General features: G+C 36.8%; 3 protein-coding genes and 1 non-coding gene across 5 annotated transcripts; 1 reads left to right on the top strand and 3 right to left on the bottom strand.

Moving 5' to 3' along the window:
- Positions 1-66,659: 66,659 nt before the first annotated feature.
- trnag-ccc (transfer RNA glycine (anticodon CCC)) lies at positions 66,660-66,730 on the bottom strand. The gene has a single exon. It is a non-coding gene; the product is annotated as a tRNA-Gly (tRNA).
- A 369-nt stretch (positions 66,731-67,099) lies between these two features.
- LOC132121668 (protein unc-13 homolog D-like) lies at positions 67,100-80,174 on the top strand. The gene is made up of 35 exons (XM_059531324.1): positions 67,100-67,265; positions 67,970-68,071; positions 68,887-68,931; positions 69,027-69,074; positions 69,218-69,274; positions 69,356-69,463; positions 69,585-69,644; positions 69,949-70,015; positions 70,170-70,347; positions 70,437-70,481; positions 70,587-70,658; positions 70,783-70,852; positions 71,058-71,162; positions 71,848-71,940; positions 72,129-72,229; positions 72,459-72,576; positions 73,348-73,469; positions 73,579-73,669; positions 73,992-74,048; positions 74,158-74,255; positions 74,597-74,648; positions 74,761-74,891; positions 75,324-75,444; positions 75,585-75,737; positions 75,806-75,901; positions 76,018-76,224; positions 77,401-77,475; positions 77,552-77,631; positions 77,722-77,827; positions 78,063-78,134; positions 78,225-78,308; positions 78,387-78,507; positions 78,734-78,857; positions 79,686-79,882; positions 80,048-80,174. The coding sequence occupies exons 2-35, from the start codon at positions 68,009-68,011 to the stop codon at positions 80,149-80,151; spliced, it is 3,321 nt and encodes a 1,106-aa protein (XP_059387307.1). The 5' UTR covers positions 67,100-67,265; positions 67,970-68,008; the 3' UTR covers positions 80,152-80,174.
- Positions 80,175-81,476: 1,302 nt separating this feature from the next.
- On the bottom strand, positions 81,477-97,567 carry LOC132121667 (RING finger protein unkempt homolog). 2 transcript variants are annotated; one of them, XM_059531321.1, is made up of 15 exons: positions 97,310-97,567; positions 96,134-96,343; positions 95,875-96,051; positions 91,820-91,950; positions 91,588-91,723; positions 89,780-89,951; positions 89,007-89,091; positions 88,632-88,855; positions 87,910-87,975; positions 87,649-87,817; positions 87,452-87,550; positions 87,046-87,231; positions 86,198-86,379; positions 85,140-85,400; positions 81,477-81,745 (listed from the first exon to the last, which is right to left on the bottom strand). In XM_059531321.1, exons 1-15 carry the CDS (start codon positions 97,459-97,461, stop codon positions 81,584-81,586), a joined length of 2,412 nt encoding a protein of 803 aa, XP_059387304.1. In that variant the 5' UTR covers positions 97,462-97,567; the 3' UTR covers positions 81,477-81,583. The 2 variants fall into 2 exon arrangements, with proteins under 2 accessions (XP_059387304.1, XP_059387306.1); XM_059531323.1 differs by having other exon boundaries at positions 89,834-89,951; positions 97,310-97,566.
- A 16,313-nt stretch (positions 97,568-113,880) lies between these two features.
- On the bottom strand, positions 113,881-118,057 carry LOC132121098 (galanin receptor 2a-like). The gene is made up of 2 exons (XM_059530275.1): positions 117,711-118,057; positions 113,881-115,020 (listed from the first exon to the last, which is right to left on the bottom strand). Exons 1-2 carry the CDS (start codon positions 118,055-118,057, stop codon positions 114,285-114,287), a joined length of 1,083 nt encoding a protein of 360 aa, XP_059386258.1. The 3' UTR covers positions 113,881-114,284.
- Positions 118,058-144,179: the final 26,122 nt, after the last annotated feature.

The following is a 144,179-nucleotide window of genomic DNA, read 5'->3' as shown; positions in this document are numbered from 1 at the left end:
TATATTCCTTCCTCAACTAGTTTCAGTACAAAAGTTACAGGCTAAACTAAGAGTAAACAGCCTCTCACTAGAAAATGAATGCTGTTCAACAGATAAAAATAAATTAAATTTTTTCCCCCTCACCTTTGTAAGTGGTAAGCATTAAAAATATCATAAATAAATGTTTAAAAAAATTTAATTAATTGATGCTTTCTAAATAAATGTTTAAAAATAAATGAATTGTTTAAAAAGATAAACTGTAAAAAAAAAAATACTGAAAAAAAATACATACAAACATTTTATGATTTGTATAAATATATTACAAATTTTATGGTTTACATACACTAAGGCTGCCAGCTAAACCAGCTCTAACTAGAAAATGAATGCTGTTTTCAGAAAGTGAGCACTAAGAAAGAAAGGAAAAGACTAATCTAGTCTAGTATTTCTTCAGTAACTAGCTGGTTGTACCCACAAAATTGAACTGAATGACAGTACTCTGTCATTTCCCTCAGCAGTGCACTAAAAAAAAAAAGAAAAAAAAAGTTTGCATTGGTTTTAATCATTGATTAATGAGACCTGTCTGCTGGATACATCTGTGCCGCATTAACCTGTTTGCTGAATCATACCAGTTCCTGTTTATAGTGACTCGTCTAAATAAACCAGACAGTGTAGCTAATTAAATCAGTGCTCTTCTGCTCCAGCGGGAGCAGCATTTATGGCATCCAGCGCTGCTGTTCCCAACACACTACAGCTATCTCTGCACTACACCTGTTAGTTTAACCTGCATAGAAGTGTCTGGGGCAGAGAGGCTTAGTTATTCTGTAAGAGGCCCACAATGGTCTCACAAAAGATGTATGATTTGGGTTCAAAGTTTGGAAATGTTAATTGCATGAGAATATTATTTAAAAAGTCAACTTTAAAGGTGCTAAATTCTTCTTCTTCTTCTTCTTCTTCTACTATACACACAGACACACACTTCAGTCACTGGGCTGTTTTTAAAGAGAAGATGACCAGTAAGTATCCAAACCTTCACGTCCAGGGTTAAGGTTGGCATTGTGGTCACTCAATGAGGACAAAACAATAACATAAACATGAAGAAAACCAAAAGAACTCGACAGTCGCCTTTGAAAGGTGTCATGGCACCACAACACCCACTGAAGAGTCAAATTAGACTCAAATAAGAAAACTAAATAAACATAAAAGCAGACAAAGGGTGAAATTATATTACCATGTTTAGCGCAGGAAGGAAAAAACAGCAGCGAATAGGAAAGACATCAAGAGGACATGAGAGAAAAATGTGTGTGAAGTTTCCTGCCACAAGCTATTACAATAACAATCTCTCTGCTTCTTAAAGCAGGATGCTGGACTTCTAAACCAATGCAGCTTCTCACAGTAATTAGGTTGATCGCTCATAATTTGCTACTACTGTTCATACTGATCCGATCCAGGCCAGAACGTCACACCATGGAAAGGTTAAACTACTGGCCTCGGATCAGTTTTTCTCTGCCAAACAATACACTTACTTTGACCACCAGGGAAATCTGGTTAGTGACTCGTCCAGTCAGTGCTTGGGCACATTCAAAAGCTCCTTGAGGGACCATGTCAAGTTCAAGGTTCAGAGGAGCACGCTTTCCTTTCCTGACAAACTGTTTTGTGAATGACCGCAACGTCTTTCTCCTTTTTGCTATCTCTACCCCTCTCCTTATCCATATCTTTGTCTCTCATCCCCCAACTCGTGTTCCTTCTCTCCCAGCGAGGGGAATCTGCTCCAAGACTTTGGCTCATGCAGAAAGGGAAGCTCCTCGGTTTAATTGGCAAGCTTCCTGCAATGCAGCTCTTTTTCATTACACGCTTTCACAACAAGCTGTTTGACATATATCATAAACAGCAAGGCCAGGCGAGGGGCAGGGCATAAGGGAACGTAGCTCACAAAATCACTGACCGTAATTTTGCCACCAAGAGATTTTCCCCTCAAAGTTCAGGAACGGCCATTCTTCAGTATGAAGTTATGGCTGAAAGTTACAGTGCAGACCTCAAGGTGTGTGTCAGGGTGTTTTCAAATGGAAAAATCTGAAAATAGGGAAAACAGAAACAGTCAGGGGTTCAAGATGCTGGCTAGCATCTAGTTCACATTATACAGTTTCCGTTGTGGTGGCGGCACTGTCACTCTTAGTGATTGAAAGGTCTATTACCCCAATAGTAGTCCACATGAGCTTTAAAATAAAGAATGATTTCATTCTCTTCCTTGCATATGACGATAATATACTACTGCTTTGGATAATAATCTCCAGCCTACATTTACCCTTGACATTGTGTCACACTAATATACACACATTTAAAGGCCATGTTCTTTGGTTGTGGTACAATATTTAGTAAAACAAACCTCAAATATGTACTTTACAGTAGCAAATCATTACATTTTAGAGTATCAAGACTAGTAATCATATTGTCAGTGTTTACATTTTATCAATTTGAAAGAGCATTTTAACCAATAGATTTTGTCTCAGAGATGTTCTTTAAAATTATGACTGACAATATAACACAATTTAGTACAATTAACATATTTATAAAAAAAATGTTTTGAGATAAAAGTCATTTAAAAAAAAAATTCTGAATAATATTTGTACACAAGTTCCTCAAACTTTTCCATCAGAGCGATTCAAGTTTAAACTACTACTTAAATGCAAAGTTTGATTTCTATGCACGGAGTGACAATAAAATGTATAAGCTAAAAAAACATCTGAAAACATTGGAGTCCAAACAACATTGGAATTTCATTGTATGGATAGAAAAACTACAGACATTTTTCAAAATATCTTCTTTTGGGTTTCATAAAAAAAAAAATTAGACATCCAGCTTTAAACTCTACATCACTGCCTAAAACAACTGAAATATTGTCTGTCATTTTTATAGACTCACAGAGTTACTGGAATAAATTCACATATTTCATTTTCTGAAAGTATTCACATATTTAATTTCTCTTGATGTTGATGCATGACTAAATAAAGTGTTTTGCAGTCTGCTAAATTGAAATTGCAGTTGCTCGTCTGGCCTCTCTGTTTTTAACCAAATGCTGTGGTTTGTGTATGAGACAGGGGGAGGAATGGAGGGATGCAGGGAGAGAGGGAGATCTGGAATTGTTTGGATGATGAGACTCTCAGTCTCAGACTCGGAGCAGAGCTTGAAAGTGCACAATTCCCAGGAACAATTCCCATGCACAAGGATTTTTTTTTTTTTTTTTTTGTCACAAAAAAAGTATTGACCCTTAACATTTGACCAGTAGTGTATAACATAAAATCCATAGATTCATACGGCAAAACAGGAAGTGCTACAATGAATGCTCCCAATGAAAGCTTAATTTATTGAAAAAGATGCTTAATTTTCCAGAGTGAGACTATAGAGCATTTTTGAGAGTGTCTCACATTAATAGAGGTCTTTGGCATCAAAATAAACCGGGACCTGCAACATAAAACATTCATTTTAGTATTTTGACATTTAGTGGGCAAAATGCATTCAAAAGAACAAATCCATCCAGTCATACAAACATGCTTTATACTTTACTTAAAGATCTCTGTAAAGCTTTAGAGAAGCTCCCAATTATTCACCATTTGAGTCTTATGTAATTTTTATTACTCTGCTCTTTTCTTGTGTGGAAACACCTGAAAACCATTACAGTATTTCTCTCCCACTCTCTCTCTCTCACATGCATAGAGAGTGTTACATATTGCCTCTGCTGACAGTACTGGACCTGTCATGATGATGTCTTCATGATGGTAAGAGGCTGTATTACCTGAATGTGTGATCATGCAGAGTAAACGCATGGCTTATTACATGCAGATAACAGTGTTCTGCATGTGTTCTGATATTTGATTACTATTCATTGCAATATGAATATTTCACATATGCTGCAGCTTTGCAAATAGCAGAAAACATCAATGTACAGCACATGACTGATACAGTATATTAGAAATGTAGCAATAAATTGAAACTCATAAAAATACAGAAAGGAAAACCTGTAAAAGTCAAAATGCAATAAAAAACCTAAACTAAGAAACAGAGGAAGAGCCTTAGACGTCTCCAAAAAAAAAGAGAGAATCTAAGATGACTCAAACCAGGAAAGGATATTCAGATACATCAAGCAATTCTCTTTTACTTTCAAATGAGTGTAAATGGTTGTGTAAAAGAGGGAGATTTTGTTTTAGTTTACAAACCACTGAACAGACCAGTAGTTTAATAAAGACAAACTGGAGACTTTGTTTATGTGACAGAAAGCAATATATTGTAAGCAAATTAACCACCACAACGTTACAATCAAAACTGTCTGTGACTAATTAGTGGTTCTCCCAAAGCACTTTCCTTGCAATAATACATGCACAAACTCAATCAATTCAATCACACATAAGTGCCACCCAGATACTGTCCTAGGTAAACTTTAGCAAGTAAGCCCGCAACAAAAATGTTATGATGTCACACTCTAGGGCTTCTGTTTTTAATAAATCAATTATATATATATATATGTGTGTGTGTGTGTGTGTGTGTGTGTGTGTGTGTGTGTCATTTTGATACCTAAAATTTATTTTCATTAAAGATCAGCTAAAGATTACATTTAATAGTGTTATTAAATTATTACTGTTTTAAAAGATTAGGGTCAAGTAATATTTTTGAAATATTATAATACGATTGTAATAATTAAAGCTTCGTAATCATCGGAAAGAAGGAGGCGGGAACCGGCGGACAATCAACGTAAAACTTTAATAATCAAAATAAACACAAAACAGCGCATCAGCCCCTTGCGGACGACTGATGCACACATATAAAAACCAAAACATAAAATAAAGCCCAGGCCTGGTCCTCTCTCGTCCTTTACTGTCGTCGTTCCAGTTTTATATCCTTCCATCTCCTCCGTGGGACTCGAGACCGGTGGTTCGAACAGGTGTCGTTCATCTCCAATCACTCCACCGGCCTCGTTCCCACGTCCCTCGGCCCCGCCCCACTCGTCACAACGATTCTTCAGAAATAATTATTATGTTTACTTGGTGCTCAAAAAAAACATTTCTTATTATTATCAATGTTAAAAACAGTTGTGCTGCTTAATATTTAAATTTTTGTGGAAATCGTGATATTTTAAGATTCTACAATAAATAGAAAGTTCAAATGAACAAGAGTTATTTGAAATATAAACCTTTTGTAACATTCTAAATTTCGTAAAAAAAAAAAAAGTTTAGGTCAGATCATCTAAAAAGTGAAAATAGAGGAAATTAGCATACATATAAATAAATAAATAAAAACACACTAATATTGTTCAATAACCTATACGGTATACCAAAATAAAATGCATTTCTGTGAATAAACTTGCATCTCTCACACCTAGTCAAGAGTCCAAAGTATAGTATGAATGCAACTTTAGCTGCTTTTTAATGCAAATAGGACTTCTGGAAAGGGAACTTCCCAGTATATACAATCCAGACAATGTCATAACGACAAGTATGTGTAAACGGTCCCTTTCAGATCAACAGAATCTACAGTAGAAACCACAGATCAGTTCACTATGAGATTAAAACATAATCATCATCTCTCTCAATGCCAAGGATTTCTTGAATTACAGAACTACAGGTGATGAATGGACACATTTAGCTTTGGTGTTGTTTCGACATATTTTCCTATCCACTCCACGGCACGGTCATTTGCATAGAGCAGGAGGTCTCCACATAGCTGTGGTCTTGCTGAGAAATACAGGATGGTGCAGTTCTAAAGCCTTTGGGTTAAAGGTGGCCAAAGGCCAAGTTCAGGGTGGACCTCACGCTGGTACAATGCCTGCAATATGCCGCACGGAGCCAGAGCATGTGGAAGTGCTTTAGGTCTGGGGAAGGAACAGCCAGCCTCGCACAGAATCCCTCAGCGCAAAGACAGAGAAGTTGAAAGCAAATTACTCTTCATTAGAGCCACACAGCCAGTTGCCAGGGACCTGAGCGTGGAAAAAGAACAGGCCTCAGAATTTATGATGAATGCATCATAAAGGAAGGGGGTTGACATGCAACATGCCACCTGTTGAATGCACTTCAATTTTGTTTCAGATGAGAGAAAGGTGGCCCTCATCACCGAAGATGAAGATCTTTTGCATCTTTGTATGAGTTGCATGTTCTTCTACTTTATGGTTCTGACTGTTGCATCAAGAAACACCACTCATAAATCTGCCGATCTAAATTCATGTATTTCCAACTCCCTGCAGAGGCTTTTTTTTTTTGAGTTAGCATTCTCTGTTCCTACGCATTGGCATAAGAGCAACCAAGTTTTAATGTGCATATTGAAAGTATTACTCCTTAAACAGAACATCTTTTCCTTCACGATCAAGTGACAGACTGGGCCAAAGCTGCATAAAAATCTGCTAAGTCCAATTGAAAAGATTTGCAGAAGCTTTCGCAGATGTTCTGAGGAATATTTTTTTGTGGGCTGCAGTGCTGAATTGAATTGCTATAGATATGGTTTCATACAGGCCATTACCCTCTGAAATGTTTCAGTCTCGTCCGCACCAGAGAGCAGAGACCCATTACGTACACCGGCAGCACTCATGGCCCTGATGACAGGCCTCAGCCACCCAGGGATATCATCAGCTCTAGTCCAGTGTCTCTACTATTGTAATATCATCGCCTCGGAGGTGTCATGATAACCATCATTTTCTCCAACGCAAAAGCCTCCACCCGGCCTCAAATGAAAACAGCCGTCTCTAAAATCTGTTTTTGCTCTGGTCTGCACTGTCGTGGAAACATTTTCATTATATTACACCCCACCGAGTCATAATGGCCCCCACATAGACAAAACAGGACACAAAGCTATGATGTTGTCTGGAATTGGTTGTTTTGGTGCTCAAGAAACCTGGTAAAGGTGAGGCTGATGGGGCGACTGGCTTCCAGCAAAAGCAAGCAGTGGACTCAAGTACTCCTAAGGGATTGCTCAAATCTTTTCATGTGTTTCACTCGGTTACTGCAATAAAAATCCCTCAACTGACCGAGTCCCTCTAATACTCTAAAGATGTCTCAGTTTATGATGTAGCAAAACAAGGAATATATATGAAATTGTAGCCAGAACAAAGGCTGATGTATCTGGAGGACCGCCAGTTACCAAAGCTGGACAACTCCAAAGTCAAAACACAAAGACTTCCATACCAACAACCTGGAAAGAGCAAAGGTGAAAGACACTGAACCTTTTTGTAATGCCTGTTTGATGCTTTACACAACAATGAATTTAAATTATCTTTTGAGAGTAATTCCTCCAAATTTGATGTGTGATTAATTCAATTAATTAATCAATTAGATTAAAAATTGTAATCGCTTACCAGCCCTAATATATATATATATATATATATATATATATATATACACATACACACACACATACAATTTTCATCAAATCGAAATAAGTGTTCTTTTTTTTTTGGTAATACACATATAATAACAATAATGTAATATTAATAATTTAAATATGTACATTTATTTAAATTATATTGAATTGCATTGAACTGCTACATGACAGAGCTTCTATAGATTTTGTTATGTTCTCATCCCAGAGCAAAATAAGTTTAGCATTTTTCAGGGCCAAAAGTGTGAACAAAGGCACAGCATGTCTGACTGTCACAGCCACTAGAAGTCCTCTGCCAGCCCGTCACACTTTTGGATTCAAAGTGAGTGTGAAACAAAGTTGCCGCCACCTCTATCAACAACTGAAATCTCCCATTCGGAGTTAAGTCGGGCCAAGATTCCCATGCTGGGTGTGACTGTCTGTCTGTGTGTCTGCTTGGTGTTGCCACAGATCTATAAAAGGATGAATGATCACCAAGAGAGGCAGGGAATGGGCTTTTGTTCCAACCACTGTCACAAAAAATAAAAATAAAATAAAATAAAGATGGAGAACACTTGCAGGCCTGACCATCCCCCTTTTATACTGCATCATGCGGTAACTGAGTAGATGATTTTAACTACAGTAGATCTACAAAGCTTTCTGGTAGCAGCTTTGGGGGTGACAGGGCCTTGCCTCTGTTTTGTGGCAGCTGAAATGACAGCATACTTGTTCGTGACCCGCCTCTCCCTGTAATTATGTCTGCTCATCACCCAACCCTCTCGCCTCTGCCTTCCACATCATTTCCAAATCAAATGTGCAACATGAAGCCAGAGTGAAAGCTTTCTCTGTGGTTGACAGTAAAACACCTCCAGTGGCAATATTCATCTCGAGTCGTGAGGAGTTACTACATTCCTTATGACATGTAAAAGCTGTCATTTTGAATTAGTTAGAGAGAAGTGACTTAAGATTGCTTTACATTGTTGTTAAAGTCTTCCCCTTTAGCCCGTTAGGGATGGTGATTCATTCAATGCCTCTGATTTGCAAATAAAATACATCAAGACCCAAGACTTTGGCCATACTCTATGACACCTCCTAACACAAACACACAAATAACCAATGTACAAATAGCCTCACTTTTATTTTACCATTAATAAAAATGTATCTATGTATGTATGTGTGTGTATATATATATATATATATATATATATATATATATATATATATATATATATATATATATATATATATATAAATATATAATTTTTTAAGACAATTAAGATATTAACCTTATCCTGTAATACTATATTTCATTTTATTTAAATCTAACTATTTGTAATATTTAATCTAAAACCATATTATAGAGTGCAAAGATTGACCAAAATCTAAGTGTGTGTCTCAGGTTTTATAAGCAAATATTGACCACTGTAACATGCAAAACTATTTGTTTATCCATTTTTATTAAAGGGGACAGATGAAGCGATTTCAATTTTTCCTTTCTCTTTGGAGTGTTACAAGCTCTTGGTGCATAAAGAAGATCTTTATGCAAAAATATTTTAAGATCTTTAAGAAAATATTTGCGTAATGCCGCCAAAATGTTCACGCAAAGAAAGAAGGCGTGATTTCAGTAATGCAGTTAGTGTTGAAGCAGCCATGTCAGTGAGATGCTGTGTGTGTATGTAGGCGAAAGCAAAAGCACTTTATTTGGCCTTCCGAAAGTAGATGCATTTAGGAATCTATAAGATTACTTACAAAAGAACAGCAACGTATTTATGAATGACCATTTCGTGAACTTAGTAGAGGAGGTCATTCTGACTGCTAAGACTATCTGACGCTTCTGAATCCGCTACTGTATGTTTTGCTATTAGTTCAAGCTATTGAATGTTCAAATACAGAGTTTTGCACGTTACGTGTGTGCGTGCGTGTGCGCGTGCGGGTGCGGGTGTGTGTGTGTGTGTGTGTGTGTGTGAGAGAGAGAGATTGAGACAGGGTCACACAGTGGAGTCAGCTGTCTTAACTGTCAGTGGTTTGTGTACTGCAAACACATAGGGGCTTCATCACTGTGTCTGCCATGCGACTCTGTTCCCCTCTCGGGCCTGAACGGATGGTAAAACTAAGGACATTATTAACTGTCTTTGTTTTGAAAGATGAAGCTCATGATTATGGAAAGGGGTGTTACATTTCGTACGAGTGCTTGCGGTGTTCGGCCAATCACTATGCACGGGGGCAGCTGGCCAATCAGAGCAGACTGCGTTTGTCGGAAGGAGGGACTTTGTAGAAAACTATGTGTTTGAGAGAGACGGGGCATAGAGAGCCCTACAATAATGTACAGTATTTGAAAAAAAATGGAACATTAAAGCATATCATCATATTTGTTTTACACCAAATACACAAAATAATGATCTTTAAAAAAGCATCTTATGACCTCTTTAAAATAGCCTACATTACGTCTTTCTCCATGATTACAAAAAGCTGCATTTTCAATTCTCATTATTAAACCTTTAAATATTCATGACGCTATAGAAATAAAACATGGTGATTTTCATTTCCCACCAGTAAAACACTCCCACTACTAATTTACTATTATATTCCACTCTTTTGTAAATATCGACATACCTGTAACTCAAGTTGTGATGCAGAAGAGGCCGAAGTGTCGACTTTAGTTACGTAACGTATATATGTCACGTATATATGCAAAACCGACATATCCACCTCATTTTTCTCGTAAGAGCGGGCATGGCCATTTGTAAATTTTATGGGTTTGGTTTTCTTTGCTGCTTGATAACTGGTCTTAACCATATTATTTTCATGTATTATCTTAATTATGAACACAATTTACTGTACTTTGTTTATCTTTATATTTCCCTACAGCGTCTATAATGAACCGGAAGACTCGCAAATTCACAGAAAACGGCTTATTTTTGCTTTGAAAAAATAAAGTGTATATTTATGTATATGAATATAAAAATAAACAATACACATTTAATTAGCAATAAATGTTACCCTAAACAATACATTTGAAAAGATTGAAACTACAAACAATCAACTTACAATCAACAAGAATGTATGCAAACCTCATGATATCACACTCTTGACATGACTCCCCTGCTCTGTTGTTCTGTTACTCTGAGTGCACTAGTTGGGCAGCACACCGGGACAGCAGATGCTACACTGGGCTACTCATGCACACATTCCTGATGCTACATGATTGTCTGTAATTACCAGCTGTAAGCTGATAGCAGAGGGAATGAGGAGTCTATTGAGCTGTCAGTGGAAGCGAGCCGCTGACAAGGACAGGTACAGGCTGAGCGGCAGGAGGGAGGAGAGAAGAGAGAGCGTCGTAACCATACACTCACTCTCTACTGGTCGGGCAATGGATGTGAGTCTTATCGTCTCATACTGAACACAACTAGGACAAGGCCTGTACAACTATTACCATGCACTCAGATGGTTAACATACTACAGAGTATATGTTTTTAGATAGATAGATAGATAGATAGATAGATAGATAGATAGATAGATAGATAGATAGATAGATAGATAGATAGATAGATAGATAGATAGATACTGTAGATAGATAGATAGATAGACAGATAGATAGATAGATAGATAGATAGATAGATAGATAGATAGATAGATAGATAGATAGATAGATAGATAGATAGATAGATAGATAGATTGATAGATAGATTAATAGTAAGCTGGTCTGAAGGAGAGATGAATCTTGGGGCAGGAAGTCAGAGAGCTTGTAGGGGAGGCACCTAATTGTCTACTGCGGCATGTAATTACAAGCTTACTCAATATAAATCTTTCATTATTAAGTGCTATTTCTGTCCTGGAACACTGACTGTATGCGTCCCTCAGAGAGTGAGAGAAACTTCTGCTTTTTGCCTAATTCAGCACGACAGAGAAAGAGCGTGAGATAGAGGTCTGAAAAACAGTGCCATTTTAATGCCATAAAATAGTGTTTGCATTTTAATCTGCAAAGAAAAGAACTAGATTAAATTCAGTCCGTCACAAACAAGAAAACAGGAAATCTTGCTTACATCAGAATGCAAAGAAGGTTCCCTGAGGCCACACATTTCCTCAATTCATGTCCTGCCCTTTAAGAGCGAAAGTTTTGGGGGGGATCTAATATGGTCTTGTTGTGAGATTAGATTTTGCTCAGTGGAGCCAGAAGCGTCTAAAAATAGGTGAATGCAATTATGGGATTGTTTGAAGAGTCAGGTGTAAGTGTTCACCCACAGGCTGATTTCACTGACACCTGCCCTCGGGGTCATGAAGATGAAGAGAATTACACTTATGTTTGTTGAGTTCAATCAATGTCCTGTCATTGTAGGATAAGAAAAAGAAAGAAAGAAAAAAAAAAAAATATATATATATATATATATATATATATATATATATATATATATATTATTTAGCAGCTCATTTGCAACCAAACCTGATGTTAATAAACACTTCTGGTCTTAATGTAATATTATAGACTCATCAGTGCACATTATACCAGACAAAAGTGATATTTGACTTCATAATCTCTTATTAAAATTTAATCCTTTGCTTCACCTCTGAAATTTCTTTTCAGCTGTCCTCACCAAGGCCTCTTATTTTTCAACCAACTGCCATATCGAGACTACTTTTCCTCATGAAGTAAATTCCCAGTTGACAAAACCAAGTCGTTTTTCACTTGGAATTACACCACTTTATGAAATTAAAAATGTTCTAAACACCACTTGATGCAGACATTAATATCAGATGACACTGGGGTTTAAAAACGACTCTTTTATGATTTAATAATGCATTGTGTTGAGATGCTTGAATCGCTTCTGAATGTGAAATATGCACAATGCAAAACACTGTTAGAAGTTACGGTAGTAACATTGTTTTATGCTGATATATTGCTTTCACACTGCGCTAGATATTAAGATTCTTCTATAAGATGCTCTGTTACGGTTCCTCTCTGCAGTCAAGTAACCAGGATCTCCAAAAACTTTGAGAAGGACTCTTAATGACTCTGATTCACCTTATGTGTGTAGATACTGCCCCCTATGCTTCAGAAATGTAACAGCACTCTCCTTTTTCACTGTGAAAAGAAACTGCTTTGCAGGTAGTTCTCATTGATTTTCCTTTACATTTTTGTAAAAAAAAAAAATATATATATATATATATATATTTTTTTTTTTTTTGTTAAAAAGGAGCCTGGTAATGAATAGGCGATTGTATCCGTGAGCTCTGTGAAAGTCATAGCAAACCACTCAAAGAACAGAGTAAGTGATGCATTAAATGTTTCTCTCTTAAATCCTGTTTTCACTGGCTGATGTTTTCTGCACTTCATTACTCAGTTCATGTGCTGAATCAACAGTAACAGTCAATCCATTCTTAACGCCACAGAATTAGCAGCTGGGCCAAACGCCAGCCAAGAGGAGTTGAGCTAAAGGCCTAGCTTCTCTAATCTCATCTGTCTTCTCATTTTCACCTGATTGATCACATCTGTAGTTTTAAAGAAGTAGTTCAACCAAAAATGACACTCATCCTCATGAAGTTTTTTTTTTTTTTTTGGAACTCAAAAGTAGAAATTAAGCTGATGTTTTTTCCATTTAACTGCAGTTCATTGCAACCAGGTTCTGTCAAGCTCAAAATCAAAATACAAAACAGCACAATAAAAAGAATAATAAAACTAGTCAATTTGATTTCTGCACTATAAGTCTTCTGAAGGCATACGATAGCATTGTGTGAGAAAAGGATGCAAATTATATCTTAATTCTCAGACAATCCTCATCTCCACTGTCCAGAATGAAACTTCGTTCTGCAAATTGACATTATTAGTGCCAAAACACTAACAGCATTTTAACTGTGTGTAATGGAAAAGAACAATCGTGAGTAAATAATGCCAGAACTATCAATTTCAGGAAATGTACCATTAATTATTAAAAAGAAAATCCAGTAACTAATGGAGTATGTTATTTAATTTTACTTCTTTTTTTTTTAATATATATTGTAACAACGTACAGTTGTTCGAATACCGTGGGCTAACTAGAGCTAAGCTAGACTATTTATTTTAACCTAACGGCTAGCAGGGTGCTGCTAAGCTAGACTATTTATTTTAACCTAACGGCTAGCAGGGTGCTAGCTTCTATACGGCGCGACTTACTTTCGCTAGCGGGGAGAGCGAGCACTCGCGTCCCATACACCGCACGACCATGAGTGTCTCTGTTTGTGAAGAGTTATCAACAAACCAGCCAACAGGAGGCAGTAATGTCTGTTACTCTTTAATTTCAGAACTCAATATTCAAACTTACGTAAGTTTGTCAATATCACAAGTCACTCCCCTACACATCTCTCTCCATGACGGTGACAGTCACCCCTTTTTATAACATGGCAGTAAATGAACCCGAATCAACTCAAATTAACTTAGACATGAACATGTATAACATTACTAATACAAGAACTCAAACATCTTGCTTAAATAACTCATAATTGAACGTTAAACAAATTCCCATGATGCACCTGGCTGCCAGTGCTGACTTACGGGTCATTACATAACACCCCCCCCCCCCCCCCCCCCCCCCAAGAGGGTTAGTGTCCCCACAACCCTATTCTCCCACAACAAAATCCAACAAATGTCCTGGCCAACTTCGAACACGCTTCGGCCTCTCTGATGTTTTACCCCCAGCGCCAGGCTCAACCCTGAGTCCATTACTGTCCGTTGCAGCGCTGGGAGTGGATGGTGGGGAGCCTCCCTGGCCTCCACCATTCTCTTGTTCTGGGGCCAGTGGGTGGTACGGTGCCAACCGATCCTTGTGAAGCACCACCCGCCTACCCCGTCCAGGCATTCAGACCCGGAAGACCACCTCCGAAATTTGATTTAGTATCTCTCCGGGTCCCTGCCAATGATGGGTCAGTTTGGGTGACAACCCACGCTTTCTCTGAGGGCAGAACACCCACACTCTGTCCCCTGGCTTAAGGGTAGGCCCATGGGCCCGGGTATCGTACGCCCGCTTCTGGCAGGCTCCAGCGTCCTCTAGAGCCTCCCTGGCCAGTTGATGGACAGTGCCCAGACGCTCCTTCAATCGCCGGAAGTAGTCCAGTTCTGGTCCACCAGCAATCTCCGGCTCGGGGGGCGACCCGAACACCAAGTCCACCGGCGTGCGGAGCTCCCTCCCAAACATCAGCGCTGCCGGTGTGCACTGACTTGACTCCTGCACTGCTGTCCTATATGCCCAAAGGACCAGGGGCAGATGCTGGTCCCAGTCTCTCTGGTGCTGACTAGTCAAGATAGCAAGTTGGGTGGCCAGGGTGCGGTTGAACCGCTCAACCAGTCCATCACTTTGAGGGTGGAGGGGAGTGGTTCTTGTTTTCTTTACCCCCAGCCACTGGCACACCTCACTGAACAACCGACTTTCAAAGTTCCGCCCCTGGTCACTGTGAAGTTAGTCCGGCACCCCGAAACAGGCAAACATCTCATCCACTAGTCGCTGTGCCGACGTGGAAGCACTCTGATCCGGCACCGCATATGCTTCTGGCCACTTCGTGAAATAGTCCATAGCTACTAGGACAAAGCGGTTGCCGGCCTCTGTGATGGGAAATGGTCCCAAGATATCAACTCCGATCCTCTCCATGGGTGCCCCTACTAGGTACTGCTGCAACGGTGCATGAGAGCGTTGGCTGGGTCCCTTCTGTGCCGTGCAGACATCGCAGCAGTGAACATGTAGCTCTGCATCCTGCCGACACCCCGGCCAGTAGAACCGCTGCCGCAGCCGCCGCACTGTTTTGGAGTTCCCGAAATGGCCAGCTCCAGCTGCCCCATGAACCCAATGGAGGACTTCTGACCGCAGAGCGTGGGGAACCAGGAGTTGCAGACGGTCAACTCCCCCCCTGGGTGCCTGCCACCTTCTGTAGATCACATCATCGTGGAGCTCCAGGCTGCCCCACTGAGAATGAAGTGACTTGATTTCAGGCCCCTGTGAGGACACCGCTGGCCAGTCTGGACGTGCTCGAGCCTCCAGCCAACCCCTCACCTTCACCATAACTCGGTCATTCGCCTGCTGTTGTCTCAGCTGCTCGATGGTGAATGGCCCTGCGTCTCCACCACTGCCACCCGGCTCTGTGGCTGCCGACGATGGGCCCAGATCTCGTTCTTCCTGACGAGCACAATACCGACATTCATCAGCAAGGCATGGACGTCTGGAGAGGGCATCAGCGTTGGCATGCTGCCGCCCTGGTCGGTGTTGAACCTCGAAGTCGTACTCTTGGAGGATCTCCAGCCACCTTGCCACCTGACCCTCTGGTTGGCGGAAGTTCAGCATCCAGGTGAGGCTAGCGTGGTCGGTCCTCAGTGTGAACCTGGTGCCCAGGAGGTAGGGCCTGAAGTGACGGACTGCCAAGACCACAGCTAACAACTCCCGCCGGGTGACACAGTAGTTTCTTTCAGGACGACTAAGGCTGCAGCTATAATAAGCCACCACTCGCTCTCCAGTCTCCCCCTTCTGGGAGAGTACGGCACCAACCCCCACGTTGCTGGCATCAGTATCCACCAGGAAAGGTTGGTTGGGGTCAGGGTAGGCCAGAACAGGAGCATCTATAAAAGCGGCTTTTAGCTGGTGGAAGGCTGCCGCACAGTCCTCGGACCACCCGAATCGCCGACCCTTATTTGTCAGCTGATGTAAGGGGCTGGCGATGGTAACAAAGTCTCTGACATACCTTCTATAATAGGAGGCCAGGCCTAAGAAGCTCCGCAACTCATTGATGTTGGTTGGTGGGGGCCAGTCCTTCACTGTGGCCACCTTTGTTGGGTCGGTGGCCACCCCGCTCTCACTAACAACGTGCCCCAGGAACTGCGTTTGGCGGGTGAGCAGGTTACACTTGGCCGGGTTCAACCGCAGCCGGGCATTACGGATGGCTGTCAGGACCTCCCTTAAATTGTGGACAGCGTGGTCAAAGTCTCTGGCATGGACTAATAGATCATCCAAATAGACCACACAGCGGGTACGAGGAATGTCTTTAAGGACCCGCTCCATCAGCCTCTCAAAGGTTGCTGGGGCATTACACAGCCCAAAGGGCATCACCTTAAACTGCCACAGTCCTTGCCCTATGGTAAACGCAGTTTTGGGCCGGGCCTCCGCCGCCAGCTCCACTTGCCAATACCCACTGCGCAAGTCCAAAGAGCTGAACCAACAGGATCCAGCAACATAATCCAATGCGTCATCAATGCGCGGAAGTGGGTATGAGTCCTTGCGGGTGACCGAATTTAGCCGCCGAAAGTCCACGCAAGGGCGCCACCCCCCCGTTTTCTTCCGCACCATGACCATAGGTGCAGCCCAGGGACTGTCTGAGGGCTCTATAATGCCGTTAGCTGCCATATCTCGGATCATTTCTTCAGCAGCCTGGCGCTTGGCGAGAGGCAGTCTGTGGGGCCGCAAGAGAATGGGAGCAGCGGGGCCAGTGTCAATGTGATGCTGCACCAAATCTGTTCTTGTACAGTCCTCCTCTCGAGCAGCAAAAATGTCCACAAAGTCTTTCAATAGGCATTGCAGCTGCTCCTGCTGCGGCACGCTCAGATGCTCACTGCTTCGCCGCCCCAACTCCTCAACAGCAGCAACAGTCTCAGGTGATGGATGGGTGAAAGGAGCGTGCGGTGTTAATGACTGGGATGCACTAGTCTGAGCTGCAATACTCCCATGGAGCACCCCTTGAGTCTCTGCAGATCTTGTATGGCGGCCGGAGCCAGTGAACACTGGTGTCTAAGCGGTGGCTGCGGGGCGGCAGCCTCTCCATGATGACTCCGACCCGATCGGAGCGGCACGCTCTCATTACCTAAGCACAGTGCGGACCCCAGCACGTCGACACATGCTCCCCAGTGGGCCAACAAGTCCAAACCAACAATGCACTCATCTCTGATGTCGGCGAGCCAGAACTCATGGCTTGTCTGGCTCATCCCCACCGCCACAGACAACAGCTTCTTCCCAGGCATTACTGTTTTTTCACCCGTGACGGTGAGGAGTTCGGTATTGGTGGGGGTCCAGTCCCCTGGAAGAGGACCGGCCGTCCCTGGCAACAATCCTTTTCGTCAATAACACAGTCAAGGTACAATCCTCTGATAAGCCCACAGCGCCCCACAGTAGGGCAGTCATTGTGGAGGGGTGCCAAAGAACGGGGTGAGGGTCCCCTCACTGCCTCACTCCAAGGTCGTTTCCCGGGGGTGATGTTGCCCGGGGCCGGGGACTCGGGCAGGGCAGTCCCTGGCGAAGTGCCCCGGTTCTCCACAGCGAAAGCAGCGGTCTAGTCTCGACCTTTGTCGGGGGGTCACTGGTTGAGCCCGGCTGACCTCCTCCTGAGACTGGACACCGTCAAGCTCTCGTTCTGCTGCTCTTGCTAGCTGGCGCTGGAGTGGAGATTGACCTGTTGTCGGCCCAGCCTGCAGCACTTCCTCAGCTCGCTCAGCCTCTCTTAATGCCTCACTCAGATCTTGAGGTGATGACAAACGGACATGCTGACGTAGCCGTTCAGGTGTAAGACCCCGCAGGAAAGCATGGAGGCTCAGCTCTTCCCTCGCTGTGGCTGGGAAGGTAGAGGTAGAACCCTCCAAGGCGAGGGCCAAGTGAGTCGCCGTCTCCTCGCAGGTCCATCCATCGTGGAGAGCAGCCAGATCGACCTGGGCCAGGTAGGGCTCCAGGGGCGTCAACCCACTGTATCGTGGTAGCTTTGCGGGTGATCGTGAGGGGAGGCCAGCCTGGACGCTGATTTGGCGTGTTGGTGTGAGAGTCGCAGGTTTATCCTGCCCATGCCTAAGAGAGCGATACCCAGTCCGGGGAACGCTGGCGCCATCAGGCCAGTGCGGAGCCCTGTTTCTCCGCGTCGCCCCATTTGTCAAGCGCTCTAGCGTTATACAATTCTCTCTGAGAGCACGTTCTATTTCGCCTATACTTTGCTCCATAGCTCCGTCTTCTTAACGGCCTAAATCCCACTTCTGACACCAATGTAACAACGTACAGTTGTTCGAATACCGTGGGCTAACTAAAGCTAAGCTAGACTATTTATTTTAACCTAATGGCTAGCAGGGTGCTAGCTTCTATACGGCGCGACTTACTTTCGCTAGCGGGGAGAGCGAGCACTCGCGTCCCATACACCGCACGACCATGAGTGTCTCTGTTTGTGAAGAGTTATCAACAAACCAGCCAACAGGAGGCAGTAATGTCTGTTACTCTTTAATTTCAGAACTCAATATCCAAACTTACACTGGCAAGGCCATATCACAAGTCACTCCCCTACACATCTCTCTCCATGACGGTGACAGTCACCCCTTTTTATAACATGGCAGTAAATGAACCCGAATCAACTCAAATTAACTTAGACATGAACATGTATAACATTACTAATACAAGAACTCAAACATCTTGCTTAAATAACTCATAATTGAACGTTAAACAAATTCCCATGATGCACCTGGCTGCCAGTGCTGACTTACGGGTCATTACAATATATATAATAGGATACATTGACTCTAAAGATTTTACATATATATATATATATATATATATATATATATATATATATATATATATAACACTACATTACTATAAACCTCTGTATATCTGTATGAAAAAGGAGAGTGTTTAACTCCCTCATAGTCCTCCCTCATGCTTTTCCAGCTGTTGAAAGCATGGAAGGCATGAATGAGATCCACAGAGGAGTAACGGATGTCTGTCCAGTGGGATTATCATGCTGAACAGATCCCTGTGCTGAGCAGCAGTGGATTTAAAAGCACTTTACCGATAATAACGGCACTCCTGACTGAAGAACAAGACCTCTCAGAACAGTAAAGGGAAAAAAGACACTATAAGCTAAGCAGAGAGCCGTGGTAAAGAAAACACTGCCTCATCGCTGGACTCTTTGAATTCCCCAAACACCTGCTCTCCACCAGAATAATCCCTTGTTCATTGCTTTCCTCTCTTTTCTTTGTTTCTCCACAGCACTATAACATATGTCGCAGAACAGTGTAAGTTTGTTTCTTCTGCAATTCAAAGGATGGGATCTTTGTCCAGAAGAAGTCTTTTTGAAGTATTTTCTGCATTGTAAGAATTGTGGCTTAAAGTAATTATTATTTAGATACTAGTTCCACAGATTGTCACGTTCACTCAGTTTCTCCCTTCAAAGTGTTGTTTTTTATTCGGACCGAACTTGACTCCAACTTTAAGAAACCTGTTTGCTCAAATATTTGATAGTTAATTTAACTAAAATAGTTTGTTCAGTCAAACATTTAGAAAAATAAGTAAAAATTTAAGCAAATTCTCCATGTGTTTTATACGTTTTCTAAACTAAGATTTATTATCCAGGTGTATTAGTTATTGCTGTGGGCTAGTGTTGAAGGTGATTGACTGATCTCTATTAAGTTTTCATCTTATTTGAAGACGATTGAAATTGCAGATGTGCAAACTGTTGCATTTTGTGGTATTGGTATTTTGGGGTGAAATTTATAGAGCATTAAAATCCAAAAATAAAAAAAATAAAAAATAAAATGCATTCTGACCATTTTTTTTTTTTTTTATGGCTAGCTCATAAAATGTAATTGGCTGTGTTGAGGTAGCTCTTAGCGTTTGGAAAACTGTTGGCTTTTCAGCACACCTTTTTAACCTGTCAAAAATCAATCTGTATAACTGAATTTGCCCACCACTTCTTGACACCCTGCCTTTAGGCCCATAAAGTCTGGCTCATAGTAAGGGTGTCCTAACTTGACACTGTTCAGGCCCGTTCACACCAAAGTTGATAACTGTAAATATAGCAATGAAGATAAAGTTTTACAAATCATTCTAAATTAAAAGAACAGCAGAATTCACACAACTATAACAGCTATAACTAAATCTTAAAGAATAGCAGAGTCATTACCACAACTATGGCTCATCTCATTGGAATCACATTCAAAACTACTTCTCCAGCTGATAAACGATAACAACTCTGAAAGTCTATCAGAATCCATCCTGCTTTAAAGAGATTAAGCATTTAATTTGGCAGACAGTGTGTTAATAATACACATAACATCATTGTGCATTGGTTTGGACACTGATGTTGCAACGCTATCTCACGACCAATTCGTACGTATTTTACGAGGTGGCTTATTCGTACGAATTTGTACGACCTCACTCGTATGATTTTATATGATTTGTCTAAACCCCAGTGACGGTTAGGTCTAGGGGCGGGGTTAAGTGTAGGTAATTTGTACAAATTCATACGAATTGTGCAACTCGTAAAATACGTACGATTTGGCAAAAATAATATGAATTTGTACGAGTGTGGTCGTATGAATTCGTACGAATAAGCCACCTCATAAAATATGTACGAATTGCCGTGAGATCAGGTTGGATAAATTTATAGTTATCTTTATAGTTATAGTTCTTTGTGTGAATATGCATATACACTCACCCAGCACCATGGCTCAAGCTTTCTTTTCTTGATCTTTAAATGCACACTACAAATCTGTCTTGAAACCTTTTGAAAAACCCAGCCACACAAGTTGAAAAAAATAACTTGTAATAACACAAAATAACACAAAAAAATAAACAAATAAATTCATATAAATCGTATCTCTTCTAAAGACATTGATTAAACCGCTCAATTACTGTGGATTTATTTTATGACACCATTTTGCCTACATGGTCTTTCAATGGAGGGTCAGAAACTCTCAGATTTCATTAAAAAATATCAAAATTTGTGTTTCAAAGTCTTGTGTGTCTGGAATGATATGAGGGTGAGTAAATGATGAAAGAATTTTCAGTTTTGAGAGAATTATCCTTTTAAGATGCATAAACAGGTCTACTAAATGCACTGGCCAAAACACCATTAAGTGGTGAATGGAAGACAATGTATTTAAGACTATTTCTTTTCAGACAATGTATAGCATCTAAAATAAATATAAATGCATCTACAACCATTTAGAAATACAGAAGTATGAAACACACATTCATGAATACTAAAAGAAAACATGCTGACTTTTGTTTTCAGATGTTCACCTATTGTGCCCAGACGCAGAGGTGTGTTTGAGAAAAATCAAGAGTTTGTATCAAAGACATCACAGGAGCCCTGTTCATGTTAACTGACTCTTCACACAAACCATTTCATCTTTCTCAGCTGCCATCTTGAAAGGTCACTGGGTTTTGGGCACCATGGGGCAATGCATGCTGGGATACACAGGCAATGTAGAGGCCACCCTCCAGTCGCCTCGACCTTCACACGCTTCTGTGCCACTTGTTGCCGGGGTGAGCTGCCAGCTGTCTGGCAACAGAAGCCATTCCTATTTGTTCTGGTTCTTTCAGTTGGAAATTACAACAGCACTTGTAAGTTACCACCTCACCTATATTCAGATTGAGTTTTGAGGTCAAACTTCATTTGAATCCATCTGGTCAGGCCTATGCAACCTTGAAATTCAATTTAAACTTTTGTAGTCAGAACTGATAATAAAGGTGATAATCACCAAAAGCTTTGTGAACGGATACAAATATATTGCATATGTAAACATTATATAATTATCTAAGTTGACTCTGGTTGAGCTTACACCTCATAACATACATAAAAATTAGCTTTTTATTCAAAAAATATTTAAAACAAAATTAAACTGTAAAAATACTTTGCTATTAAAATAGTAAACTAAATATCAACATGTATTTACGTAGCAGTGTTATTTTGTAGTTTGTGATTCTTAATTTATGGTGTATGTGTGTGTATATATATATTTAAATACACACACACACCATATATTAATATATTATGCATATTAATTTATTAATAGATATACATTTATTTAGCAATTTATAATTTATTATAATAACTTATATTATATATTTGTTAAATATAACTAAATAGAAATGTTGCCTTGCCAATTAATTTATTAACTTTTTTTCAGTTAACATGAATTTTGTTTTAAATAATGAAAGTTTGTAATGGTTTAATTTTAGTTAATTATAATAATTCCTTTTTAGAAATTTTTAGAAAATAAACATAAAACTGCACATGCAGCGTAGAAAATCTATACAAATTACATGCAAAACATGTCAATGTTTAAAAGAAAAAAAATTAGATGGATCAAGAATAAGATGGATCTGTTTCAAATTAAAAATTAGAATTGACACCATAACTTGGTGTCAATGTTGTGCGCTCTGAATAGCATTTTTGTCTAACCTGGAATTATCCCTGTCTGACAGTTCTTCAGTCTACACACCTGGCAAACCAGCATCATTAGCTATAAACGTGCTTGATCCCTGTCCTAATCCCTCTGACTAGACTTGTTTATGCAGGCTAACACTTTAAGTTCTCCAATTAAAGTGATCAGACAAACAAGGTTCTTGTTCATTTTCCTTAATCCGCTCATGCAGAGGGCTCAGCAGTGAGGGAACGTGACAGTGGCTACATGAAAGTGCTGACAGAATTGACTACAAGAGCTTTGCAAACGATTCAGTAAATAAATGAAATTATTTTTTTTTTAGCACTTCTAAAATATTTAGCACATTTAAGGCAAACATCAAAACATGCTTTTGCAATGCAAAAAATTATAAACCATGGCTCTATAAACCTCAGTCACAGCAGACACTCAGAAGGGACCGAAGCTCTTTTCTAGGTCTCCGATGCTATTTGGAGATAGAGACAAATGTTTCAGAATTTTCTGAGCATGGTTTTATGTGCATACATATATACAGTCATACTGTGGTTCTGAGGCCCCTAGTTTCCCATTGAAACATCCCAGGAAGGGCTGCTGTAACTGAAGAGGGCCGAATGGTCCACAATGGCACCACTGAGAGATAAAATGAAATCAAAACAAGCTGATGACAGTGATGGCACTTGTGTCAGAATTTGAGACGAGGTCCACCACACCACCTCACAGAGATATTTCAGAATCTCCTTCCCAAACACACACACACATCCTCATGTCCGTTTCGTATATTTGTAACCAGTTGACGACTGATAGCTATATCTTTTCAGTCACTTTTCATAACCTACATTTCAACACTGAAGTGAAGCTCTGAACAAGTGAATTATGAAATCATATCTGGGATTACAAAGAAAAAGCATTTATGTCAAAAGCAGGGTGAACCTGACTGGTCGGGCCCCCCATCACTCAGTTGTATGTATGGTCTGTCATCTCTGAAGGGGACTATGTCATTCTCATCCACTATAGGGATCAGTCACACATCTGCCACCATCCTTTGGAGGCCTACAGAGACATGTTCATAGGCTGGGATTTCTCTGATGAGATGTGCCTTCAGGTCCCCTTTACTTGATTACAATGACAACAGTGTCAGGTTCCTTTAAGTGTTGCTCAAGGAAAATTGAGTATACTGAGGCCAGAGCTATAGGCTATGAAATGACCACTCTTTCCTCCTTTAAAATCAATGGCCACATATTTTGCAGCGTCTCACACATGACACAGCATTCTAAAAATGTGGATATAAAGTTTAAATAAGTTCACGAGACGAGACCTTTTGTTTTTTTCCCCCATTCAGGGCCATTCATTGACTACAGGAGTTTTGCCCATTTTCCTAGTCAGCCTTTACTTTTTTTCATTTTGTTTAAGGAAGTCCAGGCTTTACCTAAATTAGACCTGTTCTGGAAACATACACATTATGTTTCTGGAAACATAATGGCAGATCTTGAGCAGCACATGTTATTGATTTGAGACAGTTTTGCAGTCTTGAGCCCTGGCAAAGTATGATTTCAAAACAATTTCAACAGCTGGATGGTTTACATTTTTGATACTTTGTTGGATCTCTCTGAAATCGAGCTCTGTTGTTCATTAACTGTAGATGAGAGCATGTATTATCACCTGCTTCAATCCAGAGGCGTACAACTAAAAGAGTCAGCATAAATTTTGCATTCATGCCACTGTTGATTTGGAATGACTAGGCTTCCCAACAAATCAAACTTAAATACTGCTACTTAGTCAGTGTTGCTTTTGGAGCTTTCCAAATCTAATTTTGCATTGCAAAGGCAGCATAACAACATGCCATCCCTATCAGACTAACTGTATGTGACTTGCATGTTGCATTAAAGGATAACCCTGTGGTTTCCCATTTTGTAATTTATGTTTTTTCTGAATTGCCAAGTTTCATGCTCTGTGTAGGCCTTTAAACACCTCTGCGCTCCCATTACCGACCCACCACACACACTGGAGCATCTCATTCAGACTGAGGCAGACAGGGCTGAATTGAAGCCCACACTGCTCACATCCAGCTGGGTCATTAAGAACCACATCCTGGGCCAAATCAAACACAGCCCCTGCCCACAGACAGCCGTCGGTCCACTTCCTCCAGCTTTATGTTGGAAGGTATTAAACTGAGCACAGCTACATTTTGGAGAAAACTGTTTTGAAATACATTCATTAATCTGCACGTGTCAAACATTTGAGTATTGCTTGCTGTTCAGGGATTGAGATTTGTGTTCTCTGTGGTTCTGATATTCAAATATCTTCCAGGTTTAAGCATTCGCTAGAGATATGTACTGTAGTGAAATACTGTATGTAAATAGTCTCTTGTGGTGCCCCAGAAAACTGCAGAATGGAGATTAACTCTCACTTACGCAAAATTAACTTGTTATGAGGTGACATTAAAATATTAGTGTTGACATTAATGCCACCTAACTCTGTTAGTTAGTGTTTCCCCACTAGTCATAACCCTGTTGATTTTGAATCTGTGGCCTTTACCACAGAACACTGAAATTTACACCACTCCACTATACCCTGAAAGAAGACTTCATTTGGAAATTACAAAAGTATTACTTTTTAGCATGACCTGCCATTTATTGGAAAGAATTGGAATCGTAGATAATTAAATGGTGTGGATTCTGCCGAGTCTTCAAACAAGCGTAACTGTTCCAATAACAATTCTTTTAGTAGGGCTATTTGCAAGGAATAAATATTTGGAAAAAAGAAATCCCATTTCATTGCCAAATTATTCTAAAATTTCAATAAATGAAGTAATTCTTGCAGGACATGTTTACACAGACTTTTTAATGACTCTTTTGCAGGTTTTTTTTTTATTTATTTATGTTTTTATGCCTTAATTATATTTTAAAGAAAAAAGCACAAGGGCCTGTACACAATTTCCTTCAATAATAATAATAATAATAAAAAGCTCTTTATTCAGGGTCAATATAAAATCGATTGAGTATTCAGTGCATACCAAAAAGTGTCCTTAACTGAAAATCAATCAATCAATCAATCAATAATTTGTTTATTTATTTATTTATATATTCCATTTCATTTTATTGGGATGCATGTTATGAAAATAACCAAGTTATTACACTCATTTGTTCGGGAACCGTACCACACTAGTTGCACTGTGTGTTTCTGATTCACTAAAAATAGTTGACTTATTAGAGTCACTTGTTCTGAAATCTAACAACATTGGTTGCAATATATTCTGATTCCCACTGTAGATCCAGTAGCAGCCCCACTGAATAATTATGTTAGTAAGCAAAGTCGAAAGAGCCTGTCAGAGTATACAGCATTTAATTTGCATCAGCAGAAGAATAAACGTCTGAGAACTGTTAAAGGAACCGACAGAGGTGGAAAGAGTACAAAAATATTCTACTCAAGTAAAAGTACCATTACATTAATGAAATTTTACTTAAGTACAAGTAAAAATTCCAGTCTAAAAATCAACTCAAGTAAAAGTAAAAAGTAGCTCATTTAAAATTTACTCAGAGTAAAAATTACTTAGTTACATTTTAACAGTGGGAGGGAGTCAAAAATGGGATAGACCAAGGGTGTCAAACTCAGTTCCTGGAGGGCCACAGTCCTGCACAGTTTAGATTTAACCCTAATTAAACACACCTGATCCAGCTAATCTAATCATTTAGGTTTATTTGAAAACTACATGATATGTGTGCTGGAGCAGGGTTAGAACTAAACTATGGCTATGGCCCTCCAGGAACTGAGTTTGACACCCCTGGGATAGGTCTATTAATCTCAAACTAGTTGTTTTTAATTAAAGGAATCAGTTATTTAGAATAATAAAACATTTGGGCTGTTACCAGGCAAATCATTATCAACAAACTCATCTTTTAATGCAGAGGAAATGCAGAAGATTCATTGGAAGTGGCATTTAGATGTATTACACTGTTTAGTGCAGGATAAGAATGCATTTAACCTGCAGTTACAAATGCATGAATAATGTTTTGATATACAAGACATAAAATGTTGAATACTCATTTGAAATGATAAGAAATTAATTATTTTAAAAAAAATCAAAAGATACTTTAAATGTGAAATTAAAATGGCCAGTATGTGTCAGCAAGTCACTGTTAATAAGTGAGTCATTGCGATTGAACCGAATCATTTAAACGGTTGATTCATTCAGGAACGAAACACTGTCACGTTGCTCAGAGACGCAAAACTGTGCTTTGGTGGCTGTGTTTGGAATTATTTTCTGTTGTAGAAATAGAGCTAAAAAAGGCAATATGGTGTCTGAATGCAAGTCTCTTAATTAACTTGTTTACTGAACTGTTATATATATGTATGTATATATATGATGATTTTTTGAGGAAAAGACGGCATTCTTTGTGTGATTTTGATTTAATATATGAAATTATATAAATATGTGAATTTTCTGCCCCTATATCTTCAATTTTGTGATCATGCTAAATGCATTTTAGGAGACTGAATCACACAGTGAAAGAACGCACTATAAATGCGCGCGCACATCATTAAAACAAAAAATATGATATTATCGCAGACGATATATATAGCACACTCCTCGCCACTGTCTTTTTGGCTAATTTGTGCAAAACCTCTTGCTAAAATGTCAAAGCTTCATTTTAACCACCAATGCAACGATGCAATTATTTAGCTTACCTCTACATTCTTGCGAAGGGTTGATGTCTTGTCGAGATTTTATAAGCTGCTAGTTTGGTCTTCCTAGGCAAGTACAGCTTACACTGCATAATAGAGCATACACATGGCCAGGGGTTCATTTCATTCCCTTCGAGTTCAACTTCAGAATATGACGGGGTTTCGTTTTCAGCGGTGTCTGCACCACTAATGCCTGTTTTGACCGTCTGTATCTTTCTTGGGATTTTAGCGCCAGTTTGCCCTCCTGCCCATTATTTACTGACGTAGTTTCCAAGGAGCGAATTTTTTTTATTTATTTTTTTTTTTTTACTCCGTAATTAATGTGTTTTAAAATGTAGCGAAGTACAATACTTTAAACAAAATATACTTAATTAAAAGTAAAATTACAGATTTAAAAAATTACTTTAAAAAGTATTAGTACACAAAAAAGCTACTCAATTACAGTAACGCGAGTAAATGTAATTCGTTACTTTCCACCTCTGGGAACCGAACAACATAAAGTAAAACACTGGACTATAGGCCTTTATTGTTCCTTGCTTTTCTTTGACCTGCATTTAGTGGTCTTCCAAAGTTACAAGTAGAAACAAACTTTAAGTAGGACGTGGCCTTCTTTGCATTAGATGTGCCAGATGTATTTTATAAGTCATTCGCAGCCTGTCTCATAACATTACATTTTCCCAGGATTTATAGAACAGGCACCTATTACGGGGCATTTTTCCTCCTGTCTTGCATTACTAATCAACCTGTAAAACTCACACTGCTGCACCAGAGTGGTGTAGCAAAAATAAACGGTGATCAGCTGGGCGTCTAGAAACTTTGGGCACAATGCCTATATGCTCAGAAGTGCCATAAATAATGACAAAACCAAATCAACTGATGGATGAATGAATTACTAATTTTGTGCAGAGTAGGACTTCACCAATAGGAGCCTAGGCTTGGCTGGTTAGCATGGTCTGGTTAGCCCCTGCTGGCACATGACGCAACTACACCAGTTTGTGGGTATTAGTATATGAATATGAATATTGCTAACTATTCATGTTTTACTTTTTGGGGCTGCAGGAAATATAACTATAGATTGAAGCTTGTTTCTGCCACGGGTTAAAAATAAAGAAAGAATTGCAAGATATAAATTCACAATTCTGAGGAAAAAGTCAGAAATTTGAGATATGATCTTGCAATTGTGAGGAAAAAAAGTCAGAATTATGAGATAGAAAGTCACATTTTAATTAAAGGTAAAAAGTCAGAATTGTGAGTTTTAACCTCACAATTCAGATAAGATTCAGAATTTTAGGATGTACAAGATTTCCTCTCACATCTCACATATACTTATATGTATATACACATATATATTTATGTTTTATTCTAAGTAAGCATAATTCATTAAAATGAAATTACCATTTCATTTTGTGAAAAGTGACAACAGAAAAACATGCTTGTGTGTCACATTAAACTCATATCTTCTCCGGTCTGTAATTATATGTGACAAAATAAAACAAACAGAAGGACAAAAGCAGATCTGTGTCTTTAACCATGGATCAGCTTCTAGCACGCACATTTCAAATCCCACACTGGGGAATCAGGGATGACTGCACAGAGCTCTTCTTGTCTGTTTGATTTCCTTTGCATAAGACATGCTTCTCACATGACCAGAAAACATTCGTGTCCTCCAGCAGCTGGACCAGACAGGTGGGAGCCCTCCCTCTCATTGGACAAATTCAGTAGCCAATGCCTACCTACAGAACTCTGAAGACAAGGGGTCTAATTGGTTTAAGCTGAGGGTAGATGAAGGAGAAAATGTTCCAGAATGAACTTGAGACATTTACCCAAGGGGCCGACAGTCAAATGGGGGACGGCTGGCACTCGTAATAGTCAACTCATTCGCTCTGGAAGGCACGAAGGGGTCCATTAGAAATTCAAAAACAGCTTTGTAAAATCGCAAAAAAACGTCTTTTACTGAAAAGCAATTATTTTCATACAGTACATCGTTCAGCAGGTCAGTTAAATCACATAAATAAAATTATGATAGAGAACAGTAAGGTTAAATTTGACATACCTGTAATAGAAAATCCATTTCTATGTTTAAAATGCATTTTGTCTCTTAATTTTGTTTTCATTTAGTCTTTGGCTAATTTTGGTTTTTAATTTTGGTTTTATTATTTCTTTATATATTAAAAGCTCAATTTGTGTTTTGAATAAAAAAAAATACTAGGCAAATGATTATACAGTATAATACATAATACAATAATATTTTATAAAATACGTAATTCATTTATGATCAGTCATGCTGTGTTTGATGATTAATATATAATTTAATTATAAAAGCATTTGACAAATAAGTTTAAAGCTGACTTTTATGCTATCGTGTAGAATTGTCTAGAATGTGTGGTCTGAAATTTACGCTAAAACTAAACAAACCATTCACGTCTCTAAGCAACACTCAGTAATAGTGTTCCTGAATAAATCAGTGATTTATATTTTAGATATATATGTGATCCTGGACCACAAAACCTTAAGTCGCTGGGGTATATTTTAGCAATAGCCAAAAAACCACTGTATGGGTCAAAATTATCAAAATTATTTAATGCCAAAAACCATTAGGATATTAGGTGAAGATCATGTTCCATGAAAATATTTAGTAAATTTCCTACCGTAAATATATTAAAACTTAATTTTTGATTAGTAATATGCATTGCTAAGAACTTCATTTGGACCAATTTAAAGGCGATTTTCACAGTATTTCGATTTTTTTGCACCCTCAGATTCCAGATTTTCAAATAGTTGTATCATCTTAACAAACCATACATCAATGGAAAGCTTATTTATTTAGCTATCAGATGTATTAGTTTCCCTTTACAAAGCACTGGGAATAGTTATAGTAACAAGACAAAAAGAGACAAATTGTCCATGAGCTGGCTTAATATATCTCACAGAGGAACAACAGTCTTGATGTCATATTCCTAAATGGAGAAGGAGCCAGAACCACTAATATGTCTTTGATGCAAGGGGTTTTCCATAACCAGATCAGGGGACTGAATCTAATGACAACAGGGCTTCTCATCATTATGCAATTAAGAGGGTTTCTCTCTCTCTCTCTCTCTCTCTCTCTCTCTCTCTCTCTCTGGCTGTATAACTTACTCAAAAGTGTGAATAATTAGGGCTGTAGTCTTGTCTGGTTTAGACGAGCAAGACTGTCTGCCAGGAGATGTTTAAAAAAATTATGGAAAGCTTGAATTTAATGGAACAGTTCAAGGACAGTGACAAGAAACACACACAGTTTGTAAGGATAATGTGGCCAAAACCAAAGACTCTTTGAGTTAGAAAGTGGTTCCTCCAGCAGAATTGAGTGGCATCACTATAAATCTATAATGAGCACTCAATCCAAGTACAAAATTCTCCAGCCTTGCTCTAAGAACTTCATGTTACCATGTGATGATCATTACCATGCCCATCGGCTAAGTCAGAGGTCAGAGTAGGCCGTGACCTTGAGGCCAAGCCCTCATTAGGCCACCGCTGGTCTGCCATGACTGATTACCTGACATCCTAATCAGTGAACAGAACAGGTTAATGTAGGTCTGCATGATTAATTGAATTTGATTAATCGCGATTGTCATGGACATTTTGACAGTAAAGCCGGTTCTGTGATTAGTAGTAAATCTCCATCACCTGCTTTCAGGTGGAGCAGCATTTACTACACAGAGCCGTAGTTCTCTGACAAGCTATGCAATATCACATTCATAATCATAATATTTTCTCAGTGAACTACAGCTCTGTGTAATAAATGCTGTTCCATCTTAGAGCACGTGAAAATACCACATTTAATAACATGTTTTTACTCCAAACTTACTTCATAACGTCACTCGAGTTTTTGAAATAAATGCTTCTTTGAGATGATGGGTCTTCTTAAACAGAATAAATAAGGCACACAATATTGTATTGTACATTTTATTCTAAGCAGTGATCATGGCGATTAGCATTTAATTACAGAAATACTTTATTATGATGAATATTATAATAAGAAGAACTCAGATAAACCATGTATCGCCATAGTCGTGTGTTTATTAGTCATGTTGAATCAATTAAAGCAGTTAAATCTTCTATTTATTCAGCTGCAGCTATTTTCAGCATTTCCTGGATTTCTCTGGCCTTTGGATGGATATTTACTGCTGTTCACAGAACTGTGCTTCACTGAAAAATACGCATGACAATCGCAGCTTCTACCTAATCGCAATTTATTATCTTTGCGATTTAATTTTGATTAAGTGTGCAGCCCTAGGTTGATGTATGTATTAGAGCCTCTGGTGTCATGCATAGACATATGAGCCAAACACGGACGGCAGCGCAACATCAATGCATCAACTCTAGCAGCGGGTTACTATATATATGACCTTAGCACTCACTAGCATACACACCATGCTCTCCTGCCTAAAAAAGTTCCAGTTATATATTTCTGGCAGTCACAAGAGTGTTCTTCATCCTGGACTTGACGACAGGTCTATACTAAAAATGCACTCTTCATAAAGTCTCCTAAGGAATCTTCTTCTCTAATGTGGTTACAAGAGAGAGTGGTTTGTTCAGCCTATCAGCGGGTCAGTTCGCTTGTACCAGTTGGGGTTTTTCACGGATCAGGGTGAACCAGCAGATGGCGGAGATCTTAAAGTCCCACGTCCCCTGGCTGTACTCCATTCCAGTGTTCCAAAGAGTTACACAGAGGTCATCAATCTTACTTCCAGTCTATATATATTTTCCCTCCTTTGTAGAAATCTATTTAGTGTTCATTCTATCTATCGTTCTATGAATTGTTATGAGTTCTGTCTGTCCATCTGCCAATCTACACATTTCTTAGATTTTTTTTATTTTTTTTTTATTTCAGTTATAATATTTTCTTTAAATTGAAATTCATTTCAATTCAGATTGAAATTGAAATTCTGCATGTAAATCAGAGTTCAGAAATTCTTAATTCATCTTTGAATGATGAAAAACCCTGTTGGGTTCATAAAGCCTGATAAACAAATTGCACAACGGTTGGCTTAAGCTAACAGGAAGACGAAACCATTCGGATTAAAACACAGCTGCCTAGTGTAAACACAGAACGCTGGCTGTGGATTTGGGACAGGGACACATCTGAACCCAACACACAAAACTATTTTTACCCAGCTGACAACTGGAAAAGCACTTATCTTTGTAAAAGTCAAACTGTATCGTTTTCCATCATTTAGAGGCGTTTTATGACTACTGTGAGGCTCAAGGGTGCTAATTAAAATGGAATTTGGTGCCTTCTACTACATTTCGCGACAAGGTTCTGCTGTGCATTTGTCAGATGGCGGTAACCATGCTTTCTCAGTTAGACAGTATAAAGCTGTCATTAGCTTTTCACTGAAGGAACAAATACTGTGTCGACCGCCAAATTCTCTTTCTTCTGGGACATGTGCAGCTCTGAAACTCTCTCAGTAATGTTTTTGTTGCATGGTTCCATGGGTAAATGACGGCATGAAGGATTTCGAGCTGACTAATATCTCACACCCTAATAATGTGAGTCTGTTTTCAACTATTTTCTCTGAATGAATAGACACTCCTGCCTGTGAGAACTCGGTTTCGTTTGGGCAAACTTATAATGGCAAACAATTGGTCTGGAAGAGATCAAGTGATCAGCTGAATAAGTATCTACTTAAAATGAAATGTGTCCACACTGGAGCAGCAGTCTTGATTTAACAGGATGTTTCGGTCAATGATCAGTAGACAGAGGGGATGTTTGTGTCTGAACGTCTCAGTATAATGACCTGTATTCATATGAAGCAAATAAATCTGATGAGGTTAATCCAACCTCATCCAACCTTTTTCCATCCAACCTTTTTCCAAATTAAAATGATTTAAATACAAAATATTTTGATAGAAAACTGCCAAGATGTGACGATTAATGTAATCATTTAATTAAGAATTTTACTACTTCCCTGTGGGATATTATGTAGTGGTTTTTGAAAGATTAGCTAAAAAACTTTCTATAAAACAAGAACTGCAATGATATGATTAGATAAATGAGAAAATGCAATTAACCAAATGAGATACTGAGAAAATGTATGTATAATAAAACATTTCATATACTGTATATTTAGTATAATACAAAACTGTATTTTTATTTATTATGATTACTTATGTTTATTACTATAAACAATAATTATTTGATACATTTAAAACATTAAAGTATACAATATTTCATACAAATTAAAATGTTTTGTTATTTATTCATATAAATTAAAATAAAGCAGAAAATACTGAGAAAATGTATACAATAAAATATTCCATATATTTCTTAGCCTTGCAACTGTATTTTAGTTATAATAAATGTTTATTACTATATACAATAATTATTTGATATTTTATATATTTCAAACATTAAGTATAATATACGTAATACAATACACACAATATACACATACATATATTAGTTATTAGTAATTTTTTAGTATTTGCACGGCATGTCACATAATTTTGCAACAACCATTAAAAATTTATATTCAGGCAATATTTCATTTCCACGTGTCCATGCTGAGATCACCACTGTGAAGAACATTGTGGAACATTGCCAATGGCACATCCTATTTTTTTTTTTTCTTTCAAGCCCACCATCCGTTCCTGCTGGCTACGAAGCTGCCCTGCTATGAGGAGCATTTCCTGCTTCCTCAGCAGCCGTGGTCTCAGGTAAGAACCCATTACAGGACTGCTGAGTTTGCTGAGACAGAAAGGAAGACGATGGTTGCTCTTCAGGTAGCTGGCACAGACTGCGGGTGGTATTGTTAAAGAACAAAGGCTAGACAAAGAAAATTCATGAGCGACGTCTACATTTCCAGGAAGTTGCTTATGGAACAGACACAGTTTGTTCTGGTTTACCAGGGAAGCTGAGCAGGGGGCAAATAAATCTAATGGTTAAAAGAGGAAGCTACTGAATGACATCTGTTCATCAGCTTCATACTAGTAGTAAGTCTGCAATTAACCATCAGGCATCATCATCTGTTTTAGTAACTGTGGGTAGTAGGCAGTGGTGTCAAAAGTATTGGCATTCATTACTCAAGTAGAAGTATATACTATGGTTTAAAAAGACTTTTGTAGAAGTTGAAGTATCAACTCAAGCTTTTTACTCAAGTAAAAGTGTAAAAGTACTGGTTTAAAAAACTACTTAAGGTATAAAAGTAAAAGTAATGTAAGGAAAAAACGCCATTAAGAACAAAAGCTTGGGCCGTGCCACAGGGGCCTATTGTGCACTACCCCACCTCCTCAAAAAAACATTTTTCTAAATGCCATAAGCCATAATGACTATAATGTTATATTAAAATATATATATGCCCATTGAAAATGAACGCACTTTAGTACAATGCAAATACATTAAAGAACTAGAGATATGTTGAATAGTGGCCTATAAGTATTGTAATGGTGCAAAAAGTCAAACTTCAGAGGCATGTCATATAACCTACTACGAGCTCCCACTGCGCCACTCACACCGCCTGTTCCACCAGCACCATCTGAGACCCCCTCCCAGTCGGAACCACGCCTCCCGATTCCAGAGACGTACTCGGGTGAGCCCAACTTTTGCAGAGCCTTTCTAAACCGCTGTGATATGCACTTTTCCCTCCAGCCCAGAACCTTCGCCAATGAGAGGGCCAAGGTGGCCTTTGTGTTAACCCTGCTTTCTGGGAGGGCGGCATTGTGGGGAACAGCGGTGTGGGAGAACCAGGAGGCTGCGCCTCGTTTCAGGCGCTCTCCGCCGGGATGAGGCGGGTCTTTGATCGGGCCGCCGCAGGACGGGAGGCGGCCAGGAGGCTGGCGGAGTTACGCCAGCACGAGAGATCCGTCTTGGACTATTCGATCGAGTTCCGGACCCTGGCGGTGGAGTGCCATTGGAACGAGGAGGCGCAGTGGGACATGTTCCTGCATGGGCTGGCTGACCGCGTCCAGAGGGAGATCTACGCCCTGGATCTTCCCCCGTCCCTCAATGGGCTTATTGAGCTGGCGCTACGGGTCGATGCACGTCTGACACGGATGGAGAGGAGGGGTCTACTCAGCACCCCATCCAGGGGACCGGCAGACGTGCGATTCAGCGGCGGGGACGTGACCAGCCCCGTCTACGATCACGAGCCCATGCAGGTAGGGCGAGCTCGGCTTTCCCGGGAGGATAACCTTTAATGGAATGTAAATGTACATCCAAGCTTAGCTGCAGGAATCTGCGAGGGTTTTACGCCGGTTTCATATGAAATTTAAGGGGACTGACTCTCAGGCGATCGGATACCGGTTCCATACCCAACCCTACTTTTAAGAAATATATTTTTTGATAAACGAACCCAAAACTGGCTATGTCCTTGCTGGAGTGTGATGTGATTTGTGTCATGTGCAGGTTCGATGGATCGCGTACAAACCAATAGGGTGTCGGAATCATAGTCGGAATGGTATACTTGTTTATACTTCTCATCCAACCACAATCAAATTCACTCCATCCAGATGGCGCGATTTATCTGGATAGGTAATTTTTTATATTTTTTTTTTTTAATGAAAACAAGCCGAAATGAAATAGCAGCAATGAAGCTATTTTTAAAAATGTAAGGAGTAGAAAGTAGCTACAGATACTTGCGTGAAAATGTAAGGAGTAGAAATAAAAAGTCGGTTGAAAAATAATTACTCAAGTAAAGTATAGATACCCCAAATTTCTAATTAAGTAATGTAACGAAGTATTTGTACTTCGTTACTTGACACCTCTGGTAGTAGGCCAGACATTAATAATAGTGTACCGCTGTGATTATTGCAAGATTATGAGCAGAATACCTTTCTGTTGCACTACAAAGCTAGATTATAAATATCAAAAGGGTTTGATGTTTATACAGAAAAAAAAACTGTCTAGCTAATTGGACTCAAGATGATCAATGTTGAAAAAACTAAAACATCTGGTCTATGTTTGTTGGATACAAACACAATCAGTGTTAGTCAATTTCTTGGCTTCCTTGAATGTGATGTATCTTTAACAGGGCATTGTATCTTTTTCAGACTGTGAGCTGCCAGAGACGGTTTGCAGGCCAGATATGTGAACTACAAACAGCAGATAAGCTTTCATTTATGCTTTTCTATTTTTTTCTTAATTTCCTTATATGCCCTTTATATTTATATTCTCCAAGATTGTTTGAATTATTTATCCTGATTTAATGCTAGAGTGCAACATAAGTTTATAAACTCAATCCAATGACTTGTTTGCATTCTTTATTATTTTGCTTACAAAACTGACCAAGACGCTATTAAATGTGTGTGGTCTTTCATTTCTTCAGTGTTTTGTTCTTTACTGTGCTTGACCAGCATTTAACAGCTGATTTTAAATGTTCCATGCATCAAGAAAAAAAAAGTGGACGAGCCCTTACGATAAAACATTTAAGATGGACTATTTTGCTGTCTTTTCTGGTCTGTTTTCTTCCTCTTGTCTGTTCCAGGTTTCATGGGCATCAGCAGTGAAGAGTGAGTCTAAGACTGATGTCATATAATAATAAAGACTGCAAATCATCTGCTCTCTTAAGATTCATTCTATTCTGGTTATTATCCTCTGCTCTTGTTAACCATTAAATCAGTCAATTAAGAAGAAGATCAAAATAAAATTATATATATATATATATATATATACTTATTCATAATTGATTCTTAATTTTTACATAATATTATAAAATGTAATATATGTTATATAGTCTTTATTTTATAAGCTATATATATATATATATATATATATATATATATATATAATATCAAATAATATGAGTGATTATGTTACATACATATGATGATAAATTCTATCTCTAGCATTTTCTTTGAAATGTAGGATAGAGTTTTAATCACAGAATGCAATCTACTTTCATTTACCCTTGACTTGACTATGGTAACATTTATGACCTCTAATATAAATTTTTTTGTAGTTTATCATTTAACAAATTCAGATCAGTCTCTGGCAGAGACAGGAGCAATATTTGTAGAGCCTAGAGTATAAACCACTAGAGATTCAAATGAAATCTGTGCTTTCCACTACAGTACACATAAAGCTGTTCCCTGGATTACAGAAAGCCCTTAAACTGGATGGGTGTTCTCATGATTTTCTTCAGGATTTCTGTGAATCAGGTGACTTGTATTTGTTTTTAGCGCCAATAACTCAAGTGTAATACTCTTGGCTACATCCTTGGCTTGTCACTTGGAACATGTTAAAAATGTGAATGTGAAAAGAAACACTTGGAAAATGGAAAACTAAAATGGCAATAATTGTTGCAGAGAGACTGAGACAGTGCATAAAATCCAGATCAGACAGCACACAGAGAGAGTTGTTAGTGAGCATGAGATGAAAGCTTATTTGGATTGGCATAGGTGTCCATAAAACTGTTTTTATTTCCTTTATTCCTCATCAGTGCTGTAATGAAAGGCACAGATCTTGTGGCTCTGGTCAAACTCACTCTGAATGATTGAATACCTTGGCTTTTCTTCACTTTTCCTTTAAGTCTTTTACACCAATATACATGACCGGTTCTACATCTTCTTAGTCTTAGTCTCAGACATCCCACCCTGGACCACCCACAGCCCAGTCACTGACCATTTGATGGATCCTGCGCACAACATTGGAAAGCAGTTGCAATAATCACAAGTTCCAGTCAGACTGCCTGAATTAATATCAGTGTTGTGCGTCATTCAGAATTCAACTGAGAATGACTTTAAATTCTGAATTTGATTTGCGGTATGAAATACATGGAAAAGAAAGGAGACACAAAACCTGTCACTGGAGCAGTACCTTTGTAAAAGCTACACCATTGTATCTTATTCACCCCTAAAGAGTGCATATCAGTACCTTAAAAGTACATATTAGTACCTCAAGTGTACATATTACATTTTAGTACCTTTATAAAAAAAATAAAAAATAATTTCCTGTGTAGCATGCAGAACAGCAATTTGCATTGGAATAAAAGTTAAATTAAAATGAACTGAAATTCATTTTTATTTTCATAATTTAATACAATTATTTTATCATTTTAAATTCATTTTTTAAACAGTAAATGCAACATTTTTCAAGACAGACTTGAAACAAATAGCCTTGATAAAATCTTTAACAAAAACAAAAACAAAAATTAAATTATTATTATTATTATTATTTTGTGGAAGTACACTTGATTTCCCAGAACACAGTGCCTCAGTAACTTCCTGTCAATCCAATTCAACTTCCTGTGAGTCATGGCCAATTCAAATAAAATTCTCTCTCATGTATTGAAAGGCGTCCAATTCTTCAATTCTGAATTAAATATAAATATAAACATATCATAATTTCTTAAATTATTCTAAAATAAATGTGCACAAGCTCAGAAGATACTGTTTGCATTCATTTTAATAGCATCTTAATAAGATCACCCTGGACCTGCAAACAATCCACTGCTCCTCTTCCTAGGCATGCTTCACCATCTACATTCAATTGTTTTACCCAGAGATTTTACAGCTGCTGTAGTGTACAAATGGTCTGAGGGACTTCTCAGGATGTGGACTAACAGCTCTGGTCTGTTTGAACAATGCGATAAAAGAAGAGAGGTTAAATGTGCAGGAAAGTAATTCTCATCCTCATTCCAGTGGAGAGACTAGATCCAAAGGGCCCATCCTTTAGTATCACTTAGCCCTAGGGCAACATTATTAGAGGGCTTTAGTCCAGATACTGTCAGGGGTGAAGATGTGAAAGCGATTTTCCACTAGTGTGATGAGAAAGAGATGAGCTGCTCTACAGAGAATTGATGTAAGAAGCCAAACCAGCTACTATTGATTTGAACCAGGAGGCTGTTGATCGGAATGTGAAATCTCTGGAAGTTCTCTTGCTAAGTGAATGTCCCCTGAATGGATGTTGTACATTATAGAGCATTTGCAATGCTCTACTGTACAGTATATGGAAGTCTATGGAAGTCAATGTTCATAGAAAGAAAGAAAGAAAGAAAGAAAGAAAGAAAGAAAGAAAGAAAGAAAGAAAGAAAGAAAGAATATAAGGTTGTGAGATCTAAACTCAGAATTCTCTGGCTTTGGCCAATTCTCAAATTAAATTTTTCACACCAGATAAGAATTTCTTATTCATTTAGGCAAATTTGCATGTGTTTTGGCATGTGTAGTGCAAAATAGTAAGGTTAATTGTCTACAATTTACACAATAACTCAATACACAATAAGTGAAACTCTTTACAAATTCTAAACATTATCTCAACTTCTAAACACTCAACTTCTTTCACTGTGAGAGATATCGTGCATTGGTCAATTTACTGACACAAATAGGTTTTGAAGTATAAATGTTTTGTTTGAGTTATACACTTTGTAGACAATAGACAATAGAGTTGTGACATCCCAAATAACAGTTCATTTTACTAACAGTTTAGAGAATGTGCCAAGGCGATAAATAAGTGCAATGACACTTATTTACTTATTTACAGATTTACCTAATTTGACAATTTCATTCTGTTCTGTGTGATTTCTTGTGCAGTATTTGAGTCATTTTGAAAGATTTCATCACTTTACACAAGCCTAAACTTTAAAATGTTAAAATAAATTAAACTTCTGTCATCATTTAATCAATACTTAATCTTTTTTTTGGGGGGGGGGGGGGGGGGGCTGTAACTAATGTATTGGATATTTATCTGCCTGTTATGTTTTTCATATTATTGATAACCTTAACGCATGTATATATATGTGATTGGGCTGGAATTTGTGTTTTCTTTATAACAGAGTTCTCTTTTTTTTTTTCTTGGGGTACATCAGAGAACAGACTCTTTCACCAGAAGCATCTGGATGTATGGAGGGCAGATGGGGGACGTTGAGATATCTGCTGAAGTGATGGCTTTTTTTTTTTAGCAAAAATATCACAGCTCATTTGTCAACCTTGTATTCCCATGATAATGCATGAAAGGAAAATGGAGGTCTGTTATTCCGTTCTGACATGCCAAATGTCATGATGCATTGTTGCATGATAAAATCCCTCCTACAGATCTCACTTTAGAGTTGTGTCCATTGAAAAGCTTCTCAAGAATTCATGCAGAATTGAAAACGCTACAATTTAGATAATCGGGATTTATATATTTATGTATTATTACAAAAGATTATTTCAAATAAATTCTGTTCTTTTAAACTTTCTATTCAAAGAAAAAAAGTTTCACGATTTTCACAAAAATATAAATCAGCACAAATATTTTCAACAATAATAACTAAGAAATGTACCCTGAGCAGCAAATCAGCATATTAGAATGATTTCTAAAGAATCATGTGACACTGTAGTAATAATGTAATGTAAAAATAATGATGCTGAAAATGCAGGTTTGCATCAGATGAATAAATTATATACCTACTGAGCGCATTCATGTAAAAGAAAAAAAAAGTAGAATGGAATTGCATCTTGGTGTACCTATGACTTCTTTTAAAAAAAACATTAAAAAAATCTTACAGACTCCAAACCTAAGTCTTGAACCTAATTTCTTCTTTTTGTGAATAAATTATGCTCAGATCCAAACATCACGATTTAAAGATTTTCTCAGCTAATATGGATTTAAAAAGTTTCTAAGTCTAGTCTTTTGTCTGTATAGTAGTCTTTGTCAAGCATCTCACACCAAAAAAACTGTGCAAAGCTGGTGTGTGTTAGCTTGTGTGAGCTGTTATGTACTGTAATAAGATAAACATTCAGCTTTAATATCCATCACTCTCAGTTTATTTCTAGAAAACTTAGAAAGTGGATGCAAGTGTCTGCGAATGACATTACACCTCAGACAGGAAAAGTGTGGAACAATGATGACTTTTAAGAGAGTTGGACTTGTTCAAATGTCTGGCTATCTTATATCTATCTCAGAAACATACCCAACACGCTCTGCCTTTTGCATGTTCATAAAGACTTTTGCCGTTGGAATCCATCTCACTCAAGCCATTGGAATAAACACAGAATTAGAAAGTTCTGCCAAAAGTGCCATTGGGGAAAATGAGATGTCATAATTCACGTGAATTTATAACAAAGCCATGTCAGGCGTGAATAAATGATGCTGAATTTATTCATACACATCATTTGTGGATAAGTAACTGGTCTTAATTGAAACCATCTCATGCAAGTCAGCTCATTGCGTGTTCGGTATAGTCAAACAGGGCATGATGAATTCCAGTCTCATAATGTTCAGAGAAATATGAAGAGCACTTTTCAAAGGGGGGATTTTTAGGTTTTTGTGGTATGGTTTTGATGGAGACTGAGTCTGCTGGTTGTGCACCTCCTTTGCATTTAGGCAGTTATGCTGCATTTAGACTAGACTGTGGAGACTAGTTTCAGGCTGGACCTTATCACATGTTACAGCTCTTTAATATCTCTATTGTTTCTCTTATACCTCATTTATATTAAACAGAAAGCAGAAAGAAGACTCCTGTTTGTTTGTTTTATCTTCTACAGTTTCAACAGAGATATTAGGAATTTCTTACAATGTACTCAGATGTTTTATAATAATAATATTAATAATAATAATAAAATGTCATTATGAATAACTGTCTTATCTGTTTTTTCTCTTTTTTTCTGTATTATCTCTTTTTTTATGAGAACTTTAGGAAAAACATCTGAGACAAAGTTGATAGTTCAATCCTTAATTAGAGCTATATTCTCCTGAGTCTCCTGAGCAATGAAATTAAATGAAATTATGTTAAATTAAATTAAAAAAGGACACACTTTATTTTAAGGTCAAATTCTAGCTAACAAACCATTAACTACAATTAACCATTAACTTTGCTGCTTATTAATATTAAGTAAAGTAGTTGTTGTTAAGTTTATGTATTGGGTAGAATATGTAGAATATGGTCATGCAGAATATGTACTTTATAAATACTAATAAATAGAAAATATGTTGATAATAGGCATGCTAATAAGCAACTATAGTGAGAATTGGTCCCTATACTATATAAGTGTTAAAAAGAAAAGAAAATATAATATAATATAATTTGGGAAGAAAAACGTAGAAAATTACATTGTTAATTATTAAATGTGGCATTATTAAGTGTCACCAATTTGCTTTGGGTAATTTATTGTGCTAGGAAAATTTAATTGATTTTTATATTTGTGACTCATAAAACCTTTAAAAATGTAACTCAGAAATATCTCACAATGTGCTAAGATGGTTTGCAATCAAAAATTTGATTTCATTATGAACCAGCTGCCTTATCTGCATCTATTTTTATGAAACCTAACAAAGAGCGAATTAATTTCCCTTGAACCATAAATAAAATAAAAGACAGAAAACATAAGGACATGAAATTATTAATTGTAAACAAGTGCTATTGGTGATTTATTCTGCTAAGCTAGTTAAAGAACATTGTAGTAAAAACACACAACCACAAATCGATTTTTGGCCCAACTCATAAAACCTAAAAAATCTCAAATCAATAGTTGTGCATCTCGTTCATGTGGCCGCCTCGCTTTGTTTCTAATTCTTTCTTTCTCTCTTTAACACATACATATAAGAAACGCCCATGTCTGTTTTTAGACCCAGTGTACATGCCTATCAATCTCTATGATATATTTGAGTGGGAGATAAATTGCCCTGCGCCCGACCTGCACCCAGTCAGCCTGTGTGGCTCCAGCTCATTGGTGGCCTGCTCTCTCGTTTGTCTTTGACAGCCGCCTGTTGTTCACCACCAGCGCTATTCATCTCAGTGTCAGTCACTAAACAGGAAGTCCCACGGTGAACACCTGCTCATTAATGTACTGTAGATCTGATCATGGCCAGACAAAAGATGGAGTGTATGGATGCCTTTTCCACTCATGGCCCAGGTGAGAAACTGTCTCACATTAGAATTGTCTGACAAAAGACAGCTGGCTGAACCCGAGAAATGAAATGGATGAGGAAATAATATGCAAATCTGTCAATATGCCAGAATTTAGAATGAACAAACCCACAAATGCGACAAACATATAAACCTAGTAGCCACAGATACTTTCTAAAACGCAAGCAAATTGCTGCAATATTTTCCTACAACAAAATAGTTTTCTGGCTTCAAAATAACAGACGTAATAACTAAACGGTTGAAACAGCACAATAACAAAAATTTTGCATTAGATCTGAACTATTGAAATATCAAGCAGATGTTGTTAAAAAAAATTACTAGAAGGAGGGATTTTCATGTACGTAGTGGGAAGTAAGAAATATATATATATATATTCATTTATATTTATTTATATATATATATATATATATATATATATATATATATTTATATTTTTTATTTTATTTTATTTCTTATAATGAATGTATACTATTTAATTTAGTATTATTTACACAATATAAGAATTGTTTACAAATATTTTATATGAAAAATAATTTGACATTAAATATTATTTGTACATGTTTATACTTATAATATAAATAATATATACACACACACACAAAGATGAATATCACTTTCGAAGTAGCTCTCCCCAACACTGGTAGTACCTTACATTTGTATTTGGAATTATTCATTGAATGAATGCCTGAAATGGTTGACTGCTTCACACATTTCCGATTTGAATTTCGATATGTTGTCCCACCGACATCATGAGATTTTTATGGAATCATTGCTTTCAGACCTAAAATAAAATCTGGTTCATTTGAGGTACAGCCGAGAGCTGAAATGACCATCCATAAGTCACTTGTGGTTTGATAATGTTTGGTTTCAAATTGATTTTTGATGGATGTTCATTTAAATACCCTTAAGAGACCTGCTTATTACATTCACCATGCAAGTCCACCACCACAAAGCCAAGACATACAGCAGGCCTGCATTTTTTCTTTCGTCAGAGTCACGGTTGGAAGCCTACTTTGTAATTTACACCTTTATTAAAAACATGCCTTCACTTTTCCACCAGTGATCCCCTCTCCATCTCTTTTTTTTGTATCTCAAACATTTCAACACCATCTCCACCACTCTTTCTATCTATCTATTGCTCTCTGCATCAGGCGATGTTAAATATATTCATTATAACTCACTGTTTGACTTTGCTTTTAGAAGCTGTGTTATCTGTCCTCACTCTCTGTCCCTGTTCACCCTGCGCTCACAGCACCTCTTCTCTGGATTACAGCCAAACAGGCAAGCCTTAAAAGGTTTCCCACTTACTGGCGTGGACGCTGACAAAAAGGGGTCAAGTTTGAAGCACTCGTCTTATCTCTTTTAAGCCAGCAGCATTCTGGTGGCTTCAACACTATTATCACTTGTCTGGCCATTTATGAGGAAAGCTGCATTGGGAAATATTGCGTTTGGCAGTGAAGCAGGGATTTTAGTGTGGCCAGGAAAAGCGCCTCATGTGGCCATGCCTGTTTTCTTTCATTTTCAAATGCTGTATGTGAGAGAGAGACAGGAAGAAGAGACAGACAAACAAGACAGTGTTTACTTCCTAAACTTATCATCCAACAACTCATCTAACAAACTATATACACTAGCATTCACAAGTTTGGAGTTGGTAAGATTTTTTAATGTTTCTGAAAGAAGTCTCTTATGTTCACCAACACCGGATTTATTTGATCAAAAATACCCCCAAAATTCTGACATTTTATTACAATTTAAAATAACTGTTTTGTATTGTAATATATTTTAAAATGTAATTTATTCTTCATGCCAAAACAGATTTTTTTAGCAGCCATCACTCCAGTCTTCAGTGTCACATGATCCTACAGAAACCATTCTAATATGCTGATTTGGTGCTCAATGTATTTATTTTTTGTAGGAAAGTTCAAAAGATCAGAATGTATTTGAAATAGAAAACTTTTGTAACATTAAAAAGTCATTACTGTCACGTTTCACCTATTTAATACAACTTTGCTGGAAAAAAAGGAAATAAATTAGAACAATAACTTACTGGCTCCAAACGTCTGAATAATAGTGATTTTAGGGATTTCTTTTTCATGGGTTATATTGATATGTCAGTTGGAAAAGTGTCTGAAAAGTGACAGTCTTCATGAGTGAGTCATTAAATCATTCATTCAGAAAACAAATGACTGTCTATGAATGACCCACTGAATCATTCACTTATTACATCTAATTTATTCAAAAACACAGTTTTATATGTGACTGTCCCTAAAAGGGACATTCATTCAAATGATTCATCCAACAACAGTGATTCATTCAGGAATAAAATAAGTTACTGTCCTTATGAGTGACTCACTGAGTCATTCTCTCAACTGATCTTGAGAAAAGAGGCACATAACTCCTTTAAGGCAGTAGCACTTCACCCGCTCAACAAATAACTGTTGGAGGCTGTAAAGGTGAAAATCACACATATTTCAAAATACCTGGATTAATTGGCTTTCCTTTACTTTTCAAAGTCTATCTACCTCCTCAGGGACTCATAAAGGTAGCCAGCATCATCTGAATAATGGGCTGATCACTGAGAAGAAAAGAACAGAACAGAACCAAAGGACTTTTGGATAATAATGATTTCATCAGCCCTCTAAAACAGAACCAAAAAAACACTTTGAAATTTCCATGTTGGCTTAAGGATGTGGATAAGTGTGTGATAGTCCACTAATCACATTGCAAAGTCATCTGAGAGTGCTGTGACTGAAGGAAGGAGGATTGCACGCTATTCGGAACCGCAGCTGCACAGAAATCAGGAATATCTTGATGGGACGTAGTGCAGTTAAGCCTATAAGGTTTATGGGTTATACCTGTTTTTCAGAATTCGCTCCTCATTGTTGATACACAGCTGGAAAAAATGAGCTCATGGTTCTGTTTGGGAGATACTCTTCCGCCGGAAAATGTCTTCTGTTCTAGTGCTGTCATTTAGATCAAGTACGGGACAAAGGCACTCTAATATCACTTGAACATTAGTTTAGATTAGGGGTTTTTAAACCTTATGAAGCTACGGACCTCCTTCCTAAAATACACTACCATTCAAAAGTCTGGGGTCAGTAAGATGTTGTTTGTTTGTTAGTTTTGTTTTTTTAAAGAAATTTGTACTTTCATGCTTCAAGGACATGTTAAACTGACCAAAAGTGACAATAAAAATGTATAATAAAACATAATAAAGATTTATGTTGTAAAGAAATGCTGTTCTTTGAAACCTACTATTTAACAAAGAATCCAGCAGCACATACTTGCAGCACATCATATTAGTGGCTCTATTAACAGCTTAAAGTATTCACATTAGCATTAGCAAGAGCATAGATGCAAGCAAGGTTTAATGAATGAAAAAAACTTTTGACTTAATTAATTATGATAACAAACAATGGAAAAATAAAGAAAAACATGATTGAAGAAAACTATAGAAAGACTCAATTTCAAGACCCAATTTCCCCCTTCTCTAGTGGAAAGATAAATTGTCTGAACCGGTCCTGAACCTTATCACTGTATGAACTGAAAGAGAATCACTTCATTAAGATTCCCAGCTCGTCTATCCCACTCTTCTCCTGCTTTTTATTAAGTCTAGCTGGATCGGCATGCCACTTATCTCTGTTTTCATGTCTGCAGAATGTTTATTGTCATTTCAAGCATGTTTTCTATGACTACAGGGAGATTGTATTCCTCTTGCTGTCTTGTTTTAATCATGAGATGAGGAATGCATGTAGAATTAGATCCACCAACACAATCAAGGCAGCCATTCGTTCACAGGTCTTTTTAAAAAGTGTATTTTAAAGTGTTCTGTGCTTTTGTAATCAGACTGGCTTGTGAAACGCTTGACTTGCATGTGATTATTAACATGCTGTTCGGACAACTATGATGTAGCACCTTTGTTAGGAATTTCACACATGAGTGAAACTGGCTCCAAACAATCTCATTTTTCGAATTTTCTCACTGTTTATCCTTGTCTGGTTTATTTTCCAGATCTGTATACTGTGTGGAACCAATAATGAACTGACAAAACTGATGTCAACAGTTACACAACGCTGAACGCCTCACCTGTAGCTTACACTATAAGTAAGAGACCTCGTGCTAAACCCAAATATTAGGGTTGAGTGTTTCTCTCCCTTTTCCCATGATGTAGCCAGTGCTAACACCCTTTCCATCATTCTAGGCATATTTACAAGTGCTATAGCCACAAGATTGTCCTAAATCAGTTTGTGCATGTACCAAAATGAAAGCTTAAATCTTGTTTAAAGCAAAACGCATTCTTTTTTCTCCATAGGGTTGTTTTTTTATGTATAAATGTAAACATTTCTAGATAGACCTATCATGAGCCGTAAGATCAAGTGGTGTTAATTTATCAGAAAACAAATGTGTTTGAAGCATTGTTTAATATCCAACAATTGTAAAAAAAAAAAAAAAAAAAAAGCTCAGCTGCCCCATCCACTGTCATGAAGTGTTGTCTATTATATAATCCAGTCAGTCTAGCTAAACACTATATTATATATATATATTAATTTTGTCATTAAACTTCTGCCATATATAGCTCATATATTAACTGTTCATTTTAAAAGTTTGAGGTTTATATATATGTGTGTGTGTGTGTGTGTGTGTGTGTGTGTGTGTGTGTGTGTGTGTGTGTGTGTGTGAAAATAAATCTTTTTTTTTTTTTTTTTTTTTTTTTTACATGTAATGTATTCTTGTGATGGCAAAGCTACATTTTGAGCAGCTATTACTCCAGTCTTCAGTCACATGACATTATATTATATATATTACTAACCTCAAACTAGTTTTGAACTAATTATTTGTTAAATATGAATATATTATAAATATTTATTATTATTATTATTATCCTGAATTAAATTATCCTTAAGTAATCAAACTGACAAGAGCATTTTGGGTAATAAACAATGGGGTCATATCCTCAGCGCAACTTTGTTCTGTCCATGAAACATTTTGATAAAACTGCAGTCATCAGTGTTTCAGTATGGCTCTCTGCAGGTTAATGTCCATGAAATGTCTGCTATGTTGATCGTGGAATGGATAGAGGATATTGGCAGCCACTACAATTCCTTCCCGAAAGCTGCACAAATAAATGTAGACCTCTAACTAATATCAGCAGATATGAGAGGAAGTAGGCCTGGCTGGACATTCTGACACTTGTGGGGCATAAACATAGATAGAGAGCCTTAAAGAGGACATCAGACATGATAACCGCTAGCCCATGGTATGTTATTGTTGCCATGGGAGAAATGGGCGTTTAAAAGTATGCAGAGATATTTTACTCTACCGACCAAGAAAAACTTCCATTTAGACCGTTACCTCCTGAGTATTGGGGTATTGTAGCACTGCAGTGGGACAGATACGTTAAAGTTACCATTGCCAACAAATGTTGCTTTTTTATAGATATTCCTCAGCCTTGGTTCATTCTATTAAAGATAGATGAGCAGATGGAGTAACAGCCCTTCTGAGTTCAGTTCAAGCTCAAATCTGATACTGAGCCAGTCATGCCTACTCTTCACGTCTTTTTGAAAGCCTCTGGATTCATTTTCCAAGGCTTTGGATTCATTCACACAGCATCCGCAGCTTTCTTACTGGAAAACATCATTATTTAGGGCCCACTGACATGGCACAATATCATCTGAGAAGCATTGGGTGAGAGTTTCCTTTTAAAGCTCACCGCTTGACCTTGATGATGACAGACACAAGGCAGATCTGATACCAGAGGTATCTCATTATTTTATTCATCTCCTTCTGAGTTATTTTCAGCTGCCCATGACAGTCACCAAGGTCACAAAATACCAACTGAAGCCAGACATTGAAAGGCCTGGGCAGGCAAAACCACATTGTTTTTGAGTTTTGGCTACCAGAGGAAACTTGAATATGGATGGTGAGTTGGAGCTGATTAGCCATGGAGATTATTCCCAGTTGGTTTTCATTTTCCCACCTTGTTTATAAAACATTACATTCCCCTAGAGTCCCAAAACAGCAGCTGAGGTTTCAGCAAGATTACACACTGTACACGGAGGGAACGGGGTATTTGTTACTTTAGACGACGCTTTAGAGTACAATTGGGTAAGTCAAACATCCAATTAGTTTAATTGAAACATTTGCGGCCAGCCCATACTGTAATGTTTTAATTGCACAGTCTGTTTTGTGCCCAAGCCCTCTCTGTGCTTTTATTGGCAGACTATGGGCTTGCAAAGTAGGTGATGAATTATAATGTAAATGTGTTGCATATAAACCTCTCCTCTTTCCAATCGTGATGTATTGATGTCATTAGTACACTTGGTCTAAATGATAAGCACAACTTGAAAGGTTAGTTTTGGCCCGCAGGGATGTCATTACACACATTATGTCTGTATTATTAGAGCTCTCTTTTTTATTCTGTCTACTAAAGGTTACGCAAACATTTCCTTAATGAGAAAAATCAAATTAATTTATCAACATATTTTGAGGGTGACACATTTCTCTCTTAATCTGTTTCCATGGCAACTTTCAATTCAAGGAAACATTCTTCATAGTGAAAAGGTTCTTTAGATCATTAAAGTGTTTCTCAAATTAAAAAAAGATGAAGAAGGAAAAAAAAGACATAGTACACTTTTTTTTTACCCACCAGTGTACTATTACAGTAGCTGAATTTTCTATTGTATTTTAATAAGTTTAATATACATTTTAATATTAATATGTATTTGTGTGATAAATAAATAAAAAAAGTATTTTATTTTCTTTATTAGTTTGAAAAGATAAATTAGTTGTTGCAATGACCTGGTGTATCACTTGACGGCATAAAAATCTAAAATATCAAGGTTCAAACTTTATATTACTTTATATTTATATTTTTATATTCAGAGCATTAAGCTACAGAGCACTGGCACAGGATCTAAGGAACCTCAACAGGATGTGTTTTTATGATGCATTCTCAAATGTCTAAACCACTGGAGCTGTGGGTGATGGCCAGCAGTGTGCGTCATACTGTAGCCACCAGCGGTTGGACGCTTTGCACTTTTTCCCCTTAAAGGTAAATTTGCAAGAAGCCATAACTATTTGCTAGCACTTTCCCTTATATTTCTCTCTCACACTGATTTCCATTTTTATAGCTTGAGGAACTTGATGGAGGTTTGCTGCTAGCAAACATTCTCATAAAACAAGAGATGATATCATTATTTCTTGACATATTTATGCAGTGAGGAAACCTGAGATATTGCTTGTTTGTGATGCCATTAAAATCTAAAACAAAACTGAAAAGAGGAACACAGACTGGCTATATACAATTCAAGTCTTCAAAGTTGTAAAACTTGAAATTGAATTTAATATAGTTATATTATTTTCATTATATTATATTATATTATATTTTCTGTTTTATATTTTATTTAGTTTTCATTTGAATGTTTTTGTCGTTATTATTATTATTATTATATTTATTATAATTATTATTATTTTAAAAAATACGTCTATATTGCTTTTACTAAGCTTTGGTTGTTAGTTTTACTTTTAATTCAATGAAAATGAGGAATGTTACTTTGGCACTTGAAATCATTTTATTTCAACCAGTTTGGCAACTAGATGTAATAAATCACATTTACTTTTTTATATTAACATTTTTTTATTTCGATTAATGCTTATTTTATTTAAAGTAAATGTGTTGTGGTAATTATAATAAGATAATATCAAAGAAATACTGGATTTGAAAATCCAGAATGACAGAAAATCCAGTCAATCACAGAAAATAAAATAAAAAAAAAACTCTTAATGTGCTCCAAAACATGTTGAGTTTTGTGTCCATATGGAAAGTTTAAATGCGTGGCAATTGTGGGGTTTTGACCATGTAAAATTGATCAGCAAGTTTAATTACTCTACTGAGATTTTCATTACTTGCAGGGTTCATTGAAATTCAAATGGAAAAAAAAATACTTATGTGCAGCTATATTTTCCAAGATAAAGATACAAACCCATATATCTTATGTCACAGTTTTGGTTTGAAATGAAAGGCTTCGTTTTACTTTGGAAGCTGGTTTAAGTTGTCATCTTATTACTCTCACTCCTTCAAAAACACTTGCCATTCAAAGCCAGCCAGACCAATCAGACCATCAAACCACTCTTTCAAAAAAATGTGAGATGCAATCATCCCTCGATATGCATAAATCCCAAGATATCCACTCCGCTTGGATGAATTCTGATATGGAATACATTCTCCTGGGTGTAAAATAGATTTTTTAAAAGATCATTTCTGACTTCTCCACATCAAACATGTAAGCGCACGAACCCCGACACATGTGGAAGTCTGACACATCTGACTTATCAAATCAGATCAGGTTACCGCTTCGGGGCACGTTTCTCAGGCTTCAACCACATGAGGCTCTTAGCAGAATTGTCAAGATCCAGGACCCCATTACCAGCCCATTCAGCAGATTGCAACTGCGTGATATTCTTCAGCCACTGTCACTTTGCCCTCTATCATGTTCCACTGGCAGAACTCCACTATTTGCCTAGTTAACTTGTAGATACCATCTCTATCCGTCTGGCAGTAAGTACTTAGACTTATGCCAAAGAGAGTTTGGTTAACACTTCAGCTAGCCGCTTATATTCTGGCTGAACATGGCCAAGATGCTGAGGGATCAATTACTTTCCAATCTTGTGCAATTGTGGCCGCATAAACACTCCAAAAAATGCTGTTTATATGAGCGCAAGGTGGCCAGCAATATTGTTTTATTATCTGTAGTTTTGTTTTTTGTTTTTTAAATCTCACTTCAGCCTCTTAATTAATTTCTGTGCAGCTGTTAAAAGATATTGTGAGGTGAAACCCTGAAATATGCTTCATTAGCATTGTTATAGGCAGCCGGGAGAGTCCAATATAACAGGCACGTCAGAGCAATCTGACAGCAACACAGATGCAGCCGTGAAAACATTTGCTCAGAGCAAAGAAAATGTACAAAAAGGCACTGGTGATTTGCGGGTCCTGGGAGGGTTTTGCCCACTTCATCGCTTCAAAACCAAGATAAACAATTTTAAAAGAGATACGAATCTGTGAACAAGCTTTTAAACGCATCAAGGGAGAAAAATTGTGGTTTGTGTGTTTCAGAAATTTCTAAGTGAAAAGAAAAAGACTGTCAATCAAATGATGTGTTATTAAAAATCATCTAGAAGCTGTTTATCAGTCCAATCCATTGCATGGGATAAAATATAAATATTTTTATTAAAAAGAATGATTTTATTTATATTCATATTTACAATATTATCATTGTTTTTAATACTAATATTTTTTGTACGTAGATATTTTTACTGACCACATCTGAAACGTAATTTTGGCCATTGAATACTGAATAGTTACTGTAATAGTTGCTGTAATTATTATTTTTTTTATTTTTATGTACTATAACATTATTACAGCAGTTTGTTTGTGTGTGAGTTTGTGTGTGTGTGTGTGTGTGTGTGTGTGTGTGTGTGTGTGTGTGTGTGTGTGTGTGTGTGTGCAGACATTTGTATAATTCTAATTACATTTTCAATTCATCACCTAAAGTTTATGGGTGGTAGAGCATTGTGTTTAAACATACACATTGTTCAAAAAAAAAAAAAAAAATATATATATATATATATATATATATATATATATATATACAAAATAAAAGATAACAAAATTGTATTAAATACAGTAGTTAAAATGATAATAATAATAATTAAAAAATAAATTAAAAAAATTGGTAATGCCGTCACACAGGGCCAGTCTATATCAATGCAGAACACAAGTACATAACAGAGACTGGAATATGTTTTGAACTGTTTTCGCTTGTCAGCAGTGTTGCATATTTCTGCATATTTCTCTCCTGATTCAGAAAATATGACTTTTTCACCTTTTCACTGGACTGAATTTTTTATCAGCTGTTCAGACTCTCATTCTGACGGCACCCATTCACTGCAAATAATCCATTGGTGAACAAGTGATGTAATGCAATTTTTTTCCCAAATCTGCTCATCTACATCTGAGTGTAAATAAGTTTTAAGCAAATTAAAATTTTTGGGTCAACTATTCCTTTAAACCCTGACTTTCTTTCTTCTGTGAAACACAAAATGAGAACTTTTCATAACGTACTGGTTATATGTTTTACCATGCAATTACCAGTGCATAAGTGCATATGATTTTTCTAATTTGTACGTTTCATTCAGTAAATGCCTGCTAAATATAAAAATGAAGTTTAAAAGGACAAAGATGTCTAATGTGCACAGCTAAAAACATGAATTCACGTTCCATCAAATGTGAACTCCCTCTTTCTCAAAACTATAAATGAATGCCTTTTTGCCACTCCAGAATGCAGAAAGTCCTTTCGCGGACCATATTTAAATCGGAGAGGAGCCAACATAGCAACTGTCCTCCAATTCTTTGGTTACAACTAAGAAAATCAAAGCAACCTACATTCCACGTTTACCTTCCCACAGACTCCATTAAAAGCCTCGTCTCTGCATGACACAAACAGCCAAACTCACTGACATGAGTAACACATTCACAGTGCAGAATGAAGTGGATCTGGATGTTCCCACATCAAAAGCGGCTGGTTAACAAGACTCCTCAGATGGTCAAAGATGAGTGGACTAAAACACATTTAATAGAAAGTCAAAAGAATAAGATGGCAGTGTGTGTTTTTACTTGCGTTGAAGGTCTGGTCGGCTCTGCTGTATGGACATCATGACAAATGCTGGTTTTTGCTGCGTGTGGGAACATCATTCTGGTTTTGGCCTGCTCTTAGGACAGTTTTTTTTTTTTTTACAACAATGTAGACCAGTTTTCTGGATCACGAGATTGAAATGCTCATGACCATCCAACAGTCTCTTTAAATGATCCATCAAACCAGATCCCTCCCGTAAGGCTCAGTCTTAAAACATAGTCAAATGTTAATTGCTAATTTAAAGTAACTGACTGAGAGGGAAATATAATGGATGGAGAATAGATGACCTAAAGTGGCCCATTTTCAGATGAAGCAATATGTTTTTCATCAGGGTTGTCGCTTGTATTGTCTGATCGGGATTTTAGTTCATGGATCCAAATCATATTTCTTTAAATTCATTTTATTTAAAAATGTATTTATTTTTTAAGAAAAATATATTTAATTATTGTGTTAAAATTCAAATTGAACATTAAAATTGAAATGTAACATTTTCAGCTATTTTACAAATGAAACTATATTTTCTGATACTAACAAAATATTTTTTCTAAACAAATAAATAAATATAAATATAAAATAAAATACGAATTTGTTACTGCTACTTTTATAACTACACTGAAAAAGACTGATGTACAAAAACAAAACACTCCGAAATTGCTTTACAATTACACAGAAATGGGAATTAGCTCTATATTTTAAAAATTGAAATAGAAAGACTGAAATAGTAATCTTTGTTTTATTTACAACTTCGAACATTTTTTACAAGGCATAAAAATGTATGTTAGCACATTTTAGAAGTTTTATGTTTCTGTAGCATGGGGGTAACAAGACCATATCTTTAATTCCCAGAAAATGCATTAACTTTAATGCAATGCCACTGTTTAGTAGGCATTGACCGTCCTGCTCTATCCTTTCCTATGCTGCTCTTCAAACCCACATTCTTGAATGAAATAGAGGGTTTATTCAATACCTATTCTGTCTTCCACAAAGCTGTATATCGGTAAGTTTTTATAAGACAGAATGTTTACATTTCTCACACAGCTACCACGATCAGTTTCAATGTATTTCATGTAGTCACTATTAGAGAATTTTCCAGAATAATTCAGCAGACATATCTTACAGCCTCAGCACCTAACGCAGCTCAGAGCATGGTTTATTTTCACCCTCCCCATTGGAGGTGTCTATTACACATCATTGGGGATGAATTGAAAACACCTGATGAACAGGGCAGATTATTACAGTGAAGGCTGTGAATACCGCAGCTGAGAGGAATGTCAGTAGTCAAAGAAATCCATACCAGTTACCGCAGCTCCCTAACAGACCTGACTCTTTCCACCTGGCACCTTTAGCTCCACACGTAAACAATCCCTGGTGTAATTTTGCTGAGTGCATCTGTATATGTGTGCTTTAAGAGGTGTTTGTGACTGGGAAGATGACACAATACCCATCATGTTGTGTGTCAATGCCCAGCTCTTGGAGCTGTCGGCTCAGCGAACAGTTCCAAGGTTCATTTTCTCACACTTTAGCCCTAATAGTGGGTTTGTATGTCCAGCAGTTTAGTCCTGGGAAAATAAAACCTAACCTCATGTTTCTATTCGAAATATAAAAGCCAATTGATTTTTTTTTTAAATGTTAAAACCGACTGCATTAAATATATTTATGAAAATGTAGTAATGAAAAATGACTTATATGGTTCTTTTTCTCCTCAAGCCACACAACTATAATGGACTTCATAGTGAGTGGCTGAGAGACTAAAGCAGGAAAACCTCAGGAAGTTTCTTAAACACAAGGCACTAAACAGAAACATCCTCCACAGGACTGATTTTTTCTGATCTGTGAGCACAAACTGTCACTTAGGTTAAATTAGGTAACTATGTCAGGGACAATCACGTTGGAACTCAAGACCAAATGCTTTTGTTGCTGCAATTGCAATTGGCCCTTTGCTTCATTAAAATCATTACTGAATCTTATCATACTTTAGCAACTGTTGTGTCTGTACTTTCTTAAACATAGCTTTTGCTCTTTTGAAACTCATACTACGAAGAAAAAAAATATTCTAAATTTTCCAATCTTGAAAAGAAGATAAATTTACTTGACAAGTGAACATTACATTTTTAGATTTTTATTTTTAATGAAAAACAATACTTTTTTTTCAAGTTTGATTGATTTTTTTTTAATACATTTTAAAGTAGTATTTTATGCTCATGAAGGCTGCATTTATTTGATCAGAAATACAGAAAACGCAGTAAGATTGTGAAATATTATTGCAATTTAAAATAACAGTTTTCTACTTGAATGTTTTTCAAGAAACATTTTTTTTCTTATTATAAACAGCTTAACATATTAGTAGAAACGTACACTTATTTTCAGGATTCTTTAAAGAACAGGAAAATCAAAAGAGGATCATGAAATTTAACTATTTTGTAACATTATAAAATTGTCTTGTCACTTTTGATTAATTGAATGCATTCTTTCTGAATAAAACTATTTTTTTAAATGATTATCATTTTAGGGGCAAACACTTTAAAATTCTGCTTATGCCCTAAAATGCTCCACAACTATGTTTTGGCTTACTTGAAACCTTTCTGCGCATAATCAACAATACACTCTACTTGAAATGCAACACCTTTAAGTCTCTCTGATTAGTGGAGGCGACCACAAAACGGGCTTTCAAACATCTGGTCCTGGTGTAGGTTGATCTCTACATTGCAACAACATACAATAGAGCTCTTTTAATAACTTAATTCAAAACACAAATCATTCTAATGGTCCATTTTTGATGTGGCACTTGAGTTTATGTGGAAAGGATCACTGGTGAACAGTGAAGTCAGTCAAAGAGAACAATGTGTGCCTGTGTGGAGAGGCCATTGAAGTTGTGACTTAAAATGAAACAGTGTCACATCAGGGGAGGGCGTCACAGACAGGGTAACCGGTTCTGAAAAATGAACAACAAGTTAACTGACGAAATCATTCATCAATGACTTCCTTGATCCAGCCAGACAATTAATAACCTCAACATAATTGATCTTCTGAACCGTGAAACATATTTGAGTAATGGAAAGAAATGTAATTGACATCGCCATTACAGTGTGTTGAAGTTTCACTCAATGTTTATATAAAACTATAATGAAATATGCATCTGTTTTAAGTTTGTTCTTAAAGCTGATCGTGCTATAATGGGGTTAAATTACTGATTTTTTCACTTAATATATTTGAGCTTTGACGATGGCTTCATTGAACTCAAGCCAGATCTTACAGCCAGCAATCCCTCTTGTACCAGGTTAAATCCAGTTTAAACTCACAGCTTGAATTTATATCTGATAGCCCTTGAGACAGAGGCAATGTAACTCGCTCTCCAGATAACAATCACTAAAAGTAGCTAAAATGTTCAGATTTCAGTGCTTCAAATGTGTGAGCATTTGTGAATGTGTTTGTGCATTTAAACTTATTTGTGCATCTTTCTAAATGACATATCACATGCTGTTCTTCTGTGTCCTGTGATTAAGGAAGAGTAACATCTCTGGCAAGCATGCAGTAATGGCTAATTACAGGATGAAGTTCTAGAGTCAGGCCCTTAGGACGTCTCTAATAGCACTCTTCATTAACTGTTCTGCTCAGTGAACGCTTTGTCTATGTTATAGCTGATTACCATGACTTACAAAAACAGCCCTGCCAGTGTAACAGGGCAGAAAGTCAGGACAACCTCCCATTCTTAAGGGGCTAAATAGATTTTTTTAGATTCCCAAGAATAAAACATGCAGAATAACTAATCAGTGAAGGTAGGTATCCAGACTATTTAGATAAATATTTTTAATGCAAAGAAATACTTTTGTCATTTAGTCACATTTTACACGAACCTAAAGAAAAGAAAAAAAAAATAATTTCTCAATTGTTCCTCTATCAGAACAATGAAATACAATACCTTTCATAAGTTTGAATTAAGTTTTAAGGTAAGTTGTTTTTTGGGAAATAAGTCTCTTATGCTCACCAAGGTTGCATTTATTTGATCAAATGCAAGTAAAAGGAAAAATGTAAATTATTATTATAATTTAAAATTGTACAAATAAATATAAACTATTACTAATACGCTGATTTGAGGCTCAATACACATTTCTTATCATTATCTATGTTGAAACAAAGTGAGATATTTGATTTCTTTTTGGAAACAGTGATGCATTTTTTAAAAGATTCTTTGATGAATATGTAGCAGGACGTTGAGAGGAGAAAACTACCTCTTCATATACAAGACTACGCCACCCTGTTAAACAGGGAACTTTTAGTACTAATGAATTTAACCACTTACAAAGGGGCACGCAGGAGCGTGGTTTTCGAAAGGAGGGCCAGAGACGTGGATACAAAAAAAAATACAAAAGCTTTATTATTTCAGTAATTAAACAGCAGTCTAAAAAAAAACCAACACTTAAAGATTGTGGGACCATATTAACAAAGCAAAAGGGAGGCCGAGGCTTAACAATGGCAGGTACACCATTTTAATGAGCACAAGGCTATACCACTCTTACCACCCAGTGCACAGGTCTCAACACACGCACACCAATAAGGCCAAGCATGAACACACAGCACTCCGTGACAGAACCTCCACCACCGCACGTGAGGGCCTACTAGCGGTCTGCCCTTAAGCCTCGGCTCCTGTAACGAGGGACAAAATTACCAAAAATGGGCTCAACAAAAAAAAAAGGACACTTAATTACAAAACAAATGATAAACATGTAAATTAATAAACCAGAAAATCATGAAACAACTGATGTTCAGGATTTGGCACCAGAGCTGGATGTCGGTTCACCTCACTGTCCTTCTAACAGCACCCTTAAAAGGCAAAATAAAAATAAAGCAAAAACACTGCAACACAACAAAACAAGCCAAATACAAAACTACAGAATGCAGTTAAACAAACCAACCAAATACACAAAAATAGGGAAAATGAATACCAAAAGCACAAAAAAAAAAACCACATACAAATTATAGGACTAGTGAAGAAAAAAAAAACAGTGGTCACAGGAACAAAATGCTGGAGAGCAGGTGTCACACAAAACACATTAGTTGAGCGTAAACGTGTTGGCGAGAAAGTTTGTCACAAGGGAAATCCGGATACAGCGGCACCAAACAGCGTTGCTCCGCAAGCCTCGCCGAACGGCCAGTATCGGGGAACAGTCTATTGTTCCTAAAATAAAATAAAAAAAAACCATATACTTACGGTCTAAGCAATTAGCACTTAATTTCATACTAGTCGCACATCCAAATCACGCACACACCGAAGGATACCACCACGTCACAAAGCACGGGACTTCGAGAAGGGCATGTAAGGGAATAGCAGCCACCGCAGCGAACTATCCTCATCGCGTCAACGATGAAAATCACGTAAACGGTTACTAACATCCCCTTAATTTTATATGATCCCGCACGATTCATAATTGGAACCTCGATGACCCAAGAGCATAAGGTTAATTAGGGACGCAACCATACGTCCCACCACAAATAGAAAGTTCAAAACAACAGCATTTATTTGAAATAGGACTTTTTACAGTCACCTTTGATCAATTCAATGCATTTTAATTACACTTTTGAATGACAATGTACATTGCAGGCAAATGGAGACCTTTGCTTAAGTTTTGTGCATCTTATATTTTTCCCCTGAGAAACAGACCCCAGTAACATCACACATCTCCTTTAATAGTTTCATAAAAGTTCTCAATGTCTCAAACTATGCTCAGATTATCAGTTATAAACATCTGCTATGAAAAGTCAGATTTCAATATGATCTGATTAAAAACTTCCAATCTGTATGTCAACAACTGACCCGTTTGTACTGCATCTGTTTCTATTTGTTTTACATGAATGCATAAAAACATCTGAGACAAACTTAGATAGTAACATAATATATATTCAAGAACTCAAAGCCCAACAGACCATATAAATCATCTAAAATCAACTCCACACAACAATAAGCAATTACAAATACATTAAAAGAATAGCCCAAGATCGCATAAACAGAGAAACCAATCCTGAGCTATGAAAGACCATCTTAAATCAATAATACTTTCCTTTGGGTTGCTGTGAGCAGGCCTTTATTTGTCAACTTAACCTAAATTCATAGAAGCTGGGCATAAAACTATTACTGCAGCACTATTTGACTAAACATTTGGTAAATAACTGAAAATGTCCTGAACACACAAATTCCAGAACACTTATCAAATAACCTATAGCTTTTTTTTTTTTGCTGTAGACTGACAGACGAAGCCTGCTTGAATTAGACTGCCATTCATTTCAGCTTGGCTTTAAATGTCGGAAAATATAGTAAAGCTTGCTTATGGAAATCTTTCCTGTGTGAATTGGCTACTTGTTTGAGTTTGTCTCCCTCCATTGCCCCACTCTGATCAGGAAGTTTTACGCAGTTCACCTTTGACTTTCGCGTCTCCGTATTTATGACTTTGAAAACAGGCAAATTATAACAATCATCACTTTCGACTCTACATGTCTGGGTCACTATGGTTGGCCAGGACTGAGAGCCTCTTAAAACTCCAAAGACTGCTTTGAGAATAAGACCAATAATATTAATTTCTTGAATAGGGTGCTTGTCTAAAACACATGTGTTGCTATATACAAATGTTGTCTGTATTGGCAGCTGCCATGAAATGTATTACTTAATGTATTCTAATACTTTTTAAGATTTAAATTTAGGAAACAAATATGCAAATATTACATAAAGAAAACATAACTATCTTCTGTCACACTTTTTAGTGTTACCCAAACAATCACTAAATCAACCAAAGAAATACAGACTTTAACACATCGAAATATTTATATATAATAAAATAAAAGTTTCTGAAAGACATGCCTGCCATCCCCCCAAAATGAAAATCCTGCTAACATTTACTCACACTCAAGTTGTTCCAAACCTGTAAGAGTTTCTTTCTTCTAAGCACAAAAGATAATATTTTAAAGATTGCCGTTAATCATACAGTTACCAGTAGCCATTGATTTCCATATATTATTTTAATTTTTTTTTCCATACCAACTGTTTGGTTACAAAGTCTATATATATGTAGACTATATATATATATATATATGATACTCTTAGTCTATATACAGTACAGACCAAAAGTTTGGACACACCTTCTCATTCAAAGAGTTTTCTTTATTTTCATGACTATGAAAATTGTAGATACACACTGAAGGCATCAAAACTATGAATTAACACATGTGGAATTATATATGGAATTATATACATAACAAAAAAGTGTGAAACAACTGAAAATGTCATATTCTAGGTTCTTCAAAGTAGCCACCTTTTGCTTTGATTACTGCTTTGCACACTCTGGGCATTCTCTTGATGAGCTTCAAGAGGTAGTCACCTGAAATGGTCTTCCAACAGTCTTGAAGGAGTTCCCCGAGAGATGCTTAGCACTTGTTGGCCCTTTTGCCTTCTGTCTGCGGTCCAGCTCACCCCTAAACCATCTCGATTGGGTTCAGGTCCGGTGACTGTGGAGGCCAGGTCATCTGGCGCAGCACCCCATCACTCTCCTTCTTGGTCAAATAGCCCTTGATGCCTTCAGTGTGACTCTACAATTTTCATAGTCATGAAAATAAAAATAAAAAACTTTATATATTTATATTTATATATATAGTGTGTGTGTTTATATATAAGTGTGTGTGTGTGTGTGTGTGTGTGTGTGTGTGTGTGTGTGTGTGTGTGTGTGTGTGTGTGTGTGTGTGTGTGTGTGTGTTCATAAGAAGAAAGAAACTCTTACAAGTTTGGAACAACTTGAGGGTGAGTAAACGATGACAGAATTTACATTTTGGGGTGAACTATCCCTTTAAGAGGGAACTGGAATTCAGATGGTAGAATAATGTCAAGCAGTATGGTAGGGTTACTAAACAGACAGGGAGCTGAAGTAAAATGCCATATTTATGTGGAAATAATGACACACTGTTGCATGAGGCTGGTAAATAATTTCTAACAGGCTGCAGCAATGAGAGTTTTTTCATTAGCAATGAGCAGATTAAGGGCGCCACCTACAGGTGATTCCTTATTTCCATTCAAGCACCAAACTCTAGGGTCTGTCATAAGTTGGAAACCTGAGCCCTGCAGGGAAGCATCACTGGAAACAGAGACTGACACTTGAAAATAACAATCTGTTGAGTCAATTTTTTTTTAAATAAAAACGGCACCCCATCCACCAGCACGCCTCCACACCAGTCTGACCTAATCAAGGGCACTTTGAACAATTTAAAGTGACCAAAACCACACAATGTCTGCTATTGATAAAAACCAATCAATGAGCAATCAGGTTAACTATATGAATGGGCTAGGAGGTAATTAGTCCAATAGTATAGCTGGGAATTACAGGCAATTGCCCACCCAAGTTCCGCTTACGTTTTATGTCCTTTTCAGCAAAGCTAACTGATCCAGCTTCCATCTCCCATCTGCTTTTCTAGAAGCGAGACCTTAGTGAGAGTTCCTAGTTAGGTTGCTTCAGACAACCCATCTTCAGATATTATTATTAATGCTGCAGTTTCCTCAGATACATTAAGGTTGTTTTTCAAAACCTAGTGAGCTGCCTGAGTAGGCAGCATTATATGGCATATATATGTGACCTCATTTCAATGAATACAAATATTTAAATTGTTTTAGTTTTAAATATAAAAACACTACTCAAGTTTATGATTCCTACACTTTTTTTTTTCATCAAGAAGTTAAAAGCAAGAATTAAGATAACAAACTGCATCATAAGTGCATGACTATCTATCAATTCTATAAATTCTCCAGTCTTTATTTAAAATCTGTAAAAGCTTGATGAATTAGAATATTTTGCAAGAGCACTAGTATAAACACAAAGAGGCTGTAAAAGTGCATTAGTGAGTAGAGGAGTTTACCTGTTCATTGTTAGCAGCTGCCTTCTTCAAGACACATTAAAGCTTAAAAAATAAATAAAAGTGCTTGATATTATTGATTTATTTTGTGTTTTGCAGAATAAAACATGAACATATCCTGAGCTTATGTCAGGTCTTCTACCTTATCTCAGGCATTTATTAAAAAAACAATTGGAATGATGGAACTGGGAGTGCAAATGCTAACATTTTTCCAGGATTTAGAACTCTTCCTGCAGCACTTTTGCAATATAAATATAAATCAAAATTTGAGTCAGATCTCTTGTGCACTTAGTGCTCATATTACACCCCAAATCATCCTCTTGTGAAGTTTATTTCTTAGAAGACAGCTGCCTACGCAGACAGCAAATGGAGCTCACTAGGTTTTGGACTCTTATATTGAAAGAAAAGCTGTGACTTCCATGTTCCACTGTTTTTGCATTTAAGTGATGTCATCAGGTTTAGATAGAGTTACAACATCAAGCTCCTGACAGGATATTTAGTCAATGACTCAAGTATTTACTTCAGCCACTGGATATTTAGCCTCAGATTTCCCTCCATAGAAAATATTATTAGGAAATAAAGACAACATAGGTTGCGAATTACACACACTCTAGCTTAGCTTCTCAATATAATGGTGATTCCTTTGTTGTCGTTATGACACAAGCACGAGAACTAACACTGGAATGCAGTACAAATAGATCAATCAAATAGATCAATCAAATAGATTTCAAATAAATCTTAAGTACATGTCAATCTTCTTGGCAGAAATTTTCTTACCAAAGAGACTTACAAAAAAAGCACTTTGTATTGCTGGCAGTACATATAAGCAGGCCCACACAGAATCTGCGGTCACAGAACTGTCCACGTTTCAGCAGGATAGAAACCCCATCATGAACTACACTTCCCATGACCCTTGCATATTTGTTTATCTAATATTTTTGTCAAATGATAATGCATTTCATCTTCATCATCTCTGCCACCATTTGGTACCATGACACATGTGTGTGCATTCCTCTGCTTGTAAACAAGGCGCAGCGCATGCGTGTTCTACACCAGAACGCTGGCTCCTGTGTCAGCAGCATCATATTTGGAGTCCTTTACCATATAATAAAAAGGGTATCTTGAATAGACCCACCACTTATAAATATATTATTTTTAATACTGTATTGAATATCGAATCATATATGCAAAAAGCTCACTACTTACTTTTTTTCTGAGCGTTATTGTTTTAAGAAATTTATTTGAATGCCCTGGTGAGCTTCTTGCATACAGAACATGCTTGGAGTAGAAAATCCAGATCTGTGCGGTCAAATTCTGAATGGTAGGAGAACCATGACTGAGAGATAATCAGCAAGATATAATTTAATAAAACAACCATTCTTCAATGTATCTAATGAAAAATGATTGTACAATAATTTATATATATATTTATATATTGTATTACAGTATATGAGTTCTGTTAAATAGTTGTATATGTTTGAGAAGTGAGTGGTGAAAAATTTTATATAGGGAACCATCACTCTTAGACAACGGATGTAAATTCTGTGGTAAATCTTTGTTGAAAAGGCTCGTTTCAAGATCTGACGTTCATTTTGGCACCATAATTTGATATAAATCATATAGGCTCATGCCATTTACTACAATATTTTTTGTAAATTTAAATACGTTTATTATTATTCATGATCACTGCACATTTGGTGATCTCATGTTCTTTCTTACCAATGCTGCTGAATAGTAAGAATTTGTGTTTCTCCCAAACAATCAGGATATGCACCAGATTTCCTTACATGTGCAAAAGAGAGTTGCCACATACAGACAAGAACCCCAGCACATACCTGGACTTGATCCAGACTGGGCTCTTCCTAAACTATTCCCAAGATTCCAACATGCACGTTCCTTTCAGTTTTGTGTCCTGAGCTCCATCCATGCCCCATATAGAGTCCTTGGGTCTGCTGAGGTGGGCTCTTGACCTGGCATATGTGAAATCCTTGCCTGATGTCATTTGTAAAACACTCTGCAGATCCTCCAGGATTTGAAAATCTCCTCTGGGATGCTCCTTCAGCCTTTTTCATCCACTATGGTGGAGCGGTGTTAATATTATTATTATATATTATATTGATTCATACAATGTCCAAACTGTTAGAACTGTTATAAATGCATTATCGCTACCTATCTCTCAGGTGGACCGCTGACACTCCATCTACAGTCTCAATGGGCTAGTTGCATATCTCCGCCATCTTGGATTTCCAGTCTTGCGAGTGTGTGCAAAGATATGCAGCGAATTATCTTCATAAGTATCCATTTCTCAATTCTGCACATACATCAGTTTGTTTCATCATTATTTTCACAACATATTTTATTATTTTACACAGTAAAGTAATACATGACTAATTTTAATATCTGTTTTATCTGATAATATCAGATAAATAGACAGATGATTCATGCTGCAGATCTTTGACAAAACAAATATCATTGACATTGACAAACATTGATAAAAACACACATGAATGCAAACATAGATCTTTTAATTAATGCAAGCCTACTATAATTACATTACGTTTAATTGTACAGTTACAGTTAGCTATAAAATATGTTATCAAATAAAGTTAATAAAACTTGCTTTTATCAGAAATCTCTGTGCGTCTCGTTTGACAGTCAGAAACATTGACCTAACAGTCATAACAAAATCAGCTCTTCGAAAATGTAAAGTATTGCATATTTGAGTGGTTTGTGTTTGAAAGATGAAATCCCCGTGGACTGATTAACCTGATTCTGACGCTGATCCGCATAATCAACAGAAGAATAAAGCAATCTCCGCGTTCTATCTTGATGAATTTCCACGCATAGGTACACAAAAATGTAGGGAGGATATTTCCCCATGTCTTTTATTTACCACTATCCGCTGTTAAATTTGAAAATCATTAATTATACATATCTAGCCGAGTTTAGTAGGTAAGTTTTCCTTACAGTGAGCATCGCAAGACCGGAAGTAGGTATGCATACACTCGCGTCGCTGAAGCTCACCGGCGCCATCTTGTGCACCGAGCCCATTACTGTCTATGATTAGGAGTGTCACTGGAGCATGACAATTCTAACAGTTTGGACATTGCATGAATCAGGGGTAAAAAAAAAATATATATATATAAATATACTGTTCAGTTTTTTGCACAGACTGATCGTTTTGTGTCTTTACACATCAATGTATCATCATGAGCCGCAGATTTAATTTGATTTAGTATATATATATATATATATATATATATATATATATATATATATATATATATATATATATATATATATATATATATATATATATATATATATATATATATATTATTATTATTATTATTACATGTTTTAGCCGTGTTTCCATTCCAATTCACTTCCATTATAAGACTGATAGACTGCAACGGGTTGTGCTAAAGATCCTCGTTTGTGTTCTACTGAAGAAACAAAGTCACCTACATCTTGGTTGCCTCGGGAAGCAGATAAACATCACATTTTCATTTTTGGGACAAATATCTCTTTAAGTGTTCATGGAAGAGGCCTTGTCTGTAAATAAAAGATCAACAATTAGGCAACATATTTCGTCTGAAAAAATGTGAATGCTAGATGCTTTGATTCATTCAGGTAAATCGTTTGAATCCCTTCACTAAATAGATTTATTCGTTTAGAAATAAGCCAGGTGGTGAGTGATTCATTAAATCTTTGACTTTCATCTTTCAATTGCTCGTTCACAGCCCGCGCTTGAATGGGACAACAGGCAGTCATTCTCACGCTTTAAATTAGTTCACAAATACAGGGGCTATTTAAATAGGCTACGTCTAAAGTCAGTAAATGTCATGAGGAAAATACTTTATCAGAAAATGTCGCTGATGACGTAGACCGCGAATAAAATGAATGTAACCATAAATACATAAATAAATATATAACTTTATCAGAAAATATGAGAAATTGACCTGGCTTTAGTTTTCTGATGTGCACAGGCGTTGCGCTTTATCAGGAGACTTTTGATTATGGTAGGTGAGTCGGTCGACATCCAACGAATTACAAACAATCGTTTGTTTTTTGTTGTAATATTTATGTTTCATTTTATGACCTTAATAAAGGAACCTCTGCGCCGCCCGGGAATCGAACCCGGGTCGCAAGAATGGGAATCTTGCATGATACCACTACACCAGCGGCGCATGCTGCTGGACACATGAACCTGCTTCGTTCCCAGTGAGTCCAAGTTTACAATCATTTAGGAATATGACTTGCAGCACAACGAACAACATACCATATGAAGTTCAATACGGCTACAACAAACAGTATACAATACTACTAATGTACCACACACCCAGGGTTGAATATAGGGATAATAAGCATTATAATACTGACTACAGTAAACTGTTTTAGTCAAATATTTAAAATATTTTAAGATTTTAAACCTAAAGAAAATACATACATACATGTATACATACAAAACACACAGTAGTAACAGTGTGTTTTGCATATTCGCATTTTTCTCAACACAGGAGTTCATTATTATGACGACATGATGGTCAAATGTAGTTTATTTTTAAACATATTGCAGTCCTCTTGGAGGTTTACACCTCTAAATATAAAAGGTGTTTATTGGTATTTCCCATTTACAAATGCAATATTAAATTACATGTTGGCGGGACTTTCCAAACACTAGTATCACAGTTTTTGCTGCAGGTCAGAAACCCAACTGGAACGGTAAGTTCTTTGCATGAAAAATGATGCTAAACAAAACAAAATTTTGCATTTATGCCTCTGGACATAGTACAACATTGTTCCTTTTAGTGTGGAGAATACAAATGACTGTCCTTAGTTTATTCTAACTCGGACAGTTTCTAGAAAAATTACTTTTAAGATTTACATACTAAATTCTACATTCTGTCAATATCTTCAAATTAATTAGCACTGTAAAAGTTCATCTTTATTTTGAGAAACATTGTCTGCTATTGATTCTTCCCATGAGTTTGGGAACTGTTAGATTGGTGTTCTTCATTATTACAAAGTTAGTGTGCTGCAGCTACAGACGAGCAACATATCTCTATGTCAAACCATGGAAACTATAAAATCAGAGCACCCTGTTTGAAAAGAAGCTATCAAGACTGCACCTTGCTGGTGACACTAAATGCATAAAGATAAAGAGTGAGTGGAATAGAGTTGTGCGTTGTGAGAGAGGAAGGAAGATGGAGTTGCAGAACAACATGAGGAGTTGACGTGCTAGCATTTTCAGATGTATGAAGAAACAGTTAAAGTTGCAGGTCCGATCTTTAACAGGAAACGCCAACTTCCGCACCCTAAATGAAACACTGTGCACATAAACATGAGACGTCCGTGAAAACGGTTGACTATTTGATATAACTGCTGAAAAGCTGTGAGCATCTGTCACTCACGTTGCTTGTGTTTAGGAGAGCTGAATAACTGGGTGAGGAGTACCGCTGTAAAATATGGTACCAGTCCAAGATGCACCATCCACACAAGGGGAAAACCTACTCCTTCCTCCTAAAGAGGTTAGTAAAATGCATTACTTTTTAAAAACCCTTTTCTTCTTTGGGTCAAAAGAGTGGTTTATAACTTGCCTAATATTTTGCATTAGTTGAGGGTAGGTGATGTGACATGTCAAGCAGTGTCCTGCAGAACCATACTGAAACAATTTTTATAACTCTTTTAAAATTCATTTCAGTTTAGTGACCTCATATTCACTGAGCAACAACATTTGTGCTTTTTAAAAAAAATAATTGGACACACCGCAGCACTTTAAAAAAAAAAAAAAAGAAAAAGAAAAGAAAAAAGAAGAAATTAAAATGGTGACCAGTTACATAAATATAAACTTTTTATGCTAAATTCTTGATGTTGAAACAGTTTCTGTTACATGGGTTGCTTTGACATTTATTCCATTTATTAAATATTATTATATAGTTTTCAGTAAAAACAAGGCACACTAGCAACATGCTAAACACATGATGGTGGGTCACTATGATGAATTTCCTTACTGCTAATAATAAGGAAGTGCTGCAGTGAAGATAGGGCATTTACATGGGCATGTTCCATGTGGAGCCCGACACTTGATAACTGAGTACAAAAGTGTTTATGTGATTTTATTTTATAAAAGATTCCAATTCTGCTGGATGTTTTATAGCAATAAAAATAGGAATATCAGGAATTATAATAGACAACATTATGTGTCTATGAAGTTTTGTGTCTGGATACATATCAGCAAACAAAGCCATTTGCATTTAGTTTCTATATGATTGTTAACAGTCTGACGATTGCAGATTATACATTTCTAGTTAAGTATCTTTGTTTCATTTGTTTATATCTATAGACCAACTTTGAGAGGACAGGGTCGAGTCGGCTCAGACAGAGGCAGGTACTGTATAATTATTTATGCTTTCTTCTTTTTCTAAATTTCCGCAGTTCTCTCTGAATTTCTGATTTTAATTGAAAGTCTTCTTTCTCTCTCAGTCCTCACCTGCACGGAGAATGGGCATGAGCAGAAAAGTGAACAGAAAGGTAAGGAATTATTAATTCAAAAAAATTTTGAAAAGATTTAAAAACTCTGTTGATGCTAGTTCTGTTGTATTTTTTTATTTTATTTTTTTAAGAAGGACAAAGTATTGTATTAACAAATGATTATATTTGCGATAAATTATCAGGATTGCAACAATTCTGAGAACACGGAGGAGAGTGAAAAGAGACATAAAGAGAATGAGGTAATTCTTCATCAGAGACTGAGAACTTCAAGTATTTTCCTGTGAGCTTTGTGGCATAATGACTTATTATTTTCCCTGCAGCTCAAACTGCTATACAAGGAGCTTCTGTACACAATCACTCATCTTTTAGGAAAAACTCACACAAAAGAGCAATACAGTGCCAAGCAGTTACAAGACTATATCAAAGAGGTAACACACTTTTTTTCTTTGGATTTGTTTGTAGTCAAATATTTTACAGTATGGTTGTTGTTCATTATATAGTTGCATTTAGTTTTTTAGTTAATTTTTTAAAATATTAATTCTCTGACAGGCATTTTCCATAACAGAAGATGAGCATAAAACCATAAGTGAAAAAGTCAAGAGCATGCAGGTAAGAATTTCACATTAAAAAAAAGATAAAATCTCCTGTGTAATATAATCCACATTATATGTAATCTATAAGGAATACAATACAGTCAGTTAGTCATTATTGAAAAATACACCCAGACAGGGTGATCAAGACCCCTTATGTGTTCTCATGTGTACGGAAAAGCACTTGTAAACTTCACAGACTACAAGATCGCAAGAAAAGCTTACCGCCACATGTAAAAAGCAGTTTTATTTTAGTCTGTACTTCATTACATTCATTATGTTGTTATTTACTGAATTGCATATGTAAATTTCTCCATGACTAGACTCCGATCTACAGCCTCAGGGTTACAGTGAAACAAGCTAAAGGAATTCTGGGGAAAGACATTAGTGGTATGACTTTATCTGCTGTCAGTTGACTGTGGCTTGTTAATTTTACAGAATAGTGAAAACTCAAACATATCTATTACTGCAGAATGGATTTTCAGGATTTGAACATAAATACTATCCGGACAACCTCTACGTGTGTCTGCATATTTGATTACAGGATTCAGTGATCCGTACTGCCTGCTGTCGATCCTAAGTGAAAACAAGGAGTCTCATGGTGGTGGATCATCGATTAAACCTCAGAAAGCAGTAGTTCGGGGTTCAGCTAAAGGACATGTGTTGCAGACAACCATAAAGAAACAGACACTCAACCCCATCTGGGACGAGGCCTTCAAACTGTGATTATTCATTTCTTCTATAGAAACGAAGTTGTTCTTATGACTTGTTGACTGATGGTTTTGTCTCAACGCTTGCTTCCTATTTAAAGGGAATTTGAAGACATCTCAAATGCCAATTTCCACATTGAGATGTGGTGCGTGAAAAGAACTTACTTTTTACTAAGAAATACCGATTGTACTGTACTTTGTATTTTACATTATCTGTTAATTCTAATCACCTCAATCATGCCTATGTTAAGGGACAAAGATGAAGAGGTGTCACTAGTGCAGAAATTTGATGAGTTTCGCACAAACTTTCATGGACTTAGGAGGTTTGAAACATTTCATGCAAACTGTAAAATAAAGAATTATTTTGAAGTCAAAATATTTTTAATTATTCTTTTAAATGGTGCTGGCTTTCAATGTAATGTTGAGTGTTCAACTGTCTCTTCGCAGGATGATAAAAGATGCTAAAAAAGAGAAAGGCCAGGATGATTTCCTGGGGAATGTTGTTCTGAAGCTGAAGGTATTTTGCATAACTTTAGTCAATGCTCGTCAATTTGATTTTCCATATATCAATTCCATTTACCTGATCTTACCTCAGACATATGAGGTTTTATGCCATGTTTAAAGGAATATTATAATGTAATATAAACTACAAAGATATGCCAATCTCTTATATTTCTGTTGCATGGCATGTGCTTTATGTACTGTATGTGTGTTGTGGGCAGGAGCTGCATTGCACAGAGGACACATGGTATATCCTGGAGCCCCGAACAGAGACATACCCAGACAGGGGACAGTGTCATCTTCAGCTTAAATTCATTCATAAAGAGGTGAAAGCTTTTATTTTCCAGTTTTAATCAGCAAGCTATCATGTTTTTCAGTACTTAAAAATTGTGGTTTTTGTTTGGTTAACTCGTAAAGATCACAAAGGGATCTTCCACTGTGTTGCAAGTACTTCTTTTCTGTATTTTTTGTTTTGTTTTTGTTTAAAAGAAATGCATTTTTTTAAGTGAAGTGCAACTGTGTGAATGACCAGAACATGTGCAATTATTATCTTGTAATTTTTGGAACTGAGCCTAAATACTTCTGCATTAGAAGGTGTGAATTAATTATCATGAACTAAAACTATTTAAACATTTCTAATTGAAATAAAGATGAAAAATATAAGTATAAAAAAAAAAAAAAAAAACAATGGTTGAAGCATTTAAATCTGGAAAAATAAAAAAGAACTAATTCTACACCTGAAACTAATAAAATCTAAAAGGTAATATTTAAGAAAAAAAAAATTTATACAAATGACAAAAGCACATAAAATTACAAAACTATACTGATGTAAAGTAAGTTATCTAAAGTGAAACGCCTCTGTGTGAGATATGTAAAAAAGCATATGTTTGGACACAGACCAAACCAGAGATGAACATTGCAAACTGACTATTATACTTTTAACATACCTTAGATCATTTATGACTGAATGACAGATCCATAGCTAACATTTAATTTATTCCTTTATTACAGAGAGATGACACCCTGAGTGCTGGACGGAGTCCTTATGTGAATTACTGTGGCATCCTACAGCAGCTTGTTCAAGACCATGTCTCCAAACAACAGGTGCACATTTAAAAGAGAATTTATGAAAGCTTCTCTAAAAATCATGAAATATCTTAAATGACCGATGGTTGCGTAAGCACCAACATCACTTCCTTCTGCACAATGCTCTTTATATACCATAAAGTTTTTCTTTTCACAGCACAGTCACACTCTCTGTTTTTCAATGCCACTCTCCTCTCACCCCTCAGGACAGTACTCCGTGGAAGGGAGAGTTGTGCGGGGAGGGGTTAGCCCTGCTCGAGCACTACGCCAGCCAGAATGACATTTCACCTTTTCTCCAAGACCTGGCGTAAGAATATGCCATCAAACTTTATATATATATAAACTGCTCTGAAAGCAAGCCTGATTAAATGAAAACAGCAGCCAAGACAGTGTTGATTTGTGCCTTTCATGAACATTTTTTAACTACATTCCCAGTACAGTGAGCTCAGCGGTGTCAGCATGCTGTTTAGATGAATTGAATGGAGTACATTCTGATGTCTTTTGCATATGTGTGGGCTGTTTGTGGTGCTACACAGGAAGTGGGTGGCCTACAGCGAACTTTACCAAAGCCTGGAGGTGGACTCTACTGTGCTTTTCCAGCAGCTAACCAGTATAGAGTACCACTGGGATCAACAGGAACTCCCCTACCTACAGGTTGGTGATTCTTGTGTGGTATTTTGCCCCTGTGACTTGAAAGCTGAAACCCACAACCACAGAATTAGAAAGTATTTTCTACACTGCATCATGGGGAGGGGTGTTGCAACAGTGTCACATGATGTTTTAGCAGTTTATCACATAAATCATCAGTGTTACAGTCTGATATCAAGTCTTATAATCATGCTGTGGTAAAGTTGAGTTGTTTTTGCTGTCACAAGAAAGCAAAATGTTTTATCAGCAGCTAAAAATGTCATGTGATAAACATTTTTATTCTACTCATTTTTGTCTTCTATTTACTTTATGTATGTGATTTACTGTCACCTTTGATCAATTTAAAGGGGTAGTTCACCCAAAAATGAAAATACACTTACTCAAGTTGTTCCAAAACTGCATGAGTTTTTTTTCTCCTGTTAAACACAACATTTGGAAGAATATTCATTACCAAACAGTTGCTGGTAGACATTGATTTCCATTAAAAAAAAATCTATATTAGACTCAGGGTGAGTAAATGATGACATAATTTTCATATTTGGTTGAACGATCCCTTTAATGCATCCTTGCTGAATTAAAGTATTAATTTCTTTAAAGAATAAAATAAAAGCAGATCAGAATATTAGAGTGATTTTTAATGGATTATGTGACACTGAAGACTGAAGTAGTGACTGATAAAAATGCTGCCAGACTTTTTAGGGGATTATTTACAGTTTAAAATATGTTAAAATTGAAAACATTTTTAAAAACATATAAAACGTGTTTGCATGGCAACAGAAACAGGAGCTAGGTGAATCTCTAAAAGGGTTTCTTCAGTATGGGCTCTGCTTAGTGTCTAAATACAGGGACATCTATCCTCCAACCCCTAAAACAACACCACAGCTACAAACTCTGCTCAGGTAACACACACAGACTTGATAACATATGTTAAGAATCATTAATTTGTGTGTGTCTGAATATATATTATATGCTAAAATCTCATAACGTATATTTATGTGTTGTGTGTAGGGTTCTTGTTCAGATTTGTAAGACCCGAGCATTTCAGAAGCTCTATCCTGCTCAGTTTGACTTACAAGTTGAGGTCATAGATGCTGTTGTTGTGAGTAACAAAATCTGATTAAAATGATTAAGTATATAGAAAAAAGTAAATATAGTATATAGGTCAAGTATGTAGAACTAGATGCTGTTGTTGTGAGTAACAAAATCTGATTAAAATGATTAAGTATATAGAAAAAAGTAAATATAGTATATAGGTCAAGTATGTAGAACTATATCGATGTTATATACTGTACATCACAATAAAACACTTTTTTAAAAATGTTTTTCTGTGTATTTGAGAACAAACAGGCTAGTTTTTGGGCTTTACATGCGTGACTTAATTGATATATTTAGTCACCTAAAGCATGTCCCATTTCTCCCAGAATGGCACAGAAGAGTGGTTTAACAGCAAAAAAGGTTTATATCAACCCATGGCCAAGGTGAGAAACCATGCAGATTATTGACAATGATTCTACATGCATATAAAAGATATATTATTCCAGTAAGTTTAGATGTTAGTTGAGGTCCTTTATAAGTGCTCTCTGACAGGATCCGTTGGAGTCCATCAGTGCTCTCTGTCGGTTGATTGGAGAAGTAAAAGAAGACATTAGACTCAGTAAAGATGTCTGGAATAAGGTGTTTCTCAGGTAAAAGTAATGAACTGTAAATTTTTTAAATGCAACCAATGCATATATAATAGGATCTATATGGCTCAGCTTCATTTCTTTTGTAATTTAGTCTGCTAATAAATTTTTAAACATTGAATTTCTTCTGGATTTTGGAGCTGAATACATGTGCTGCTCATTGAATATAGAGAAGGCCTAATCAGAACAATTCTTGAACTTGTTTCTTGGCCATTTTTTGTGCTATTGAAATTAACGGACAGTTAGATTGATAGCCATTCTTGTCCATCCTTCACATAACTGATGAGAAGTCATGATTTTTTATTCTCTTTAGAATAAAATACTCTCTCTCCCTCTGTTTCCAGTGCTGTGCAGTTGGATGTTTTCAGTGTGGTTTACCGAAAACTGGACTCTCTGGTGAGAATCAAGAAACATGCATTAAAAATATTATTGTACATTTTTTCTCTGCGTTTTTTTCCATGCTCAGTAGATCATTGGTTGACCCTTATTCGTGTGTGTGTGTAAACAGCTGGCTGAAGAGTTACAAGCTACCCTCTCTAAGTTGGAGAATCAAATGGATCAGCCGCTGGCAAACAGCCTGTTTCCTGTGTATCTTACCTTGCAAGCCATCCACAAAGACAAAGCCTTCTTACAAAAAAGGTCAGTCCTACAATCAGCTGCAACAATCTGAGTTGTTACATACAGTAAAGATTATTTTGTGTTGTACTCAGAATCTGTTAAAATCTCTGACTTCCTTAGCATCCAGGATGGTTCGCTCAAAAATGTACATTTACTATATTTATGTATATGGTGAACTATTCCTTTATCCCTTTCTTCAGTGGAACACAAAAGAAGCTATTTTGAAAAATGTTGGCAACTAGACAATCTTGGGTCCCACTGACGTCCATGGTATGGACCAAAACATACTATGGAAGTCATTTGTACCTGAAATTGTTTACTTGCTAACAACATTCTTCAAAATATCATCTTTTGTTTTCCACAGAAGAACGAAAGTCATACGGGAACAACATGAGAAGGAGTAAATGATGACAGAATTTTTGAGTGGACTATCCCTTTAAACATCTTTTTAAGGGGGAAGTTACTGCAGCTCACGAGTTTCCATGAGGACTTCAGAGATGCTCTTCCATTCTGGTTAAATAAAGCCTTTAGCACCACAGTGGAGAGGGTGGAAAAAGCTGTGAAAGTGGATCAGGTAAGACACTGTCGACACTTGGTTGTCACTGTTCTTGTGAATTTCCATGAAGCAAAAATGAAAATGGCTGGTTAGATTGCACATTGACTTAAAGCAGAAGGGAAATACACACACTCACACTCTCTTTCTCTCTTTTCTAGTTGCAGCCGCTGCAGACCGGAGGAGTTCCCATCAAGCACAGCTCTTCTGCAGTGGATATTGCAGCATGTTTGCATCCTGTTGCTCAGCTCTGGGAACAGTTGAGCTGGCCTGACCCAGAGGAGGCCTTCATGCTTATGGTCAAACTCACAGAGGTACACAAACACACACATTTTAGCACATAAGTGAATTGTGATGTATAAATTTGCATCGTTTGTTACAGGATGTGTGCAAGATCGCATCAACGTACTGTAAGATGCTGAAGACTCGAGTGAAGGAGCTCTCTGTAGACGCAGATCGAGAAAGTGCTATAAAAATGGTGCGCTGTTCATGATGTGGAACTGTATGTGGTGTGCGGTCTTTAACTCTGAATTGTGTTTTAGCTTGATCATCTGCAAGTTTTACAGTAACCCCTCATGGTTTATGTATATTTAGTTGTGCGTGGTGGTGAACGATATGGAGCATCTGCACACCGTTTTGACAAGTCTACCACAGCAGTTACGCTGGGCGGGGCTCCGGGAGCGCACACGACACGTGATTGGAGATATTCAGTTCCAGAACACACTTCCATCACAGCTGCAACGCACACAGTCTACCCTGAACCAAGAGATCCGCTCTGCAGTTGAAACACTAGGGAAGAAGGTATCATATCTGCGATTACATCATTGGTTAAAGATTCCATTTGTGTCATAGTATATCACTATTGAGAGTAGGTGTCTCTAAACTGCCATATGTGACGTGACATTCAGCCAAGTATGGTGAGTGACCCATACTCAGAATTTGTGCTCTGCTTTTAACCCATCCAAAGTGCACACACACATGGAGCAGTGGGCAGCCGTTTATGCTGTGTGAGCCGGGGAGCAGTTGGGGGTTCAATGTCTTGCTCAAGGGCACCTCAGTCGTGGTATTGCCGGCCTGAGATTCGAACCCACATCCCTAGGGTTAGGAGTCAAACTCTCGAACCACTAGGCCACAACTCCCCCTCAAAATATATAAGCTTTAAGGTTCTCAAAAGTATGATGGGAATAACATGCTTCAAAATGCTATAAATCAGCCTCATCAGAAAGGTTCTCAGAAATGTTTCATGACATTAATACTGTTGCTTTTTTGTTGAACAGAGAAACAGGTAGTGTTATAACTTCTCTTATACACATAAGCTCTTCCTGAGATGGTGCAATAAGACTCTTTCGCAACAACCAGAACACACATTTTACCATGTCTCTTGGGTAACACTTCATTTTGACAGTCTACTTTAGACATTCTGCTAACTGAAAGTAACTCTGCAACTACTAATAGTCAGTGAAGTATTAGTAGACATTCTACTGACTATAAGTAACTTTGAAAGTACTTCAACTTATTCTACCAACTGTAAACCTAACAATCTACTAATACTCTAATGAGTGTTAGTTGATATGTAGTTGCAAATTAACGAGAGTTAGTTGACTTGTAGTTGCAAAGTTACTTATAGTTAGTAGAAGATCTAAAGTGGACTGTTGAAATTTCACAAGTTCACCTGCCCATTTAGGCCTGCCAGATAATGGTAAAGGAGCTTGGCTTGCTGTCCATGAAGGAGATTGGGTTTGAGCTAAGAACCCCCCGTCCCCCTCCCAATGATGGTACAGTGTGGAGGACAAAGAAGGAAATAGAGGAGGAGAAGGGAAGGTGGAGGGATGCCAGAAGAACAGTCGCTGGAACAGAGCAATGGCTGATGCTTATATACAGTCGCTGTGATGATTGACAGGACTCGATGATTAAGCTCCTCCCAAAACTGCATCGGAAACTTCAAAAAGTATAATTGTTTCTTGTGTCTCTTTTTAGTTAAACAAAGACATTGAGACACATGTTCGCAACATGACTTCACGTCAAAGGCTTCCTTCCAGAACAACGGAGGATGTAAGGGATATGACTTTTATCAGCCTGAGGCATGAAATTAAATTTTTTCTAAACCACTTGTATGTCTTATCACCAGGCCGTGACTCCTTTGATGAAATACCTTGAGAAAGAACTGCAGTATATGAATGAGAATTTGGTTCAGGAGAATTTTAATAGGTATCTTAACCTTTTTTCAGCCTGACTATATCTGTACATTTTTGTTGTTTTCACTGTAGCCTCTGTGATATTTTTAATTGTCTCTTTCAGTCTTCTTACTCCGTTGTGGATGAACTCGGTTAAGATTCTGCATCAGATGTCTCAGCAGGAGAACAATAACATGGTTTACTTTCAGAGATTACTGTACACTCTGCAGGTTAGTCTTTCAGCCGAATGCTAAATATAATACTTTAGCATGTAACTGGTCTTATACTGTTTGTGCTGGAGACACAAATGAGACCTCAGATTGTGTGGTTTGACTCTAAACTGTCAGATTTAAAATTTTCCACCTAGGACCACATATTGACGCATTAAAAACACTCATAACACCTTAGCAATCAGCTTGTATTTTATATTTTCTTCAGAAATGTACTATGTTTGTTCTCTGGCAGTGCTTAGAACAGTGTTTTCATGCTGAAGGGAATGGACTTTCTCTTGAAACACTACATACTGAGGGATATAAGGTCAGTGTTATTCTTTTGTTCCCTTCTTGTGCTGTTTTTCTTTTCTTTCGTTCCCTTTCAGATAGATGTATTTGATTTTTGTTTCCTCAGACTCTATGGGCAAACCTGACACAAAACTCTTTAACTTGTAATCAGCTGATAGAGAAGTTCTTTGAGAGAAAAGTGCGGGAACAGGTGGGATCACAGATAAGGGAATCACCCATAGAACCCAGCGAAGTATTACTGACATGGATTTGTTTACATTTCCTACAGAAAGTGTTTAATGGAGAGAAATACGGAGCTGTCACTCTCATCACATCGTACAAACGCTCAGAGAACAAGCTGCATGTAGAGGTTCTCAACGCCGTCAATCTAATTCCTCTCGACTCAAATGGTGAGAAGACCTACACAATTTATACAATGCCGGTTACTCTTTTAAAAAATCTGTGGGATTTATAGAAGAAATTAATAAATCAAGAATCAGCAGGTCTTGAAAATATAGTGCTTTGACACAACACTTTAAAATTATCTGAATGTCATTGATTTTGATAAATATCAGAATTAGCTACTTTATTCCTGTGATCACTGTTGAGTATGAAACGGGATTTTGTTCATTACAGGTTCCAGTGACCCTTTCGTTCAGCTATTTCTAGAACCAAAGCACTTGTTCCCTCAAGTAGAACCACGATCCACCAAAATCAAGAACTGCGATCTCAACCCATTGTTCGAAGAGTCCTTTGAATTGTATGTGCACCATTTCAGTTTACTTTTAGAATCCAAAATCACCCAGAGCTCGCTTTTCTCTGAAAGCTACCAATCACTAGATTCACAGAAGGGAAATAGAGAGAAAAAAAAAAAAAAACACAAAGAATGAAAGGGAAGGTTATTTTCACCATGAAAAAAATCTGAATTTTGGGGTCTAAATTGTGAGATGTTAACTTGCAATTCAAAATTCAAGTTAAAATTACCTTTATATATATTATATATCTATGGCTTATTTAAAACAAAAAATAGAATTGCAAGATGTAAAGTCAAAATTCTGGAAAAAAAGAAGTGAGAATTGCAAGACGTAAACTAACAATTTAAAGGGAACAATTTATTTTATTAAAAAAAATGCAATTGGAAGGGGGAAAAGTCAGGATTATGTGATAAGAAGTTGCAATGACCTTTTTTTATATTTTAATTCTGTGGCAGAAATAATCTTCCATAGAAACATCTCCCTCCCTCTTACTCTTAAATAAAGTCTTATTTTTCTCCTATTTAAAAACCACACACTCAAATAATCCCACTAATTCCTTCATAACGACATGCATCACACAAACGTCCATTATCCAGCTCTTTTTGTGGGAAGCTCAGATTGAGGGTAATTTATGTTCATTTATTAGCCCAGTCCACATCAGGTAGCCCATTAGCATGTTGTGCATCACAAACAGCTATAGCAGAGGGTGACAGAGAAAGAAACACACAGAGAGAGAGCCAGGAAACATAAACTGTTAATCTGATTAGAGATAGAGGTTTTAGATTGTTGTTGTGTTATGGTTTTAATGCTGTTTTTGTCCTTTGGGGGCACAGTATCATTACATTAGAGCAGTGCCAGTCTCCCGGAGCATGTCTGCTGGTGACAGTGCTGGACCATGACACTTTGAGCAGTGATGACTTCGAAGGAGAGGCATTCCTGTCTCTTAAAGCGGTGCCAGGAGTCGGAGGTAGACAGCCTGATCCCACACCTGCACAGATCCGCTTACCTTTGATGCATCCCAAACCCAACAGTATGTAACTTCCTGTTACATGCACAACATTTAGTACATGAAGTAACTGATCTGTACTATTTGTTATGGAAAACTTTTAACATTTAGATCAAGTTGGAATGTATTTTACGTCATATGTTCAACATGACCTCTTGCCATCTCATGCTTCTTTTTTTTCTTTTGTAGGTGAGAATATCTTGAAGTTACTCGAGGCCAGGAAATGCGAGAGAGAAGCTCAGGCCTTTGTTAAATTACGCAGACAAAGAGAAAAGAAGTCTCAAGAAACCTAAGAGGACAAAAAGATGAACAAACACAACCAAATTAACATTATTTTTTCCCCTTTTCTGTCTATTATTTGTTATAAAAAACATTTTTTAATGTAGAGTCTTTTAATTATTGTAAGGAAGTGTAATGATGATATTATTATTTGGTATTAAAAATAAACATACAGCATTTTCATCCAAAAATATACATTTGTTTATTGTCTTTTACAAAAAAATCAGACTGAAACACTGTATATGAACAATTCACAGTGAAGCTGTTTCAAGGGAAGTCATCAGTTGAGCATCCCATATAACTGTGCCTTCAAACTGAATTCAATTAAAATCATCCAAATAAATCGAAACGCACTGAAGTCAAGCCCTCTCCTGACAGCCGTAGCTCATGACTGCTCTCATGTTTGGTAATCTGTGCACATGAATTATCCGCTTCTCCACGTGTTCGTATAAAACACCTCTACATGAAAGGAAAGCTGCAGTTGGGAACGTGCTGTTGGTTCAATAAACAGGCAAACTATTCAATAAATGCATTAAATAAAATATGCACATTATAAGATTTGCATAAAGAGTATTTGCCGCCTTGCTCTTGCACTTGCACTCCAGATTACCATGACTCTTAAAAAAAAAAAAAAAACCTGAGAATGAAAAGCTTCAAAACCGTATTTATTTTCCATCTTACTGTAAGCAGTTCCCTGGAATTTCTCATTTAAAAATCCTATAAATGTTATTATAAATGTCCTATATAGCTACTAACTATACTCATGAAATCTCCCCATGTCTGGCAAAAACAACAACAACATTTCAGCTGCACTGAAGATGCACAAACTGCATTTCTACTGTAAACATTTCAGAATGTTCTGGAAGGACATTCTACATTTCAATTTAAACATGTTTTTTTTTTTTTAAGAACAGGATTGTCTTACTATATACGTGTTATGATTCTATATATTAAAGCATATAGGGAATATGGCAATTTGGTATCATGATCTTCACTTAAATATTTCCTTAAAATCTCTAAATGTGTTGTCATGTAAGCATTATTATTAGTGATCGACCAGATCTGAATACTTTATGTTTGCTGTTCCCATTTAAAAGACATGAAAAATTATGATTACAATGAGACTTAACCATATTATTATACTGTATCCGTGATGTTTTGTCCCCACAATAAACATCAAAATATCACAAACTGGTAATGCGTGTCAGTTTCTCTAGTAATTTTCTTTCTTTTTGAAAATAAAATGGTCCCACTGAGGTCTAGGAGGACTGACTGGGTGCTAACATAAAGAATATGGCATAGCATTAATATGAATCAAACCAGATCATATTTTGATAAGGCTTTGGGCTTTATAGGATACATTTAGCCATATGTCTAATGAGAATTTGAGTGAAACGTGAATGAGATCCTGTGAGGGGTCAGTGTGTGGATGATAGCAGATTAGGATTATGACTGTGGGATGTTCATGTTTTGCTGGTGTTCCGTGCACAGTGGGCATTCTGTCGAAGCTGCGCATCGTTCGCAGTGTAGGCCATGTTTGCATTGTAACGTCACTGATCCCATCTCATCGCAAGATACACAATATAACCTCTGCTTCCTGAACACAGCCTGAGGGAAGAAAGGAGAGAGATTCAATGCTATCCAACATGCCTTATTAATCTAACTGGGTTCCATTGGTACTTCACATTATTAGGTGAACATTAAAGAAATGTCTAGGTCGTATTTTACCAAAATTTAAAGAAAAAAGATTTTTACATTAGCAAATGAATCCTATTTTTAGAACGAGATTGTACAGGGTGACATTATTTCCATAAGAATGAAACACATTTCCCCTCTTTCATTAAAAATTTTAATGTAAAAAAAAAAAAAAAAATTAAAACACAATATCAAGTAAATGTCATGATAATATTTGTTGTTCAGAAAAAAAGCATTCATTTGTAAATTAAAATCAGCCTTGACTTTAAAATAGCATAACATATTCTTCTATAATAAAATATAATATATAAAGCAATGTCTAGGTTATACATTACCAGAATCAAAAGAAAAATAAAGAAATCACATTTCCAGGGGTTAAAGTGGAAAAAAATCCTGTGCCTGAACTTTTTTTTGGGGGGGGGGGGGGGGGGGGGGGTGTTAAGTCTGTCCACAGACAGGCTTAATTCAAATATTGACGATAATAACAAAAATACAGTAACAAGAGCTTAAAGTGCTTAAAAAAAAGGTAAACAGACTGAGATAGACATGAATATCTTCAATGATTATGTTTGGCACCATTTATGTAAAAGTACTGTCAAATAAAGTGATTTCTTCTAAAAAAAATAACAAGTGCTTAAATAATTAAGTGCTCAAAGTGCTAAAGAACTGAACTGCTAAACTGAAGATTAGAAGTGAAATCAAGGCTATTATCACTTTTTTTTCTGGGATGTAACTCGCATGTTGATTTGAAACCAACAGGCTAGTAAACGCTTTTTTTTTGTCTTCTGCCAGTTTTCTACACAGGGCGACCAGTGGCTGCGAAATTCTGAATGACAAATCATGTTCTGGTCTAAATGTGCATAAACGTATTTTTTAAATCGCAGACATGGTCAGTCATAGACAACGGTGTGTCAGCTAATAGTTGCTCCCGGCTAGAGACCTGCTCTCCCGCGGGAGTACCACAAGACCCAGCGCAACCGATTGCGGCGCGGGACAATATTTGATTGGTGAATGCGGACGCTGGCGGCTAGATATTATTGTGTGCGGGTTGCGGGAAAATAAAATTATTGTAAAATTATTGTATTTTAAGTGGAAATATCTAACAAAATAAAATAACTAGAAACAAATAGACATTTATTTAAAATAAAATAAAATAGACTTTGCGGAATGGGAGGATGCGGATGATACCATAGACAGCGACGTGTAATTCGATTCCGAAATAGCGATATATTTAAATGGCAAATTGGATGGATTAGAAGCACACAGACCGGATGATGTCCTCCAGTGGCGGAAAAGACGAATTTCCGAGATTAAGCAAACACGAATACTTTGCATTCCAGCTAACGCAGGGCTTTCAGTATTTGCGGTCGCATACTGGAGCAGAGACGGATTAAACTGAAGCTCTCAACAGTGAACGACATGCTATTCCTGCATGGGCACAAGAAGTCGTACAGGTTTTTTTGTCAATTCAGTTTATTTCTATTTATTTGTTTAGCTAAATATTTAAAATTGGTATATTTTGTTATTGAGGAATAAGGATATTTTTTGTTAAATGTTTGAAGGAATTGCTCAGGCCCCTGAGCTACTTTTCCTTTGAACATGAAATAAATCCAGGTTTATTATTATTATATAATTTATTAGGCTATATAGCCTAATTATTATAGGTATATATATTTTTTATTTACATTTCTTACTTTTTTTACTGTATTTATATGTTCTAAGTTCCTTGTTCATGTTCACACTTTTAATTAAACGTAAATAAAAACGAAACATTTGTTTATTTTCCGTTTATTATTTACATTTATATTCAACAGGGGAGCAAGTGAAAAAAAAAAGAGTAGCAGGCAGAATATGCAATGTATTTAAAAAAAGAAAAACTACTATACGTTTACCCGTGGGATTTTGCGGGCAGGAGCGGGAGAAAATAACATTTTTGCGGGAGAGGGAAGGAAAAATACCTCCCGCGCAGGTCTCTACTCCCGGTGGTTAGCTTGAGTGCACGGGCAGCGGCTCTATGACCGGAGTCTGGTGCTGCATTCCAGGCAGGTTTTTGAGCTCGTAAGTCACTATTTCAAACCACGACTAACGACTTTGTACCGTTCCAGGCAAGTCATGCCAAACTTTCTGAGCTAAAGGAAATTTAGCTAGATTATTAATTTTATTGCAACGTTACATTGTCCTAAAATCTATTTTTCAACGTGTACCACTTGCATAAACACTGCATCCGTAGGCAGTGTTATCCGTAGGGGCTGTCACTGTTGTTTCGCGTGTTGTGTGACGTCAGAACTCCGAGTACATCGATCTAGTACGAGTTCACGGGTGGAAAAGTCACGGGTTTGACTGCCGTTCCAGTGCACTTTCACGGGTTTAAGGTTGGAAAAACACGGGTTACGGGTTGCCTGGAACGCGACATAAATCATAGCAAGCAAGCACTTTCTTACCGCTGGTGGCATACAGAAGTTTCCTCGAGCAAATCATGCAGAAACAAGCCCCGGGTTCTCTCAGTTTCTTGCACCAAGTGCCAAAAAGCGCCATTTGTTTTTGAGTCCTTTATCTATTGCTAGGAGTCTAGGACATCATCCCCAGGCTTCATAAATTTGCGCTCCATTTTTTTTTTCTCCGACAACGCTAACGTGACATTGACGTATGGGCGTCAATCATACTGTGTTGCAAGGACACGCCCTTCTCTGCTTCTGATAGGCTTGTAACGTTAGTTAAAGCTGCGTTCCTCTCATATGATTGGTACTGGTAGAAGAAATAAATTGGCTCGAAAATATTAAACTGCATGCGCAGACTCTCAAATATTATTATATATTTTTTTCCTCACGGCCACACGCCGGAGATCCGGCACAGTGCCGGAATACTTTAAGCCCTGCATTTCTCATTAACAAACAAATCCTAATTTGAAACACCACTACACCCCCCCCCCCCCCCCCACCATCATAATAAATAATTGGTGTTTTAATTTAACGAAAAATATTTTAAAGCATAATTGCAAGTATTAATTCATTAAAATATAAATATTATATATGATATAAACTGTAATAGAGTGGGTATCACTTACAATAAGGTTGCATTAGTTAACATTAGTGCATTAACTAATGGGATCTTATTGTAAACTGTTACTATATAATATAAATATAATATAATATAATATAATAATACTTTTATAATAAATAATATAAATAATTAGCATAAAAGCTTGATACAAAACTCTTAATACAAAATATAAATTCTTACTTTTCTTCATTAGATTTTTGGATTAAGTAAAACTCATCAGTTGTCAGGAAGCGGGTGTGTGCATTACCTGTTCTACGGTGCGTAGGCAGGAGCAGATCTGTGCCTGCAGGCTGCAGATGGAGCTCAGTGGCAGTCTGTGCAGTAACTGTAACTGGTGAAGCTGGAGATGTGGGTTTTCTGCGTGCCGTAGGCTCTCTAGGGCCTCCTCCAGGACAGCAGCTTGCTGTTGCGCCTCCACTTCAGCCTGCCGCGCTCGCTCCGCCTCCATACCCAGCTGTCCCGCCAAGAGACGAGCTTCCTCTGCGTCTGCTTTTAAGACCGCCAATGACTGCAGCAGGTCACACAAAACATACAGTCAAAACACTACCCATACTATAGGTCAACAAATAATTCAACAGAATTTAGTGGTAACTCAATGTTATGCATGGATTCTGTCCTAAGGAAATGCAAATATAACAGATTAATAAATGTGATGTGGACATTTTCATGAACGCGAATCTTAAGCCTGATTTTGTGTGGATGATTATCTTTTAGCGCGCGATGTGCACAGACACATTATAGGTGAGCTCAGACGGGAAAGACTGTATCTCGTGTTAGTTTCATAAAGATTATTTTAACAGAGAATATTTGTTTTCGACATGACTTCATTTAATAATAAGACACTTCAAGCTTTCTTTAAATATACTGTATTTCTCATGACATTTTAATTCATTTTAGTGACTCGTTTCTGGAAGATATTCACAGAGACTGAATGCAGAGTGCACCATATTTGTTTTATTTATATTACAAAACAAAACAAAAAAAGTTTTGTATATATTGGGAGTGTAGGCTATAAGAAATAATAGGCTCTTGTGTATTTTTTTGTCATTATTAAATTAATAAAAGAACTATGAGTTTCTCTTTGTAGTGTATTTTCTAGGTTTGATAACTTGAAAAGTACATTTGAAAGTAATTAAGAATAATTCTCTGGATGAAAGAAGGTTGGAAAATGAGAAGTTCATGGAAAACTAGACCGGCACAAGAAACCTTGTCTAACATTAGTGAAATTAGGGAAAAAAAATAAAACATTACAAAAGTGTGAAATATGGTCCTTTATTTACACAGTACACACAGATGGAGTCTGACCTGAGCCATCTGTCTCCAGCTGTGGTCCCAATGTTTCAGTACCCTGTGTGCCTCTTCCACTTCCTGTTTGAGACGTGACGCCTCGTACATGCTTCCTGTGGAAAGTAGGGCAGGAGGGGTACCTGGTGAAATTTGGCCTGTCGGAAAATGTTCCCAAATACTGCTGCTCATGCCATTTAAACCTACAAAAACAAGACAAAGCTATCATGTTTGATTGCATCCGCCACACAATCTATCCAGTTCATTACAGCAAAACAACACCGCTTTGTATTAAAAAGACAACTGGTAATTACATTTAATGTTTATATGACTAATATATACTGTACTCTCACTGCGCTTGTAAACAAGAATGTTGACCTAGTACATAAGTCACAGGAGCTGTAAACTCATTCTGATCCCAAGAATGAAAAAAGCAGAGACTGCTTAACAGAGCGTACCGTATTTTCCGCACTTTTTTTTCATAGTTTGGCCGGTCCTGCGACTTATAGTCAGGTGCGACTTATTTATCAAAATTAATTTGACATGAAACCAAGAGAAATGAACCAAGAGAAAAACATTACCGTCTACAGCCGCCAGAGGGCGCTCTATGCTGCTCTGTGCTCCTGTAGTCTACACTGAGCAGCATAGAGCACCCTCTCGCAGCTGTAGACGGCAATGTTTTCTCTTCTCTTCTTCTTTGTTCTAAATAAATGCGACTTATAGTCCAGTGCGACTTATATATGTTTTTTTCCTCATCATGACGTATTTTTGGACTGATGCGACTTATACTCAGGTGCGACTTATAGTCTGAAAATTCGGTAATATGTGGGGGGGGAATGCAGCTGACATTAAATAAAAATAACACAAACCTAAAGAACCATGGGAGGTCCCCAAAAAACTGCTCTCTGATTGGCTGGGTTGTGGCATCTGTGCAGAGAGGAATGGAGAGTGGTGGGCTCTGATTGGTGGAGAAGGTGAGGGCGATCTGAAAGGGGAGGGGCTACTGAGGGAGCCTGGGATGTTGACAGGTGCTGAACTCTGTAAATGACTGCCTCCTAAGGAAAATGATTATAAAAACAGAACTGAAGATGGATGTCAATGTTGAATTTTTGAAGAGACACTACAGCTTACAGCAGCAGCGCTAGTTGCACCAAAGTACTGTACAACAAAACACAGTATATAAAAAGCACAATAAGAAATATGCATTATATGAAAATGTAAAATAAATAAACACATTAAAATAGAATCAGAGCAATGATAAGACTCATCACCAACCCAACATGAGACCCATGCTGGGTAGAGCTGAACCCTCCAGACTCTTCTCAAGAGCCGAGACTCCAAAGTCATTCAGATCTAAATCATCCAATGCAGACTCTAGTCAAAAGGAGAAACAGAAGCCGTTTTAAAATTTCATTTTGTGTAGAAGAAAATAAAAATAATTATTTATATGGGATAAACTCTCTCTCACTCACCCACTACCGACTCCACCGTGTCACTTGTAGGGTAGAAGGGAAGAGCGTTGGCGTTCATGCCTGAAGACGGGCCGGGGGGTGCAGGGCTGGGTGGGGTGGCTGCCAGACTGGAGGGTATGCTGGAGGACATACTGAGAGGACTGCCGACAGGCAGAAACACCAATAAATCCTGAAAACACACAACATGGAGTACTGCAAACGGTGCTTGGCCTATTTGTAATTTTCATTAAGGTCGGTTTTGAATCAGTAGGTGATCAGTACCTGTTTGCTGTGCATGGATGAAATGTCTCTGCTGCGCTGTTCCATTAAAACGCTTTTATGTTTGGCCTGTATGAAAGATATTAAAGTTATGCTAAAATATTTTTTTTTCCTTATTTCAATTTGAATGTAAGGTATCAATTTGTGGAATGTATTGAAATGTCACCAAAAAGAAACTTTTTACGTCACAAAGAACTACAGTACCATTCCAAAAGTACGTTTTTTAGTTGTTGTATTTTTTTTTGGAAAGAATGAATTACTTTTATTTAGGATGGATACATTTAATTGATCAAACTGACAAAGACATTATAATATATAGATTTCTAATTTAAATAAACACTGTTCTTTTGAACTTCCCATTCATCGAATAAACCTGAAGAATGTACAATAGCTTCCACAATGTTTTCAACATTGATAATAATAAGATATGTTTATTGAACACAAAATCAGCATATTAGCATGATTTAATAAGTCACTATACACTGGAAATTCAGCTCTGCCATCACAGAAAAAATTTATTACTTAAATTTTAGAGCAGAGCAAAAAATGTAACTTTAAAAAAATATTTTTTTACTCATTTTCGTTACTTTTCCTAGTCTGGAGTCATAACTTTCAAATTCCTAGGTTTTGTATGACAAAGGGAACCCTGTGTTTATCTCAGAAACACAGGGGTCTTCTAACTGAAGCCTTCAAATAAAAGAATAAATAAAGTGTTATTGTTATACCTGGTCCTCCCTCTCAAACCCAGGGGCTTTCCCATACCCCTCCTCTCCTCCTGGACTGGCATCAAGACTGAAGGAGTCCTCGAACAGAACCCTTCCCAGCAGCCCTTCCTCTGTGCTGGCACTCGGCCCACTCTGGCTGAAGTCTTCTAAGGAAGCAGAGAAGGAAGTTTCTAGCGGAGGTGAACTGCATTGTGCGGCCAGCTGCTCATCACTGACAGTCACTTCTGTGAAACAAACCAGAAATGACACACAAGCAAGATATACAGCACAATACATTATTGTATTGTATATCTATTATAAGTTACTGTGTAAGATCTTAAACATCCAATAAGAGAGTATAACATCACCTGATAACTTTATAAAATGTAAGCTTACTTTCTAAATGAGCAAAAGCACAGAACGGCCCTCTGGGACAGTTGCCACTCTGCTGCATGTCATTGCATTTGGTGGATTTGTAGATCTGTAGAGAAAAATAATTCTGTGCTTGATGTTATAGAAGACTCAAAGAATATCAGGATGTTGCTATGCTTCCAAGAGGGCCCAAAAATAACTTTAAAATATTTCAATCAGGAAGAAACCAGGTTTAAATATGTTAAAATAACTACAAAAACAATGTGTTTTATATACATTTTGTTTATAAGTGTGATTTCTAGACCTGAAAAGTAATGCAATTTAATAAAAGCTTAAAATGTCATGGGCATTTTTATAAAGAATATATATTTTTGTTTTATGCCAAGCTTTAAAATAATTTATCGGGTAAAATTTGTAATTACAAATATTAATAAAAAATAAATAATTAATTGATTAAATAGACTGTGACGCTCCAAAAGCTTAAATTTAACTATATTATATAAAGGTTAATTATATACATTTTTGTAACTTTACAATCTCTAAACCCTATATATGCTCAGGTTCTTGCTTTTTTTCCCACAGATTGTATCCTTTGCCAGACAAAGATGTTATATTGAATTAAAGATGTTATATACAGTACTAGAACTAATATTAGCAACACCAATCAATATCCTTAAAAAAAAGAGCCAAATAGCAACTCTAATGAGCAACTCAAGCACAGCATAATCAAATAGTCACTGCTTTATTACATTACATCCATAAGTACCATGCAAGAACATGGATGCCCTTGTTCTTACAGGAAATGCTGATGTTGAACAGACTCCAGCTGGGTTAGATTGAGTGTGATATACCTCCGGGTGGAACTGCTGTTCTGTCCGTGTGTGGCAGTACTGGCAGCTTTCTCCACTCTCACATTTACTCGGGTCCCCCCACTCATCACTGTGCTTCACTGAGGGACACGGCAGGGCTCTCCAGGAACAAAAGAACACAGCACCATTAAAATGTATTACAATGACAGAACATGTCTGTCACCTTCCTACAAAGCAGGATACAAACTGAATTTAAATGGAAGTTTGAACACATAGCAGTCTGATGTGTCATTACTTTTTAAAGAAAAAAAAAATCAGGGGTTTCCAAACTGCAGGGGATTTGTGAGTTCATAAAAAGATAATAATAATTGACTAAATAAAAACATCAAATGATAGAATTAATAAATAAATCAAAATTAAAAAACACTAACAAATGTGAAACCGTTGAATTGTTTACCAGCAAGTCATGTGATAATTAACCGACACCAGAGAATCATGAACATGCAAAGATTATAGAAATATTAACTTATGGTAAATATTTTAGGTTGAAGAGATTCTGGAATCTGTATATCTGTCAAGGAATGGAAACACAAGCAGGAAAAAAAAACATAAAAGCATAATTTGAGTGTAAATTAAGTTAGTTATGGGATGAAAGAATCAATTTTTTTTCCTCAAAATGCTTTCTCATGAATTCCACATAAAGCATGTGGAATATAGTATGCAAGTTGTTTCTGGCTTTTTTGGTCACTAAAGCTGTGTTTCCACTGCTGGAACTTTTCCAAGGAACTTTCAGGGGCGGGACTTGGACGCTAAACATGCTGATTGGATGAGTTCACGGAGTTGTGATTCCAACCACCATTTGTGGTGGATAATCTTTCATTGTGTCCTGAAAAGTAGTTTTAAAACTATTTCAGGTGAGAATGTAGTTGTTTAAAACACAAATCTGCAGATTATTTATAAAGACAGCGCCTATTTAAAAATGTGTTTCGCCGATTTCGGAGACGGTCAGCTCCAGGCGATCAGCTAGACCTTCTGATATGTGCTGCTGGCTCTGATGTCTCTTTAGTGATTAAACATAAAATATCATTTGTTTTGGGTAAATCTAACAGGTAATCTTTGGTCTTTATTCAATTTATCTATATGTTAAAATAAATAAAAAATAGGCAACTGACATAAGATTTCTTTTTAATGTAATGTAGTCTGTATATATACATATTTCCCTGAACTCAGTACATTTCTGCAGCTATTATTACGTTTAAATGAAAATGAAAGGTGGCAGTAGTATTTTATATACTATTTCGTTATTTATTGTAAATATACAGAGGAAAATTGCAGTAGCCAAGGCGAGCTGACTGATGTTATCAAGTACGCTGCTGTTTGCAGAATAACCGGATTTGTGTCGTCCCGTCCGTGGGAGATCACACTCCAGAGTCGAACTTGCAAAGTCCGAACTACCGAGGATGCAAGTCCAAAATTTGTGTACCCTGTATTGAGAATCGCACACAGAAGTCTCCAGACTATTTGCCTAATCTTCCCGGTACTTTAGAACGAGGTGGAAACACAGAAAGCAACAGGTCTGGGGGGAAAACAGTTCCTGGTACAATTGTTCCTGGTCATTTCAGCAGAAGCACAGCATATGCTATGAACTGTTGTTCATGAGGTTAAGATCTATCAGTTTGTGTTCTACTGAAAACAATAACAGCATACTGGTTTGGAATAAAATAAAAGTGAGAAAAACTGGCTTTTTTAAATATCCCATTAGGATTTTTCTCAAATGAAGAATTAGTTGTTCAGACCTGTATTTGTGTTTGTGAGGACTCCGTCTGCGGTCTTTGCTGTTGTGATAGTAGGGACACGCGTAGCCCTGACGACACAGCCGCGGAGGTTTTTTGCAAAGCTCGGTCTTGTAATGGGAGAGCACGAAACTACTGTCTGCATGAGGAGAAATGAGCACAGAACAGCATGAAGAATGACATAAAAATGTATTGTTAGGTTCATTTTAAAGTCGAGTGTAGAGTCAGATTTCACCTTGCCAGCGTGGATCTTCACTCAGGATCTTTTCTATGAGTGCAGTGCTGGCCACGACTCCTGACTGCCCTTCTCCAGATGTGCCCTCAACCAATCCAGTAGCAGCTTGGGCTTCTAACACCTGAACCTCTCTTAACAAGAAATTCAAAATACATACATCAAACCAAGGAAAAATTTACACTACCGTTCAAAGTTTACTTTAGAGTAGGGCTGCACGATGTGTCGCTTAAGCATCGATATCGCAATGTTCGAATCCACGATAGTCACATCGGAGGATGTGCGATGTAGGCTGTCGTAGTTGATCCGTTATTCATTAACTGTATGGGCCTGCTGCTCCCTGGCCCTTGACGAATGTGATTCGCGGATTAATTGCACATCTTAACCATCATAGAGTGAAAGTTTAACATTTGCATGTGTTTTTAAGTCCTGTCAGTTTAACAGGGCAGAGAGAGAGAGGGCAGAGAGAGAGAGAGCGCGAAAGAGAGCGCGAAAGAGAGAGAGCAAGAGAGAGAGAGACAGAGGGAGAGCGAGAGAGAGCGTGCGCGAGCAAGAGAGAGAGCGCGAGAGAGAAAGATACAGAGGGAGAGAGAGAGAGAGAGAGGGAGAGAGAGGGAGAGAGAGTGAGCCCCGGCAGTACGCTCACCGTCTTCAAACAACATGAGCGCTGTCTTGTTCTCTCTCCCTCGCGCATATTAATCAATTGACACGATGGTGTCGATGTTTAAATCATTTAAAATGAGAATGTAAGTGTGCTCACCCAATTTTTGTTTGTAAGAAAAAATTAGATTAGATTTCATATCGCAATATATATCGCAGAAAAATAAAATATCGCAATGTCATTTTTTTACCAATATCGTGCAGCCCTACTTTAGGGTATGATTTTCTTTACAATAAATGAATGTTTATTCAGCCAGGATGCATTAAATTGATCAAAAACAGACATGTTCATCAGAGAATCCTGAAATAAATATCACAGTTTTCACAAAAATCTAAATCGGCACAACCGTTTTCAATGCAAGCATTTTCTGATAATGCTTCTCAAGCACAAAATCAGCAAATTATACTAACTTCTGAAGGATCACGTGACACTGAAGACTTGAGTAATGATGCTGAAAAATCAACTTTAGCATCACAGAAAAACATTACATTTTAAAATATATTTATAATGTACAGTACAGACCAAAAGTTTGGAAACATTACTATTTTTAATGTTTTTGAAAGAAGTTTCTTCTGCTCATCAAGTCTGCATTTATTTGATCAAAAATACAGAAAAAACAGTAATATTGTGAAATATTATTACAACTTAAAATAATAGTTTTCTATTTGAATATACTTTAAAAAAATAATTTATTCCTGTGATGCAAAGCTGAATTTTCAGCATCATTACTCCAGCCTTCAGTGTCACATGTAACATCGAGTCTATCACATGATCATTTACATTTACATTTATTCATTTAGCTGACGCTTTTATCCAAAGCGACTTACAATTGCTATATATGTCAGAGGTCGCACGCCTCTGGAGCAACTAGGGGTTAAGTGTCTTGCTCAGGGACACACTGGCGGTTCACAGTGGATTCGAACCCGGGTCTCCCACACCACAGGCATGCGTCTTATCCACTGGGCTAACACCACCCCATTTAGAAATCATTCTAATATTCTGATTTATTATGAGTGTTGGAAACAGTTCTGCTGTCTAATATATTTGATGAATAAAAGGTTAAAAAGAACTGCATTTATTAAAAATAAAAAAAATATTTCTAATAATATATATTCTAATAATATATTTTCTTTACTATAACTTTTTATCAATTTAACACATACTTGCTGAATAAAAGTATTGATTTTATTTAAAAAGAAGAAAAAAAAAATTACTGACCCCAAATTACTGACCAGTAGTGTATATTGTTATTACTAAATATTTATATTTTAAAAACATAGCTTCTTTTTTCTTTTTCTTTTACTTTTTATTCATCAAAGTATCCTAAAAAAGTATCACATGTTCTGAAAAAATATTAAAGGCAGGGTAGGTAAAAAAATGTATAAAAAACTTTTTTTCCAAATTTGTTTAAACTTTATTTATATATCAATACATAATTAAAATGTAAGTACTCTGAAAAAGAAAGAATAAAAATCGAGTGACTCTAGACCTCTCACGACTGTTTTAAAGACAGCTCATTATTTCCATTCACTCCACCCCCTCCCTTCTGGGCTCCTTCCAAAGCCTCTACTATGGCTCGCTAAGTAATGTTATGTTAGCTATATTACGCAGCTACGTGTGCTAATGACACATGCTTCATGAAAAAAATATGCATGATCAAAATACAAAAAGAAAGATTTACCTGTCCAGCAGAAATAAAGCCATCAAGGAGTCACTTTTCAGCCCCTTGAGTTCCCTCAGTTCTCGCCATCGCTGGAAAGCCGATTTTAACTCGCGTTTTATTTCTTTGTTTATCCAAAGACTTTTTGTTCATTGCCTTTTCTTGTACTGTTACTGTCTTCCTTTTTTTGCCTGGTTTGCCTTCACTAACTGCATAGGCTGGTACTGTGAATTTTGCTTGCTGTTTCTCTGCCATTGTTTTGGTATTCCTAGGATCCGTGCCTGTTGAATCAAACGTGCTGTTTCCTCAAATCAAACGTGCACGCGCAAGTGGGCAGGTCATGTGTGGCAAAAGGGTGGTTGCCATGGTTGCGAGAGAGTGACAGTCGCCTAAGCCAATCCTATGTTTCGTCCCGAAATGGAAATAATGAGCTGTGTTTAATACAGATTAAACGGTCTAGAGTCACTCGATTTTTATACTCTTTTTATCAGAGTACTTACATTTTAATTATGCATTGATATATATATAGAAAGTTTAAACAGCTTTGGAAGAAAGTTGTTTATACATGTATTACCTACCCTGCCTTTAAGCAGCAGAACTGTTTCCAACTTTGATAATGAATCATCATATTAGAATGATTTCTAAAGGATCATGTGATAATGATCCTAAACATTCAGCTTTGCATCACAGATAAATGATCATTTAAAGTATAATAAATTTAAAAACAATTATTTTAAATTGTAATAATATATCACAATATTAATTTTTTTTTCTGTATTTTTGATCAAATAAATGCAGGCTTGATGAGCAGAAGAAACTTCTTTCAAAAACATTAAAAATAGTAATGTTTCCAAACTTTTGGTCTGTACTGTATATTAAATAAAGTTTTTAAATGTTATAATACATCACATATGACTGTTTCACTGTACTTTTGATCAAAAATCTGCTGTTTTTGTGAGCGTAAAAGATTCTTCCAAAAAAAACGTTATCGACCAATCTTATCGACCAAACTAAAGCCCCCTTCACACTGCACGTCGGACCCGGCATATTGCCGGAACATTGCCGGGTCGCCTTCTGTGTGAAAGCAAACATGTCCCGGGATTGATTCCGGCATTGAACCCGGGTCGGGGACCTAGTAACATTGCCGGGTTCAACCCGGGACGAGCGCTGTGTGAACAAAAGCCAGATCTAATGTCGTGTCGAAGTGATGACGCACGTTATCGCGCGACTCTTTTACCAGCTGTTTTGAAGGAAGATCAACATTCGCAACAAAAAAACATGTGCAAACTGTAATGAAGCAGAGATCCTCACTTAGTTCCTCACTTTCCGCGCTAACGCCGAGATCGTTCGCTTGCTTCAGTGAAAGTATAACGTGCCTAGCGTTTTCGGCTCGTACATTACACGTCACGCCCTGATGTCACGTGTCGTTACGGGATCTTTACGGGTTGTGTGTGAAAAAACGCACATATCCCGGGTAATCACTGGCAGTGTGAAAGTGCAAAATCTAGCGACCGGGAACAATTGCCGGAACACTTTAGCCGTGTTTTTGCCGGAATGGCAGTGTGAAAAGGGCTTAAATGCTAGTGTATCATAATATTAAATGTGGGTGCAATTTAATGCATGACTTTAATTAAAAATGACTCTTTTATGTTCCAAAGAAAAGGAAAGATATATGTTTGGAACGACATGGTGAATTAATCATATAAATGATTATTACTTTAAAAGTCATCTGCATACCTGATGTCATAGACGGGACTACGGAGGTCATGGGAGCCGTGAGCAAAGGCACAGTGAGGGCCGTTCTTACTGCAGTGGCCCTTCCCATCAGTCTCGTGGATACAGGAACCTGTCTTATAGTAACGCAGGTGATAGCGCCTCTCTGTGTCGCCAGCTGTCCGGTGCAGAAACGGACACCTGGCAGGACATAAGTACAGAAAGGCATTAGCATAAATTCAGACAGCGTGACTTAAAAAAAGGAGTTTCTACTGGTTCTTACTCATCTCCGTCGGGACATGACCCATTGCCCTCATCGTATTTAACACAGTACACATCAGGGCTGTAATTAAATGTTCCATCTCGTCTGCGAATCGGCCTCCGTCGTCTCTGGTTCAGGAAGTGCCAGTGGAAGCAGGTGAAAGGCCGGTGCTGAGTGCACTTGTGCTGCACAAATAAGGGACACTGCTCCGTCCGGAACTCCTTCAGATACCTGGACATAGAGAGAGAGATGCTACATGACAGTCTGTCTGGCTATTAACCTTTAGCAGGTTGGAAAAGGTGATTTTTCAGAGCCGTAAAACTACAAGTGAACACTATCACAAGAGTGTTATACCTGCTTCAGGAGTCATAAAAATAACCATTGAGAAAAGGGAAATATCAGAAATTTTTAAATCTTAAAATATCATAGAAAAGTACAATGAAGGAATATTGGTTTAAAACAGTTATTTATTAGCACATATTGGTCAATCACAATTCAAAGTAGTTTCGATGTCAATTGTGGTTACTGGTGTGTACATAATACATTAGAAAACAGAGAATATAAAATGTATTTACAAATTTACATTTCAATATAATATAAATGGATATACAGTAAAGTAGCGTTTATTTTCATATCCATGGCTCTCAATGAAGTTAGATTTTTGGCCATTTGTAGGAAAAGTTTGGGTACCTTCGGTTTATAGTGATGAACATTAATGGTGTATTCTGTATACACATGTACCGTTCTAAAGTATTTAAATATATAAACTACATACGTTTTTTTTATGGAATGAATTACTATAAAATATTTTATTTGTATATAACGTTAGTTATGAACGACTGGACAAAACGACTGCTTCATCAGTGATCTGAGAACCAAAGAATTAATCAAACTTTTACTATGATTTCACGATGCGTAACACTTTAGACTAGATAAGCACCTTATGGCTCGCCTTTTTTAGTGTGTTTACAAATCGCCAGAGCTTTTGTCAGGATGCTCAAGTGAATTCTTCACAACACCACCTCAATGCAATGCATGCAAACAATCAATCGCACTGCTAGGCCTCTATAAAACACAGCTCTTGATCCGGGTCATCACAGCCAGAAAACCCATCAGAGGAGTGTAAAATTGCTGATGCATGGAAATGTGTGACCTGCACCAATGCTCAGGTGGGTGTAAAGGTGTTTCGTTACGTACGTGTAGTGCTGGGGTTTCTCGGGCTGTGCGTGCAGCACGTTAGCGGGGGACGTCGTGCCGCCTGCCGAAGGTGAGGAGCACGAGGAGGACGATGAAGGTCCCAGGTTAGACGCGGCACCGGTAGGACCGGCCTGAGATGGTGCTTTCGACATGATTTATCAATATATGGCCATCAAACAATTTAATATTGGAAGAGCTGCGAAGTCCGCACTCTTTTTACGATGTGCGCATGCGCCAAATCTGGCAAGGAGGAAATTCCGGGCCATTGTGATGACGTCGTAGTAGTGCGCGAATCGGTTCTTTCGAACAGTTCGATTCGATCGACGCTCGGACCAATTCAGTTCAGTGAATTGACAGTTTCTTTGCTATGGTGCGAGCATAGACAGTAAAAGAAATGGACACAGCAACCCCATTGGAACTCAAGTTTTTTTTTTTTTTTATTAGAACAATATCAATTTACAAACTCAGATGGGGAACAATAACTTGCATGTGACAAAATATACACTATTCCAGTCACATCTCCATCATACATAAATGTCTGTATATATATATATATATATATATATATATATATATCACTACATACAATAACAATAAACAAAACAAAAATACTTTAAACATTTTTTTACCAGTCTTAAAAGGAAAGAGACTCATACATGGTTTTATACAGATCTTCATGGTATTGATTATCTTTGGATAAGAGTTTCAAAGATTCTAAGTATTTATGATATTCATTTTTAAAGCAGTTTAAAGCGGGTTTACTGTTATTCCACTTACTTTTATGTATATGATATTTACCCATTGTGCTAATAATGTTTAACATCAATGACGTATTTTTCGAAAGACCATCTACATCGGCAAAAACCAAAACCTGAAACAAATTTATTGATAGAATACCAGTGTTGATATCAATATTTAGCCAGCTGTAAAGTTCCTGCCAGAACTTTAATGTGACTGGACAAGAGAAAAATAAATGTTCAATGGTTTCACGCTCTTCTAAACAAAAAATACAAGGATCTACCTCAAAACGGGATCTTTTCCGTAATATTTCAGCTGCTGGATACACATTATTAATAATCCTAAACTGAATATCCTTCATTTTAGGTAGAACTGTCCATTTAAGATAATTACTGAATTTGTTTTTAAATATTTCATTTTCAAATTGTTTTAATTTTGAAGGTGTATTGAAGTCTGAAAATAATTCCCTATTACTTTGTTCTTACAGTTTTTGTCCCCAATATATAAGTCTCCAATCTTTAACTCAGGCCATTTAACAGACACACTTGAATACATAAGTGTTTTGTATTAATTGTTTTAAAGCAAGAGGGATGGCTTTACACAAAGTATTAAATTCTCTAAAGGAACATTTTATTTCAAACTTCTCCATGAATGAATTATGTTGAATAATTTGCCCAGTTCCATCTAAAAGGTCTATAACATCTAAAACATTTTTCTCATACCACTCTTGATTGAATACTGTCTTTCTATTTATTGTAATGGTTCTGTTATTCCACAAGGTAGAACCAGGGGCGCCCCCAAGGGGTGGCCAGGGGTGGGAGGATTATTTGCAGTGAGACCTATTAATACACCCCTAGGATTATTTGCAGTGAGACCTATTAATTTAAATGTAGAATGTAAATTCACAATAGTTTAAGAAGTGAAAAAAGTGCAGCAGCTGCAGCAGCCACAGTTTTGCGTCTCTGAGCAACATTAAAGTGTTTCGTTCCTGAATGAATCAACCGTTTAAATGATTCGGTTCAATCGCAATGACTCACTTATTAACAGTGACTCGCTGCCACCTATTGGCGGTTTTAATTTCACATTTTATGGAACCTTTTCATTTTTTAAATAATTTCAAACATCAGTTTTCAATGTTTTATCTTTAAAATATCAAAACATTATTTATTAATTTGTAACTGCAGGTTAAAGTATTCCATGTTCCACAGAGCTGCATTAAACAGTGTGTAAAAACATCTGAATAGCACTTCAGATGCAGCTTCTGTTTTATCTGCATTGCAAAGATCAATTTTGTTGATACTGATTGCATTTGCTTGGTAACAGCCCAAATGCAAGTATTTGACCTAAAATATGGTGCACACTTTTAGAAATAATGTTGTAAAGGTAAAAAAAAATAAAAAATAAAAACAGGTGTCAGCACAATTAAAAATAAGATATCAGCACAATTACACTCAGCACAATAGTGTAATTATCGTTATCGATAAAATCCTAGAACTCACAGATATAACTTTTTGTCTATATTGCAAACCCTTAATTTTTTTTTCTTTATTTTAATGTGCCACCCCAAAATTTACTGTGGCCTCATTTGGCCACCCCGTTAACATTTTCTGGGGGCGCCACTGGGTAGAACCATGCGGAGTAAAATTTTGTGTGAATAACATTTTCCAATAAAACAAAACCTGTTTGTGGAATATTGAAAGCTTAATTGGCAATTTGGTAACCTCAAAATCACATTTCAACAAAAATTCTAACCCTCCAATTTCCTTGAATACATACTTTGGTATCTGAAACCACATTGAGTTTGGCTGTGCTAAATACATTTTAATCCAATTCATTTTAAGAACTCCAACCGTTTATTCAAATTCAGTGGCTTTTAGACCTCCATTTTTATATTCTTTAATCATCTGAGATTTTTTAATATAATGAGTTTTGTTTTTCCATATAAAATTAAACACAATAGAGTTAACCTTTTTTATCAGTTGAGGAGAAACATAAAGGGAGTAGCATGGGTAAATTAGTTTAGATATGCCTTCTGCTTTAGTCAAGAGGATTCTGCCCATAATAGACAGATCTCTCATAAGCCAATGATTAAGGGATTTTTTCATACTGTCAATTCTCTCATCAATGTTTACTAATTCTCGCGTTCATATTTCCTTAGACATTATTAAACCTAAGTATTTCACTTTAGATTTAACAGGAATGGATTCTATATTATCTTCATTATATGAAAACAAAAGAAAAAGTTCAATTTTTTTTAAATTTAGGCATAAGCCTGAAGCTCTTGAAAATACTGAAATAATGTTCAGGGCTTTTTTAACTATACATTTATCTTTTAAAAATATTACTGTGTCATCAGCAAATTGACTAATTCGATATTCGTAATCAGAAATGGTTATTCCTTTTAACTGGGGATGGTTGACAACTAAATAAGCTAACATTTGAGTGCATATAAACAATTTTGGAGAGATAAGACATCCTTGTCTAATTCCATGCAGAATTTCAATTCTGGGTGTCATACCTGGATTAAGGGATATATAACTATAAATATTGTTATAAAACATTTTAATAACCTTGCAAAACCCTTCCCCAAACCCAAACATTCTAAGTGTTGTAAATATAAATTCATGCTCCACCGTATCGAATGCTTTAAAAAAATCTATAAATAAAATTAAGCTCTCTGATTGTATCAATGATTGATAGTCGATCATATCCAGGATTAGTCTAATATGGTTTTGAATATATCTTCCTTTAATGAATGCTGATTGATACTCCTCTACCAGTTTCCCAAGAACCTGTTTGAGACGATTAGCATACACAAGGGCAAGTAATTTATAATCTGTACATAATAAAGTTATTGGTCTCCAATTATCTAATAATATCAACGGTTTATTGGGTTTAGGTAAGGTTATCAAACCTGTTTTCATAGTAGGTGATAAGCTTCCTTCCTGAATGCATTCTAAAAATGCATTATATAATAATTTCCGAATATCTTTCCAAAAATGTTTTAAGAATTCAGTAGTTAATCCTTCTATACCTGGTGATTTATTATTATTCATCTGTTTTAAAGCTACATCCATTTCTTCTAAAGTCAACTCATCATCAATTAAGAATTTATCTTCTTCATTCAGTTTACGTATTTTATCTCTTATAATCGCAAATAAAGAATCACAATCAGCTTTTTTGTATTTAGATTTATAAAGGTTAGAATAGAAAAGCAAAATTTCATTTTGAATTTCTTTTTGATCACCTGTTATAGTTTCATTAATCTTAAGATTACAAATGTTTTTCTTTGTTTGTCTTTGTTTTTCCAGGCCGAAGAAATATGATGAACTTTTTTCTCCTTTTTCAATCCACCGCGCCCTTGATCATCTAGTTGAGATTGCAGTGACTTTAATTTTACAGAATCTTCTGGTGATTCTTGTGTATTAACTGCCAATGAGTTTATTTCTCCAATCAGTTCCCTTTGTTTCTGTTTCCTCCTCACTGATAAATGTTTGCCTAAATCAACTGCTATTTTTTTAACCCTAAATTTAAACCATTCCCATTTATTTATATTAGACATGTCTAACTTTTCAATCTCCTCAATAAGAGTCAACACCTTATCATAAAATCTATCATTCTTTAACAAGTCATTATTAAACTTCCAAATATTAGGAGAAATATCAGGTTTCTTAAAACTTGATAAGGACAGAGTAACCATACAGTGATCTGTAAGTGGGGCAGCTGTTATTCCACATTCTGTGACAATTTTACATAGATCACAAGAAATAAGCCAATAATCTAATCTCGAACATTGACCATTTCCTGAGGAGTTAAACCATGTATACTGAGTGCTGTTTGGGTTAGATACCCTCCAGTAATCGACAACATTGACAGTTTTACAAAAATTCAATATAGTATCATTATACACAGAATGCGGACCTCTTTGAGGTCTTCTATATAGCCATAAATCAGGGACTATATTAAAGTCACCTCCTATTATCACATTTTCTGCATTATACTTTTTTTCCCATTCATTTACCAATTTACCAAGTTTCTCAAACATTTCTCTATTAGTCACTTTGTTATTATAACCATAAATACAGAGTAATATATAACATTTGTCGTGTATTTCTACTGTTATCATTAACCAGTGGCCTTCTGCGTCCCCTTTATGAACAATTACAGAGCCTTCAAATCTGTTAAATAATACCATCACTCCGGCCGAATGTGAAGATCCATGTGCAAACAAGGCTAAATCACCCCACTGTACTTTCCAGAATTTTTCATCAATTGAATTAAAATGAGTCTCTTGTAAGAAAACACAGCTTGCCTTTTGTTCCTTGCAAAATAAAAAAATTGCTTTACGCTTAACACAGTTTTTTAACCCCGTAACATTCAAAGATAGAAAAGAAATAGACATAAATTAAATTATATGTATAACGTTCTCAACTCTCAGCACACACTCAACAGTATACACAGGAGTGAACATGTTGTCCTTAACTCTATAACTAAGCCAAACAAACTGAACATGTAGTATTGCTTTTAGTTAAACACCATTCTTAATCAGTTTTACCAGATTATTTCCATCTAGTATGTGGCAATCCTGAATACTTTAACGAGTCTATGTGTTAGTTACCCTGTGAACCTCATTCACGGGTCAACTCTGAGTCCATCAATAAGTGCATAGCCTTCTTTTAGGAAAGCTCTCTTCCCATTTTTTCTGGCTTCTTGCACTTTTGGCCATAACTTAGCATGAGCTTCGCGATCTTCCTTTGAAAAGTCTTCTTTAAATTTAATGTTCATGTCTTTACACACCCTTGCCTCTCTTGATTTTTTCCACACTTCATCACGCAAAGTCCTCATTGCAAACTGGATGATCACTGGCCTCGGTAACTTATTAGTAGCAGGGCTGTTTCTTTTTCCTAAGCGATGCACGGTATCTACCGATTGCCGGAGCTTCTCCACTGACCACAGAATCACCCGGGTAAGAATTCCGATCACCGTTTCTCTTGGGTCTTCATTTTCCTTTTCTGGAAGACCGATCAGTCTGAGATCCCATCTTCTTTTGTACCTGGCATGCTCTAAACACTGCTGTCTCAATGAGATGTTCTCTTTCCTCAAGTCTGCTGCTTCCTTTTTCAGTTCGCCAATGTCTTCTTTATTCTTTTTAACTGTGTGAGCATTTTCCTCCATTGTCTTTTCAATGATTTTCAGTCTCTGATCCTGCTCGTCGAATCTCTTAATTAGAGTTTGAATTGCATCAAAAATCACTTCATTTGTTATTTCGTCTGTTTGTTTAACTTTGTCTTTAGCCTTTGATGTTACTTTCTTAGGATTTGGGCTGGGCAGAGGTGTATGATCATGTCTTGTTTTGGCAGTTTCCACCATCATGTCTTCAATTTCTTCTTTATCACATGCCTCTGCAAGAGCATTTAAGTTGTAGTCATGCTCCACTAGCCCTCGATCTAATGTTACTTGGTTGGTGTTTGCCATCGTTTACTATTGGTTGGTTTTTTATGTCAAAGATAACAATTTTAGGACAATTTTAAGCTACTTCCCTCAGAGCCTGCATAAACACAACCGTTCACTCCGCCATCTTGGAAATCCCCCTCCCATTGGAACTCAATTGAGACAAGTGAAGCCCATTTTTAGCACTTCCGTTTCTGAGGCACAGACTCAAACTAAGCTTGATGACATCAGCAACCTGTCTGACAGATGTATCTTCTAGTAGCTGTACGTGCAAACTGCCATCGTTAATCTTGCAGAAACGGCGAGCTTGAGCGGGGAGTTCTTTGGCGTGAGTGAGCAGGAGTAAGTATTCTGATTAATTATTTTGTTTAGTATTTTAAAATTTAACGCCAGGGCTTGTATCTATGGGCTTCTCTCTTGATGTCTCCCCGATTGCCTGCGAGCTTCTCCTCCTGTCTGGTGGTTATGACGCAATCGTTAGCCTATTTTTACAAAAACTGTTTCTACGGGGCCATAATGTAACATCGAAGGTAATGGAGCCCTTTATACATTGTCGTGTATCTTTAGAAATAAATAATGAACAAATGGAGTCTTTAAACGCCTCAGATGTAAAGTTATTCGCTGTCAAAGTGACGCCAAAATGAATGGGAGTCAATGGGATGCTAACGCAAGTGAAGTTCTGCTACAAGATGGCGGCACTCAGCCGACTTCAACTTCCGGTCGACTTCCTTCCCGCCTGGGGTGCGAGCCTAGCATAGATTTGTTCTGTGAACTGATTCATTGAAAATAATCAATTTAAAACAACGACTCGTTTTCTAAACGGATCTTGCTACGTCATAGAAAAGTGAAGTCAGACATAACGAACAGAGGTAAATCCCCAAATTAATAGCGAGATGTGCTTCAAAATTAAAGTTGCAGGTAAAGGTCCCCAAACGTGATGGTGATTTCTTAATTATAAAAACGGCATAACAGTTAAGGATCTTTGTCCGTAAATTTCTTTTTATTTTTACACTTAGAATATTCTTAAGAAAATTGTATGCCTCATTGGAAGCAAGAACATTTTTTATTTTTTATATGTGAGTTTACCTGCTCAATAGCATACGTTTACATTTACATATAGTATTTGATTAGAGGCTTAAATAGACTTCTTTATTGTACTAAATAAATAAACCTTGTTCATTTACAAGTTTAAATCCAAAAATACATACAACAAAATTACAACATTTTTGGACTAACTTTTGGACATGTGTGCATTAAATTAAATAGTGATTTCAATTTCTTGATTGTTTAAAGGGTTTATAATATTTGTGTATTGTATGAAAAAATTAAAAGCATAAAATCTTGTAACAAAAAAAGACAAAGTGATTCATATATTTCTATCAAAACAACATTGCACAAATACAGGATATTACAATAAGGTTGTATCAGTCGTATACAGCGTACTATTAAAACAAATAATAAAGTATATTGTTATAATATATAAAAATCTATAGCATTGCATTTTATTTTATATATATATATATATACTGTCCTCTAAAACAGATGATGCACACTTCAGAAGATGAACTCAAATTCTGAATTCAAGTTCAGATTTTTCACACAAACCATTATGTTTGAACCCGGCGGCTGTGGTGATAAAAAATAAATAAATAAACAGAACAAAATATATTATTTACTTCTTAAGTGATTGGCACCTGACATAATTCTTTCATCGCATTAATCCTGTGAATTAAGGCAGTTTCACACTCACCTATATGGTTAACAATCTCTTCACACTCACTGCTTGTGGCAGCCTGTAGGACCACACAACAGAAGCCAGTCGATTTGCCTGCTTGCGATGTATCTCTGAAACCAATTACATGGTTAGTACTAAAAAACAAACCCTGGAAGGAAATGTCACTGATAAACAAATGGAATGCAGATAAACCAGTGTCATAACCTGCCTGCCATTTATTCAAACTCCAACACCATATCAAATAATTAACTGAGTTTTAACTGAGCGAGAGTTCCATATCTGAGAGAAACATTTCAAGAAAGAAAGCTTAGCATAAACCAGCATGTCATGCATCTCATTTTCATGACTTGAATAGACATCTATCTACATACATGTTCTTAAAATACTTACAATACACAAAAAGCAAAAATGGTTAAATCAGGTTTGATTCCAAGTCTCCCAAAACATGATATCTCTGGGAAGTGGTGTTGAAACAGCTGCTTATCAAAAGGAGAAACTTTGGCTTTAAAATACTCTAACCTAAGTTATTTGTATTTAGTATTGCAAAATACAAACCTGCTTATTGGACATATCTATGCAGGTAAAATGAGTCTCCTTTACATGTCAAGTCAAGTCAAGTCACCTTTATTTATATAGCGCTTTAAACAAAATACATTGCATCAAAGCAACTGAACAACATTCATTAGGAAAACAGTGTGTCAGTAATGCAAAATGACAGTTAAAGGCAGTTCATCATTGAATTCAGTGATGTCATCTCTGTTCAGTTTAAACAGTGTCCAGCAGTACCTCCTATATGACAAAATCAGAAAGCATGCATGAGATATTATATAGGTCTTGAAGTTAGCTTACATATACATCTCTCTATAAAACTCACTAGCTCAATTGTAGATATACCTTTCTTGCCTTTCTGCTCTCCAGAACCACAGGAATGGCATTCTGCAGGACATGTTGAACATTTATTGAGAGTACCTGGCATCTTTGATACACTGCGTCTGCCCTTTCTTTTGTCCTCAGATGTTGAAGGAGACAACAGAGCAGAGATGAACTGAACGTTAAAGTGTTCTGTTTTGCGGAGAGCTTTCAGTGAAATGATGGTGTCCGTGTGCATCAGCACATCTACAGAGGACTGAATTATTGATTCACAGCACGAGGGAATTAGTAGCCACTGGTTGTGAAAAGTGCCTTTTGAATTACCATTTCAAGTGAGAATACCATTTAATCAATAAATTCAAATTTACATCTTACCTTGGTGATAATTATATAAGTTGGACCTGGTGCAGAAAAAATCATACAGCTAGCCTACCAGCACATGCATTGATTATATTTTAAATAATTCGAATTTTCAATCTGTGAATCTGAGTTAAAGGAACAGATCTTCCCAAAATGAAACTTTGCTGAAGACGTTCTCACCATCAGGCCATCCAAGATGTAGATGAGTTTGTTTCATCATCAGAACAGATTTGGAAATATTTAACATTACATCACTTCTGCATTGAACGGGTGCCGTCAGAATAAGAGTTCAGACATCTGTTAAAAACACTGCAATAATCCACAAGTACTCCAGACCATGAATTAACATCTAGGGAAGTGAAAAGCTGCATGTTTGTAATAAACAAATCCATCATTAAAGCATTTTAAATGTAAGGTCCATGCCATGTAGTCCTCAGGTAGAACTGTTTTTACTTGTAAATGGTTTTTGATCCCTGCATATTTCTCTCCTGATTAAGACCATGTTCTTTCTTTTTCTTTTAATTCAGCACAAAAAAAAAAAAAAAAAAAAAAACCTGACACATTCCTTTAGTGCAGTGTGGGGCCTTTGATTAACAGCAGTTAAAATGTACTTTTCTTGTTGTTAGGAAAATCTTAGATCTTACATGTATTTATTTCACTGGAGGCACAAGTCTTCTGGGAGGCAACATCTCTGTTCAAATCACAAAGCAGGGGTGTTTTACAAGGGTGTAAAAGTATTTTCGATGCTTCAAAAAATTCTAACTGACCCTCTGATGTCACATGGACTACTTTGAAGATGTTTTTCTTACCTTTCTGGACATGGACAGTATACCGTACACACAGTTCAATGGAGGGACTGAGAGCTCTCGGACTAAATCTAAAATATCTTAAACTGTGTTCCGAAGATAAATGAAGGTCTTACTGGTTTGGTACGACATGAGAGTGAGTTATTAATGACATAATTTTCATTTTTGGGTGAACTATCCCTTTAACTAGACTGCGTAAAGAAGCTTAATGACTTGAATCATTTGATGTCCAGTGATGAATTTTTTATTTTTGTTTTAATTTTAGTAAACTTATAGTTTAATTTGAAGTACTAAAATGACTAAAACGGAAATAAATATGTCAAAAGCACGCAGAAAATTACTTAAAAAACACGTATAATGTATTATCCGTGAAAAGTTTTATGTTATGACGTTACAGGTCATCCATGTCATAATGTTCGTCTTATCCCACATCACAGCTCAGATGAGGAAAGATAGGAAATTAACTTTTTTATAAACTAAAGTCAGCACTATTTGTTCAAACCCCAACCCCCTCATACACTACAGATTTTATCCAGCAACATATTCTCACTGGTGGTCTCTACAATTAATAGTGCAGACTTCCTATTAAAATTAGGGAATTCAAACATTCCTAGAGGAAGCATTTTTTCTTCATTTACCATGACATGTTTTTTTTATTGCAGGAGACACCTTTCTCCAAGTTTCTGTTTCCATACAACCATATTGCATTGCAGTTTATACCATCATCACACATGCAAATGAGATCTAAGGGCTCTGGAAAACAGAAAGATTTTTGTCCATTCCTCGCAGAAAGCTACAAATTATTTTTTATTCAGCTCAGCTGTATAAATCACCATCCACCACCCTTAAAGGTGACCGCTTAAAGGTGAGTAAATGATGACAGAATTTTTATTTTGAGTTGGACAAACTCATCAAGAAATTTGTTCCAGGACACATTCTCTTTATTTATTACTTTACTGACTGCCATTTTCCATGACTATTATGTCTGTTCTGTGTCAGAAGTTCAGATCAGTGTTTGGCTCCTGATGAAGAGCTGAACACATGGGAAGAATAATCATGGAGAGCAGAGCATCATCATCATCATCATCAGTAGAGAGCCAGAATTGCTTTTGCCACTCCACAGCTGTCCTCTCTCTATACGCCAATCAGTTTGACTGCAGAGAGGCTCTTCAAGAATGACCATAAGTATATGGTTCATGGGCACCAAAGTCTCCTGCACAATTAGGCCTACATTGTGCACAAAGAGACTTTTGACACCCATGAAAGGGATTTAAATTAACATATTCAAATTCACTGACCTGTTTCTTCTTGTAATATTACTAAAAAAAAAAAAAAAAACCTACTTGCCAGAATGGCAGCAGCTGTGCTTTACAGAGAAGAGGTCCTTAAAAACAGATGCCCTCATACTCTTTTTTTTTTTCATATGAGCAGCGTCATAGGAAGTATAAACTAACCACAAAACTGGTTAAATACTGATTGTACAATAAATACTTACGTCAGATGTTAAATGAGGCTGTAACACTGGGCTTTTTCCACTGATGGAGCAAATCAGAATGCACATATTACCCACAAACTCTCTAAGCAACAGCTAAGTCTAAAGCAGCTACACGCGAGAACCAGCCATTTAATGGCACATTCCCAGTAAAGCCAGATCCTGGGAGCACCAAGATAAGTGGATGTTCTGGTGTGCATCTGTTTTGTAACAGCTTGAGTGATGATTCTGTAGATTATGTTGCATGGAAATCATCACAAAGAACAACCTGTATATTTTACTATGGATTTACTTGTGAACAATTGTTTGTTTATTCATTGTTAATTCTTTATAAGCATTTGTGACTCAACCCAATTCAAAATACATTGGGATCTCACCATCAATACATTGATAAACATCCAAAGCAATATCTTTAAAAATAACACAAACCTATACGACACAAAAGAGGTAGTGGTACAGACAGATGTGAGAAGAACAGACTTTTAGTGTAGCTCCAATTAAGAGCATGTTTTTTAGTTTATGAATTAAAATTATTTCTAATATTTGGGATATTAAATTAGTATTCTCAAGAACTAAAAGTTGAATTCTTGAAAAGAACATCTTATTCTTTTATTTCTGTAATTCATTACTAATGTTTTACTAAAACTGTTTCACTGCCTGTATGGGGATATTTGATATTTAAATATTTGATATACCAACAAAGCCACATGATGCAGCCAACATATATAAAATGGGCCAAAATAACAATAATAATAAATAAAATAAAAACAAATACACACAAGAAAACATGTTTAATAATACATGGAGCAAACGAATAATAAATAAATAAAGCAGCAACCCTATCGAATTACATTTGGTTCAATAAAAATGAACGTAACTTTATAAAACTGAACGTAACTTTTTCAGAAACTATCAAAAATATGCCATTACAAAAGAAGAAAAACACAATGAAAATGACAAAAAATTAACTCAGTCGCACAAATTTAACAGGCTCTTCAAATATGCTTCATTCTTTGTTAATGTTTTTCAAAGATTCTTTTTCGCTAATCGTGGATTCTGAATGCATTGCCACAGATTTCACGTTTGCTTCGCAGTTTTTCGTTTGGTGTTTTGTAGTGATGTGTCGTTCTTGAACGATTCGTTCATTTTGAACGAATCTTTAATGTGACTCGGGAAGAACGAGTCGTCTCGGGGAGTGATTCGTTCAGTCGCGCATGCGCATTATTCTATAGGTTCTGTTCTAGTAGTAGTGATTCACCTGTCAGTCAATGCAGTCTTGAGCCGGAAAGAGAATTGATTAGTTCATAGTTCGGGTCTATCGGGTTTTTGACTCGCTCCTTAATCACGTGACAGCCCCATACGCTTACCCAATGCAGTCTGAGCCGGAAAGAGAATTGATTAGTTCATAGTTCGGGTCTATCGGGTTTTTGACTCGTTCCTTAATCACGTGACAGCCACATACGCTAAAACCAATGCAATATTGGAAAGAGAATTGATTAGTTTATAGTTCGGGTCTATCGGGTTTTTGACTCGTTCAGTAAATCACGTGACAGCCACATACGCTAAAACCAATGCAATATGAGCCGGAAAGAGAATTGATTAGTTCATCTCATGAGTCTTCGGGTCGGGTCGAGTCATTCCTTAATCACTTGACAGCCCCATACGCTAAAACCATAGACAGTAAAAGAATGCAGTATTGAGCCGGAAAGAGAATTGATTAGTTAATCTTTCGGTTCTTCGGGTTGTTCGTTCTTTTGTCCCGTGATGTGACAAAATTGGCTAGAGTAATTATTAAATCAGATTGTCTGTATAAACCATACTTTTGTAACATATGACACTTTGTAAACATTAAAAAACACTGTGTACATACTTTTGAATTGTTGTTTATTGTTTATTTTTGTGCCAGAAAAGCTTTGTAACAAAGAGGACAACTATTCCCAAATAAATTAAAATAATAAAAAAAGTAAATAATTAAAAATAAAATTAAAATTAAAAGATAATTAAGCCACAGGGTCTAATAACCTTAACAAATGAACTTTAAAAGTACAATATAAAAAAAGAAAAACTAAATATTGCACAACAAGCTTTGCTTTTTTTATATAATAACTTAAAACTAATACATTTTAAAATAAATAACACTTTTGTGCCAAAATAAAAACTTTATATCAAAGAGGATAACTATTCCCCAAATAATTTTAAACCATTTAAATAAAAATAAATGAAAATTAAGAGATACTAAAGCTACGGAGCCTTATAACAATAACAAATTACCTTTAAAATCATAACAACAACAAAAAAAATATTGCACAACAAGCTAGTCTTTTTCTAAATAAATAAAAATAAATAAGCTTTAAAATAAATAACACACTGTGGCTATATTTTTAGGACTTGCTTTAAGGCATGTTTGCATTAAAAAAAAACAAGCTCCCTGACCTTGGATGGGCTGAGTCTGTTTCTTCTATCTGAGATAATCTGCCCAGTTTTAGAAAAAAATTCTTTCAGATGGCACAGATGTGGCCACAATGCAAAGTCTTGTCTTTGTGACTTCAGAAAGGCTTTTGTATACTGGTGAACATCTCCTCCACCAGGCCAGAGGGTCTGATGTGCGGGGTAAGAGTGGCTCTGCAAGGTAGGCCTGCACCTTTATAGCATCTGAGGTCTTAGAAGAGGTAGCAGAAGGCCTCAAGCTTGCTACCCTCTCGTCAAACTCTTCCCAAAACATGGCCCCTGCACTGGCAGTAGCACCAGGATCTGAAGTATCCTCCTCACTCTGAGCTGGGTTAAAACTGTTAAAGCTGAAGTTATCATAACCTTAATGTTTTCAAACTAACATTTAATAATTCAAATTCAAAATTTTATTTGCTTTTAATGTATATGTCATTATGTCCTTTTTTGAGCAATCTTCTTATACATATATTACACCAATATGTAAAGTCTGCCTAGGAAAAGCAATTATTATACCAGCAAACTCAAAATTGGAGTAAAAATGAACAACTAGTATAAATACTTTTTATTGTAAGCTTAAATTATTATATTATTATATAGCCTAGTGTTTATTTACCGATAGACAGTCAAAAAGACAAATTAATCAATATTTTATTTATAACAGGGTTTTATTTATTTATAAAATAATAACAAACCACAGATCCTCAACAAACAGTAACAAAAACACAGTGACAGAAAATGTCAGAAATAGCGTATGGGTCTGTCACGTGATTAAGGAATGAGTCAAACTCGACCCGAGACCCGAAAGACTCATGAGATGAACTAATCAATTCTCTTTCCGGCTCAAGACTGCGTTAGTTATGCATATGGGTCGGTCACGTGATTAAGGAACGAGTCAAACTCTACCTGAGACCCGAAAGACTCATGAGATGAACTAATCAATTCTCTTTCCGGCTCAAGACTGCGTTAGTTTTGCATATGGGGCTGTCACGTGATTAAGGAATGACTTAAACCCGAAGACTCTTGTCAGATAAGAGGTGAGGTGAGCTAATCACACACTGAAGACCCAGGTAAAGAATGAATTTTTTTTCTGTATCTTATAGCATTTTAGTTTTGTATTGTTTTTAGTGTGATCAACGTTTGCGTAAGTACTAGATGTGTTGGGGAAGTAACACATAACATTTTCATTACATTTTGCTAAAATGAACGAAATGAACGAAATGACTCGAAAAAAGATTCGTTCATTTTGCTGAACGAGACCCAAAAGTCGGTAAAATGATCCGAACTTCCCATCACTAGTGTTTTGACACAAACCTCTCATGGGGGTGGGGTTAACAGTGATCTACTCTGATTGGATAGTGAGCTTTTGATGGACAGGTGCTCTCTGACCGGGAAGTACAGACGTCAGTCAGTGGCGCGCATATTGGAAAGCAAAGATTTAAATCTGATCTTACATGCTCTTTTTGTTCGAGTTTTGAAGAAACTGTAGGCTACACTTATTTTGGTCACGTTACTACACTCAGAAACTTTGGGATGATATTGGTGTATTTGTCAAGTGTAAGATTTTGCCAGGCTTCTCAGTACATATGAAAAACATTATATTTGGGTATTATGACTCTGACCCCACAAACGAAAATAACAGTTCTGTTATTAATTTAATTTTTTTCCTAAACAACTTTCACATTCACAAATGCAAATTTTCCAATTGTAGACCTGTCTTCTCTGTTTTCCTAAAAGAAATGGAAAACTATTTGAATGTAATCTCAGTATCTACTAATATGAAAGCTATAAGGACTGTTAGAATTTGCTCTGCCTTTGATCTCCTTGTGTAATTTTGTTTAGATTTTGGCCCTCTTTTCTTTAGTTCTTAGTTTTTTTGTGGTGGATATTATGTGATATATGTTTATACTTTGTATGTTTTTGTTCTCTGCATTAAAAAAAAAAATCTCTCGCGGTGATTTGTATGCAATACGTCGTGCCTTGTATTACTAAATATGTAAATAATATTTGACCTTCGATCGTCTCAGTCTGTAAAGATGAGCTCTCAGGAGACACGGAGCGGCATCATCTTGTGGTGTCTGTACTTCCCGGTCAGAGAGCGCCTGTCCATCAAAAGCTCACTATCCAATCAGAGTAGATCACTGTTAACCCCGCCCCCACGAGAAGTTTGTGTCAAAACACCAAACGAAAAACTGCGAAGCAAAAGCGAAATCTGTGGCAATGCATTCAGAATCCACGATCAGCAAAACGAATCTTTGAAAAACATTAACAAAGAATGAAGCATATTTGAAGAGCCTGTTAAATTTGTGTGACTTCATTTCATTTCATTCATGCGAGTTCATTTTTTAAATTTTGATTGTGTTTTTCTTCTTTTGTAATGGCATATTTTTGATAGTTTCTGAAAAAGTTATGTTCAGTTTTATAAAGTTTTGTTCATTTTTATTGAACCAAATGTAATTCTAAACAACCCAAAATAACAGACGACAACAGGGTAACCAAAAAACAACTGAAGTCAGACATCCATCACCTTTTATCATTCTCTGCAGGTGTTTCACATCATGATTAACTCCAAGCCTCCCCCCCCCCCCCAACATTCATTATAACAATAAGGGCCCAGAGGCACGTCACACTGACCCATACATCAGATCCTGTAGGTGGTAACTCTAAAGGAGCCAAAAACATCAATTCTAAAAATAAGATCAAATTGTTATAAATGTTCACCGTGTCAATGTTTGAACCAAACAACTTGATGCCGGCACTGTCCTCTGATAATTCAATCTGTTCGTACCTCCGGAAAACCATACCATGATTCACAGTCTGAAAGCACACAGCCACCACTGCACAGCGACAAAAGCTGCCAACACTGACAAAACACAGACGCAAGAGATTTTCATTTTAAATATCAGTCAATGTCTTCACCAAGAACACAAAAAGCGCTGCTTCCACTCTCCCTGACAATCTGTACTTATGATAACTTTTGTTATGCAATCACAGCTAATACTGTTAAAAGCCACTGGAACAGAAGAGTTTTATACTTTGGTAAACGCTGATTTGACAGTAGGTGAGAGTGTAAGTGGATTATGTCACATTAAATGTCATGAAGGTGCTCGTCACCATCTTGCCTTTGCTCCAGAGGCGACCCCGGTTTGACCCGTCATTATGATTGGATCCTTCGCACGAGGCAGCTTCCACCAGGCTCAGCGTCTGCACCGGTTGCACAGTGTGGATCTGGTTTATGACCCGATTAGGAAATGAACAGCCAAAAACCTTCTTGAAGCCTTTTCGAAAATGTTTAGACACCAGGGCGTAGACGATGGGATTCAGGCAGGAGTTGGTGTAGGCCACCAGGTGAGAGAGAATGCGGAGGACGTAGGTTGTGTGGTTGAGTGGGAAGTGGCCGAACCACATGCACAAGATAACCAGGTGATGTGGGAGCCAACATAAACAGAAGAGCACAGCCACGATGATTATCATCTTGGTCACCTTGCGCTTGGCCTTGCGGGACTCTGACATGTCCTGCATGGGGTCCACGGAGGTCCAGAGGTAGCGGATGGTGCGAGCATACGTGATGCTGAGAATGAGGACTGGGATCATGTAGCCGAATATGAAGGTGCAGACGTCCATGGCTCGACGGTGATGAGTGTTCCACGCTGGGATGCAAACGGTGGTCCCGTCTAGATCCATCTGCTGGTAGTAGCTGAGATAAGGGCTAGAGAAGAACAGCGACAGAGCCCACACAAGGCTGATGGAGGTCAGAGCATTACGGGGAGTTCTGGTTTCTCTTGAGCGCAGAGGATACCGAATAGCGAGATATCTGTTGGGAAATTGCAAACATTTGTTTTAGCTGGTTTTCAGCATGGTCATAGCTAGTTTAGCATGGCTGGTTTTAGAGGGGTTTTGACCACTCTTTAGCTGAACACCAGCTTAAACCATCTATGACCATATTCAGGTGATATTCTGAATTGTGCATCTGATGGGCACCTTCCTGTCCCATCAGACCACAGGAGAGGATTTATGAATAGCAGTAAAGTGATGCAACTGTTGCCATGGTGACATGACAATGAAAACATGAACATTTACATTTAATCTTTTAGCAGACGCTTTTATCCAAAGCGACTTACAAATGAGAACAATAGAAGCAATCAGATCAACGAGAGAACAAAAACAATATACAAGTGCCATGACAAGTCTGAGTTAGTACACATAGCGTGTTTTTTTATATAGAATAGAATATAATAGAAAAGAAAATGTAAGTGCTAGTATTAGAACATACACACATTCATACTATATAGAACATACTTTAAGTAATTACTTATTCAAAATAAGTTCCTATTCAGTATGTGAATTTGGACGCAAACATGGAAATCTAAAAAAGTAATCTGAGCAGGTTAGTGGCTTATTATGGCACTTAGTGTAGCTAAGAAACTTATTTCATTTCATTCTTAAGAAAATGTGATTGGTGCCTCCTCATGCAAAACTTACCACCTTGTTGCCCGGGCATTGCTATTTGGTTGCCAAGAGGTTTAGCTGGTATTTATTTGTCAAACTACATATAATACAGCATTCTTAATGGTAATGCTTTAATCCTATCTCACTCTTTCTTCATGTAGAATAAAACAGAGTTAACATTAGCCCTTTCTTGTACACATAGCTCTAAATCCATTGGTCTCCATTGAAGGCCATTCAATTTTGTGTGTGTTTCTTTATTTGCAAGCAATGTTTAATTGGTTTAATGTTTACTTTTACTGTGCAAATTATTATTATTATTATTATTTTCGGTGCTATCAGTAAATCCTTGTTGTTGAGACACACTTATCAAGTACGCTTTTTATTGCTAATTAATTAATTAATTTTTATCAATTAAAAAAGTGCAATTTATCAATTATTCTGGGAAAAAATCCTTCACAATAATGTTATGATTGCTGTAATTATATTTAATAAAATAGTAATTTAGGGTGATTAAGGTAAATTGAGATTACTTGGAAAAATGTTCCCAATTATTCAGAATTAAACCCATATTAATCCCTAATGCAAAATTAAACAACTGCAATTGTTAAATACATTGTTATAATTGTAAAACAATACCAAAATAAGAATGAAAAATACTTAAATTATTTTAATAAGCCAACACACCGCTGCAGACACTATGGTAGATATTAAAGTTTCTCTCTGCACTGCTCTCTAAGTTTCTTGCATTTGCTAATATTTTCTTTGCATCAGGGGCGTAGCCATCTTTTCAGGAGTGAGGGGGACATATATATATATATAAAACATTACGATATAACATTTCTGTAATCTATATAGTCTACTAGTCAACAGTTTTTTAACGGTAAAATTTTTTATGTTTTGAAAGAAGTCTCTTCTGCTCACGAAGCCTGCCTTTATTTGATCAAAAGTACAGCAAAAGCAGCAATATTGTGAAATATTTTTACTATTTAAAATAACTGTTTTCTGTTTGAATATATTTTAAATGTAATGTATTCCTGTGATCAAAGGTGAATTTTCAGTGTCACATTAATCAGAAATCATTCTAATATGCTGATTATCAATATTTAAAACAGATGAGTAATTTTTTTCAGCATTCTTTGATGAATAGAAGGATCCACAAATCAGCATTTATGTGAAATAAAAAGTTTTTGAGTGATGATAAAGACATCATTTTACAAGAGATTTCTATTTCAGATAAATGCTGCTCTTTTGAACTTTCTATTCATCAAAGAAACCTGAAAAAAATATATGCAGCTGTTTTCAACATTATCATAATACAAGTTTTTTTTTTTTTTTTTTTGCAACAAATCAGAATATCAGAATTATTTCTGAAATTTTCTCTAATTTCTAGCTTTTAATTGGCTTAGAAATCTATAACTGCTGGACAATAACAAATAATAATGATTTGTTTATATACTAGGCTACAAACACATTTTTTATCACATAATAAGACAGAATATTTTATATACTGTAATAAATGCTATATCAATTAGCACTGCATTGTTCATATACTTTATTTATCACCTGCTGGAGATTTTTTTGGACTTAAAAAAAAAAAAACAGAAAACAACTGTTTTCATACAGCGATAGCTGGACGCTGTTGTTGTCCATATTAGGAGTTTCCTGTTATGACTTTCTGCCCTCCGGCTTCGAGTATGAATGAAACGCACACTGCAGGAGAGTTTAGCGCTCTGTGATGTTCATCTCGCCTTCTCGGTCCGAAAAAAAAAACAGGTCATACGCAGACTATCCTGTTTCTTTGAGTTTAAATCTATATTTATTCACACCAGCTCTTGAAAACCTCTATACGAACACATTTGCCCGAAAAAGTGCGGGGGACGAATTTCCGTGATGATAAAAGTGAGGGGGACACGTCCCCCGTGTCCCCCGCGTAATCTACGCCCCTGCTTTGCATAGAGTTATTGCATATTATTGTCGCTAATAACATCTGATCAATTAAGCGTTTCAACACTGAACTGGAAAGAAAAGCGCGCTGACTGCGCACCAGACACGCACCTGTCCAGAGACACCGCTGCCAGAGTAAAGATGCTCGCGTACATGGTCAGGTAGATGATAAAGTGCACAGCTTTGCACACAAACTGTCCAAATACCCACTCGTCCATGGTGTAGATGGTAGCCTGGAAAGGCACGCAGAAGACGATGAAGCAGAGGTCCGCCAGCCCGAGGTTCAGGATGAACAGGTTGGTGCTCTTTGAATTCATCTGGCCATTGTGAATGAGAACCGCGAGCACAAGACAGTTCCCCACGGTACCAAGCAGAAAAATAATAGAGAATATTACAGAAATGATTACCGACTCAACTTTCCAGTTGGAGGAGAAGTGGATCTGCTGAGATGCGTTCATCTTTCCGACCACTGAAACGTCTAAAATGCTTCAACGCTGCACAGACTCCATATGCACATTGTGTTTTTGCGCCAAGTCCTATACATATACGCAAGCACAACGAGAAAAGAAAAGCATCTTCTGTCTGGATGGATTTCATGCAGGTACAGATAGTGGAGGTGCTGAACATCTGGTCTGATCACTCCCATCACCAGCATCCTCCCCTTATACTCAACTATATGTGTGTGTGTGTGTGTGTGTGTATATAAATCCTGTAATGGACAGTTTAATAATTGGTTCTATTATGACAACATACAAAACACATTGTATTAAATTTCTTTTTTATCATTATTTTCTTTTATAAACCTACCCAAGGAATACTGAACAGTAAAAAATGTGACAGCCCTGCTCTCCCCTTAAATAGACCTACAGCTAATTTAAGTATGGATGAATCAAATCACTTAACTGAAATGCACCATCTGAATAGTTTAATTAGCAGACATTGATACATTTAGCCCAATCAAACTGAAGTTTAATTTAGAAATGTAATAATTTCAAACATGATTATTTTTTTATTTTTCTGAGAACAATGTTTATTATGGGAGACAACAGATAACCATTCAAGATTTTATCATAGAGAGTTTGGGTGCAAATAGAAATGGTCATGAAATGAAAGTTCTATGACACTTGAATCTTATGTATTTAAATATGTATATATGACTCTGAGCTGATCAATATATGATGAATTAACAAGGTAAATAAACAATTTAATAAATAAATAAATAAATACAATTTATTGGATTAAGAAAATACTCTTTCAGTCTTTCTACCTCAAATTTTCATGCTTAATTAAATTTTACTTACCCCATAATTATTTGTTTATTATTATATATTATAAATACCACTACAATAGCAGCTTCTGTGTGAATTAAATACATTTTAATGTATAAATTCACATATTCCTGACTGCTGAAATAATATGCATAGGAATATTCATAAATATTAAAGCAGTGATATTCCTTGTTTGATGCATGCACTTATTTGAGATGCAGCTAATTTGTTTTTAATGCAAAATTTGCCTTAACAGGAGCAGAAGTAACTTTCTGACTGGTGTAAAATTCAGCATTATGATCCTTCCAATTTAAGACTGGTCTCTTTATAATGAGCGTTCACAGTACACAGTACAGCGCACTCCAGACCTGCATCTGATAACTTCTCATGCTGCCGTGGAGGTGCTCCGGTGGTTAAAATATATCATGCTGCTTTAAAAATCCTCAATCCATTCCCATCATCTCTCTCATGTACCTGCAAAACATCACATGTCATTTAACACAGCTAAAATTGAGTTTGTGTAAACTATAGGATATAGTAATATTATATGTGTACCAATACCAAGGTTTTACCTTTTGCGTTCAAGCGTGTTTTTAGTAAAGTTGGAGTGTTGTTTTGTCCCATTGAAGTCAAGGAACCAGAACAATGTGTTCTAATTAAAGGGATCATATGATGCGATTTCAAGTTTCCCTTTCATTTTGGAGTGTTACAAGCAGTTTGTGAATAGATCCCTAAAGTTGCAAAGACTATATATTCTTTATAAAAGTTAAGACTTGTCTACGCCCTCCTAAAACGGCTTGTTTAAACACGCCCCCACATGTCTGCGTCACTGTGTGGGAAGATATGATTAACACCGGCCAAATGTTCACGCAAAGAATGAATATGTAACTTTGATTCTCACTGTTGTCATGTCGTGGAGATGCTGTGTGTTTCATTGTGAAAGCGAAAATATTTTGTTTGGTCTTCCAAAAGAGGACACGACTAGAAATCCGTGGTTACGTTGTATTTACAACACTGCTCCAGAACAGTTCAACTCAAATATTCAGATGTGTGCAGTGCAATTTAACGGAGGATGAGGACTGTTTCCTGAACCAGTAGCCTACAACTGACAAATAATGCTGACGCAAAGCCTGTAAGAATGTTTTCATATTTAAAAAAATTGCCACTGATGATTCATTCACAAGTTTTGAGCAGCATAGAGTAGCGCTGGTTGTTTGTCGTTTCTCTGATCACAAATGTAGGCAAATGGTTTTATGTTTACACGGCATGATACAATGCAATGCGTAACACCTCACTTTTCAGACCGATGAGTTTTTTTCTTTTCTTTTTTTTTTAAATCAACGTGTTTAAGAAAGGCCGGGCATAGAGGATAAATAATAAAGTATGTGGAAAATAATGTTGTTGTTGTTGTTTTTACCTCAAACCGCATTAAGCACATTTCAGTAAACCAAATAGACTAAATAATATTTTTTAGCAATGTCATATGACCCCTTTAAGAAATAAGCCAAAAGCCATGCTATAATGGAGAACATTTACAACCCTTTTAGTTATGATTCATAATTCTGCACTCATTAAAAAATTTAATGCTTAAATGGCAATGGTTACTACACAATAAAAATATAAGAACATACATTTTCAGTAAAACATAATTTTAAGCAAATTCAATAATTGGATCTTTCTGACTCAACATGAAAACCTACCTAGAGCTAAGGTTAAGACATAAGATACACCTTAGCTAGTAAGTGTTTTGTGTTACAGCCCTTCCTATGTTTTAGCATAAATGTCATATTGAATTTCTATCAAAAAAATATAATAAATAACACATGATATAGTATAAATGGTCAAAGATCTGTTGTTTTCATACAAATAAATATAATATTTAACATTTTTAAAAATTTTAAATAAAGAAAAATTATTAAATAGTCCATTCTATTCTACTTTGTTCTCAGGTTGCCCTCTAGAGGTAAATGAAGAGTTTTTCTTCTGACAAGAAAGTTCACTAAGTATACAACCCCTGTAAAACCGTGTGTGTGAATCACATTAGATAAACTGTATGCCTACCTTACATTTGCATTCTGAATAATTTTATGTATCTATATGTGATATTCTACCATAACATATACACAATAATGCTCAGTCATATCCCACATATCTATATGCTTTATAGGAGCCCAAACCACGATGTCACCAATAAGTTACACAACTCAAAAGTCATTACTGTATCTGACAGAAGCTAAATCTGTAGGTCTTGAACTCTGATTGCAACCGACAGAACTAATATCCAGCGGTATCCCTTTCATCCATCGTTCATCTCATCCTGGACCCAGAAACCTGACCCAGTTCTCCTAGAAGAACCCCATTCATCCAGTTCGCCCCTGTCTGAACCCCGCCATCCTTACAGTGTGAGTCACGTTTTTCCATTGCTACAAATGCACATACACTCATTACTAAGTTTAACCACTGCTTTTTATACCGCTGGATATATACTGAGCTTTGCCATTCGTTTCCTTCTAGGTTTGGTTGCAATATAACCAGAATTCAAATTACTGCGACTGGACAGATCAAAGTTTAAAATATATAAATGCATTTATTTATTTCTCTACGCCTGATATTTTATTACCCAGTTCTATGAATCTAAGCGATCATGAAATTCCATCACAAGTCTATGTATGTAGACTTGCTTTCTTCAAATAAAGATTTTTTTCTTTAACTGTAATGTCAGTTTTTAACCTTTGATTTGAACTCATGCAGCAATATGTATGCATTAGCATGATAACACATGAGTGTACCACCAGAGGGCAGCACTATCACAATAAAATGATCAAACTGTGGCACTGCAACAACACAAAAATGATGCTGTGCATTTTTAGGCCTGAACAGAACTATCCACCTGTTCGTGTATCTTACATATCGGCATTAACAAATGAAGAAGGTATCAGTTCATAATGAAGTTCCCAAGCATCTAATAGCCTATTGCTTCAAATCGGCACGCTTATTTAGTGTTAACCAAAAAAAGAAGAAACGTACATTTATGGACTTTTTGTGGTATATTTTAGGTTATTAAGGTAATTAATATATTAACAAAGAAACATGGCAAAACTATAATAATAGTAATTATTACTATTGTTTTTTTTTTTGAAGTCATGACTTCATTTTCATAGGGTTGTGATGCTGATGTAATAATGAAAAAGACTCTCAAAGGTCTATTGACACTGACTGTCCATTCTCTCCAGACTCTTGGCTGGTTGGTTACTACTTCTGAAAGAAATGCCTGAAATATCTGAGAGCTGAAAGTGGCCTAGGATGCCTCTGTAATGACTTCACCTTCTGCTGGTGGGTCTCTTCAAAATAATGACTACTGCTTTCAGAGTCAACTAAACAGCACTCCATTCATTCAGTGAAAGAGAAGAAAAACAGAGGACAAGGAAATTTTTCCCTTCCTTTCCTCAGGTCATTTATCACTCTGTTGTATGTTCTTTACGTCACACAGTCTTTTTCTGAATACTCGCTGTCTGTTGTTGGCTACAGTTTCGCTGCTGTCTCCAAGTGCCAGTGATCCTTGAAGAATTGAAGATTCTATATTTTCCATTGGCCATAAATTGGTGCCTGCTTACACAACTGTTACTGCTACAAGGTTCTTGTATAAGGTAAGCCTGGCCTGAATGACCCCTTTCTATGCATTCGCACTAGCGGAAATGACACAATAGGCTGTAACCTTGTTGCTCCGGTGGGCTTTGCACGTTCAAAGCTGCTGGGTGATATTGGGGTAACAAGTGCTGACAGCCTCATGCCGGCCACACATGGGAATATTTTGGGGCCCAAATACTGTGCGTGTCGACTGGGTGGCTATGAAAAGAGAATTCTTTTTTAGTGTGATGTGTAGTCATGATGACTCAGGAATCGTTTTTACTTTTTAGTGAATCAAAAACATGCAGCACTACCAGTGCAGTACAATTAACAATGAAATGAATCATTTTGACAAATCATTCACTTGAAAAAAAAAAAAAAAAAAAAAAAAAAAAAAATATATATATATATATATATATATGTATAATAACATGCTTTTTCTTTGCATACTTTCTCTGCGATTATTGCTATGTGTTCAGTTGTGTTGATTATTATCTGTTAAATATGAAGAAGAAAAAAAGATTTCGAAACCAATCACACTAACTCAAAATGAGAATAGGGGTTGAAAATTAAAGTGGAAAATGTGTCTCATTTCCCGCCCCATAATCCAAAGCACTTGTGAAGCAATTGAACAAATCAGAGACAAATCTGATGCACAATATTTTATTCTTTCTATGAGCTTGTGCTATGGTTCAGCATGCCTTGCATCTTAGCAAGTGCAGAACATGGGCTGCATAATAGTAACTGTCCTACTCTATAAGTGATGGTTTGTGTTTGTTAAGGTTGTGCGCTCTGTACAGGAAGTTTTATTTCATCACTGACTTTATCATGGAGGCCAGCCAGAGCCGAAGCGGCACAGACATGTCCATAACTGTAACCCCACAAATCACAGCGACCCCATTTATGTCGACTCAAAACACCCAATAAACAGCCTCAATGTTTAATTGGGCAAAGGTGGCAGCCTTTTGTATAAACGCAATATTTAAGAAGGTTCTACATGTTTTTTTTCTTTCACAAACCTGGGTTTTATAATGCTCGAGTTTTCTTCACCCCCTGAAATGCCTCTTTCCATTCGTGATAGACTCACATGTTATGAATAGCATGCATTTCTAATATGTGTGTGTGTCTAATGGATAGCGTCACTGCTTTGGGAAGTGAGCTAAAAGAGTGTTTCATTATAAACCTGTGTCATTAAAAAGCTGCTGGCGAGATCTGACTTTGGCTCCTGCTCAAAATTTCTTCCTTTTATACATATTTAGAGTGTGTGTATGTGTGAGACTTCTTAAGGGTCCCTAAGTGAGACCATTACATGAGCACTACGACCTGATAAGAAATGAATTTATCAGCTTGTTGCACCCGTAAATCAACACGCATTGTGAACCGACCAAAGCCTGTCGACAAAGTGCATTTGTAATGGAAAAACATGTCTGAATTATAGTGGTAAGATATCACAGAAAGCATTCAGTTGAGACGCAGATGATCACGGGTCAGAGACTCAGTTTGTGCTTTTATTATTTCAATCTGGAGCTCGTTTGAAATGTGCACAAGAGAGGGTGAAGTAAGAGCTAAACTTAGACCACTTGAAGATGTTTGTTGCACTTTTCTTTTTTTGCTCTCTCAATCTGTCTTTTTGTCTTGTTCGGACAGTTCTCAGAAGTTCAAAGGTCACAGAGGTCAGGTGGCAGTGCGTGCAGGTGCTTCTGGGAGTGTGGGGAAGGAAAGGGGGAGCATGTGCAGGCAGCAGAGCCACAATCACGCAAGCTGCGTGTGGTTTGGCACTGGCAGCCAAGACCTCTCACTCTGCGCGTCTCAGACTTTCTCCCAGGGCTATCCGATCTTTCCTCCATCCTTCCACTCACTCCGCCGGCTGCTGACTTCCAACCACACACAAATGTTTTGAATAAAAGACCGGCATGACTGGGCCATGTCTTCTGAAGAAATCCCAAAGAGTAATAGTTTACTTATCCTAAACACCCCCGATTAGACGAATTGAAACATCGTTGTTATGCGGTGGAAACTCAAGGACCCATTGGCAGAGTCTTTTAACCCAGTTCCGGAAAGGACCCAGAGCAGTTTTCTGTCATAGGTGAACCACAGGTTCTGGTGAACTTCAAAAAAAAAAGCAACAGCAGCATTGACAAAAAACCTCAATGAAACATGGAAGGCGAAAAAGGCACAAGGTACATAAAACAGACCTGCCCGCATCCGTTCAGTCCTGCCTTAGGACCTCATAATATTTTCCTCCCATATTATACATTATGACATATTACAGCATCTCAAATGCTTCCTGAAAGACATGGAAAAACCTATTGGACTGTCACGAATAGCTTAAGTTCATGGAGGAGGATTAGATAAACCGGAGATCAGCATTTGACTCTAATAACAAGGCATTATACCTGTTTGTAAGGAAATTTTAAATGTGCTTTGAGGCATTTTGCCTTTATTTACAGGATGTGTGGAGTGAAGACTGGAAAACAGAGGTGGGATTGGGACCTGACCCAGGTCAGACTTGAACTTGGGTCTTTTGAAAGCCAACAGCTCTTGTACAAGTTTTGGGCGCTGCACAAGATCCCGGGCCCTATGCATAGGCAGTCCTTATGCCCCCCAAAAAATTAATATTCCAGACTTTTCAAGGGCCCTCTCTTCCTTTGGGGCCCTGGTAATCAGTACTTGTTTTACCCCCAGTCCGACGCCCCTGCATATTCCTTTGGATCTAGTGAATGGTGCTTTCTGATTAATTTCGGGGGGCGACATTATTTGTCTGCTAGTGTCATCAGCAACTATTAAAAGGACTCAACATATGCAGTTCAAAAGTTTGGAGTAATTAAAAAAAAAAAAAACTTTTATTCAGTAAGGATGCATTAAATTGACCACAAGTAATAGTAGAAACCTTTGCATTATTACACAAAATTTCTGTTATAAATAAATGCATTTATATTCAGTATAAGTATGATTTCTGAAGGATCATGTGACACTGAAGACTGGCTGAAAATTCCACTTTGCCATTGCAGAAATAAAATATATTAAAATAGAATTTTTTTTATGATTTGTCACGACTTCTATTAGAAAGCATTTGCCACCATGTCATTTGATTTTTCTACTGCTATTTGTGTTCAACAAGTCCTCACATTACCAAGACCATGTTAATCCATCCAGCCATCCTGGAATTTGCTTTTCAAGAACACCCATCTCCCATCTGCACAGCTGCAGATGCCGTAGACAAGAAGTCATTTTCTCCCCAATCAAGGTGATTGAGGCTCTATTTCCAGACAGCAGTGCTTTGAACTCTGGATGCCATGACTCGAGGGCACGCTCAGCCTCTGTGCTCAGCCAGCTAGACACTCTCGTTTAGGTGCAGTTGGCTGCCAAGGCTGAAGCTGGAAATAATGCAACAACGCATCTCACATATTTAAACAGAGAGCGGCTGGAAAGCGCAGCTGGATACAGCACATGTCGTCAAGACCTGGCAAAGCTCACATGCATATTGGGCCCTTCTGTGCCATTAACCACATTATCCATCTCCAGACACATGAAGGCACTTGAATTCCTTCTTTGCATGAAGGTCCACAGGCTGTTTAGAGGTCATCATCTGAAAGAATTACATCACCTGGGAAACACTTTCAATTTGTTTTTGTTTTATTCCAACCCACATTGTTGTCACAGTCCTGGCCATTACTAAAGAATATAAAGAATGTAGAGCCTCTTATAGTGAAGCTTTACTCAAGCAAGTCTACTACTATTATTATTATTATAGCTGTAATGATATAAACTGATAATGCACACATAAGAACCCTGTTTGTGCCACAATTGATCAATTGATTTTTTTCTGTAATAATTGCCACTGTATATATCACAATGGCAACTTTATATTTCACAATGATACTTCATCTAAAAAAATCCAACTTTATATCTGAGATTTGTGACTTTACACATTAAAAGACTGTAAAAACAATTGCTAGTATATTTTACAAATAAACAGTATGCAACACATGAAATTTGAAAGTACAAAGACTGAAATAGTAATTTCTAATCCATAATCCAATTAACAATATTTGTTTTGTTTATATATATATATATATATATATATATATATATATATATATATATATATATATTAACTTTGATTTTTTTTTATATACAGTGCATCTCACAACTGCAAATGTATGCATTACAATACATACTACTTATAATCTGAAATATAAATATAATATAAAAACATTTTTGAGGCAGAAATATAATTACCTTTCTAATAGGCTTTTTTCTTTTAAATAATTATTTTTCTATTATCACGCCTCAAGTAAAGATAAAACACAAAATGTAAGTTTGAGCAATACAACTAACATTATCTCAACACTTTCCTCAGTTATACTACGCAAACAAAAATCGAATCACATTAGTGGCAAATAAAAACAAAACTCTGACTGCACACAATTTCATGATAAAAATAAACAATATTGACTAATCATCTTATTTTTTTTTTTTTTACAAGCACTCTGTCCTCAAATCTCTGTAAATGTGCATGAGATGGACACAACAGCTGTAGCAGCACCTTACAGTTTATTGATGCTTTGGTAAATATTGTAGGTCATACATGATGAAAGTTTCCATCAGGGGTGGTTTTTCATTACCACTATAACAGCGGAAATAAATACTGATTGCACACTATGACAAACATAGAAAAACTTGTCTCAGAAATCCAGTTGAGCAGGATGTCTACAATCAAAATGTTTTGAAACAAAATTGCCACACACGTTTCATCTTACAGAAGCTCACTACTTCCAAAATGCTCACATTGTGCAAATGTACAAGCCAAAATCATCTCATAGTCTGTTAAGAGTATCACCTTTGACTTTTCCCCATCCTCTTCATCAACTTTGTATCTTGGTTCAACTCTCTGACCCATCATGACTGTCACTTCACCTGTGCCAGACCTAAATATATGAGTCTATTAAGCACATACTAAGACCTCTCCAGAGCCTTTAATATAGATTGAGAGAGCCCTTTGCATGCCTTAATTTCCTCGAGGGGAAGCGGGGCTTAAAGTCCCAGCAGACGCAGACTGATTTTCCACTGTTTTAATGAGAATGACAGAGAGAGGGGAGACCACGAAAGAGGTATTTATAGAAACAGCTGGAATGTGAAGGGCTAATTGTGCTTAGTCTATTGCTCCCTGCATAGTCTGTTCACCATTACAGTGCTTTTCAACAGTAAATGCCGAAAGGAGAGATACACCACAAGAAGAAAGGTATCTGAGTTTCTTGACCTATTTTCACCCACAATGGCAAAAAAAAGTATGGACTAGATGATTTATTCAGGAACAAAACTAGGGACTGAGTCACTGAATCATTGACTCGCATGACTCGTTCAAACACACTGATTCATGGAGGAATAAGTTGCATGCCTTTATGAGTGAGTCATGATTTATTTACACAACTGATTCATTTAAAAACATTGATTCATGAAAAAATACATTGCTCAGAAAGTTACTGTTTGGAAAGGTTACACTGGCAGAGCAAAAGCATCTGACAATTTTATGTCTAAAATATAAAAGTTACCTCATATTGTTTATTCATCTGTTGTATAAAATCAAAATACGAGTGTCAGTGTTTTAATGGCATGAATGTCATATAAGTTTATTCTGATTTATTATTCTATTTTATTATTATTTATTAGTCTATTATTCTAATTTATTCTGATTATACAATATAATAAAAATTATTAACAGGGATTATAAAACGGGAAAACCATGCACTAATTCACAGTTTCCTAGAAATCACTAAATCGGTGGCAGCGCTCAGTGTGCTTCTTTGTTCATATCTTCTCTCAATTTTTATTTTAGTTGTTTGGGATACTGTGTGTGTGTGTGTGAGAGAGAGTCATATGAGTTTAAACTCTATCAGGAGAACCTGGGTGCAGAGATGATGCCTGCTCCCTTTGAAGGGCATTCAAAAAAAAAAAAAACTCCACTTGATTACACTTTAAAAAGTGGATGTAATCCTTTGCAATATGAACCAGACATTACATACTCACTGTAATTAAACATATTAAGTCAGTCAATGTGGAGCAATCAGTTGATCTCCAATGTATACATCAGAGCAAAGACTGACATGGAAAAAGTTTGATGAAAAATTGGATCCCATGCAACATACGCACATGCTGCCTCATGTCACTTTTGCATGCGACAGACGTTCACTCGTAAGCTACATCTGTACAGCACTCAACTCCACTACACACAAGGCCAAACACCCAGCGGTCTTCCGTTTACATTTCTCAATGATGACAGTACACTTACCTGAAGTGAGGGAAGGCCAGACTTTAAATAGCACATCCACACATTACCCTGGACAGCGGACTGCTGTAAAAGGTGTCGTTACCCCAAACCAGTGGAGAAGTTTACAGTAAACAGATTATTTATTTCAAAGTTTGTTTTCTACCTAAACAGATGGTTATCTAAAAAAAACTGGACAAGCTGTTTAGCAAACAATATACTGTACAGGCAAGCACCTGTTAACTCCCGCTATATATATACACATATACATATACATAAACATATACACACACACTGGCCACTTTATTAGGTACACCTTACTAGTACCGGGATGGGCCCCCTTTTCTCTTACCAGTCTGCCCATTCTCCTCTGATCTCTGACATCAACAAGACATTTTCATCCACACAACTGCCACTCTCTGGTTATTTTCTCTTTTTCAAACCATTCTCTGTAAACCCTAGAGATGGTTGTGCATGAAAATCCCAGTAGATCAGCAGTTTTTGAAATACTCAAACCAGCCCGTCTGGCACCAACAACTATTCCACATTCAAAGTGACTTATATCCCCTTTCTTCCCCATTCTGATGCTCTGTTTGAACTTCAGCAAGTCGCCTTCACCACATCTAAATGCATTGATTTGCTCCTATGTGATTGGTTGATTAGCAATTTGTGTTACCAAGCAATTGAACAGGTGAACCTAATAAAGTGGCTGGTGAGTGTGTATGTGTGTATATGTATATGTATATTTTAACTTAAGTCTATGAACAACTAATATCAATATATATACTGCCGTTCAAAAGTTTTGGATCAGTAAGATTTGTAATGTTTTTTTAAAGAAGATTCTTATGCTCATCAAGTCTGCATTTATTTGATCAAAAATACAGAAAAAAAACGTAATATTCTGAAATATTATTGCAAATTTAAAATAACGTTTTTCTATTTCAATATATTGTAAAATATAATTTATTCCTGTGATGCAAATCTGAATTTCCATCAACCATTACTCCAGTCTTCAGTGTCACATGATCCTTCACAAATCATTCTAATATGCTTATCAATGATGAAAAGAATTGTGCTGCTTAACATTTTTATTGGAACATATGATAGTTTTTCAGGATACCTTGATGAATAAACAGTTAAAATAACAGCATTTATTTAAATATTTTGTATACACTACCATTCAAAGTTTTTGGTCAGTATTTTCTTTTCTTTCTATCTCTCTTTTTTTAAGAAATTAATACTTTTATTCAGCAAGGATGTTTAATTTGTGATACTAAAGTCTTACATTGTTAGAAAATATTTCTATTTTTAATAAATTATGGTCTTTTAAACTTGTGATTCAGCTTTGAGAGGGAGTGGCACCTCGACACACACTTTCTGGATTTACAAGATATCCCTAAAATAACATGGAATGTGTTGTACTTTTTTAAAAGGCTCTTCATACAATTTCTAATGAGAATAATCAAAAACAAATGTAGACCATATTTTTATAGTATGAAATGATTGCATAGCCATTTTAATGACTTTGTCAGACTTATTTTTCCTTTCTCCTCTAGCCTTTCTACATGGATTTCAACACAGAGGGCCAAGAACAACAAAGACAGAACAGGTTAAGAGCTCGTCTGGTTGTCTGGAAGACGGCGGCAAAATTCTCAATAAAAAAAAAAAATCCAAATTCTCAAGGTCAAATCTTGGTAAAAGACTTTAAAAATATAACTGAAAAATAATTAAAGCTTCGACACCTTATGATCTGCTAGTCACTGCTTGCAACAACTGCAAACCCAGATTGCATGTGCTGGATTGATTAGAATAATTTTTACAGGCCAATCATATAATAAAATATGGCCACTGAGCAGGAAACAGATATTGTCGTGATTATTAATAGAATTTGGTTTGTTTGCCACTCATCTTAAATCAGTATTCATTCCCAATATAATTTGTTTGACTTGAGCGAATCAGGTCAACCGTTGTAAAGAGATGCACTGCCCAAAAATAATAGGGGTTCAGTGAGTTCTTTTTCACTTGCAAAGAAACACCATGAACTTCACAGCCTTATAAAACGACATTAGAATAGCTGTAGAGTGTTATTCAGTGAAATCTAGGAGCAAATATGACAGAGTTACAAAAGGCTTTCTGCAGTTCATCAATTATGTGTAATGAAGTACAGAAGGGTAGCTGACAGATAGACATGCACGTCCATGGACATTTTCAACATAATGATATAGATTAAATATATGTTTATAAATGTATATAATGAAAATTTATGAATGGAAAGTAAATTTAGCATGTCACATCACAGGACAGTTTAACCTGCGATGTTAAAGGAATTATTCACCCAAAAATGTCCAAACAGCTGATAAAAAAACATCACAATAACCCACAAGTAATACACTCCACTCCAGTTCATGAATTATCGTCCTTTGAAGTAAAAAGCTGTGTGTTTTTAGTAAACAAATCCAAGTTATTTTTAACTTTAAACCATTACTTCTGGCTAAAATATGAGTCCTTTATCCATTCTCCAGTATTAATTGAGGATTATTGTGATGTTTTTATCAGGTGTTTGGACTCTCATTCTGACGGCACCTATTTACTGCAGAGGATCCATCGGTGAGCAAGCAATATAATGCTAGATTTTTGCTGATAGTCCTGGACTTCTTGGACTAGGTCTTGAGTCACATTCAGTGTGCCTCGAAAAAAATTGCACAATTAGACATTCACGAATATCAACTGTGTTTCACACACTCATGGAGTTCTGATGATTATATTTTATTTTCCTTCTCTCCACCTGTACGGTTTCTGCTGCCAAAGAGGGACAAGAGCAAGACAAGCGACCACCAAAACTCACTGCTCACTCATCGAAATGCTGACTAAAACGGCAGTGTCATGCCCCCAGGGCTCACTGAGAAGCCAACAGAAACACACGGAGAATGACGTCATCAAGAGAGATGAACTGCAGTGGTGAAGCTGAGAAAGCCAACAGAACTGGCCTGTGCTGCCCGTGTTATTCAATCCACTTCCTCCTCTATTCAGCTGTGTAGGCCATTAGCAGAGCTATGCATGGGAACTAAGGGCCTGCCAGACAAGTGCTCCTAGCGTCAGGCTACATTTCCTAGGGCCCTGTCAGGGAGACAGCCCCACACAATGTGAGGGTGATTGGATAGAAATAAACTCTCCATACAGTATGACTTGAGAAAGATCTGATGTGAATTTAAAGTTGTGAGGAATGTTTCTTTTAAAAGTAACACACTCTGAGAAAACTCTGTGAAAGGGCTCAGTGAACTTTGTTAATAAGTAATTTTACATAGTGATGTTTCACTGGTATTTTACCCATATTTTGAATTATGTATTGCATCGGATAAAGTGTTAACCAAAATATTTGTAACAGATAACCTTTTCTTTTTTTATTCTGTTCTTACATCATGTGTGAAAAAAAATATATATATATCATCATAAAAAAGTCCTAATTATGTTGCATTGCTTTCATTTACCTACTGTTTTATCTTTATCCTCCAGAATGGTTTGACTTACAGGATTGTTTTTACAGTGGAAGTGCTGTGTCTGTGGTGGGGTGGGGGTTGACCATGTTATCACCCAACATAGTTTGCATGCATGACAAAAGGGTTATAAAATTAAACAAGTCAAAATAAAGGCAAAGTTTATGGGGGCCATGCCTGTGATCTTCAGGGCAAAGCAAATCCACTGCTACGCACAACAGCCATCTGAGGCAACACATACATTCTGTGTTATTCTGTCGGCTACAAATAATGCATTAAACTAGCATGTATGCAATGTATGCAATGCTGCTTAATTGATTGTGTTGGAATCCCTGAATGCACGTGTAAACATTTTCAAGAAAAAAAAAAGAGAGACCTAGACCCACATGAGTCAGTCAATACAATTTTGCTTTTCAATATACACTGAATTTCATTTGTCATCTACATCAGCAAGAAGCTGATAGGCTTTTTTTTTTAAACTGCATAGTGTTAAAATTTGGTCTAACTCTGCAGACTTCACCATTTGCTGTATGGCCTTTCTGTTTGAAGCTGGAATAGCTGAAACCTCGTGGGTTGATAATTCCAGACTCTTATTTAAATCCTCAAAAAAAAAAAAAAAAAGATGTCATATTCAATGCGTGTAAGGGGAACACCAGTCACATTTTGATTTGTGAAACACAGAATTCTCAAATAAGAATGACAGAAAATCAGATCAAACTAGTGGATAAAGCTAATTTGAAAGGCAGGACACTTGATATCTTCACCATTCTCTAACAGACAGACTTTCTCCTTCCACTATTAACATGGACAACTCAGCCAACACAATCAAACCGTGGTCCAAACGGTACTGTTTTCTTCTCATACAAACAATAGTCGTGGCTTCAAGGCAAGCACGCTAGATGATTGAGATATTTTATTTAGAAAGAACATCTCAGCATCAAAAAAATAGAGCAGATAACTACAAAAACTAAAAATGCATGACCGAGAGAATCAAAGAATCAAAGAATTTAAGAATGCTCTTTATGATGACCCGTTTTCCCCACTCACTCCGCAGACCACCACCATTCCTGAGCCCGTTGCCTGCGGTTATTTAAAGTCCGCTGTTTTTCTCTGTTTACTGAATATGCACAGCTAGCTTCTCTGCCTGGTCAGAAGGGTCTAGGTGAAAGAGACCACCATGAGCCCCACATTGTGTTGACTCAGTTGCCTTGCCTCAGGCACGACAACATCCCCTGAGGAGAGTGACAGTTCTGGAGATTTTAGACCCTCTTCCCTGATCCCTCACTCCTGTCAGGGGTCACCGCTTTCCAGGCCCAAAGCTTAGTCTTTTCCCCTCCCTTCCTTGTAAACCAGTTTAATCTACCTCATTGTTTGTCTGAAGACCTTCTCGCCTTCCCCAGAGTTCACCCATTAAATATCATCAGACTGCCACGTCGCCTCTTGACATATTTATCCATATCCTGTTCTGAGATCGATTCCATGACAATTTTCAATTTTTTAATTTTTAGTTAGAAAGTAAGTATAAAATAACAGTTAAGGTGAATTTCATTCTTAGGAATGTTTCATGAATCCAGCTCCAGATCAGGCAGGCATATTTCAGCAGCCCTTTTAGACTGTTAGTTTATTCAAGTCTAGATATCGTGACTCAGGCTAGGATGTGTGTGATGTGAAGCGTGCCACCAAACATCAGGACCGACGTCTGTGGGTTAGGAAGTGTCAAGTTAATGCCGAGCACCTCCCACGTCTTCCCGCTCACACAGAGCACAATTCCAAAAGCTCAGACAGATCCCACAACACTCTCCAGACGGCAATTGAGGGAACCCAAATGGGAACAGTCAAAGGCTACTGGCTGGCCATCCTGTTGACGCACCCTCATCTACATGGATTCCAGGCAAAACTGTTTACTTGCCTAGATGGATTGGAGAAGTGCCGATAATTTGTCTAGTTTAAGCCACTGGATTTGTCATGCTCAATCCTTTTGGACTTTCCTTTTTTTTCCTATTCTGGTTATAATTGGCGGTGTGTCACAAGCAGTTTTTGTATTGTGTTTTATTTTATTAAACAATTTTGAAATTCTCTACTTTGTCATAATAGACTCATAATATGAGTGCGTAATTTTATTTATTATGGGTTTTACAGCTTATCAATATCACAATATTACTGTTTTTTCTGTATTTTTGATCAAATAAAAGCAGGCTTGATGAGCAGAAGAAACTAATTTCAAAAACATAAAAAATAATGTTTCCAAACTTTTGGTCTGTACTGTATATATATATATATATATATTTCTAAGGCAGAACATGCCTGGTGTGTCAGTTTTGACATCTACCACATCACATGACTTCGGCTGTTGGATGGTATGCTGGTCACGTTCCACATGGATGTTAATGTTTTATTTACAATGTGTCCAAGTTAAGTTCGAACCTTGCCAGTGATTTGATGCCATATCTGCATCTCTAGTAAAGGTAAATGGATGTGGTCGCGGGCGTGGACCAGAATTCAGTCTTTCAGTCACGGCATTTGAACATTTTCCACATCAGCTAATTTCCTCCAATCCCGTACTCCTCTTCACCACAACCATTAGTCTTTCCGCTCTCAATCTCTCCATCCACAATCACTAACTCACGCTCCTTCTTTCTCTTTTCCCCCCTCTTTGTCCCCCTTACTCACTTTCGTTTTTTCTGAAGCATGCCGTCTCTGCAGCAACTGTGAGTGCTGCATAGCCTGCTGGTGTTCACAATAATATCTGACTCACCGTTTAGCATCATTCTACATTAAAATGTGCTTATTCATTCATTCTTCATGCAAGAAAAATCTGTTCTAGAATAGAATTCTGGAGTCCAATTAAAGGAATTGTTCACCAAATGAAAATTCACAAAAAATTGACTCACCCTTAGGCCATCCATGATGTGGATGATGTTTTTATCAACTGTTTGGACTCTCATTCTGACAGGCCCCATTCACTGCAGAGGATCCACTGGTGAGCATGTGATGTACAGTAATGCTACATTTCTCAAAATATGATGAATAAACAAACTCATGCACAGTACAGACCGGGAAGGTAAACAAATAATTTATTTTTACTGTACAAAGCCTAAGAATGAAATGAATGAAATTCCATTGCACATTCTCTTTATTCCGAAGCCATATAAAGTATTCATTCAAATTTAATTGAAAATGCGTTCAAAAAGCAATTGCTAGCTGCTTGGAGACACAATGATAGATTAAGTTCTGGCTTTGAATCAAGTTTGGGACTTTTTTCATTAGCAGAGTAAAAATAGACAAAGTAACAAAGTATTCAGTACAACATCACTCTAATATAATATTGCTTAAATTTAATATGTAGGCAATTCACACATTTACATTTAACTTTTAGCAGATGCTTTTGTTCAAATTGACTTACAAATGAGGACAATAGAAGCAATCAAAGCAACAAAAGAGCAAAAATATATTAGTGACAAGTCCTGGTTTTAGGTACTCATTAGCAATTAAGACTGGCAAATGCAGACTTCAGACACCTTAAATGTTAAATAGGTCTCCTTGTAACACTAATTCACTGGGAAATTCATCAAAGAAGAGATTCTAAAGTGGACATCGAAGTGTACAAATATGTGGAATACCCAGATAATACCAGTTTGGATGGCTTATATCCATCTTCTTGATGAAGGCTTATGTTATTTCTACCATAAATGCCTGGTATTACACTATGACATCAAACACTGTTCCATAATCACAACTCTTTATTTGTTTCTAAGCAGTTCCGAACTTATTCTCCATGTTGTCTTGCTTTTTTCCCAATCCAATAATTGCTTAAAGGTCATTAATTAATTTCCTATTGTCTTAATGGAAACGAGGGCAGTTTTTTCCACTGGACTGCTGCTGCTGCTTTGTTTGTGTGTGTGTGTGTAAGGTTGTTCATTTTTGCTTCTGGACACCATGAATCATGCTTTTCATAAGGCTTATTCAAAGCAGTAAAATCTGTTCCTGACAACTATATTAGAAACAGCTTCTTGAGAGTGAAAAAAAAATGTTATATCATTTTTCTTTTCTTTTTTTTTGGGTGGTGTTGTTTTTACACAGGCAGATTTGCTAATGCCAGATATTCTCTTTTTTTCTATGCAGATAGTGTAGTCTGATTCATCTGTTGTTTTGGCTGTCCATCACATGTTCAAAAGGTCAGTAAGCATTGCCGCAAAAAAGTTCAAGGATATAAACAATATTTTTGTCAATACGTACAGTCACTCAGTTGCAGATGGAGCATAAACTATTACAGCATTCTCGCCCCCAAACAGATTAAAACGATTAAAATCCAGACTGAAGTATTCAATTAAAACCAGAGATTTTAGAGGTAGGTCTGCATAACCTTTTCACCTTTAATTCACATTTAATATTGTTATTCTTTATTTGAGTCTATTGCTTTCACCTTGCAAAGTGTATTTTTTAATTTTTTCCTGTATAACACAGAGACACAAATAGCAGCAGTGATCAATGAGAACAATGGGCACACTTTGACAATCGTGTGGGAAACGGAAATGGCAAACGGATCACCACAAATGCACATTCAATCAATGGCCCAGAGCCTTTGGGTAGGATGGAAAATGTATTGAGCATAGGAGCAAATGCACACATGCAAACATCTTATCATCAGAACATCAGCTGTTTACATCCTACACCTTCTTGAGAAATCTTTGAGAATTCTGATTCATCCTCATTTTCCTGTTATGTGCTCACAGTTCACTGAGCTCAGAATAAGAGGTCACACCAGTAAGCAACCCTGATTACCTCATGGTGGAGTAACTCTACAGGCTGTGGCCTGTGGAAATGGAATATATGAGATGATGAGAAGATGTATGCATGGTTCAACAGTGCTATCACAGGCTAGCTAGAATTACTCTGAGGTGCATTATATCTAAAGTAGGCCCAATAAAGTCAAACTGTTTAGGTATTGTAAGTGCATAATACAGAATTCATGATACACCATCAGTTCAAAACACAAAACCCATGAATGGGAATTTGAATTAAATTGGTTATTGCACAGAACGCTTAATTGAAGTTTGTATCAGAATAACAAGAAGTGAAAAAGCAGGTTATGGCATTCTGGGAACATTATTTAACTAAACTATATATTTTATTAGAAATAGTGTTACAAAACATCACAATTTACAATTTTAAAAATAACTTGATCCAGGTTAGCTCCAGGCTTCCATGAACTCATTTTTCTTGGAACCAAACTATTGAGTCCCGCCCTCCAATTTGTAGATCTGAATCAGAACCATGCAGAGCAGGTTAACCTAAAGAAATGTATGCGATAAACCATATTAATTATGCACATTTATGTTAAAAGTTTCACCATGAATTACACTGCATATCCAAAAGAGATCGAACAAAGTGCAAGAGTGTCCCACCAAAAATCTAATTTGGGCTGATCCTGTGCCGTTGCTGAATTCTTTTTGGGGCACCCCACCCCTGTGGCCAGCTTGAATGAGGTCATATTGTTCAGGAACCCAGTCGTCGATAAGCACAATAGACTGTGTGCAGATACTATTTGAGCCGAGTTGAGTCACACCAATTTCTGGGAACGAACTAGACACACATTCAGCTTCCCGACCAACCTACTGCCCATGAGTTCAGCTGAATGCTAACTTTCCTGTGTTTGAGTATTCCAATTATCTATAATTCTTTATTGCCAGGAATCAAGCATGTAGTTGGGTATCACAGAAGGTTGCTGTTGAGAACAATCTCTAAACTAAAATTCTGCAGCAGTGGTTTCAATAGCCCTTGAGAACTTTCACCAATAAGGACATGAGCTTTTCTGCCATGTAATGTTAACTGACATTTGCAGAGACATTCTCAGTAGGAATGTTTGGGATATGTTTCTCAGTGTGTGCTTTCTGTAACCTTCTTCCATAAACAGCTCTGTCCAGCTCCTCCAGTTTGCCTCAGACCACCTACAACTGGCCTGTCAGCGAGACCACTGGGTGCTCTCCATTCACTGAGGATGTGAAAAACCGAACACGTGTGTCTTGAATTCACAATCATTTCCAAAGATGTCCCTTTTAAGCGCTTGATTCTGAGCAGGTATGTTTGTGCAGCAAATTTCATGTTTCGCTAAAATTGCGTTTCGATTCAGGGAGTGATTGAACCTTGGACAGTGACAACATTTCCCGCTGTCCACACTCGTCATGCACCTGGCAGGAGGCAGTGACATCATGGAAGATCTCTGGTTTACAGAGCTGGGCTTTACATTGTCAGATGCCTCATAAACCAGCTTTGTTGTGGAATAACAAAAGCCATAACCATGGAAATTAATAAAAGAAACTTTATTAAACAGGTACATCATCACTAAAATAAGCGAGACCTCTTATGCCAGAAAAGGTCTTGAGATCCAAAAAACAATAAGTGGCTTGTGCCAAAATAACTCACTGGGCGAAACAGAAAAACAGAAATCAAGAGAACCAACGTTTTCCACTGTAGAAACACATCACTGTACAGTGCATGGTGAGATGGTAAGAGGCAATAAACAGTGTAAAATTCAGAGGGGCTTTGACATTGAGCACTATGTTATGATTAAAGATGGGTTGAAGGGAGGTCACTGTTGTGGAGGGATGGGGAGCTATTAGCTGTTCTTATAAGAAGGTACATTGCGTGCAGAAGCCTGTGCCAACTGTTCAGCTGGGATAAAAAGACAAACAACAGTGAATAGAAATTGGTGTAGAGACGTTTGTTTTCTCCAGAGAATCAAAGCCTTCCAGCAATCTCAGTACCATTCATAATGTCACCATTTCTGAAATATACAAGAGACACCATAAATGAAGATCATAACGCAGGTGGTACAACTAATACAAGCTTTACTTGCCATTATCCAGATATTCTGACAGATGCATGTCACTTTCCCGCCAAACTCCTTGTTACTGTAACTATAACAACAGCATGCTTGCATCAAAGGATCACATCATCCTCCCATCTGAAAATTTATTTTCATTCTTTTTCTAAGTCTGGCTGTTCCTAAAATAAACTTTTTCTGTACTTCAACAGAGTTGCTTCCAGAGATAAACTGATAACATTTTCCTTTTTTCAGGGGATCTTCAAAGCATTTGTACAGCAGTGAAGATTCATACAGCCTGAAAAGGATTTATAGTGTTCATTACTCAGTTTCTAGGTAATTTCTGACAAAATAAGATGTAATACACTGAGCTGTGTTTGACAAGTAAGTGTACAAATTTAGTGCCATTAGTAATTATTCTGAAGAAAAAATAAATAAATCAGAGCCATACACTAAGTTTAGAGGAACATTCTGTGTTTGCTAGGTTACATTTATTAAGACATAATTATATCTGAATGTTTAAAATCTAAATGTGCTTCAAAATGGAAAAGATATCATTTCACAGAATGACTCATTAACACATCCCGCAGAATTTCACCAATTTCCCCCTAAAATCTGCACTGAAAATGCAGTGTAAATCCTGGTCGTAAGTTCATAGGTATTTTCATTATGAAACTTGTTTCTACATGTTGTGCTCGTTCACACTCCCTCCCCGTCTTCCTCTGCTTGACTTAACCGTCACCGATATTCCAGCTGGGTCTAATTTCAGTGGCTTTTTTTCACCTGTTATTATTATTTTTAATCATAAATGTTTCCTCTCTTGGTGATGTTAATATCTGGAAATACACTGATGAAGCCACAGAACCTTCACAAGTGTTTGCACGCTCCATGATTAAGGGCGCCTGGAGAGACTTCAACTGGGCCTCAGTGTATAGAGCAAGAGACAGCCGCCATGGTGAGCTTTCCAGTAATATCTTGGATAAATCAGGTGTGATGGCCGAATGGAAAAGTTTGGTCTCCGACATTTTCACCTACTTTTTAATTCTCTCTCCAAACATTTTTTTCTCTAGCGCTGGGGTTAATCTTTTCTGCCCTGTAACCATTCATTGCTTTTATTGGCCAAAGGAAAAAAACAAATTAATAACAACTTTCACTCGGAAGGCGTGAAATTGGATATTTCAGCAGTTCATCTCTCTTTCCTTTTCCAGTAAAAGCACGGGCAAAAACAACCATTTACTCACCTTCACAGTTCTCAAAAAAAGAAATTAAGGGGGGAAAAATAAATAAAGAAGATCAGTGTCGGAAAACAAAGTGAGGAAGAAATAAAATTCACCTCCCTAGATTATCACATCACATTAATGTTTATCTTAATTGTCATTGTAAAAGAAAAAAAAAATGAATGCAACTTTTATTTTTCTCAGATATATTTAGTTCTGGCAAGACACCTCTTTGTTTTTCACCAGTATCATCAAATTGGACAGGAGCTGGTGACTGCATTCAGCTGTGAGGTATTAAGGAAGGTGAGAGACAGAGCAAGCAGATTAAGGCCATGTGCATGGTCATGTCGAGGTCTCAGCATGCAAACAAAGGAGTTGCTGCCATCAGAGACCAATTGCTCTATCATGTGGTGTTGATGCTTGGATAGGGAAAATGCAAATGGAGTGTGATTTTTGGATGACCAAGCTCCTTTTTTTAATTTGTGAGTGGTATGACTTTGGCAGATTAGCATATTTCCTCCTTGGCAGGATAGCGGCTTGGGAAGTAGATTAGGTATTTTTTTTCATAGCACACTTTCGTGTCTCCATGCAGTTGACTGACTGAATATATTTAGGCATTGGCTATTCCTACTCATTGTTTACTGAGTGAAATAGTCGTAATGTTGTGCCAAAATGTAAATAGCAAAAAAAAAGCATCTAGTTAACAATTATCTATTAGCGCAAATACTAATAGATGACATTCACACAAATTAAAAAGTGATATGCCATTTGTAAATTGCCAGACAGTGGGTGGAGTTTATAGGTTGGAGATTAAGTCAAGTCAGCATATATTTTTCCATTACTTGAGCTCATCAAATATATCCAATTTTAAATTCATTTTTTAAGACATACAAGATTCAACAAAAAAAGGTAATTTAATATAATTTAAGTTAAAAATTAGTTATGCAGCCAATTCGATCATACTTTATAAACTTAAAGTTTAAATTTAATGCAGCAACTGAACTTGTTTTTTTTTTAAGTTGAAGTAGGTGGAAATTTTAAGTTTAAGTTGACCACAGAAAATATTTGATGACAGCCAAATGGACTGACTCGAAAGGGACTATTTAGGCAATAGGTAAACATGTACAGCTCCTTTCAATCTGAATTGGGAAAGACTGAAATCTCACTTCAATAACATAGATAATTTTTTTTTTTATCAGTATAATTACACAGCTAAACTCTTGATTTGCCTCAGAGCCTGTCAGTATTTCCTGCACAACATAACCACACTATGACAAGCCATTCATACTAATGGCACTTTCCTATGCGCCTTATTTATTCTGTATACACACAGAGAGAATCAGATGTGCAGCAAATAGGAAGCAGGACACTGTGAGAGGGTTCCCTCCTGACTCACACCAAATCACAGAGGGGTCTAATTAAAGCCATGTTCCTCTGGGTGAGGCCTGAGTTCCATGCATATATCTACAAATGCTACAAATATGAAAAACTTTCTCGGCTGCTGCAGGGCAGTACTCAGCATTGACTTATTTGTCCGCTGAGATGGAAAGCAATGAATGCAAACAAGGGAGAGTGGATGTCTACAGCTGTCACGACCATAAAGAATTTCTGGTGGTAGACTCATGACAGATACCAACATCCAAGCATCCATCCATCCATCTATCAACAAAAGAATAAATGTATATCTATATATCTAGAAAAATATGTTGGCAAAGCATTCTGGGAAATGAAGTGTTCCATCTGTCTGTGTCTGTCTGTTTTGTCTAAAATGGAAAAAGTTAAAGGGTTAATTCACCCAAAAATGAAAATTATGTAATTAATGACTCACCCTCATGTCGTTCCAAACCCATTCGTTTATCTTCAGAACACAGTTTAGATTTAGTCCGAAAGCGTTCCATCCCTCCATTGAAAATGTATGAACGGTATGCTGTCCATGTCCAGAAAGGTAAGAAAAACATCATCAAAGTAGTCTATGTGACATAAGAGGGCCAGTTAGAATTTGTTGAAGCATCGAAAATACATTTTGGTCCAAAAATAACAAAAATTAAAATTTTATGTAGCACTGTCTTCTCTTCCGGGTCTGTTGTAAGTGTGTACACGACGCTGCTGACGTGTTTTCTGGTGTGCCCAATAACAAAGATAACACGTCAGCAGCGTCATAGGTCAGCAGCATCACTGCAGTGTTGTGAACGTGCTCACAACAGACCCGGAAGAAAAGACAATGGTTTTAACTGACCCTCTGATGTCACATGGACTACTTTGAGGATGTTTTTATTACCTTTCTGGACATTGACAGTATACATAAATTTTCAATTGAGGGACAGAAAGATCTTGGACTAAATCAAAAATATCTTAAACTGTGTTCCGAAGATGAACAGAGGTCTTACGGTTTGTCATTAATTACATAATTTTCATTTTTGGGTGAACTAACCCTTTAATTAAAGGTTTTCTTGGAAATTAAGTGTTCTATCTAGCCTATCTATCAAGAAAAAGGTAAATGAAAAGCTTTTAGCAAAATGTATGCAGGTAAAATGTTTCTCTGTTAATCTATCAAAAAAGTATATCTATCTATCTATCTATCTATCTATCTATCTATCTATCTATCTATCTATCTATCTATCTATCTATCTATCTATCTATCTATATGTCTGTCTGTCTGTCTGTCTGCCTAGAAAAAGATATGCAGATTCCAAATGTTTACATGGAAATTAACTGTTTTAATTATCTGTCTGTCTGTCTGTCTGTCTGTCAAAAATCAACATTCAGTATGCAGGTAATGCAATCTGGTAAATAAAGTACTGCTGTATTATCTCTGTCTGTCTGTCTGTCTGTCTACCTCTTGCAAATGTGTTATGCAAGTAATGCATTTTGGGAAGGAAGTGTTCTGCTGTCTGGCTGCCTGTGTGTCTTTAACTAGAGTAGACCACCTAGAGGATCTGAGAATGCCATTAATGTCCAGGAGAGGTTGGCAGGGACTGATTGAGTCTGATGGTGATGAGATGTGAGGCAGCACACTCTGAGCAGAACAGAACAGCTGTGAAAACAGACCAGTCTCACAATACAGACCAGAGCCATGGACTGCACGCTACCCCTGTGATCCAGCCTACCCAAGGATGACATCAAGGTGATCTGCAGCAGGATCCTGCCATCTACACATCTTCTGCCACTATAAACAACTGCTGATTCCCAGAATTCCCAAAATAGCATAATTGAGTTTCTTTAAAAGATCAGTTTAGCATAGCTAAATACTAATTATTTTTTATTTTGGAATAATTGTTAAGAATGAATTCCAATAATCATAGCTGTATGTGCAAAGTGGACTTGCTATTTCTAGACCCAACGGGTGAAGGAGTCCCATTCAAAAACAAACATCTGAGCAGAAGACAGATCTTTAGGTGATGCTGTACCCCAACCACAAAGTGTTCCCTCTCTGTCCGCAAAAGTTGCAGACTAATTCATATTGGGCTAATTAAACAAGCTTCTATTAGTGGCTAATTTTCTGCCATGGAAAGTCACCTCTTGATCCTGGGATCTAAAATAAGCCTGCTGACAACAAGAGGAGAAAACAGGGTTCAGGCCAATCCAAATGAAGTTCCAGCTGCCAAAACATATCAAGCATGGGATCCTGGCACTCTCCCTGCCCACTCAACACCACGTGCCAAATTTTTAATCACACAAGACTTGCATTCAAACATACATTCCATGTGCCATGCACATGATTGACAAAACAATATAATATGTAATCTATGCAGACCTGCTCCCATGAGAGCATTTTCCTTTCCTGGTTACAGACAAACATTTGCTAGGAGATCAAATGGCACACACACATGTACTCAAAAGCTGACAGACAATTACACCCACATCTCAATACATATGATCTAGT

This window comes from Carassius carassius, chromosome 39 (genome assembly GCF_963082965.1).
Source record: "Carassius carassius chromosome 39, fCarCar2.1, whole genome shotgun sequence".
Lineage (NCBI taxonomy): Eukaryota > Metazoa > Chordata > Actinopteri > Cypriniformes > Cyprinidae > Carassius > Carassius carassius.
Note: the sequence above shows the minus strand (reverse complement) of the source record. Positions and strands in the feature narration are given on the sequence as shown.

Coding starts and splice junctions, on each gene's coding strand:
- LOC132121098 (XM_059530275.1), bottom strand. CDS start 118,057: ATGAACGCATCTCAGCAGATCCACTTCTCCTCCAACTGGAAAGTTGAG. Junction 115,021..117,710: donor GCAGCGGTGTCTCTGGACAG/GTGCGTGTCTGG, acceptor ATTTCCCAACAG/ATATCTCGCTATTCGGTATC.
- LOC132121667 (XM_059531321.1), bottom strand. CDS start 97,461: ATGTCGAAAGCACCATCTCAGGCCGGTCCTACCGGTGCCGCGTCTAAC. Junction 88,856..89,006: donor TGCTTTTGCTCATTTAGAAA/GTAAGCTTACAT, acceptor TTTGTTTCACAG/AAGTGACTGTCAGTGATGAG. Junction 87,232..87,451: donor CAGCATGGGTCTCATGTTGG/GTTGGTGATGAG, acceptor CATTTTCCTTAG/GAGGCAGTCATTTACAGAGT.
- LOC132121668 (XM_059531324.1), top strand. CDS start 68,009: ATGGTACCAGTCCAAGATGCACCATCCACACAAGGGGAAAACCTACTC. Junction 70,016..70,169: donor TCTGGGGAAAGACATTAGTG/GTATGACTTTAT, acceptor ATTTGATTACAG/GATTCAGTGATCCGTACTGC. Junction 70,482..70,586: donor AATTTCCACATTGAGATGTG/GTGCGTGAAAAG, acceptor GCCTATGTTAAG/GGACAAAGATGAAGAGGTGT.